A 144,179-nucleotide genomic window follows, 5' to 3' on the forward strand; every position below is an offset into this window, starting at 1 on the left:
GCTATGAACATTTGTCAATTCCTTATGGTGGAATGTTTTTGATCCTCTTGAATAAATACCCAGGAGTAAAATTCTTTCCGTACTAGTAATAGTAAATTGATGTTTCATGTTTCAAGAAACTGACAGTTTTCCTAAGTAGCTTTACCATGTTGGATTTCCGAAGTCCAAGAGCTCTGAGAATTCCAGGTGCTTCATATCCTCTTGGCACTAGGTATTTTATTTATTTTCATCCATTGTAATAGATATGTAGTGCTATCTCATTGTGGTTTTAAAGTACAAGTCCCTGAGGACTAACTAAAATACAAAAGTACTAACTAAATACAAAATAAATACTAACTAAAATACAAAACACTCTAACTACCAACAGACAGGAAAAAAAGAGCTCTTGCTTTTTCTAGACCTGAATCTCCATTTTCCTAATATGTATCAAAGGATGTTCTTCAGTGCCTTTCAATGAATGAAGTATTTAATTTTGATGAACCCCAATCTGTACTTTATAGTCAATACTTTGTTTTTTCTAAGAAATCTTTTCCTAATTTAGTACTACAAAGGTTTTCTTCTGTTTGAGAGATCTGGCATGTTTAGGTTTTTTATGTTTAGGTTTGTGATAGATTTAATATTAATTTTTGTACAGGTTTACTTTTTTTTTTTTACACATAGAGTGTTCTGGCACAGTTTATCAAGAAGACTATCCTCTCCTCATGGAGTTACCTTGTCATACTTGTCAAATTTTTTAAAAATTCTATTTGTGTGCATCTGTTTCTGAATTTTCTGTTTTGCCTCAATTATCTTTAAGTCTTTTTCTCAATATCGCAGTCTCTTGGTATCTGCCAAAATAAATACGATATATTGTGATTAGAACACATGTAGAGTAGAATGTTCGACAATAGTACTAAGGAGGGGAAGCTGGGATAAGCAGAATTACACTTATACAGAGTACTCACATTGTGATGTTAAGATAGGCTATACATTAATTACATTGTAATCTTTAGAGTCACCACTTAGAGACATAACTTTGGGGTTAAAAATAGAACACTAAAACAAAAACTCAAAATTGCCCAGGAAACAGAAAAATGATCTTTAACTTGTTCTAGACCTGACTATCCAATTTCCTACTGTGTAGGAAAGGCTGTTCTACACATACAGATTATTCTCTCACCAAGTATCTACTGAATATCTACTGTATTCTAGACATTGTGATAAGCACAATGGATAAACAAGTGATAAACAGTCATAGGCCTTGCACTCATGCACCTCAAACACGGAAGTTTTATTCGTGGTTTCTGAGTTTTATTCGTCCAGTTCTGAGACCTACAATTAGAAACTGAACAGAGTGCTATCATATGTAATGTAGAACTAAGGCAGTGAGTGTCTACTGGCAATCCCAGGGTTCAGATCACAAACACTGCCAGGTTTCTTCTCCTTCTAGGCCTGTGAGAAAAGGATACTTCCCTGGCTAGTGCCTTGACCAATGAAATGTAGATAGAAATGATGCATCATTTCAGGCAGATTTAAGAACAGGATCACAATCTTTCACATGTTCTTCTCTTACCTCAGTAACAAAAGATCTTAAGTTCAAATTAGCATCCTATACAATGGTGAATTTCAAACAATCCTTGAGTGACTGTTAGGAGCCCCCTTACCAGCTCACTCTGGACATTAAAAAAAAAAAAAAAAAGGAAAAAAAATCCTCGTGAGTTTCACATATATTAGGGTTGTTAAAAAGAACATAGTCCAATGTGATACAGAGGAGTATAGAAAGACTTAAGACCCAGAAGAGAAATAGGACATAGGAGCCACGTGGGGGTGGGTGGGTAGTGTTCCAGAAAAATGAATAGCAAATCCAAAAGCCTTGAAGTAATAAAGATTATTTATTCATATGAGGAATGGGAAGAACACCAGGAGGGTATGACATAGTGAGCGATTCAAGAAGGGCAGGATTAAGGGATGAGGGCGGAGAAGTCTTTAGAGACAGGGTTATTCAAGGTCTTAAGAGGCTGTCTTCTAAATACAGTAGAGGGTACTTGAGGTTTTTACTTAGTGCAGACATGTTTATATTTTAGTTGTATTCCCCCTGGACATTGTGGGGAGAATGGATTTGGATTGCTGGTCAAAGAATCAAAGCAGCAAGACTCACTCAGACATTTTATGTAATCAGCAAGACAGGCCGTGACCTGCAGGAGGTAATCACAGTGGAAATAAATAGGATGGATTTTGGAGTTGGAGTTGGCAAATGTGATAATGGTTACAAGGCAAGGAAGAATAGTGATGAAGAGCAGGGTGTCAATAATGGCTACCAAATGACTGGCTCCTGCAGCAGGAGGGAAAGGTAAGTTGATGAGAAAGATCATGAATCTGGTGAAAGGGCTGGTGGAAAGAGTGAGATCTCTGGAACATGTTAGATTTAGGAGACTTATGGGATACCTAAGAAGACACTGTCACAGAGTATTGGCAATATTAATCTAAATCTAAGCAGGATTATGTGGTATAAACACAAATTTAGAAATTATTGGTATTTTAAGCCAAAAAAAAAGTCCTTAAGAAAAAAAAAGTAACAAAAAGAAAAAAAGAAAAGAATGCTGATGAATACAGTATTCGGAAGTTTTTAGTAGAAAGGGGGCTGACATAAAAAAGATAAGTTAGGTAGGAAAAAAAAACAGGAAAAGGAATATCAAAATTCAAAAGATCAATGTTTAAGATAAAGACATTTCAAGGTCATCTAAGGACTCCAAGTTCTTCATGAAGGGTTATAAATTTCTTACAAAAAAATAGATTTCTGATATTAGCAAGAGTAGTTAGTGTTAACAGTAAAATCCAGACTGGACTGACTCAAAAGATTAAGAATTAAAAAATAAAGATGGCAATATGGATGGCAATATTGACAACTGCATTAGAGAGGCTGAGTTATAAAGCATAGAGCCACAGACCAGTTTATTGAGTGAGAGTTGATATGGCTTCAACAGATGGTTTTTGTTGGGCTTTAACAGGAGGTGCAGGAGCATATTCAAATGCTCATTATAAGTATTCTAAACAAAACCCATTTCTTCCTTCCCCTTTCCAGCCCCAGCTATTTCCCATATAATCACACACCTAATCAAATTGTTTCCATCCCTAAAATGGATCTTGAATCCATTCTGTTATCTCCATTTCTATTGTCTTTGCATTTATGTTTTCAAGTCTTAACAGAACTTTTAACATAGTATCTACCCAGAGTTAGCAAGATGTAAAGTTAAGATTACAGTACTCCAGACTGACCAGTTAGCCCATGACTTCTGACCTTCAACTGCCAAAAGATACAACTATAAAGTTAGAAGGATGAGTCCACACAAGACAATCCTCACTTCAGACATCAACTACCTGTTTGGGAGTTTCCTATGACTTTCCTTGGTTTTATCATTTGTTGGAAAACTCCCAGAATTCACTGAAACCTGTTGTATTCATCATTACATTTATTATAGGAAAAGGAAAACAAGAACCAGCTAAAGGAGAAGAGGCACAGGGCAGTGTCTAGGAGGATTCCAAGCATGGAGTTTAATTGTTCTCAGAATACAACACCTCACGGCATCAATGTGTGGTAATACACATGAAGTATTGCTGACCCAGGAAGCTCACTTCAACTTCAGTGTTAGGAACTTATATTAGGGCTTTGTTACTTAAGTATGATTGTCTAAATGGTTGAACTTAATCTCCAACCCCTAAGACTGGCCTGGGATTCCAGTTCCAGTGTAAGATCTTTGTTCTACAGTCTATCTTACTAGGTGTTCCCTCCAAGGATCACATTTTTTTCATGTTTCCATACTTTTGTATATGCTGGGCTCTCTGCCTGTTCTGCCTTCTTCACTCACAAACTCATACTCCTCGTCTAATACTTATTTATCCTTTAGAAACTCTTCTTGCCTCCTCTGGCAAAGCCTTCCAGATTCCACTAGTTCTAACTTGCTTCTCTACATCTTCACATGTTACTCTGTTCATACTCCTTTCAACATCATTAATTTGTTTCTTACACCAGATCATTAGTACACAACAGTATCTATATGACCAAGTTCTAACAAAAAGTCCTAACATATGACAGATCTTAAGTATATGAATGGGTAACCGATTGACTACTGGTCTAAGTCCAGGCCTTTAAAAATGGCAGTCAAAACTCTTTAAAATTGGCCCCCAAGTTTTACTTTTAGTGTCAACTGCTGCTGTCTTACAAATGTGCCCTGTGATATACCCAAATGCATGTCTACCCAATACACTGCATCGCCGTGATTCTTCAAGTTTATTCCAGTCTCAGTGTGAATACTCTTCTTTAAGCATCCCCATTCCCATTGTATTTTTCTAAATCTTTGTCTTTGGGATACCTGGGTGGTTCAATCAATTAAGTATCTGCCCTCTGCTCAAGTCATGATTCCAGCGTCCTGGGAATCCAGTCCCATATTGGGCTCCTTAGTTGGCAGGGAGCCTGCTTCTACCTCTGCCTGCTGCTCTCCCTGCTTGTGCATGAGTATGTTCTTTCTCTCACAAATAAATATTTAAATAAAATCTTTGTTTTCTAAAGTTCAGTCCAAATATCCCTTTGTTCATGTGTCCTTAGTTCTGCCACTCCTCCATTCTTTACCTCATAAAGCTTGTGTAGATTGATTCCAAAATACAAAGGAATGAAATCGCTAAATACAAAAATCAGGCCATGTTAAATGACTTTGTCATGAAGTAATCTCATGGGCTTTTTACTTGTCCAGAACCTCCTGAAGATATTTCTTAGGTCACAGTTTAGAAAACAGAATAGCTCATCATTTCTTCAGCTCAACATAGGAATGAAATAATAGTCTGAATACAATAGCTCGTCAATAGTTCTCACTTAGTCAAGAGTCATTGGAGAAAAAAATCGGGGCCTGGTTCAGAGTTAGCCCTGATATGGACTACTGGCTCCAAAACTTAATGAGTATTTGACATGTGCAAGTATCACAGGTTCCCAGATTCTCCATCTGGAAGAAAACATCTACCTCATAGGGTCATCGTGTAGATGGAGTCCATGGACTATGTTAAGTACTCAGTGACAGGAAGATAGGGAAACAGAGGATCTATTATACTACAAGGTAAACCAAAAACTTCTTAACTCTAGAACACTATTGTTTACCCCCAAAGTCAACCTCCCGGCCCTTCATGAAAGGAATTAGCATGTATATTCTCCCTTGGCCTGTGATATTTTAACATTTGTTGAAGTCACAAAGCTGCACATCTTTCCTTTTCCGCCAAAATAAGAAATGTTCCTAATGACATGCCTATTGCCCTTGAATTTTAACTTTGTTAACTAGACAAGACAGTGTTTCCATTGTCCACACTGCTTTCCTCCAATAGAAACAAGAGCCAAGGAAAGTTTCTCTCCATAAATACCACAATCATCTCTTTTACTCTTCCCACAACTTAGAAGTCTGCTGGCACTGTCTGCAAGACCAACCACTCTAACCTCACCCATGAAGTAGACAGGTGAAGGATGAGAGGACTTAACGCTTCCAAGGTGGAATGCCCTTGGTCACTCTTCAATTTACTGGTAAACAAAGTAAACAAAGACCCTAAAGGAAAGCAGTGACCACAGCACTCTTACTTGATCAATACCTTACAGTGTCCCTCCATTCTCCTCATTCTGCTTACTTCAGAACATTTTTACATCAACTAGCCACATGCTATTTGAACAGCCACCAGGAGGAGGCAGGGCAAATAGTCCTATTTTACATATAAAGAAAGTGAAGCACAAGGAAGAGGTGGGGCTTATCTGAATATCACAAATGGTTGTTATGAAAGCAACCGCATAGCTGAGGTCCTCCATTAACAGACCCAGATTATTCCTAGAGCTTAAGTTCATAACAGTTTTTTTAAAGATTTTATTTATTTTACTTGACAGAGAGAGATTACAAGTAGGCAGAGAGGCAGGCAGAGAGAGAGAGAGAGAGAGAGATCGGAGGAAGCAGGCTCCCTGCTGAGCAGAGAGCCTGATGCGGGACTCGATCCCAGGACCCTGAGATCATGACCCGAGTGGAAGGCAGAGGCTTTAACCCACTGAGCCACCCAGATGCCCCATAACATTTTTGTATCACCTTTCTTCATCTACCCTATCCTCAGATTGTTCTAAAGATACAGCTGTATGGAGTTTGACATCCAAGCCATTCACATTTGTAAGTCAAGGAATTAAGATTTGAATTTCTTTTTGGCCTATCAGTCAACTTAATCAGGCTCCAACTTGAGTCTGCTCTTCTCAGACATTGGACATTTTTTACACAACCTCTGCTATTGTCAGCAGGGATAGTTTCCTTCCCAGAACTATTCTTGAGCTTCTATTATTCTACTATTTTGATGTTGTATATATTAAAGTAGTAAGTTTTTAAAGAAATAGTAGAAGCTTACAAAGATACTCAGACCCAAATAGTAAATTGATTAATATGTGACCTCTAGAAGTTTCCTTAAGAGTGTACTCATTTTTGGGGCACCTGGGTGGCTCAGTAGGTTAAAGCCTCTGCCTTCCACTCAGGTCATGATCCCAGGGTCCTCGGATTGAGCCCCACATCGGGCTCTCTGCTCAGCAGGGAGCCTGCTTCCTCCTCTCTCTGACTGCCTCTCTGCCAATTTGTAATCTCTGTCTGTCAAATAAATAAATAAAATCTTAAAAAAAAAAAAAGTGTCCTCATTTTTTACTTCACATTATTTTTCTTCATATAGTTTTGAAATTTTGTTGCAGGTGAACAAGGGAAGAACTTTTTATGTACAGCTGAGATGAGGGGAAAGTGGGTAGAACAGCACTCTTAAGCAAGGTTCAATGAAGACAAAAGGTCCCAGGATAATCTTAGCAGATTATGACTTAATTTCTCCGAAGAAATTATAAATGGCCAACATTTGTAATTTGAGAATTACTATGTTAAAAATTTTCACTGATTTTTATCAAAAATATTTCATTTGTTATTTGCATTTCTGATAACAAGGAGATAAAGCCACAATTAGATAGCACCTTATGCCTTCTGCAATAATTATTTTTGAAGGTTTTAGTGAGAATACAGAGAAACTAGAACCCTTGTATACTGTTCAGAAGAATGTAAATGGACATTGTCTCCCACAGTCCCCACAGTCAAAACAGTAATGAAAGGAATCAAAATTGAGCTACTACATAACCCAGAAATCTCATTAATGAGTATAGACCCAGAAGAATTGAAAGCAGAATGTTGAAGAGATAACTGCACCTGTACATTCATTTCATATTATTGACAATAGTCCATACATGGAAACAACTCAAATGGCCATCAACAAGTAGGTAAAGAAAATGTCGTACATACATTCAGTAGACCATATGGTCTTAAAAATAAATTAAAAGTTAAAAAAAAGAGGAAATGCTGCACATGTGATCACATAGATGAACCTGGAGGACATTGTGCTAAATGAAACAAGCCAGTCACAAAGCACAAGCATTATATGATTTATATGACCTATCTAAATTTGTTAAACCCAAATAGAATGGTGTTTCCAAGGCCTAGAGGAAAAAGCTAATGAGTAATCACTGTCCAATAGGTATAAAATTTCAGTTATACATGCTGAATTCTAAAGATCCACTGAACAACAGCATGCCCACAGACAACATCATGTTGTGCACTTAATTAGTTAAGAGGATAGATTTTGCGTTATGTATTCTTATCACAGCAAGAGCAAGGGGAAACAGCCCTCTTAATCTGGTTTCCAAGATGACATTCAAGCTAGGTACTTGGGTCCCATGAGGGACCTTAGCATCTCAAAGTTAAAAGCACTGCACAGACTGGGAGAGGAACACTCTCCCTTCTCATGTACAAGACACAGTGAGGACCCAGGGTAGGCAAAACCACGTTGGAACTCCTAGATTGGGCAGCTTTGGGCCTATCAGTAGAGGTCCCTAGGATCAAGAACATTAATAGTGTTCTGTGAGGACTAGAAAGCACCTCATTAAAGCCCTTTGCATAGCTAGGAAAGTAAGAGAAATGAGCAAGGAAAAGATGAATGCAGAGCTTGAAATGAAAAAGAAGTAAGAGCTTTGTTTCTGAGCATATGTAGTGCCCCTGAGGACTACCAGAAATAATAGTATTTTTAAGAGCTAAGGATCTAATATATAGTGTAGGTAGATGAACCACTAATTTAGGCAAAGGTGATATTTCCTGTCCAAAGATTGGCAGGATGTAGGGGAAAAAAACAGATTTTAATAAAGGATATTAAAGTTAGATTCTTAGCAAGTATATCCTAGGAATATTCATGTATTAGAGAACGCAAGATTAATAAACAGCTTCAGGACTTATCCTGTGTCCTTGAAGTGGCCTGAAATAATTTTGGAAAACAAGTGACTTTTTTTTTCTTTTTTTTAACCAAGGACTTTAAAAATATGGTCTTTCAGTGCTGAACATTGTTAGTGAAGAAAACGTGGTCACTGTGATTAAGGAATTTTAATAGAGCTAGTACTCTTTGTTCCTTGATATTTTTCCAAAAAAAAAAAATCTTGCAGAATAAAGTATTCCCCTTCTCAGCTCCTTCTACTGGTATAAAAAATTTATATAGACTCAACTGTTTTTAAAAGCTAGACTCTTGAGGTACCTGGGTGGTTTAGTCAGTTACACAGCCATCTCTTGATTTAAGGTCAGGTCGTGATCCTAGGGTCCAAGGATCCAGCCCCATGGCAGGTTCTGTGCTCAGTGGAGAGACTGCCTCAGGATTCTCTTCCACTGCCCCTCCCCCTACTTGCAATAGACTAATAGACCAATCTTCAAAATAAATCAATAAATAAAAGCTATACTCTTAATGGGAATACATCTACAATGGGATACCTTTATAAATGATTATTCATACATATCTATACATAAAGAAAACATTCACTATATCAGGTCTATTTGTAATAAGCAGAAAAACAAGGTAATGACACAATTCTGTTCTTAACATTTGGCATAAGGCAGTCATAACGTCTGACACTGGTTAAGCTTTAAATGGAATTATGTTCCCACCCATAAAAAAATTATACAGTTATGTTGAAGTTCTAACCACTGGTACCTTCAAATGTGATCTTATTTGGACATAGGGTCACTGTAGATACAATAAACCATGAGGCTTTCCTGGAGCAGTATGGATCTATGATCTAGTATAACTGGTATCCTTGTAACATGATGGCCATGAGTAAACACACACAGGGCATGTGACAACAAAGGCAAAGATTGGAGTTACACACCTACAAACAAAGGAATGCCAAGGATTACCAACAAACCACCATAAGCCAGGAAGAAAAATCAAGGTTTCAAAGAAACATGGTCCTATAGGGGAGCCTGAGAGGCTCAGTGAGTTAAAGCCTCTGCGTTTGGCTCAGGTCATATCTCAGGGTCCTGGGATCAAGCCCCACATTGGGCTCTCTGCTCAACGAGGAGCCTGCTTCCCCCTCTCTCTCTGCCTGCCTCTCTGCCTACTTGTTATCTCTCTCTCTCTGTCAAAAAATAAATAAAATTATAAAGAGAGAGAGAGAGAGAGAGAGAAAGAAAGAAAGAAAGAAAGAAAGAAAGAAAGAAAGAAAGAAAGAAAGAAAGAAAGAAACATGGTCCTACAGACATCTTAATTCTGGACTTGTGGACTCCACAACTATAGGACAGTAACTTTGTTGTGTTAGGTTGTTGTTTGTGGCACTTAGGTAGGCAATCCTAGGAAGCTAATACAGTTGATAATTGGGCCAGTAGTTATAATCTCTACCATACCATTCTATCCACACTCTTAAAATTCTTGAGAAGCCACCTGAGAAAGTGTTTCCAACTCTTCAATCCCTCCCAGTAAACAGGACATCCATGTCCCTTGTCCTGTAACTTTGAGTACATACAAATGGTTCTTTGCCCCATTGATGGGCTTGGCTATAAACTTGTTCAGACTAAGGGGTGCCTGGGTGACTCTTGAGTGGCTGGCTGACTCTTGGTTTGGGCTCAAGTCATGATCTCAGTGTCATGAGATCAAACCCATGTTAGACTCTGTGCTCAGCAGTGTCTTCTGAGCTGCCTGGGTGGTGAAGTATGTTGAGCATCTGACTTTTAGGTTTTCGCTCAAGTTGTGATCTCATAGTCATGGGATTGAGCCCACTGAAGCATCTGTAATCTACATAGGAAAAAGATCTCAGTCACTGCTCCCAAGATAAAAAAGGTAAGCATCAAGTATCTGAACCTAAATTGTCCCTGTCCTTATCAGTCAATCCAAGAGGGATATAATAGAAAGACATATTAACTTCTAAGTGAGCAATCTTCATTTTGGTCAGCCACTGTGTTTTGGGGGTTGTTACTAGGAATTATTATAAGTAGCCAATTGGGACATTAACATTATCGGTTTTTTATTCCTTGTTTGGGCTTCTACTCCACATTTCTATATGGTTTTCTGAACTCTAGGCCAAAATCTTCAAGAATTCTTGTGTATTATTTCCCCCTAAATCTTCAAAGAAACCCTCGTTTGAATAGCCTTAATGAAGTCTATTAGGGAAATGTACCCTCTACCGAAGAATAAACATACCTGTACTTGAGGACAAATCATTTTAACCACTCAAGGAAAACCTCACCTTCAAATAGAAGAGATACAAGGTATTTATATTTCAACATTTCTTTCTTGAGCATCTCCTAGTGTTCCTCCCTATGACAAGTCAGTAAGCATCACATAGATAGATAGAGGATAGATAGATGGATAGAGGGCAGATAGATGGATATGTGTGTATATATATATTATACACATACACAGATGAACATATACACACACACACTCAGAAAATGGACTTTTATTCCCTCATTTTATCTGTTGTCTTTGCTAGTACACTGTAACACTTCAAGATAATGGAGAAACACAGACAATGGCAGTTAGGAGCAAGAATTATACATCAAGACATTCCTCACATATTAACCCAGAAAGAAAGAGATGGCATGGTATGTTAACTTCTGATAGATAGACCAAGTTCTAAATTGGCCTCTCATATCTGGTACACAGATACACCTGAAGAATACTCTTTTGATAACCTCACTAACAAAGGAAGTCAACTAACATGACTTGGGAAAAAGTGCAAAGTTTGGGAGGGCAGGAAGGAAGGCTCCAGGATGAAGTTCATTCTTAGCAGAAGTCAATCTAGTTCTGGATAAGGCAGATGTGGCCCATATACACTATTATGCCTCCATCAGAAAGGACGAATACCCAACTTTTGTATCAACATGGATGGGACTGGAAGAGATTATGCTGAGTGAAATTAGTCAAGCAGAGAGAGTCAATTATCATATGGTTTCACTTTTTTGTGGAGCATAAGAAATAACACAGAGGACATGGGGAGATGGAGAGGAGAAGGGAGTTTGGGAAATTGGAGGGGGAGACAAACCATGAGAGACTATGGACTCTGAAAAACAATCTGAGGGTTTAGAAGGGGCAGGGGGTGGGAGGTTAAGGTGAGCCTGGTGGTGGTGGCTATTATGGAGGGCACATATTGCATGGAACACTGTGGGTGGTATATAAACAATGAATTCTGGTACACCGAAAAGAAATTTTAAAAATTTAAAAATTTAAAAAAAAAGAAGTCATCAATCTAGTTCAGTTAATCTTCTGTGGGACATTACAACACAAGATCTTCCCAGGAATATTTCAAGTAGGAATCAGCCAGTACTTAAGACCCTTCTTTCCTTCCTCAGGAATGAACTGATAAATAGTTACGTTCCACACCCTAATACCCCCCCCATCCCCCCACCCCCCCCCCCGCAAATAACCATCAACGCAGTTACTCTAACCTGGAGTGGGGAAATGTCAACTAAGTGTCACAGGAGAAGAACATTCCAGAAATGAAACAGAACACAGGACTCCCACAGGTGAGTCTGTACCTGTGCTAGAAGTAAAAGGGGTGGCAGGGTGGAACAGCATTCATCAGAATGGCCAGGAGTAACCAATGAAATAGTCACAGACAGTAAGAAAAGGTGGTGGGTAGAGCTGGGTACTGGGCAGAGCTGACAATGGGCATTCCTCCCTGAGGCTGACTGGAAATGTTCATTCCATTTGCTCAACTTATAGTACATGATTGCCTTCACATATGCAGATGTATTACATCATTTCATCCTCACAAAAAGCTTTATGAGGTAGAAATGAGTAATAGCATTTGTTAGCTAAGGCTGCTACAACTAAGTACCACATACTGGGAGATTTAAAACAAATTTATTCTCACACATCTGGAGGCCATAAATATGAAATCTATGTGTTGGCAGGGCTATGCTCTCTAAAGCCTCTAGGAGAAGATCTTTTCCTGCCTCTCCCAGTTGCTGGTAGCCACAAGTTACATGGCTTGTGGCTGCAACATTCCAACGTCTGCCTCATTCTTCATACCACTGTGTTCTCTTTGTATATCTTTCTTCACAGGCATTTTCTTCTTGTAAGAATACCAGTCATGTTGAATAAGTGCTCCCCATAATGACCTTCTTTTAACTTTATTTCATCTACAAAGATCCAAATTTCCAAACAAGGTCACTTTCATAGGTACCCACAGTTAGACCTTCAACTTAGGGAGTGGACACAATTCAACACCTAACAGTTGCCCCCATTTTATAGGTTAAAAATATGAATTTTACAGTTGTCACGTGAGAGTTTAGACCATCAGCAATTAACAAAACAAGGACTTCAACCAGATCTGACTTCTTATGTTGAACTTTTCCTACCATATGACAAAGCCCTACCTATCCTCTCCAGAGCCACTTACACAGAGTTGTCGCTGCAGCTATAGGAACCCCTTAAGGATTAACTTACAGGAAGTGGATTAAGAGTGCAATACCCAGAAAGGGCTGATGAACAGAACCCAGTGGTCATCTGCTTAGAAATGGCTTTGAAATTTTTTGTCCACATGGCCAGTACATAGATGACTTAAGGTAACTCCTAGAGCCTACACAGTCACAATTCCAGAATGCCCAGGATTCAAAAGTCTTTTCTTTGGATCTTTAAGTGTTTTATGTGAATATAAATATCATGGTTTATTTAGCCTAATTAAGTTTATTTTGTACTTGTTACTTTAAGTGTCCTTTTATAAATGAAGGTCTTTATTCATTTACTTAGAGACATTATAGCCTATATGAGTAAATGGATGGTTAAATTATGAAAGGCACTTATTGGGAATACTAAAGTTAGAGTGTGGATGGGGAATATGGTGGAGTAGAAAGATCCTAAACTCACTTCATCCCACAGATACAATTAGGCAAAACATTACTGTAAATAACCCAGAAAACAACCCTAAGACTGGCAGAATGAACTCCACAAATTAGGATAAAGAGACCACATCTTAGAAGGTAGTAAGGGCAGAGACACAGTGAAGACCTAAATAAACCATGGGCCATCCACAGGAGGGAAGGAGGGGCTGGCTGGTGTGAAGATAGGAGAGAAGAGACCCTCACACTAGGGAGATGGATCCCCTTAACATTTGGCTTTGAAAACTAAAGGGGCTGGATTTCATGAGTTCTTAAGGACCATCAGGATTCAAGCCTAGGACTTAAAAAATCAGCAAGCTCAGTTCTGGGAGAGCCTTGGAAGGTGTTGAGAAGCCAAGTCATCATTCTCTGAAAGAATACAATGAATCTTTGGTGGCGATCCACAACTTAGTAGCAGCAGTTTGGCAAAAAACACCTGGGGCATATAGGAGGAAGATTTATTTACTTCTCTCAGGGTAGCAGAATCCCTGCGGAACTTCTCCAGGAACAAAGAAGCAGGTAGTTGCCATTTCCCTCCCCCACTCCCCAGCATAAACACAGCCACCTGCAGGAGCCAGAGGAGCAGGGAGATTTACTAACCTCCTTACACCAATCCCTGCCCCCCTCCCAGGGCCTTGACAGATTCACCTTTTCCAGTCACGCTTGCCTCAGTCCCTACCTACACTGCAGGTCTCCTCTCCCAGAAAAATTGCACAAAACTTGCCAATACCACATTTCCCAACCCATGCACTTGGCGAGGCCTTGGTCACAGTAGTGACCTCACCAAGGGAAGTCCTGCAAACGCCTTGTTAAAACTGCAAGCCTCTCCCCAGTCAGCCTAGCCCTGGTGGCCCCTCTCATAGGCACAAACTTTGTGGGTACTTCATAGCCATCCTCCTCCAATTTGCTCCTACCCAGAGCCCATTCCAACTGGGGCCACAATCCTGATGGTATGCAAGCAGCCGTGACAGGAAAACACCACTCCCAAGTCATTCCTGGCCTGGGTTGAGGGGAAGATAACTATATACACTAAAACAAGGCTGTAACAGGGGGCTAGAGGCAGAGAAGAGGTCTGACTGCAGGCCCTAACCAACAAAAGCTTCTCAAGGGACAACATAGGGAATGCACCCTACAGTTTGGTACTATTGTACCTCTGGCAAATGTATGGTCTGACTAAGCCCAAGCCCAAAGTGGCTCCAGTGTGTCCTACTAACATGACAGGGACCAAACACTACCCTAAAACAGGCAGAGAGCCACAGCACAGGACTGGACTGAAAGAAACAAGCAGTCAAGACACATCAGGTCACAGGAAGCACAAAGGACACACCAGGTTCTGGGCAACAGGTGACACTGCACTGCAGGACCTCTTCTTCATAAGGTCATTGCTTTCAGGACCAGGAAACAAAGCAGAGTTTCCTAACATCCAGCAACACACAGACACAGAGTTAGACAAAATGAGGAGACAGGAGTATGCCCCCAATCAAACAGGATAATTTTGATAGACCTGAGAGAATATGGGCAAGTGAAAAACATCTCCCTGAAGAGGATTTACAGATGTCAAGCTTAGCATTACTCGTCACTGGGGAAATGGAAATTAAATCGATGATAAGACCTTATATACTGATTAGATTAGCTGATTTAATAAAATCATTTAATATGGTAGTTAATAAAATAACAAATGCCATAGAGGACATGAAAAAAACTGGATTGGTCATTGTAAGGACCTATTTTATATTTTTATATTTTAGCAAGAGGCTTTAATTGAGGTTAAACAAAAACCTATTGTTTAACCCTTAAACTGTCCCTGCTCCCCTTCCCCCAGGGGATTCACTTAAAAACAAGTCCCAGAAACCAGCTCCAGGTAACAAAGCCCAGATACAAGGGTGGGTCAGGCCAGGTGGAGACATCAATCAGTGGGGGGTTGCATACTGTCTCCCTAGCTACCAAGAGGTATGGGCCCTGCCCTTTGGGAGCCTTTTTGGCGCCAATCCCAATCGAGGTGTAATAGGCTGGGTCAAATGTCTACTATGGTAAATTGTAACTCAATTGGTCACCTGGCATCACTGTGGAGTTTCCTGTGTGTGTTACAATCTCATTGGCCACCTGTGTGTGGCCAGGCCAGACCGCATGGCCTTTGCCCTTAAAAGCTAGTCTGTGAAACAGAGAAGGGTCGTCCTCTCTTGCAAGAGGTGCATCCCCGAACGTTTGGTTAGATCCTTGAAGCTTATCGTGAAATAAAGCTTTGCTTGACCTTCGCTTTATATCAGTCTTGCTCCTTTAATCACGGACCCATTATTGGGGCATAACAGTCATGCATGGATTTTAAAAGTATAAAATCACTCCTCTGGAAAACAGTTTGGAAGTTCCTTAAATCTGATGGTATTGTTCTATATAATTTACACATGCGATAAAGTGACAGCCAAGTGTATAGCTATGTTGTAACCACGTCCAGTTCTTGGTTTGATGTCCTGATATTTCATTATAATCTAAGTGAAAACCAGGTAAACTGTACATGGGACCTCTCCATACTAACTTTGTAATTTCCTGTTTATCTATAAATTTCAGAATGCAAAATTTAAGGATTTCACTCTGACTCCTACTGATAGAAAATACCATAAGAATAAGAGGATAATCAAGACAACCTATTAAGAAGTCTTTACCATCAGGCACCTGAGTGGCTCAGGTCATGGTCTCAGGGTCCTGGATCAAGCCCTACATCGGGCTCTCTGCTCAGCAGGGAGCCTGCTTCCCCCTCTCTCTTTGATATCCCTCTCTTGATATCTCTGTCAAGTTTTTAAAATTTTTAAATAAAAATTTTTAAATAAAAATTTTTTAAAAAGATGTCTTTACCATCATCCATGCAGGGAAGCGAGCAACTTGTTATTAGGGTGGTATCAGGAGAAGTGGTGTAAGTGTTTGGATTGACATATTTTTAATATTAAGCTATAGAATGTGATGGTAAATTCAAAGTGGTATATGAGAGAATAAGAGGTATGAAAATCATGCCAAAGGTTTTGTTTGCTTGTTTTTACCTGGACAATAGGATAAATGGAATATCAGAAATTCATGAAGGAAGATAAGTAGGTTACATAGTGGTCATAGCCATGCTGAGGTGTTCAATAGCTGTCCATTTGGTTTGTCTGGTAGAAAGCTTTTTATCCAGCTCTGGAGTTCAGGAGGAAGGTTGGAGCTGGGATATAAGTTATGAAGTCATCAGCTTACAGAGGATACTTGGAGCTTTAAGACCATAGATCACCTATGATACATAGATAGAAAAAATTGAAGACCCTCAGGAATTTAGAGGTTAAGAACATGTGGATTCAACAAAGAAGGCTGAGAAATAGTCAATGAGAAAGGTCGCCTTCAAAGAGAGGGTAGAATACCAGAAACCAACAGAAGAAAATAAAATTTATAGCAGGTGATCAGCAATATGAAATGCTACAAACATTAAAGAGAACTTGGAATTGACCATTTAATTTAAAGAGACACCTCACTGTGAAGAGACTTTCAGTGGAATGACGACCCAATCGACATCAAGAAGATAGGAGGTAAAGTTACTTCTATGAACAACTCTTTTGAGTGTTTGCTATAAAGGGAGCAGAGAAAAAGGGTGGTTACAGGAATAGTGTGTGTAGGTCAAAGGAAAAAGAGTTTGAGGATAGAAAGTACCCTGCTTGTATGCTGGTAGGAATGGCAGGGGATAAGGATGCCAAAGATAATGAATACATAGATGAGTGAAGCCCTCAAGCAGGTAAGAAAGAATGGGATCCATTGCACAAGTTGAAGAGTTGACCTTAGATGTCAATACTGAATGAAAGCAGAGTTAAGTGTACAAATGCATATGTGTTGGTTCATTGTACTTAGGAAGATGTGATGTTGTCTTCTGTCACTTCCATTTTCACAGTGCAATGAGATCATTAGCTAAGAGTGGAGAGAAGGAAGGGGTTTTTCAGGCTGAAAAAGAGGTATGCAATAGTTTGAAGATAGGAGAGGGAATTCACAAAGATAATGAAATGGTATTGTTTGGCATCATTAAAAGCCCATTTGCATATTTAATAAAGGAATTTAATGTGAAACTGTTCTGCATGCTTATAGGTTGTTCCAACTTTCTTCATATGCTTGTGTTTAAGAATGAAATTCGAGGTAAAAAGGGTCTCAGGAATACAGATGCAGAAAAATGAAGGTAACAATGGAGATAGTAATGTTATCTTAACTGGAAAAAGGGAAACAGGTTCCTTTGAAGATTTGAACAGTTAAAAGAAAAAGGTCAACTGTAGAATGCTCTTAGTGAGATATTGGAGTGTTCATCGTAGAGTAAGTTGGAAAAATAGGTGATGGCCAGAGAGGAGGCTCTAAACTGACAGGACAATAAGAGGAGTTGTTAAGGTAGGATGGAAGACAAAAGTAATAGGAGTTCAAAGAACTGAAAGGCCAGGACATTGGGTGGATCATCCTATAGATACTGAAATTTTCAAAAACCCAGGAGATCAGGTGCTAAGTTCATCAAAATATAAGGGAAAATGACAGCCCTAGATTATGACATCAAGGTGGAATTGACAGTATGATGCTTCAAAAGCCCTGAGAAGGGGCAGTGGAGAAATGAACCATCACTGGAAAGCAGTATTAATGAACAAGTAGAATATCCACTCCACATCCAAGACCAGAAAGACATGGGGTAGGATAGAAAATAAAAATGAAGCTTACTTCCTCATATCAGGGAGATGTAACATGGGGGGAGGGCGGTTAGCAGGGTAGGAGAAGAATAAATGAAACAAGATGGGATTGGGAGGGAGACAAACCCTAAGTGACTTTTAATCTCACAAAACAAACTGAGGGTTGCTGGGGGGAGGGGGGTTGGGGGGGTGGGGTTTTGGACTTTGGGGAGGGTATGTGCTATGGTGAGTGCTGTGAAGTGTGTAAACCTGGCGATTCACAGATCTGTACCCCTGGGGATAAAAATACATTATATGTTTATAAAAAATAAAAAATAAAATAAAAATTTAAAAAAAAAAAAGGAAGCTTCTTGAGGACAGTGCAGAAGCGATGATCATACAATGCCTATACCAAAACTCAGTAGCAGAGATTTATTTAACCAGTCAAGAAGGATTCCAAGCAGGATTGTTTAATTGCTATGTTAAGGTATCATATGAACATGTTACAAGTTACAATGTTATACAATTAAAGCACAGAATAGATGGGGAGGGACATAGTATCTGAAAAGGTGTGTTTTGCCTCCCAAATAAGCATATTCACCTGTCATTTCTTGACAAGGACAGTCCAATTTATGCTCACTTGTCCTCAGCCTCACAGCAAGAACAGAGCCTCTTAACTAATCTCATTAGGTATTTGAGCCAAAGCCTCTGATTTGGTCTTCTGTTCAATCAAATCATTTGACTCTAATTGTAGAGTGCTTGGTTTCTGCACATACATAAAAGGGACTTACCATATCTCATTATTTACCACCTTCTTGCACTTTAGATTATTGTTCATATTCCAAGCTGGAAGCAGTAGAAGCTTCAGGGATCATAGTTAATATAAACCACAGGCTGCAATGGTCACATTTTAACACAGTTGATTCACTTAAGACCCTTAAAAATGCTGAGCCACAGAAATAGCTTAATTAGTCTCTCAGCTTTCCTCTAAGGTAGGAGGGATACTATCAAGTATTCCTCAATTAAGAGCTGAAGTTCAGAGAAGTCATGACCCATCTCCCTCCCAACTACCTGGTTGCTTTGAGGCTGCAACTGAAGATTCAGCCAGCTGATCACAACTTAACTCTGCTACAAAGACAGTCTGCAGGAGAACCTCCACCAGCTCTGTTTGCTGTTAACAGGCTCTATGCCATAAGCTGTTGGCCAGTGATGGTTTAATAACGACCCATTCTATCTCATCATGTATCCTTTAAAAAAAAGAAGATTACCAGGCACAAGGGTGGCAAGAGACCTTACAGTAACACAAAGAGGCACGATCCGTATAGGTATTGAGACTTGGATCATGACATCGCAAAAACATCATTAATAACTAACGCTTATTGAAAATACCAGACACTAACGTAAATGCTTTGTTTTGACTCTAATCCCCACAACTATCCTGATATGTAAGGTGGGGATAATAATACCTTTTAGGTAAATGAGACACAAGGATTTACGTAATATTGCCCAAGGTTTTACAGCCAGGTTATTGGCAGAGTCTTGATTTGAGTTTAGTCATTCTGACTCCAGACCCTACAATTTTAGCCAGGACATATGGTAAACATACATAGCAATCTCGCCAACTGTATTTGCCGGGAGAAACCATTTTCATAGCCTCCAGGAGGTGTGAGACCACTTCTCAGAGCAAAGAAACCTTTTGTTTCGGGACAAGATAATACTCTTGGTTCATTTCACCCCTAAGTACTAAATGACCTAGAAGCAGCTGCAACTCAGAATAAGTTTGTGCTCAGCAGAACACTATCATCTAGTACAATGATTCTAAAAATTTAACAGTCACATCATTCAGTTGTCCAGCTTATTAAAAGTGCATTTTCATGAAACCAAGCCTCCAAAGTCTGATTTATCTGGGATTGGGTCCAGTGCTGTTAAAAACCAGCCCCCCCGCCCACACCACAAACTAATGGAATTGGATCCTAGAGCACATCATGTTAAGTGTTACTCTCAGAAGAAGACTGATTTTTTTTTTTAAGATTTTATTTGACAGACAGAGATCACAAGTAGGCAGAGGGACAGGCAGAGAAAGGGGGAAGCAGGCTCCCTGCTGAGCCCAATGTGGGGCTCCATCACAGGACCCTGAGATCATGACCTGAGCTGAAGGCAGCGGCTTAACCCACTGGGCCACCCAGACGTGCCCAGAAAAAGACCGTTTTAATTATGAGGAAGGGAAGGATCACAGGAGACCTTGAAGTTTGGTTCTTGGGTAAAATAATAAGTCAAAACCAAGAATTTTATCTTTTAGAGTCAAAAAACACCCTAAACCATTCCTAGGAAAAAAGCAATAAAATATATTTGAGCATGTACCTGGGAGTTGTAAGAGATGGGTAATAAAACCTCCGACTTCCTGCTTTACTAACTGCATACCTGGGGAAACCAGGCCTTCATTTTCTCTTTCGCAAACCAGAGGTAGAGCTAATACTGGGTACATGCTGCAAGCTACCGTGATTTATATTTATTTCCATCATATTTCAGAAAAGTGAGCAAGTACCTTTTCTTCCTGCCTGGGATGTGTATACAAGGCTGAAGGTGGGGTAGCTATCTTGCCCTGTGAAAGCAGCAGAATGATAGAAGGAAGGTGGGTCTAACATTGCACGGAATGCTGTGCCAGCTGGGAACTGCCCATCGGTGAAGGTTGTACTAAGTATATAAAACTCCAAACTTAAGCCACAGTTGTTCTGGATTCTGATACTCACCACTGAATGCAAGCACCATCTGACATAGTATTATTTGTGATTTTATTCTTTATGCATTAGATTTTTCCAAATTTCTATTACTAATTCATAATACTAGAAGACCTTGTCTATGGGTTCCCAGAAGTAATAATTCTTTCTTCGTAAAGTCCTAAAGAATGGCAATTTTTTGAAGATTAAAGAAAAAGATGCTTTATATGTTTTCTTAGAGCAGACCAGTAGGTCAACTTCATTCCTATACACAATTCTATCAAAGTATTTATGAGCACTTTAGGAAATGTTCATTACCATAAAACAGTATAAGTTCATTAAGATCAAGTCCTGTCAAATAAATGGCTTTTCCTAAAAATGAGGCTTGCAACATTGATGGATTATAGGTAGGTTACAAACATCATCCCTGGATAAGATGGAAAAATATAGGTTGGCAGAAAATATAGCTAGATAGTTTTCTAGTTGAACTGTGCCCAAAGAGGGCCAACTAATGAATAGATATTAAGGAAACCCAACGGCCTCAGTATTTTACCAATATCCTAGGGGGAAAAAATTCTTAAAAGATTTCCTGAACAATTTTGTAAGTAAATTACGAGGAATTTGTTATGTGAAAAAATATATAAATCTAATAATCTCCCAAAGATAGTTTTATGGAGATGAAGAGCTTTGCTTTACAACTGAGAGAATAAAATATCCAAGGAAGTTTTATGAAGCCATGCATGATAGCAGTTGATGCAGAAGAGACAAACTTCAAGTAACTGTTGAAAAGACCAAAATAGTTAACATAAACCCATGCTAATTTAACAAATTTGTAAATTTTCTGATGAAGCTAGATTGTCTTGGTAAATGCCTTTAATAAAAAAGGCATTTGTAAGGAGGTAAGCCAGAGCTGGAGCACTGTGTATGGTTTTATGTACTAGATCTGTGGCTTATAAAGCATCTAAATTCTACATGGAAATTCAAGCCCTGACCAGACTCTCAAATCAGTACCCTCCACTAGGTAGTTTCCTTTTTACTCTCCCTAGATTGGTAATGTAACAACTTAGTGCTGTGGGTTTGACTGCAGAGAAAAGATACCATGTTCCTAACTCCAAAGTTGGACAGTTCATAGAAGATAGCAACAGTAAGGACTAGTTCTAAATAAAGAGATCAGTGTTTCTTCCTGACCCCAAGGGAGCTTCAACTCCCTTGTCATTTGCTTTTGGGTATCAGAAGTTAATGGTGAGACACTGATTAAAGACTAGAGGAAGTGAGGAGCTAAAGCTGGATTATTTCTGCCTCTTCTTCCAAATCAGGCAATGCCTCCAGTAATGCTGCTGCCTGCTCCATGGTTCCAGCTGCCCCTTGAAAGCCGTCCTGTCTGCAGTTCTCGCTTCCATCAAGCAGCCTTCTCCAGGGTTCCAGGCATCACCAGCCTCCTGGTTCTGGGAGCACCATACCTTCCTTCCTGTCTCCTTCCAGCCCAAGATGCCCCTGAGTTCCTATGTGATCCCCTACTTCCTCCTTTAGTTCTTCTGTCAACTATGTGAACAATTCTCTGTATTAAAATGCTTCTATTGAATTACCTAGTGTAGATTATTTTTCTTTAGTAGGACAGTCTCAGTCAGGTCCAATGCAGTCATTTAGTCAGGTGAGTGCCTGAAAAGGAGTAATTTTACGCCCCTTTAAATTTGTAAATCAGAACTGAACGTGCTTGTGTCTCACTTATGGCTGGGGATTTGAGAGCTGCTTTCTCAGAGAGAAACTGTACTGTGGACATGTTCAAGGCAACAGAATTAGCACCATGTTACATCCAGCCAAAGGAAACTCCCTTAGATTTCATGGCTGCCGGTGGTATCAAAGAGATGCAAAGGCTTCCAATAACTACACTGTTACGTCAAGTTTGGTCTTAAACCTTCCACAGTCTGACTTTTGCTCCTCCCTAAAACCAATTTAAAAAAAAAAAAAAAGTTGCTGTGGCCTCTAAGTCTTCAACAGTTTTCATTCTATTTGATGCCTTAGCAAGGTTTGGCTGGATAACTACCCTCTCAATCTTAAACTTCAGGTGGTTTAACCCTTCCTCGCTTGCCCTAAAGGATGAGAAGTGGGATTTCCTTAGAGCAATGGAAGTTGTATATTTTGTTCCAATCCTAATTCAACTGTTATGGTGCTCATCTTTAATTTTATTGACTTCAGTTTTAAATATTTATGGTTGTTGGGGTTCTTGTAAGTTTAAATTTATAGACATCTTAACTACCCTTATAACTGCTTTTTGTCTGCTATGTAGCTACTACATCTTCCTTTTTGTTCAGTATGTATCTGGCATATTATATCCTTTCTGGATGGGGGAGTGATCGGTTTTCACCTAGTCTAATAGCCTCCAGTGATTTTACTCTATTTAAAGTACTTAAGCATTTGGCTTTATTCCAACCATTTTACTTTGTTCACTATTTCGGTGGAGATTTTCCCTTCTTCTTTTCCCCTTCTGTTAAAGTACTTATTTAGCTATATGACCCTAGAGCACTAAGAGCAAAAACAAAAACAGACCAGCATGGAAAGCCCAGAAAAAGGATATATAGAATTAGCTTCCACTAAGGGACCAGTTGTTCCATCCAGTGAGATCCTCACAGGAGGCAGTTATCCCCTGGAACAATTATCTACTGGTTAACTACCTACAGATAGAAGCTCAGCCACAATGCAAGCCCCCTACCATAGGTACTTGATCACTGCCATCTGCACAAATTTGTTCCCGAACTCTAAGCCAGCTCCTTCTCATCTAGAGGATCACAAGTTTCAAACTAGCATCTCCTATCTCTGTAGTCAAGGTATTTTCTTATTACTTGGGCCGTATTCACCTGGTTCTATTGACTTAATTTGATCTGAAAACCCTAACAGGATTTATTAAGAATAGGATGCCCTGTTTAATAAAAATGCATTTCAGATAGTTAAGTATGAGTATATACTATTTAAGATTTGTGACGTACCTACTGAAAAACCAAACTCACTAAGGCGGGGGAGGGGGAACACAAGTAATTATGCGGTTTTGTTTGGTTTCGGTTTTGTTTTTTTAGAAGTCTAAATCAAAGTTTATTACCCTTATGTATTATTACTTAACCACATGAACCCTCTTTTTCTGTTACAATATATTTCACTTTTAACCAGTACTCCCAAGCTTCTTCATTGTCTTTAATATAAGGCTCCCATCCCTAGCATGTTGTATGAAGCCTATCCTGATTTGCCCCCAATTCGTTCCCCAATATCATTTCTCATCCGATCACATCCCCACACTACATGTGGCCTCCAGCATAGTTGTGCTATACCAGTATGTGCTATACCAGTACTGTTCTCATCCTCCTATGCACAACTCTCCCAGCTCGGAGTTGCCTTGGGCTAATTCCTACCTGCCCCAGATTTAGCCTTCCTGCCAATTTCCTTCTTCATCCACAAATCTTCTCAACTCAATTCCACTGAAATTCCTATCACCCAAAAATCTGCTCAGAGTCAGAACATTATGGTCAGATTCTGCAGAGTTTGCACAATATGTTATTCTGGAATTTTTAACCAAAAAAGAGCCATACATTGTGTTTTTGTAAGTCCCATTACTGAAATACAATTTCCTGAGGAAAGCAAGTGTACTTTCCTCTTTAACTCGTAGCCACACTGAATGTTTTTCACTACTGGCCACATGTACAAGATTGTTAACCTTGGACTATCAGGCTTACTGTTTCTTCCTTACCATGGCAGTGCACTTGCAGGATCACATCCCCTCCAGGATTAAGGTCTTAGATGATGGTGACAGTGAAAGGATATGGTGGAATTAAATTCTCATTTCTCTTCCCAGATTGCATTGAAAAAGGATTTCCAGCCTCTTCATCACCAAGTCATTAGGTCACAAGGGCCAGCATGGATAGAATAAAGCCATGGTAGCATAAAGCCCTCCTGAGTAAGGAATAAAGGAAAAGAGTCCAACCATCCTTGAGCCTCCATTCATCTCTTAGCACATATCTAAAGCCTCAAGATGCATGTTTACATTCCAATCCCCCTGGATCTAATTTTAACATCTCTGGGGCTTAGAAGGCAAAAACCTGACCAGAACTTTGCCTGGAGGGGTGTTAACAGTGGTTTTGGGATGCTCGGGGTGCTAGGAAAACTCATTTTCACATGAAGAATGGGACTGGACATCCTACATCATATACTAAAGCCAACTCAAAATGGATTAAAGATTCAGGTATTACGTTTAAGTCTACAAAACCCCTAGAAGAAAACATAAGGGGAAAGCTTCATGATATTGGTCTAGGTAGCATTTGTTTGATAGGACACGAAAAATACTGATAACATAAGAGCAAGAATAAGTGATCACAAAACTAAAAGACTTCTGCACAGCAAAACTATCGATAAAGTAATAGGCAAACTATGAAAGAAATAGTTACAAACCATGTATTTGAAAAAGGGCTAATATCCAAAATATAAGCAACTCCTACAACTCATTAGCAAAACAAACACACAAGTAACTTTATTAAAACATGGACAAAGGACTTGAGTAGAAATTTCTCCAAAGATGCCATACATAGAGCAAATAGGTATTAAAATATTCTCATATTTTAAGAATGTAAGGCAGAGGCTTAACCCACTGAGCCACTCAGGTACCTGGGTGGCTCAGTGGGTTAAGCCTCTGCCTTCAGCTCAGATCATGATCTCAGGGTTCTGGGATCGAGTTCTACATCAGGTTCTCTGCTCAGCAGGAAGCCTGCTTCCCACGCCCCCCCCCCCAACTGCCTGCCTCTCTGCCTACTTGTGATCTGTCAAATAAATAAATAAAATCTTAAAAAATTCTTATCAGGGAAATACAAATCAAAGCCACAATGAGTTTTCACTTCACAGCAGTTAACATGGATATTTTAAAGTACTCTTAATAGGGATGCAAAATGGTACAGCCACCATAAGAAACACTGAGGCAGTTCCTAAAAAAGTTAAAAATGCAATAATCTGTAATGTAACAATCCCACTTTTAGGTATATAGCCAAAAGAATTGATAAAGATCCTGGGGAGATAGTTGCATTCTTATGTTTATTGCAGCATTATTCCTAATAACCAAGATATGGAAACCATTTAAGTATCTATCAACAGATGGATAAAAAAAAAAATGTGGTCTATATGGACAACAGTGTATTATGCAGCCTTAAAAAAAAAATCCTGCTGTGCAAACAGTCATGAGCATGGAGAATACTATGCTAAGTGAAATAAACCAGTCACAGAAATAGAAATACTCCATTATTCCACTTGAGTGGTATACAATAGTCAAACTCACACAACCAAAATAACGTGGTGGTTTCCAGGGGTTGAGGGAAGGGGGAAAGGAGTTGCTGTCAATCAGTATAAAATTGAAGTTATTCAAGATGTACAAATTCTAGTAATCTATTATTGCACAACATTATACCTATACTTAACACTGTATTTTACACTTAAATATGTATAAGTTTCTCATTTTAAGAGTTCTTCCTACAATTAAGCAGTTTTGTAAGTGGCAACACGTGAATTTTTTAAAAAAATCATTTGGAGTAAGTAGTATGGCAAAGGCCAAAGACCTAGGGATTTGGAAGCTCAGACTGCAGAACACAGGACACTTTAAAAAAAAAAAAAATGAGAAAGCTTCCAAAACATCAAGTATATGGAAGATAGCCTGTTGTTGGCACTTATCCTAATGGAAAAAATCATAATAGAGGCATATGTGAATTTAAAAGAAACACTAGCAACCCAGGAATAAAGAAGAATCTCTCAAGTCTATGATTATCTATCAGAAAACCTTGAGCAAGAGAAATGATCAAATTGTTATACTGAGAGTATTCACGAAGATTGGATTCAAAACTCAGGCTGTTCAGGCACAGCACCGCACGGCACCTCCCATTCCCCCCACCCACATTGCTGTGCATAAACAGCACACATGCAACTCAGTAACAGTTCTCTAAGCCTGAAATCATCCAGGAAACACGAAAATCAGTTACCATTTTTATTATCAGCAGAAACAGTCAAGTACCTAGGTTTTACCCTAAAGAAACAGTCTGAAACCATGAGAGACTCTTAATGTAGGAAAAGAAACAGGGTTGCTGGAGGGGAGGGGGATAGGAGGGAGGGTAGCTGGGTAAAGGACACTGGGGACGGTATGTGCTAAGATGAGTGCTGCCCAGTGTGTAGGGCTGATGAATCACACCTGCACCCCGAAACAAATACATTATAGGTTAATTTAAAAAAAATAGTCTCATGTAGGTAAAACTTTTTCATCTAACAAAGGACATGGATGAATATCCATAGATGTTTCCATCATCATGGGTGAGAGTAATCATTAGGAGATACTCTTTAATCCAAGATTAATCAAGTTTAAAATAACTCTAATCCAAACTCTAGCAGGCCTCAAGGAAATCATTTATTCTAAAATGTCTGTTAAAATAAAGGTACATGAATAACAGCTTTGAAAAGAAAAGGTTATGTTACTCTACAGACGTGAAGATCTACTATAAACAGATTAAAACCAGTATCATACTTGTATAAAAACAAATGATCTCATGAGAGAGCTGAGAGACTCATTAACTCAGGGAACTTAGTATGTACTATGAAATAACTCCACAAATCAATGTTGCAAGGATTATTTAGACAGATCTGGAAAAAATGTGTTCATATATTAGAAAAAAATTAAGAAATTCTTACTTAATTATAAAGGGTGGGCCCAAATTGAATGAAGACCTCAACAGGAAAAGTAAACCACAAAGTCAGTAAAAGAAAATATGAAAGCATACCCTAAGATAAAGGCAAAGAAGAATTTCTTAGAGGGGCACTTGGGTGGCTCAGTGGGTTAAAGCCTCTGCTTTCGGCTCAGGTCATGGTCTCAGTGTCCTGGGATCGAGCCCCGCATCGGGCTCTCTGCTCAGCGGGGAGCCTGCTTCCTCCTCTCTCTCTCTCTCTGCCTGCCTGTCTGCCTACTTGTGATCTGTCTGTCAAATAAATAAATAAAATCTTTAAAAAAAAAAAAAAAGAAGAAGAATTTCTTAGAATAAGAGAAATACACCACAAGGATAGATTGAATTTGTACCCAAATTAAGAATTGCTGTAAGGTGAATAGCATAATAAAATTTTTTTTTAAAAAGTTAAAAAGAATTTCTATTGAAGGTCAACATAGAGTTACACAGATGACAAATTTATAAAAACAAAGCTCAAACTTAACAATGGTCTAATATTTTTAAAACTGAAGGAATTCCCATAGATCACTAAGATTAAAAACTCCAATGAGAAAATGGGCAAAAGGTAGAAACAATTTACAGAAAAGGGAACTCAAAAAAACTAACAAGCTTATGAAAGTATGGTCACACCTACTGCTAATTAGAAAAACAAATTAAAATGATGCAGTATAATTTTATGCCTAACAAACTAGGGGGAAATACTAGATAATGCCAGATGTTCCTGGTGCATGTATAGACTGCCCTCCAGATTTTCTGTATCCAATCAGGCAGCACCTAATCAAAAGAAGTAATTATTTACTTTGACCTCGAAATTCTATACCTAAGCATACATCACAGAGGAATTTTCACACAGGCTCAGTAGGGGGCGTGTATAAAGATGTGCTATTTGTGCGAAGATGGAGGTAAAGTTCATCCAGGTACCCCCCCTACTTCCACTCCTGAAAAATGGATGAATATGTGATACACCACAGAGTACCATGAAGTAGTTAGAATAGGCTAGATGTAGCCACTAGCTCCAGAGATGGATAATCAAAAAACAAGGTCAAGAAATACTATAAACACATTTATGTAAGTTTAAAATATATAAAATAAAAATTAGGCCTGGAATTTGCTTCAAAATAATCTGGCTGGTGTGGGGATGAGTAGAGGCTTGGGAGAGTTATAGATAATCTGGCCAGGAGTTTATTACTCAAGCTGGTAATGATTATAGAGTTTATTGTAACTTTCTCTCTTGTACACCTAAAATTTTATGTTATTTTTTGAAATGCTTGCATACAAATCCCCCCCCAAAAGCAAGAAAGAAAACATATGTAAAATGCATCAGAATGGTTACCCAAAGAAGTGAAAGGTAGGAGCAGCAAAGAGATATAAAAAGAAAAACAAGAGGCTTCTCCACTTCCTCATATCATGGAGATCATATAATAGTGTCTTTCTCTGATTGACTTATTTAGCTAAGCATGAGGAAGTGGAGATGCAACATGGAGGGGTTAAGGGGGTAAGAGGAGAATAAATGAAACAAGATGGGGTTGGGAGGGAGACAAACCATAAGTGACTCTTAATCTCACAAAACAAACTGAGGATTGCTGGGGGGAGGGGGATGGGGGGATGGGGTTATGGACATTGGGGAGGGTATGTGCTATGGTGAGTGCTGTGAAGTGTGTCAACCTGGTGATAAATATCCCCTGGGGATAAAAATACATTATATGTTTATAATAAATTTAAAAAAAAAACTTAAAAAAAAAAACAAAACCAAGAGGCTTATGTAGGCCAGTGAAAATGCAGTATAATACTTGTTGACTACTGTATTACCATTTTTCACTTTAGAGAAGTCTCCAGGTCTAGGATATTAAAAGGCAGTTGTTTTATGTTCCCTTAATTGGTAGTCATTGGTTTCATTTGTCAAAGCAAGTGACGATGAAACTTAATTTTCCTCAGCTCAAAAATTAATTCAGTTACCATGATCTTGCCTATAACAACACAATTCCCAAGTACCTCCTTTGGCACATATTTCACTACTGACTTACTATTACTGTTTCATATTTACTTATTTCTAAGTAATTGATTCATTCTTTTTTCCCCATCATGATTTTTAGACCTAAATATTAAATATTTACCCTCTTCCTATGTACCTCATCTTTTGGATGTTTTAAAACCACACATAGCCACCTTGAGCAAAAAAAAAAAAATATTTTAAAGAATGATTCATTACAATGAAATGTTGACTATTTTTATTTCTTCTTTTTCCAGTTTGTCTATTAGTCTCCAGACCATACATGCACTACTCAGAAATAAACTGAACAATATGTATTATTAGGCTCCACTGAATGCAAAACCCACTTGAATATAGTATACCACAAGATTTTGTTTCCCACTATCTACAAGCATAAAAATAGATGCAGTGTGAATACAGCAATTATTTTGGATCCTCAAGCAAAAAGATCAAGTATAAAACATGGGTCTTCAAAGAGAAAAGGTAGAGGAAATGTTGTACATTAAGTGGCTCAAGCTAAGAGCTCTCAAATGTTAGCCAGGTATCAGAATCACCTAGAGAGCACATTCAATTAGATAGTTGGGGCCCCACTTCCAGAATTCCTGCTCAGCCTGCCTGGGTAAGAACCCAAGAAATGCAGTTGTAGCAAGTGTTGGTTCTACCAGGTGTGGGTAATGATGGTGATCCAAGGCTAAGACTCACTTCACCCTGCCCATGTCCAGGGCCCAAACCCTTGATCATTAGACCCTACTGTCTATCCTACTAAGATGAAGTTTTGCTTAAACATTTTTTTTCTACACTACCATATAGGTGTTTGTTTTATAGGTACATGTGCATATAGGAGTAAAGTCTTGAATAGGATTCACTGATATTCCACTTAAATTAGGCATCCAGAAGCTTCACCCTGCCCAAACATGATAGCAAACACTTTTAATTCGCAGTTTCAAGAAATGTTTACTAGGCACTGTTTGTGACCCAGCCCTGTGGGAAGTACGGCCACACCATCTGGAGGAAGCCATCTCCACCTTCCTGGAGCTGCCACTAAACTGCCAAAAATAAAAATTACAACAGGGGCTCCACTAGTCCACAAGGTGTTTTCCTGTGAATTAAAAAAAAAAAAAAAAAAAAAAAAAAAAGGTTTCCATACAGCAAGTGGAGCAGTGGCTGCATTTTAACAATTTCTTCACCTGTACAACCTGTACAAGCAGACAGTCACCACGACACTCTTATTTAAACAAAGCCTTATGCTTACATGTCATCTTATTTATGTCTATTTATTATAAAATTCTCAAGCTTGGTTCTAGGTTTTTAAGTTGTACCGGTATTTCAAGGCTTTACAGGCCTTTATAAGGTTTAGGTGGGGGTGGTAGTATCAGGTACAAAGAATGGATAACGCTACTCCTCTGTCCATGGGATACCCTCATGGTTGTTCCTTCCAAGACTATCGGGGCTCTCCCCACACCCCGCTCTGGCATTCCTCGGTGGGCTCGAACTAACAATACTCTTGCTTTTTGTATTTCCCCCTTCATCACCACTCTTCTCCTCGCTCTTCCCTTAGAGAAAAGATAATGTAACACTAATTACGTATGTTCAAATTAATGCAAGTGGGTAGAAACATACAAATCTACTTACAATCTTTTAAATATAATGTATTGATGCTATTTTCAAGTTGATCTGTTTTCAACTTCCAAAAATTGTATTATGCTGTAGACCTTTCCTGTTTATATTTTTCATTCAACACGAGGTTTTTAAGTTCTAACCAAGCAGTTGGCTGTACATCTTATTCTTTAATTCTAACTAGAGTACACTATTCCGTGGAGTCTATCTACCCTAATTCATCTTTCCATTCCCCAAGTGATGGACACTTAGGTTACCACAAATACCCAATTACCTCCCAGCAATGTTATAATGTAAATCCTGATACTCTCATACTGGGCTATTACTGGATAGAATAATAATTACAAAATGAGAAGTGATAGTAGGAAGTTGGTGGAGAAACAAAGACTCAAAACAACAAGTAATTTTTTGATGTTAGAGAAGTGTTGCTGGAATTGCAAACAAACAAAAGTGACTTAAGAAACTACCAAGAATTGCTTCCACACAGATTCCCTCCTATTACCATCCTGAATGAACCAACCATGGACCAAAAAGAAACTTCACGTATCAGAAAAAATTAGTTTACAAATTAAGAAAAATGGTCATGTTAACCTAGCAAAAGTTTATTTTAGCAGCAATTGTATAAAAGAAAAGTCCTATTCCACTTCTAAAGATACTGCCCACCTATTCCTTTTAGTTTATAATGCTCACCATAGAGAAGTTGGGAATGTTAGAGGAAAAAAATGGCTCTCAGTGTGCCTGGGTGGCTCAGTCAGTTAAGCATCTTCCTTCAGCTTAGGACCTCAAGAGTCCTGAGACTGGGTCCCGCATCAGGCTTCCTGCTAGGCAGGGAGCCTGCTTCTCCCTTTCCCTCCGCCTGCTGCTCGCCCTGCTTGTGCTGTCTTTTTCTGTCAAATAAATAAAATCTTTAAAAAAAAAAATGGTTTTCAATAGCTGAACAAGCAAACCTTCAGTAGTTGGAGTTCTCCACGGTTCTCAGTGACGCCTGTATTTCCGAATAACCTACTGAAAAATGCAACATCACGGCTCCATGCTAAAAACTACTTAGATTCCCTAGAAGGGAGTCAAAATTGTATTTTTTAAAAATTTCCCATATAACCCAAATAGGCAGATAGGATTGAGAAAAATCACTGAGCTGACCACTTCCAAGTTTTAAGTACTCACTCAGACTGTCAATCATGACTTCAACAGCAAATACCAGAAAACATTGCGTCAGGCAGCCATTAATAATAAAGGAATTTATGAACTCACACAGTCAGAAGTCCACAGGCAGATTTCTACAAAGAGGCATCCAGGGGGCAGCCATACATCTCCAAAGCTCTCCCGAACTGCCCTACCCGATGTCTCCCACCATGCACCCAGACACACCCACTAGCTGCTCCTTTATAGCAAGGAAACTTTTCCCAGCAGCCCCCGGTATAGACCCACTCACAGCTAATTGGCCAGAACTGTGTTCCAAGCCCACAATGGCAACTGAATGACCAAGACTAGATGAACCTGATGGTTCTCAAATTTGAAGTGTAGATTAAAATCACCTGTTCAGTTTATTAAACTACAGGTCACCGAGTCCTACCCCCACAATTTCTTATTCAGTACTAATCCTTATTCAGGATAGGACCCAAGTGTTTTCATACTTGGTTCCCAAGTTACGGCGATTTTGATGCACTTCGAGAACCACCTGCCTAGAGCAGGTGTAAGCAGTTTTCTCTAAAACACATGGTTTTGTGAGAGAGGTTGGGGTTTTGTGGTTATTTAAAGATTTCTCAAATTATGCGAGTCCCTTTAATAGGTGGACTCGAATTACCCTTCTCTATGACCGAGACTTAGTGGCTCACTTCTAACAAATAAAATAAAGTGGAAGTGATGATCTATAACTTAATAGTACTACTTAATAGTAAGTCAGAAAATACATTGCTGCTTCCATCTCACTCCAGCCAATAGTCATGAAAGTGAGCCCCATTGCACATGGATCCTCCAGCTCCAAACGTCATCAGAGGACCACAGCCCATGCCATTATCCTGACTACAAATTCATGAGAGATCCTGAGCCAGAATCGCCCCCACCCCCCTATCAGATGTTCCTGAATTGATGACCCACAAAAACTATAAGATTATAAATGTTTATTATAAGCCGCTAAATTTCAAGGGTAGTTTGTTATGCCACAATAGTTAATACAATAAGGAAACAAAACTGGAAAGAAGAAAAAGAAAAACCATCTTGAGCAACCAGAGTGTCCAGTGCCGCTTGCTTCAATGAATGGTTAGTGTAAAAACACACATGCCAAGAAGTTCAGGAAATCCAAAAAAAAATTTAAAGCACAATAGGAACTTAAAGGTCTTTCTTTATCCAAAAAACCTCTACAAACCTCAGCATCAGGAGCTCAGAAATCTTTATTGCAGTGCTGTTTTATTTTATATCTTAGTTGTTATTAATCTCATAATCTCCACTTCCTCACTCTGGTTGGTGCCTCCCCTGCAGTTTCTTAGCCTCTTATTGATACTTAGAGTGTTGTCTGTGGACCAGCATTATCGCATTTACCTGGGAGTTTGTTAGAAAATTTGGGCCCCACCCCAGACCTACTAAATCAGAATTGGCATTGCTGTATATCATGGCCACTAGGCTTAAGCTTCTACCTTTCAATGCAGTGGTTCCCAAATTTTAATGCACCTTGTAATTACCCGACATCTTTTAAAAACTACTAATGACTGGCCCCCATCCTAGACATTCTTTTTTTCCTAAATTTTTCTTTATTTTTTAAATTCCTTTTCAATGTTCCAGAATTCATTGTTTATGCACCACACCCAGTGCTCCATGCAATACATGCCCTCCATAATACCCACCACCAGGGTCACCCAACCTTCCACCTAGCTCCCCTCCAAAACCCTCAGTTAGTTCCTCAGAATCCACAGTCTTTCATGGTTCCTCTCCCCCTCCAATTATCCCCAACTCCCTTCTCCTCTCCATTTCCCCATGACCTCCGTGTTATTCCTTATACTCCACAAATAAGTGAAACCATATGATAATTGACTCTCTCTGCTTGACTTACTTCACTCAGCATAATCTCTTCCAGTCCCGTCCATGTTGATAACAAAAGGAGTATTCATCCTTTCTGATGGAGGCAAATACTCTATAGTATATATGGACCACATCTTCTTTATCCATTCATCTGTTGAAGGACATCTTGGTTCTTTCCACAGTTTGGCGACTGTGGCCATTGCTGCTGTGAATATTAGGGTACAGATGGCCCTTCTTTTCATTACATCTGTATCTTTGGGGTAAAAACCCAGTAGTGCAATTGCAGGGCCATAGGTAAGCTCTATTTTTAATTTCTTAAGGAATCTCCACACTGTTTTCCAGAGCGGCTGCACCAACTTGCATTCCCATCAACAGTGTAAGAGGGTTCCCCTTTCTCCATATCCTCTCCAACACTTGTTGTTTACTGTCTTGTTAATTTTGGCCATTCTAACTGCTCTAAGTTGGTATCTCAATGTGGTTTTGATTTGATACTCCCTGATGGCTAGTGATGATGAATATTTTTTCATGTGTCTGGTAGCCATTTGTATGTCTTCATTGGAGAAGTGTCTGTTCATGCCTTCTGCCCATTTTTTGACATGATTATCTGTTTTTTGCATGTTGAGTTTGAGAAGTTCTTTATAGATCTTGGATATCAGCCCTTTGTCTGCACAGTCATTTGCAAATATCTTCTCCCACCCTAGACATTCTGATTGGATATGTATGAGGCAAGATAGGCCACTGGAAGTTTTAAAAGTTTCCAAGTAATTTTAATGACTAATAAAATTTGGGAGATACTAGTTACAACTATTTTTTCTTGGTATTTTCCTATTAAATTTCCCAAAAGAGAGCATCTGATTAACTTATCTTTTGTGTTGTTTTGCTGATTTTTTTTATATATTAGGTAGTTAATATACAGTGCAATATTGATTACTGAAGTGGAATTCAGTGATTCATTACTTACATACAACACCCAGTGCTCATCACAAGTGCCCTCCTTTATACCCATCATTCATCTAGCCCATTCCCCTTCCCATCTTGCTCCATCAACCCTCAGTTTGTTCTTTATCATAAACAGTCTTTGATGGCTCTCCTTTTTTTCTTTTCATTCTTCCCATATGTTCATCTGTTTTCTTTCTTAAATTCCACATATGAGTGAGATCAGATGGTATTTGTCTTTCTGACTGATTTATTTCACTTAGCTTAATATACTTTAGCTCCATCTATGTCATTGCAAATGGCAAGATTTAATTCATTTTTATGGCTGAGTGATCTTCCATTACATATATATCCCACATCTTCTTTATCCATTCATTGATCGATGGACATTTAGACTCTCTCCATAGTTTAGCTATTGTTGTTAATGCTGCTATGAACACTGGACTGCATGTATCCCTTCATATCTGTATTTTTGTAACTTTTAGGTAAATACCTAGTAATGCAATTGTTGAATCATAGGTAGTTCTATTTTTAACATTTTGGGGAACCACCATACTATTCTCCACAGTGGCTGCCCCAGTTTATATTCCCCCCAATAGTGCAAGAGGGTTTACCTTTCTCTGCATTCTTGCCAACACCTGCTGTTTCTTGTGTTGATTTTAGCCATCTTGACAGGTGAGATGGTATCTCATTGTGGTTTTGATTTGTGTTTCCCTGTTGATGACTGATGTTGAGCATCTTTTCATGTGTCTGTTGGCCATCTGGATGTCTTTAGAAAAATGTCTATTTATGCTTTCTGCCCATTTCTTAACTAGGTTATTTGTTTTTTGGGTGGTGAATTTGATAAGTTCTTTGTAGGTTTTGGATACTAAGCCTTACAAACACTAGTACATACTAATCAGATATTTCATTTGCAGATATCTTCTCCCATTCCATAGGCTGTCTTTTAGTTTTGTTGATTATTTTCTTTGTTCTGCAGAAGCTTTTTGTATTGATGAAGTCCCAGTAACTCATTTTTGCTTTTGTTTCCCTTACCTGTGGTGATGTGTCTAGTAAGAAATTGCTGTGGCCGAGGTCAGAGAGATTTCTGCCTGCATTCTCCTCCAAGATTTTAATGTTTCCCTATTTCACATTAAAGTCTTTCATCCATTTTGAATTTATTTTTGTGCATGGTGTAAGAAAGTGGTCCACTTTCATTCTTCTGCGTGTTGCTGTTCAGTTTTGTTTTATTTTGTTTTTTAAGATTTATTTGACAGAGAGAGCAAGAGAGCATAAGCTGGGGGAGCAGCAGAGGGAGAGGGAGAAGGGGCTCCCTACTGAACAGGAAGCCTGATAAGGGCCCTATCCCAGGACCCTGGGATCATGACCTGAGCTGAAAGAAGATGTTTAACTGACTGTATCACCCAGGTGTCCCAGCTATTCAGTTTTATACAAAGTTATGTGGTGCACCTTTTTTTTTTTTTTTAAGAATTTATGTATTCATTCGAGAGACAGAAATCACAAGTAGGCAGAGAGGCAGGCACAGAGAGGGGGGGAAGCAGGCTCCCCACCAAGCAGAGAGCCTGATGTGGGGCTCAATCCCAGAACCCCAAGATCATGACCTGAGCCGAAGGCAGAGGCCTTAACCCACTGCGTTACCCAGGCGCCCCTATGTGGTGCACCTTTAACGATCCTATAAATTGTCTAATTTTAACCCAACCAGTTGTGGGGCAAAGAGCGTATATTGCAGAATCATATGACCTTAAAATAACCATGGATGCTCAAAAAAGCTGTGGGGAATGCAGTTTCCTTTAGTGCAATGCTTCCTAATCTTGGCCGCACAATAGAATAACCTAAAGAGCTTGAAACTCTCAGTGTCTATCACATAATTAGTTCAGAATCTCTGGGTCAGATCCAGGCAATGATGGTGTTAATCTGTCCAGATGATTGCAATTTGCAGGCAACATTGAAAAACACTTCTACAATAAATAGTGGCAATAACAATGGGCCTGGCTATGTAAACAGTATACCAGAACAAATACAAATCACAATTATGTTGGCTTTACAATCATGACTACTTTATTTATTTATGTCCTCAACCTAAAATCAGTGGGATGAATGCTAGTAGCATCATGTACTATTTTCAGAAAGAAAATCATAAACTATTTGCAGAAAGAAAATAGTTTACAAATCAGATAAACTTGGGGTTTAACCCTCTGGTTCAGTGTGGATTTGGGCAAGGTTTTACTTTAATCAACTTCAGTTTTCTCATTTATAAAATGGAGATAAAACCAAGCCAACTAACTCAAAGCATTTTAAGAATAATAAACATTATAATATACACAAATATCTTAGACATTGTAGGTCATCACCTGTTATTTGCTTCCTCTTCCACATATGAATGGGTATTTTCTTTAGAAAGGTGTATTCTGGGAGTGACTGGATGTAGACTTCATGCTTATCCCATGGGATAGGACAGTATTGTTGTTTTTACAGATGTTTGACAGATGATAAAAATTGAGCTCAAAAATGTTAAATAATGAGTAATAAAACTAAGATAGAAGAAATACTGATTATCTACCCCAAAGCCAAAATTCTTAACAATCCCACTCTACCAGCTCTGTAAAATAGCTGCCTTCTTCCTTATCAACTCTGAAAGAAATACTGGTATGCATACAGGGTGGAAATGACGTATTGAGAAGGGAGAATGTAATGTCTGTAATGATGTGGTGTGGCACCTGTGCTACCAGCATTCTGGTAATTGTCCTTCTCTTTCTCTGCCCTCAGGCCAACTTGTCAACTGCAGAGCTTTCAGTTCTGTCCTAGAAGGGTCACAATGCAATTCTTCAAAGGTTATACTGTCTGTGTACCTCTATGTACTTCTGAAAAATCACCAGAAAGTGCTTATTTTTTTCATACACAATTCTTGCCTACATAAGCATAATGTATCTGTACTTTCATAGACTAAGAAATGTAAGTCATACAAACTTATAAATAACCATATCCAATTAACCTTTTTCTACTCTCCCTGTCTTTCAGTTTGATCCAAGTATCTTTCCTTCATAAGCCAATTACAACTGTCACCTGATTTTTTTAAATGTACTTCTTTTCTTTTCTTATTTATACTCCTGCTATCTTGCTATAGTTAATTCTTTAATCTCCTTTATAAACTCATTAGCCAAAATGCTTTTCAATTTAGCTAAATTTCACTTATACTTCTTTGCATCCTTTCAACAACACCCATCTCTCTATAACCCTTCAGGTTAAGACACATGCAGAAAAGGTATCTATCGAGACTTAGGTACATATTTAAATGTCAGACTTCTAGCAAACCCACATACTAAATTTAAATTTAATTTAAGTTGAAGTTTGTCTTTAACATACTTCACTTACTCTCTTTAGTTTCTAGGACCTCTCACTATTCAAATCTTTTCATATCCTCTTTCCTTATCAAAATGTAACCATCCCATAGTAGAGTCCCTTGGTTTTCTACTAAATAACAATAATCTCCTCTCTTGTCTAATTATCATTTTACTTCTTTCCACTGGATCATTCCCACTGGCATACAAGCATATTCAAATATTTCACATCTTTTAAAAAACATCTTCCTTGAGGGGCACCTAGAAGCACAGTCAGCCAAATATCAGATACTTGGTTTCAGCTCAAGTCATGATCTCAGAGTCATGAGATTGATTGAGCCCTGTGTGGGGCTCCAAGCTCAGCATGGAGTCTGCTTGGGATTCTCCCCCTGTCTCTCTCTCATAAACAAATAAATCCTTTTTAAAAATCTTTCTTAATCCCACTGTTTGAAGAGGTCATCAAAAGGATGTGATGGCTGGATGACCCCTGAGCCCGACCAAAGCAATCAGAGACTCCTTGGTCACTTCCCTCTCCTTGGAATATGCATTTCACTTGCTTTTCCTGCACTGGAGGCTGAGCAAGGACACAGACCTGACAGAATAATGAGCTACTTTGGCCATCTGGGCATATTTTGTGACTGAACCTGTTTAAGGTTTCCACATGAATTTTAAGATTCTGGCAGGTGGATGCACAGGTTTACTTATCTTGAGGCTGTCCAACACAAGTCTTATAAACAAATTCTTTCGCTTATTAAAACCTGCCACCTACTGATCTGGAGTGGTCTGTCTATCCTTACCCTCCATGTAAAAGGGTCAGTTTGCAAACCAACGCCCAAATTACCTTATAGTTACTATCCCATTTTTTGACACCCTTTGCAATAAAATTAGTCTAGAGCTGCCCATAGTCATTCTCTACTTTCTCACTTTCTCACTATCCACTCTCTTTAAAACCATTCCAAACAAACTTTCATCCCCACCACTCCACTGAAACAGCTCTTGTCAAAATTATCACCAACATCACTTTTGCCAAATTCTATGAGAAATTCTCTGTTTTCATCTTCCTCAATCTCTCAGCAGCATTCTGCGGGGCTGTTATTACCTCCTTCCTGAAACTCATTCTTTTCTTGGCTTCTATGACATCAGATTCCATGTTTTATTCCATTTATTTCCCTTAAATAGTCTCTTTCTTGAGTCTTCCTTTTCTGCCTAAAGGCATTATCATGTAGTTATACAACTCAGAATATTATTATCATGACTCTGAATATCATCTCAGTGCTAAGTATTCCCAGATTTACATCTCCAACCCTGACCTTTCCCCAAGTTCAAACCTGCTTATCTACTTGCAAACCTGCAAGCTATTCACTTACTTTGTCCTATATGTTTAATAGACATCTCAAATTTAATGTGTCCAACACAGAAATTTATTCTCAAGCCCAAAACCTGCACATCTGCAAATTTGCCTGCCTCACCTGATAGCACCACCACCCACCCATTGTTATTGATCCTTTGGTTCTTTGGTCCTTTGCTGATTATTTTTTTAATTTAAAATCAATTAATTAATATATATTGTATTATTGGTTTCAGGAGTAGAGTTTAGTGATTCATCAGTTGTATATAACATCCAATGCCCATTACATGACATGCCCTCCTTAATGCCCATCACCCAGTTACTTCATCTCTCCACCCACCTCCCCTCCAGCAACCCTCAGTTTATTCCCTATAGGTAAGAGTCTCTGATGGTTTGCCTCCCTCTCTGTTTTCATCTTATTTTTCCTTCCTTTCCCCCTATGATCCTCTGTTTTGTTTCTTAAATTCCACATATGAGTGAAATCATATGATATTTGTCTTTCTCTGACTTACCTCACTCAGCATAATAACCTCTAGTTCCATCCACATCATTGTAAATAGCAAGATTTCATTCTTTTGGATGGCTGAGTAATATTCCATTGTATATCTATGTCACATCTTTTTCCATTCATCTGTTGATGGAAATCTAGACTCTTTCCATACTTTGGCTATTGTGGACATTACTACTATAAACATAGGGGCGGGTGCCCCTTAAAATCACTATATTTGTAACCTTCGGATAAATACTGAGCAGTGCAATTGCTGGGTCACAAGATAGCTCTATTTTTAACTTTTTTGAGGAGACTCCATACTGTTTTCCAGAATGACTGTTCCAACTTGCATTCTCACCATCAGTGTAAGAGGGTTCCCCTTTCTCTGCATCCTCACCAATAGCTGCTGTTTCTTGAGTTGTTAATTTTAGCCATTCTGACTGGTACGAGGTGGTTTCTTATGGCAGTTTTGATTTGTGTTTCCCTGATGCTGAGTGATGTTGAGCATTTTTTCATGTGTCTGTTGTCCATTTGTATGTCTTCTTTGAGAAATGTTTATTCATGTCTTCTGCCCATTTCTTGACCAGATTATTTGGCTTTGGGGTGTTGAGTTTGATAAGTTCTTTACAGATTTTGGATATTAGCCGTTTATCTGATAAAACACTTGAAAATATTTTCTCCCATTCTGTAGGTTGTTTTTTTAGTATTGTTGACTGTTTCCTTTGTTGTACAAAAGCTTTTTATCTTGATGAGTCCCAACAGTTCATTTTTGTTTTTGTTTCTCTTGCCTTTGAAGACATGTCTAGCAAGAAACTGCTTCAGCCAAGTTTAAAGAAGTTGCTGCCTGTGTTCTCCTCTAGGGTTTTGATGGATTCCTGTCTCACATTCAGGTCTTTCATCCATTTGTGTCCTTTATTTTTAATCCATGATTTCTTTCCTTCATTCCCTTCAGCTCTCTACTCTACCTCCATGTTCCATTCATCAATCCATCAACTGACATTTTGGGTTCTACCTCCAAAACACATTCCAAATCCAGCCACCTCTCACTCTCTCCATTGCTACCACTTCAGTTCAAGTCATTTGTCAGTTTTCTCTAGGTTAAATTGCTAAATTATCTCTCTATGTTTATTCTTCCTTTTCTTTACAATGTATTCTCCATTCAGCAAATATATCCAGGAATATCTCTCCTCTGACTAAAACTTCCAGTGACATTTAACAATGTCCAGAATAATATCTAATTCTTTACTTTGGTCTACATTTCTAATGATCTGGTCCTGTGCTCCTGTGCTCATAAACATATATTCTTTCCTCAAGTAATTAGCCTAAACCAGTGATTCTCAAATTTGAATGATTCTAAGACTGAGACAGGAAATATGCAAGATGAGCCTGGAGCATCTTGTAGCATCAAAAAGTAAGGAAGTGGTAAAACATTCTTATTGATGAAGTATGCTAAAGAGGCACAGGCACTAACTGAAAGAGTCTCTAGTGGCCAAAACCGGTATAACTTCAGCAACAAAATAAAGTTGTTATAAATCAAAGTATAAGATCCATAAATGAAAGGTCAAATAAATTAATAAATGGGGAGATGAGACAAATCTCTCATGAAGAAGAATTCCAAATAAATTATGCAGATATTCCACCCTAAAGAGAACTCTTGAGAAGCCCCTCTTCAGTCCAGATGATTAAGGTCCACATCAATAGTCATAAATCATATTGATAGTGTGTGCTCTTGGTGAAAATGACATTTTCTTTCTGTGGTCTTTCTCTCAAAAACCCATAAGCGTAAGTCTAATCACTAGAAAAACATAATACAAACTCCAGTCAAAAAGTATCCTACAATATGCCCAACCAGTACTTCTCAAAACTGTCAGCAAAAACAAGAAAATCTGAGAAACCATCATATCCAAGAGGAACTTATACCAACTAACTGTAATGTGGCATCTGGATGGGATCCTGGGACAGAAAAAGGACATTAGATGTAAATAAGGAAATCTAAACAAACAATGGGCTTTGGTTAATAGTAATATATCAAAATTGGTTCATTAATTGTAACAAATGTAGCACACTAATGTAACATGTTAATAATAGAGGAAAGAGGTGGGTGGTATATGGGAACTCTCTGTACTATCTGTTCAATTGTAAATTTAAAACTGTTCTAAAAAATAATGTCTGCTTTTTTGAAAGTTTTTAAGAAAAGAAGAAAAGAAAACAAACCTCATGGGGAAGTTATAAACTCTCTGAGTGGATTGCTCCAGGGCTTGAAATCAGAATTTGAGTTAATCTTATTCAAATTCCAGGTGACTTTTCATTTACACCACAAATTTACTAAGACTAGGCACTGCTTTAATGCTCCAGATGTAAATAAAATCTTTTTTAGTTTCTCCTTTTCCCCAAAGGCATAGTAAAGTTGGTATGAGGTTCCCCAGCCTGTGTTTACCTGCAGAAATCCTGCTAATCACTTCTCTTTGACTTTCTCAAACTTAGAGATAGGTTACAATTGTCAATAGATCTTATAAGTTTATACCTTGTTCTACTTTGCATATACACTTAAAAGCTAAAACTAACAATTAAGTGTACATAATAATCAACCAGAAGGCCTGTAAAAATATTGATGACTGACTGCTACATCCAGAATTTTTAATTCCTTAAGTCTTGCATTTCTTCTTCTTTTTTTTTTAATTGAAGAATAGTTGACACACATTACATTAATTTCAGGTATACAACATAATGATTTGATAAGTCTATATGTTATGCTATGCTCACAAGTCTAGCTACAATGCTATTATAATACCTTTGACTATATTCCTTATGCTGTGCTTTTATCCCTGTTTCAGTTATTCATTTCATAACTGAAAGCCTGTATATCCCAGCCTCCTTCACCCATCCCCCCCCCACCTCCTTCCTCTGGCAGCCTTCAGTTTGTTCTCTGTATTTGCAGATGTGTTTCTGCTTTTTGTTTGTTTATTCACTTGTTTTGTTTTGCTAGAGTCCACATTTATTTTCGTACATGTATGGTGCTTGAATGTAATATCTAAATCAACTGCAACCAGCATGAGGTCATGACAGAAGCTGCAAAAAGATGGCATATTAAGATTAAAAGTCACTTATGGTTTGTCTCGGGGGGAGGGGGTTTGGGAGAAGGGGGTGGGATTATGGACATTGGGGAGGGTATGTGCTTTGGTGAGTGCTGTGAAGTGTGTAAACCTGGTGATTCACAGACCTGTACCCCTGGGGATAGAGTATTATGCCTCCATCAGAAAGGATGAATACCCAACTTTTGTAGCAACATGGACGGGACTGGAAGAGATTATGCTGAGTGAAATAAGTCAAGCAGAGAGAGTCAACTATCATATGGTTTCACTTATTTGTGGAGCATAACAAATAGCATGGAGGACATGGGGACTTAGAGTGGAGAAGGGAGTTGGGGGAAATTGGAAGGGGAGGTGAACCATGAGAGACTATGGACTCTGAAAAACAATCTGAGGGTTTTGAAGGGACGGGGGGTGGGAGGTTGGGGTACCAGGTGGTGGGTATTATAGAGGGCACGGATTGCATGGAGCACGGGGTGTGGTGCAAAAATAATGAATACTGTTATGCTGGAAATAAAAATAAATTAAAAAAAAAATTACTAAAGAAAAAAAAAAAAAAAAAAAAAAAAAAAAAAAAAAAAGATGGCATATTAAGGAGGTGGGGAAAACCTGCCTCTTAGTGCATCATTGAGCTAACTAACCCTGAAGGCTGACCTATCTTCAGACATTCCATGTGAGATAATTTCCTTATTGTCTAAGTCAATCTGAGTCTCGGTGCTCAATTTCTCATAGTTAAGATCATCCCGGGACACTCCCTCTCAGATCTCATCCCTTCCATTCTTCTCAGCATTTGTTAGTTCCACCTAGAGAAGCCCTCAGTTTCTTGAACCTACAAAGCTCATTCTATATGAGGATCTGACATTGGCAGTCCCTCTGCCTGGACACTCTGGCCCCAGACCTCCCCATGGCTGGATCTTTCTACTTGAGTCTTAGCTCAAATGTCATTTTTCATAGGTATGTTTCCAGACCACACAGTTGAAGTGGTGTTTTCTAGCCCATATCCAATACTTTTATACCCTATTACCCTATTTTGTTTTTGTCAGAGCATTTATAGCATCTTATTTTTTTTTTTTAAGATTTTATTTACTTATTGGAGAGAGAACAGGAGCTGGAGAGCAGAGGGAGAGGAGATGCAGGCTCCCTGCTGAGTAGGAAGCCCAATGTGGTGCTCAATCCCAGGACACTGGGATCATGACTTGAGCTGAAGGCAGACACTTCATCAACTGAGCCACTCACGTACCCTAAAGCATCCTAAGTTACATATAGCATTTGTACATTTACTCCTGTTTTCATTTTCAGTCTCATCATTTCCTTCTCTTTCTATACTATAAGATCCATGAGATTTGTGACCAGCTCTGTCTTGCTTATTTCCATATTTCCTGTACCTGGAAGAGAGCCTAAGAATGGAATGAATGATTAACAAAGATTTGTTTAATGAACAAATTAATCAAAAATGGCTAACATATGTTCATTTTTTTTTAAATGGACTTTTTCCAAATGAGAGAATTTTAGAAAGATTGTTGATAAAGGATATTTAAAGGTAGATCTTAAAGATTCCCTTCACAAAGAAATCACTCCATGTAGGGAATCAGGTATCGCACCTACACATAGTTCACCCAAATTATCAATAAATGATCAACCACAGTTGTCACCACAACTCCTAGTGTATTAAGGTAATTGCCAACACATCTATACATGAAACTAGAGCAATGTCATCAAAAGGAAGGGTGGCAAATTTCCGAAGTGAAAAATCACCAAAGGCAGAAAAAGATACCCTGTCTCTGGTCCAGGAAGCCCCTGTAATTAGCAAGGTAAAAAATTATTTCTTATGTTTGTGTTTTTCAATAGTGATGTTTGTTAATTACTTGATATCTTTTAAAAATACTAATGCTTGGCTCCCACCCCAGACATTCTGATTGGATCTGTATGAGGCAAGACAGGCCATTGGAGTTTTAAAAGCTTCCAGGTAATTCTAATGCCTAATAAAGTTTAGAAACTACTAGCTTACAACTTTCTTTTCTTGGTATTCTCCAATTAAATTTCAAAAAGGGTGCATGGGTGGCTCAGATGGTTAAGTGTCTGCTTTTGGTTTAGGTCGTGATCTCCAGGTCCGAGGATCAAGCCCTGAAATTGGTCTCCCTCCTCAGTGGGGAGCCTGCTTCTCCCTCTCCCACTGCCTCTCCCCCTGCTCATGCTCTCTTTCTGTATCTCTCTGTCTCAAATGAACAAATAAAAGTTTTAAAAGAGAGCAATTGTTTTGTTTTGTTTTTTAATTTTTTTTTTAAACTTTAGGTAGTTAGCATACAGTGCAATATTTGTTTCTGAAGTGGAATTCAGTGATTCATCACTTACATATAACACCCAGTGCTCCTCATAACAACTGTCTTCCTTAATACCCATACTCATCTGACACATCCCCCACCCACACACTTAACCTGGCCCAGCAACTCAAGGCAGTTTCCTAGGAGAGGGGATCAGCAATATGCTTGAAAGGAACATGGGCCAGGAGTTAAAAAGTGTGTTTCTCACTTGTGTTTCAGAAAGAAGCACCACCAAAGGGTACCCTCAGGAGCATCTAGAGCACAGTGGAGGGATAATTTATTACTCCCTCCAACAACACAAAGCTTTCTGTTCTCTGGATTGATGGCCTACTCTGAACCCACTTACAGAAAGCACTCTCTCTGCCTTCTTCAGAGACATCAGCATACAGGTCAGACAAATTGATTTTCACCATATTCTGTTCTTATCTTACTTTTGCAATTAGAAAAGCCTCTTTACCAAGGCCTGGCTGGCCTGATGGGTAGGCAGAATTGGCTGGGTGGGGTAGGATTTCTAGCTGAGGGCTAGTGCCTTTAACTCCCAAAATATTTCCATTAGACATTTACCATCAAAATAAGCCATAGTATATATTTAAAGGCTGAGAAGCTAGAGAGTTCAAAGGATGGGATTATCAGACATTATTCTCTTCAGAATTAGGAATGGGGTAGATAAGAACTCCGCTCACTATTGCTGTATGTATTACTCATACATGGATTCATAGACAAGAAAACCAATTATAAAAAGTCTGCTAAACGAGTTTTGGTTCGGGGCACCTGGGTGCTCAGTTGATTAAGCTCCAGACTCTTGGTTTGGGTTCAGATCATGCCCATGATCTCAGGGCCGTGAGACTGAGCACCATGTGGGGCTCCATGCTCAGTGTGGGGTCTGCTTGAGATTCTCCTCTCCTCCCCTACCTCTCCTCCTGTACTCATACGCACTCTCTTCTAATACATAAAATCTTTAAACTAGTTTTGATTTATAAATCACTCTTCCCTGAATATACTTTCATTTTTATTTGTTTCTTACTCCTATAAATATACTTACATTACTCTTGTTTAATATTTGATCTGTCCGTTAATTTTGGTCCCCTTGTCTTGTTTTCACTTCTAAATTAAGTACCCTGTTCTTTATTTCCCTGATTACTCAACTTGGACTTAACGAGAGAAAAAAATATTTTCAAATATTAGTCTTATGTAAATTTATAATTAGGACTAACAGATTCTGCCTTCACTATTTTATTATAGTTGTTTCCACCTATGCCTCAAACCTTATGATATGCACCATAGGGAAAAATAAAAATAAAAACAGTTTCTGCCCATTATAGAAGTTGCAACATGATTAAAAAAAAAAAGTGGTCTATGAGGTAGAAAATGGTAAATCTACCCCAGAAATTTCACAAAGATTTGGTAGGACAACACAGCTGTAATACAGCATTGGAAATAGAAACCAGATTCAAGAAACACATATGATCAATATAAATATGTAGTAAATTTCATTGTCAAGGAAGTATATATTTACAAGAAAATATGCAAATTGAGGAGAAAAAGGAAGTTTCAGTGTTTGATTTTAGAAACAATAGGACTGGAGGAAAGATAATTCTATAATTCTATAATTATAATTCTATAATTAAAAATAATTCTATAATTATACAACAGACTACAAATCAGATTGAGAAAATATGTGAATAAACTTTAATTCAGGCTATAAACTTTATAAGCACAAGTTGTACATGTGATATAGGAAATCAATAATCAAGACACCTTTCTTGGCCAAATCCTACCTGAGAAATTCTGGACTTTGCTTCCAAAATGTGTTTCTCTCTGAAAGTTAGAAAGTAACCTATAAAACTGCTTCTCTAAAAGGGAATGAAGGCTTGGTTAAATAGAAATGTCAAATCCTGGAGCGAAGGTAGCCAGATTCCAAGACATTCAAAAGAAAAGTAAAATTAATTCTCTACCCTCACCTCCATAAAATAAAGTGACTCAGAAAATTGGAAGATTTTTAAAATAAGTTTTATTATTTAGCATCAAATCCTGACTTAAAGAATAATAAATGCATTCAAATAAGTGTTATATGAGATTTTTTTTCAAAACAAGAATGGGAGAGAGAAGACTAAGTGAGGAGGGACTAGTGTGGATGCCCTGAAGGTTCTCTGGTGAGTCCAGAATCTTTAAAAATGTAGAAAAGTTGGAAATAAGGTGCATCATCAGGTATGACTACAAAAGAGGTCTTAGAATTGTTTTAAAAATGGTAGTAAGCTGTGAAAAACCTGTAGTAAGCCTAGGCTTGAAGAAAAACTGGGACAAAGCGAAGAAGAAAAATAAACATACAAAGGATAGAAAAAAGCTGCGTAATGAAATGTCTTCAATATTAAAGGGAAGAAATAAACAACAGCTGTAACTCACAGGCTTAGAACAAGAATGGAAAGAACAGTGAATAGGTTGGGCTTCGGTGAAATCAGTTTCTCCTCCCTTCTATATACCCTTTAATTCCTAGAGTTTCCATTTCCTTCCTGGGCAAATGGAACTTTTTACTGCCAAAAGAATCTCTTTAGATCTGTACAAGAATGAGCTACGTACTTGGTTCACCTCCTTCTTCCCAAGACCCCCATTTTCTAAGTAGATCCTTTCACCATTTTAGCTTCTATAGCTCTATTCAGCCTTCTTAGAGTCCTCTTACTCTAAAATGTTTAGGTGAGCAAAGACAAATACTAATTAAAAATAACTTGATTCTCCCTATTGAAAATAGGGGGAAGATATTTTCCACTCCTCCTTTTGCCTTGAGCATTTACCTTAAAAACCCTGGAATTTTAAGTACTCTCTCTACTCTTTGAAATGTATCTAAATCCTTTTGAAGCCCACATGGACCTTTTGTCAACTGGTCTTTTGCCTATTTTATGACCGAGAATGGCTTTCTCAAGGACCTGGGAACTATCTGTTTGAGATGCCAACATCAAAGAAGACAACACCCCCATCTCTCACTTTCAAGTGAAGGGTAGGAGACAAATTTCAGGGGGAAATTTACTTGATTTTGCAAAATTACCTCCTGTTATAAAGAGATAAGAAGTTTATATTTCCTCTGGATAAAACAACTTAGCAACACAGATGGTCACCCCAACTACCAGGTAAATTTAGGATGAATTATGTCTAACAAAATGGAGTTATCAAATCCTCTTATTTAAGAATCAGTTATTTTTCTTGAAAACATATATGTAATGTGTTGTATCTGCAGGAGTCTCCTTGTCCCTTTCCCCCTGCCCCTCCCCCCACTTGTGCACTCTCTCTCAAGTAAATAATAAATAAAATCTTACCAAAAGAGAAAAGAAAAGAAAATTCCTATACAAACATACATTGTGGCAGAATGCAAAAGACATCCTAAAAACATTATGCCTACGGGGAGAGAGGTGAAATCATAATACAGTTCATTTGAGAGTGTTACTTTATTGAATATCAGCAGCTGACATCTTCAATGTTATATTTATTACTGTTGAACTAAAGATTTTTAAACTACCTTCTTTTCCCCTTTGATTCTAAGTACAGTTCAGAATTGACCTTAAGTTGAGTTTCTGTCCTGAAAACAAGACTGTGATCTATATAATAATGCTGAAATGACATCTGGAAGTTTTCCCAAATGAAAAAAAAAATAGCTTTTCAGATAGTTCTATCTGTATATATGAATACTAAATATTTGCAGTGTATATAATGGAAGGGTCATTGTATTCTACTGAAATTACCATCTTCTATAATAAAACATTTCATGACAGATCACTGAAACCATGGAAACAATTTGGCAGTATATTCTCTCCCACCAGCTGCTATATATTGATAGTGATTGGACTTTGACAGAGATTTGCTGGTAGAAGCCATGTGTTTCCCCATGGGGTAAGAAGTGTAATATTGGAGACTGGCTAGGCATCACTCTTATACGTGGACAACAGCAAAACAAAGAGGTCCATGTGGCGATGGATATACAGGAAATCTTGGTGAGAGTTTTATAGAGGACTAAGTTCCCTGTGACCAGTAACAAGTATGTTTTAGGAGTACAAAGTTAAACAAAATTTTTAGAGATGTCATTGTAATACTAAGATGAAGAATGAAGAATATGGATGACACATAGTTCATTTCATAAGCCAACATTAATTGTGAGTGATTGATTGGAGCACTGTGCTGAGAAAGACTCTAAGATTGTATCATGAGCTCAGAAGCAGGGAGAAGAAACCCATGAGTCACATATTTACTATTTGTCACAAAAAGTCTCCTTTTGCACTTTGTGTTTTGGTTAGACCTACTGACAAAATATTCGCTGACCTGGTCTAGAAGAGAGAGCTAGGACATGACTGCAACCAGTTAGATGACAAATCCTGACACAGGCTGTAGCATGAGGGATGACTGGCAAGTTTCTGACCACAAGAATCCAACTCACTCAAAGCCATAATTTATGGAGACTGGGAAGGAGACATCTATTCAACAACTCCCCCAAATTTCAGAGCTGAAGGGCTTGTCTCAGGGAAGAAACACATAGGAATCAACTAACTTCCAAGAAAGCAGAGTACTTAGTAGGGGCCATGCTAGCCAGTGATCACTTGGGGCATTTCTGAAGCCTCTCCTTGCTGGTTGGTTTTTAATTTTTCCTTCAGTCCCAACCCCTTTTATTTATGGAATTCTAGCTCTAGAAGGTATCTTGGAACTTATGGAATACAAATCCCTAATTTTCCAGAAAAAGAAGTAAGGTGCAACCAAGAAAGGTAAGTTATTTAAGGTTACATAGCTGCTAAGTGGCAAAGCCAGGTCTAAAAACCCTAGGACCAGAAGATGTCGGTGCTCTTTTCATTTCATTATTCTGGGAAACTGACCCCTCCTCCTTCACTCACTCAAACTGGAGTTCCTTTTGAAACCCTCACTTCATGAAGGACCCCACCAGGGTCCTGTATTTAGACTTGGAGGTAAGTCTTAAGTGGATAGATTTGAGAATAAGGACCTATGTGGCTCGGTCCCATGGGCTTCTTCTATGATTCTTATAAGAATTAGGTACCAATAATGCCCATAATACTCTTTGTAGATACCCACAGTCCCATCAGAAGGTTGGATTGGACTTCCATTCTGGGAAAAGACTCCATCCCACACATCCAATGTAGGGCCAAACTCGTAAACAGTAAGTTGCCCCCACTTCTCAAAGGACCTCTCCATTCCTTGACACTTAGTTCACCAGATCCTCAACTGTAGTCCCTCATGGATCCTCATATCCTATTCCTGACTGGTCTTAAATACAAAGAATAGTAGAATCCTTATTATTTGTTTCTGTTTCTAATTTCTTCTTCACTCTTAATGAAGCTGACTAAATTAAACACTTATGACAATGTGCTTGAATTTTTAAAGTCAAGACCTATAAAATGAAGTTTAAAAGCCTACATTGGAAACCTGAAATAGCTTTACTTCTTCCCCAAGACTGAACAGAAAGCTTTTGGATAGAGTTTATACTCTTCTTGGGTCTATATTAGCTGCTTAGGAAGCTGAGGACTCTTGGGGCTCTGTGATTTCATGCCCATTTTCAAATATTAGGATGAGAGAACAACTTCTGATCAGGCCATTCTTCTCTTTGGTCATGTTCTGGGATCAGTCCCAAAGAGGCCATTTCATAAATCTTTTTTTTTTCCATATCATAGATCTTCTGATGTTTTACATTTATAAAATATCTATTCTCCTCCAAGTTTATCTACAACAAAATGCCATGGACCTTTTAGCATATTGCCATTGATAAAACAATCCAGAGCACAAGCATGAGAAGTTTGGCTAGTATTTCATTATTACTCCTCAGTTTATGTTGACAACTAAGACACCATGTGATTTCAGTGCATACACAGACACCAATAACCACATAAATAATATAAGCGGAACTCTTATATTAAGAACTCTTAACTGGGAACTCTCTTGGAAGATCTTTTTAAGATCTCATGACACATCATTTCATTCAACAAAATTTTCTCTACCTCTGTTAAGACTTCCTCAGGGTGAGTGAGGTTCTCTCAGAGTCCTAACAGAGCCCAAGTCAACAGCAGGATAGATTCTAACATAATATAAATCAAGACCCCGAAGGCTCTCTACCAGGTTTCAGCATGACTGTGTCAAAACATCTTCTCTTCTTAAGTTCAGTCATGCAAGGGAGCATTAGGGAGAAGCAGCTGTAGGGACAACAGTAAAGAATTACAACCCAACAGCTCTTCCAGAGATGCTAATACTCAGGGGGATGATATCATCTCTCAAGGCTGCTTTGAAATAAAGAGGCCAGGAGATATCCCAGAGATGAGGACAAAATAAAAGTCTTGCTTTTGCCCAAACAGTCCATTAGCAAGAGCCCAGAATCCTATTTATTATTCCAAAATTAAGGATTATACTGAGAGAAATAAGTGGACATATTTTTGTGTGGGTATTTGGTTAAGAGAGCTCCAAGACCATCTTCCATATGCCAGCATAGTCCAAAGAAGGAGAAAATAAAGACTACCTAAAGTGAGTAAAATGAGAAAGCATCAACACCACAGAAATAACATCAAGGGTGTTAATGATATGAGCTATTGACAAGCTGACAATTTGAAGTTCCAATAGTAAAAGGAAGAGCAAAAGGAGATGGAAAGCCCTGCCTCCTCACATGGAAATCAAGCAGGCAAGAAATTGTTCAAAAGAAAAAAGCATTATCAAGAATGAGTTCAAACAATGAGTTTTTCAATGAGGCCAGCAAAGCCACAGACACAAAGACATACTGAAGGGATACTATGAGCATCTTGCAAGACTCACAAGAAAATGAAGTAGACTCATACAAGCCTGGCCTGGCTTAACCCATGCTCCTCATCAGCTTTCTGTGTGAGAAGGTTATGATGGTAACAGTTAAACTCATCTTTGTATATCATATCCAAAGTAATTTATATTAGTTGGTATATTTAACTGTTTTAATCTATTAGTCACACATCTTCCCAAAGAGGTATGATTGTTAATGTGGCTAATGGGCTAATGGAGACCCATAGCTGCGATCTCAGTAGTTCACACTAGTACAGTTATAGTCATCACATGGAACCAGAATGCCTATCATTCTGAAAGAACTTTGCCTCTGGCAGGCCTGATTGGTGAAGTCTCAGATTACTGTCAACTTTATTTCAATCCTTTCCTCCCTCTGATATAGAAGTCAGCAAACTATAGTGGCATATGGGTTAAATCCAACCAGCTCACTTAGTTTTATAAATAAAGTATAAGAACACAGCCACATCCATTTGTCTACATATTGTTTGTGCCTGTTCTCTCATTATAATGGCAAAGTTGAGTGGTTACAACTCTCAGTACACCTTCTCCATGACTTGAATCCATTCTTTTCCTTGTCTTCTCTTCTTCTCTTTTTAGTGCTATTATCCAGCCATTCTTAACTCCAGAACATGTCTGGATCCCCATCTACTCAGTCCACAACCCAACAATCATTAGTGGCTATTCTAGTTTTGCTTTGAAGTGTGGAGAATTTGAATTACAGTTGTTTTCATCTCACTGGATTTATTAAATTAAATACATTGCATTGGGTAATAAGTTTAAAAATACAGAGAAAACTCTTTAAAAAAAGAGTTAACCCCCCCTTCCCTTAATTCTACCTCTTGAAATAATCAGAGTTAATATTTTAGTCCTTCCACATTTTTCTCTAGGGGTGGCTTTTAAAAAAATGTATTATCACAGTAAGGTTGGGAGGACAAAATACTTAATATTTAATATGCCTAGCACATTCATTTCACTCAAGAAACATTTTTGAATACGTTTATGTTTCAAGCACTGTGTTAAGTGCTGAAAAATCAAGTTAAAATTCTCTAGGGCAAATACATGAATATCAAATAATATCAGTCGTTCCTTTTTATGGAGTTGTTAAAAAGCCCCACCATGGTTAATAAAGTGATGACAATTTGATTGCACATATAAGCTAGCCAAGCCAAGGATAGAAGACATTAGACACAAGGAGGACTAATAAATAGTTGGAGGCAACCCATTATCCACATTTAGAAGGAAAACTAATTCAAAATTCAGAGTATAAAATTAATGAATTAGTAGTCACCTTCTTACCCTCTGCAATAGTCATTAGTGATATTTAGCAATGGGTCTTGTTCTCTTCCTTCCAGTAGCTCAGTAGGATAATACTCTTCTACATCCTTGAAGTTACATAGCACTGAGGCACTTTCATTGGGAGCAAAACGTTGGAAAGAGAAAAATTCAGTTAGCAGACCTATCCTGGAATCAAGGCACAAAGCAAGCAGGGTCTTAGTTAACATGGAAAAAGGGGTGCTATAGTTGAGCATGTGGCTACTAGAAATTTTGAAATGACAGAATTCAGTACTGATAGGATGAGACATTGAGAGCACATGTTCAGTTTCTGACCTGTGTAACTGGGTGGCAGTGGATGTTGCTATTCACTGAGAGGAAATATCCGTGAATAGTTGGGCAGAAGAAAGATCCTGGTGAGTTTAATTTGAGACAAAATATGTTTAAAGAGCCACAGAAAGATGTACAGGTGTTGGATCTGGAATGGTGGAAAGACATCTACTATATCTACTACAGTGAAAATACAGATTTGGAGTTCTTAGAGAACAAGTAATAATTAAAGTTTTAGGCTTTTCTTAGTTCTTCCAACTAGACTCTAGAACAGCACTGTCCAATATAAATTTCTACAATGATAAAAATGTTCTCTACCCGCCCAGTCAAATACAGCAGCCATCAGACATATGTGGCTATTGAGCACTTGAAATGTGGCTGGTGCAACTGAGGAACAGAATTTTTAATTTTGTTGGTTTTGATATATTTAAATTTGAATGGCCACAGGTATCTGTGTCCTCTTTGGACAACATAGCTATCAAATAGGAAGAGCAATGAGGCAAGATTAGAGTTTCAAGAACATGTTTCTCAAGAAACATTAAAAAGTATACTCCATGGCAGTATACATATATACATTCTACACATGTCTATGTGTCAAAATGGTATAGTTTTAACTTTTGCTTCCAGCCAAGATATAGTAACAGAAAGCACATTTATCTTTCCAAATGAAGCAACTAAAATAGGGAAAATAAATAAAACAATATTTTTCAAAACTTTAGACATCAGGCAGTGAAAGGACAATAATCCCTGAGAAATGAAACAGGTAAGATAAGTTCTATGATTGCCCCAACTTACTGCTTGAAGTCTCCAGGTTGTGATACAAAATGAGGGAACATAAGTAGATCCTGGCTGACTTTCTTAGTTAATGAGACAGAATTGGAAGGCTGGGAAGCCAAGACACTTAAAATTCACAAAGCAGAACACCAGAGATGACAGAGCTGTTTAGAGAAACAGAAACAGAGTCAGAGATAGCTAGTAAGCGTGTTTGGAGGTCTGCCGTGTCCCCCTTGAGTTTTAGCAATCAGCACATGCAGTGAAGAAACCACCTGAGGCCAGTATAAAACACCCAAGAGGTTCAGAGCCAGAAATAGTACCTGTTCCCATTAGCCAGAATAGGAAACCTCATGAGAACCAGAGTACCAGATAAAGTCCTTGGCAAAGTTTGGCCTCAGTAATTGGAGAAAAAAATTAGCCCTAGACCAATACTTCCTAATCATGGGCAATATTGCCTATAAGAGATATTTGGCAATGTTTGGAGACATTTTTGGTCATCAGACTGGAGAGATGCCGCTGGTATATAGAGACCAATGATATAGCTACACATACTACAATACACAGAACAGACCTCCAAGTCAAAGAATACAGAAATTTTAAAAATAGAATAAATGAAACAAGATGGGATTGGGAGGGAGACAAACCATAAGTGACTTTTAATCTCACAAAACAAACTGAGGGTTGCTGGGGGGAGGGGGTTTGGGAGAAGGGGGTGGGATTATGGACATTGGGGAGGGTATGTGCTTTGGTGAGTGCTGTGAAGTGTGTAAACCTGGTGATTCACAGACCTGTACCCCTGGGGATAGAGTATTATGCCTCCATCAGAAAGGATGAATACCCAACTTTTGTAGCAACATGGACGGGACTGGAAGAGATTATGCTGAGTGAAATAAGTCAAGCAGAGAGAGTCAATTACCATATGGTTTCACTTATTTGTGGAGCATAACAAATAGCATGGAGGACATGGGGACTTAGAGTGGAGAAGGGAGTTGGGGGAAATTGGAAGGGGAGGTGAACCATGAGAGACTATGGACTCTGAAAAACAATCTGAGGGTTTTGAAGGGACGGGGGGTGGGAGGTTGGGGTACCAGGTGGTGGGTATTATAGAGGGCACGGATTGCATGGAGCACGGGGTGTGGTGCAAAAATAATGAATACTGTTATGCTGGAAATAAAAAAAAAAAAATAGCTAGTGACACAACTGAAAATTCACAATGTCTGATATCCAGTCAAAGGTTATCAATCATGTAAACAGGAAAATAGAATCCATAACATAAACAGCAACAACAAAAACAACAATAGAAAATCAACTGAAACCAATGGAGAAATGACATAGGTAATGAGTTAGTAGCTAAAGATACTGAAAGTTATTTTAATTGCATTTCATATGTTCAAGAAGCTAGAAGAATGACTGAATGTGGTAAGTGAAGACATGGAAGATGTAAAAGTGACCCAAATAGAATTTCTAGAAATAAAAAGTATAATCTCCAAGATGAAAAATACACTGCATGGGATTAACAGCAGATGAGCTATTGCAAAAGAAAATATTAGTGAACTTGAAGATATAGCAATAGAGTATCCAAAATGAAATACAGAAAGAAAACAAACAAACAAACAAAATTAACAGAGCAGGGGGAGGAGTTAAGATGGCAGAGGTGTGGAGGGACCCTAAGTGTATCTTGTCTCTTGAATACAACTAGATAGTTATCAAATCATACTGAACACCTAAGAAATCAGAGATCTGAGAAAACAAATGCTGCATGTCTACAAGTAGAAAACTGATCACCATTTGGAAGGTAGGAAATGCAGAGACTTGAATCTGGTGTGATACAGCTGAGGATATGGCAGAGGGGAGGATGTCTGCCTAAGGAGGCTACTGCAAAGTATTATTAACATAGGAGTGCAGAATGAGTACTTTCAGACATCTACTACAGTGATGCATGTCCCAGGCTTAAAGGTGTACAGGTAATAAAGCAGGGCAGAAAACCAGGAGTGACAGTGTGAGCTCAGGATCCCTGGAATCACAAGAAGAATGGGGAGACAAGAGTGATCGATTGCTTTTCTGTGTGGACTCACTGAAACTAGGGGGGAGAGGAGTAGAATTTTCAGCTCCAGGGCCAGAAAGCAGAGCACAGCCATATCCATCTTGCCTATGGGTGCTGAAAGCCTTCAGGGAGTAAAACAACTCCACAGTGGAATCCAGAGCTGCTTACACTGAGCCCTTACTCTGTGCATGGGAGGCATATTTGCTCTAGGGCAAGTCCACCTGAGAAAGAGTGCAACAGGACCCTCCCCCAGGAAGACCAACATGAACAACTTACTCTCACAAGGTTTACTGATCATAGAGGGCTGCAAAGCTTTAGCTCTTGGGGAAAATAATATCTAGCATTCTTTGTAGATTTTATTCATTGATCTATTAGTATTCCTTTTTCAGTTATTTTCTCATTTCTCAATTCTTTTTTATTCCTTTTTAATTTTAATTTTTATGTTATATTTTTATTTTTTGTTTCCTTTTGTTGTATTTTATTTTATTTATATCTATATTATGTACCTATACATACATATAAATATATAAATACACATATACATATGTATGTTTCTCTTACTTTCTTATTTTGGGATCCAGTCTCCATTAACAAGCAAACCAAAACATGCCCAATACCTAGTTTGTTTTGTTTTAGTTTTGGTTTTTGATTTTCCTTTTTTGTGTGTGTGGTTATTGCTGTTGTTGTTGTTGTAGTTGTTGTCATTGTTTTCTCTTTCTTTCTTCTTTTCTTATCTGGACAAGATGATGAGATGGAGAAATTCACCCCAAAAGACAGAACAGGAAGTAGAACCCACTGCCAGAGATTTAATCAATATGGATATAAGTAAGATGTCTGAACTAGAATTTAAAACAATGATTATAAAGATACTAGCTGGCTTGAAAAAGGCATAGAAGACACTAGAGAATCCCTTATTGTAGAGATAAAAGAACTAAATACTAGTCAGACTAAAATTAAAAATGGTATTACTGAGATGCAGTCCCAATTGGAGGCTTTAAAAATGAGGATAAATGAGGGAGAAGAGAAAGTCAGTGATATAGAAGATAAAATGATAGAAGATAAGGAAGCTGAAAAGATTCAGCAAAGGCAGTCCCAAGAGGGATGTATATAGCAATACAGACCTTCCTCAAGAAACAAGAAAAGTCTCAAATTCACAACCTAAACTTACATCTAAAGGAGCTGGAAAAAAAGAACAGTTTTATTCACTGTTCTAGTACAAAAAGAGAAATAATAAAGATTAGAGCAGAAATCAATGATGGGAGGGGGGGAAGTAAACCAGATCAATGTAACTAGAAGCTGGTTCTGTGAAAGAATTAATAAGATTAATAAATACCTAGCCAGACCTATCAAAAAGAAGAGAGAAAGACCTGAATAAAGAGATTTATGAATGAAAGAGGAAAGTCACAGCCAAACCAAAGAAATACAAACAATTACAAAAAAGAAAGAAAGAAAGAAAGAAAGAAAGAAAAGAAAAGAAAAATCATATGCCAACAAATTAGACAATCTGGAAGAAATGGATTAATTCCTAGAAACACATAAACTACCAAAACTGAAACAGGAAGAAATAGAAAACCTGAACAGACCCATAACCAGCAAAGAAATTGAATAAGTAATCAAAAGTCTCCCAACAAAGAAGAGTCCAGGGCCAGATGGCTTCCCAGGGGAATTCTACCAAACATTTAAAGAAGAATAATACCTATTCTTCTGAAACTGTTCCAAAAAATAGAAATGTAGGGAAAAATTCCAAACTCATTCTATGAGGCCAGCATTACCCTCATCCAAAAAACCAAAGACCCCACTAAAAAGGAGAATTACAGACCAATATCCCTGATGAACATGGGTGCAAAAATTCTCACCAAAATACTAGCCAATAAGATCCAACAGTACATTAGAAGGATTATTTACCACAACCAAGTGGGATTTATTACTGAGCTACAAGGGTGGTTCAACACACACAAATCAATGGATGTGATACACCACATTAATAAAAGAAATGTGAAGAAACATATGATCCTCTCAATAGATGCAGAAAAATTGTTTGACAAAATATAGCAACCTTTCTTGATAAAAACCCTCTGCCATATAGGGATAGAGGAAACATACCTCAATATCATAAAAGTCATAAAAAAAAGACCCACAGCAAATATCATTCTCAATGGGAAAAAACTGAGAGCTTTCCCCCTAAGTTCAGAAACATAACAGAGACATCCACTCTCACCACTGTTGTTCAACACAGCATGTAAGTCCTAGCCTTAGCAATCGAACAAAAACTGGCAAGGAAGACCTATGAATATGAACTTATTTGGAAATAAAGTCAGATATATTCATGTATGATGAAGTCATACACTGTTGGGATGGGCCCTAATCCAATTTGACTGTTGTCCTTATAAAAAGATAGAACAGAAAAACAGACAGAGACCCACAGGAAGAATGCCATGTGATGACAAAGGCAGAGATTGGAGTGATACATCTATAAGCCAAGAAACTCCAAGCATTGCTGATAACACCAGAAACTAAGAGAAAGTCAGAGGACAGACTTTCCCCTAGATTCTTCAGAGAGGGCATAGACCTACTAACACCTTGATTTTGCAATTCTGACTTCCAAAACTGTGAGAGAATACGCTTCTGGTGGTTTAAGCCACCTGGTTTATACTAATTGTTCATGGCAGCTCTAGGAAACTTATATACTATCTATGCAGAACCTATACAGAATCAGCTAAAATTCAGTCCAATTCTCTTCCCCTACCTTGAAGGCATAAAAATGTTGAAATTGAAAAGTGCAGAATTTTTCCCATGTGCTTTGAGTCTCACCCCTACCTTCTCTCACTTGATGTCTGATAAATGAATTAATGCAGTGAGACTGTCTTCATGTACTAGATGACATATAATCTCTCACCTGTCACCTGCACAATGAGCTCAAAACCCACAAAGCTAGATGACTAAGGTATTGGATCAAAATGACAAATAGCTAAAATTTCTAGGAAGACTTTACTTCTTCTAGGCTCCTGAAAACATTACTCTCAAGCACAAGAGAAGGACTTGGCTGATGAAATTCCTAGGAGAAGTGTCAGTTGCTCAAGGAAAATGGAATTGTTTGTCAGGCAGGACGGCTGTAACCAGATGCAGTATTTAGAGGATCAAGGAAGGAGAGTGGACCCAACTGGCCTCTGGCTGCTTCCCGAATACAAAGTAATTCACAGGAAGCTGTGCAGAGTATTTTATAGCACAAAGACCCTTTAATTTTGATTGGGAATTCAGTCAGACTCTGAGCAGTGTGGTGACAAAGACTTGGAGAACAGAGCACAAGCAGGAGCAAAGAGAGAAAGGTGGAGGGAGGGAGTTGAAGGAGGAAGGCCTATGCATCCCTGACAGCAATTTGGTTGCCTTAATTAGCTGCTCTTGCTCATGGATCTTTCATTCCACACACAGATGCTCAGTGAGGCACCACATCTCTCAGTTCTTCCCTATGCATGTTGTATGTGTGAGTGGTGTGTGTGTGTGTGTGTGTGTGTGTGTGTGTGTGTGTGTAGTAAGTGGTGTGGGGTGTGTGTGTGGTGGTGGTTTGGTATATATGAGTGTGGGTGTCATTGTGTGTGATGTATGCATATGGGGGAAGGTATGTTGGGTGTATGGTGTGGTGGGGTCTGTGAGGCAGGGGGAAGGGGAGATGTGACTGACTGAATGCCTGGCTCCAGATTTCACTAGGCTCAGGTGCACCAAAAAAAGCCTGGGTATGTTGCTGCAGCATAAGCAGTGACTTGGAGTTGATCCACAGTTTAGACTATTTTTAGCAATGACACGCCATGACTTTGCACTCTTCCCTAATATAATTGATGGCAACAGGATCCCACTGGGAACAACAACTACAGCTAAGGACTCTTTGCTTTTCCATCTAAAAGTTCTTTTAAATGAATCATGAAACATTTCCAGACTTCTAAGACATTTCAAACATAAATATTTTCCAAAATTTGAGGGACAAATAAAAAAGTGATTCAATATAACAACACTAACTCTGTATGGAGATTTTTATTTTTAAGATTTTATTTATTTATTTGAGAGAGAGAGAGTGAAAGATAGCATGAGAGGGGAGAAGGTCAGAGGGAGAAGCAGACTTCCCATGGAGCTGGGAGCCCAATGCATGACTCGATCCCAGGACTGCGGGATCATGACTGAGCCAAAGGCAGTCACTTAACCAACTGAGCCACCTAGGCACCCCTGTATGGAAACTTTTAACCAGTCCCTCCAGTCACTTTAAAATCTGTAAAATAAGTAGGCAAATCCTAATCTAGTGCAAAATCACGATTAGTGTTTGCCAGAGTCAATAAAGAAACAAAAATATTGCCATAATTAGTATTAATTTATTAGCCTCTACACCCATTGCAAATCTACTGGACCAGGAGCTATTAAATAAAATAAATTAAATAATATTGGTGTCCTTATATAAAGGGGTGCTATATCACAAATATTGCTAAAATTCATATCGCGATTACTAAGAGATAACAGTTGCCCTAGCAACTTTGGCTTTTTCCTGTTCAGAAATGTAAAATAAAGATTACATATAAATTTAAGAATTCCTAGAATAACAAATCTGATGAAAAAGCAAGTTGGCACTTCAATTCCACGAACAATTAGGAAATGCCTATGAGAATTATAGATTAATCATGAAAACTGAAAGAGACCTAGAGCTCAAAACTTTCATTTTATTTTTTTAAAGATTTATATTTATTTGAGAGAAAGAGAGTCTTAAGCAGACTCCATGCTGAGCACAGAGCCTGACATGGGGCTTAATCTCAAGACCCTGAGATCACAGCCTGTTCTGAAACCAAGATTCACACAGTTAACCAACCCCACCACCAAGACACCCCAAAACTTTCACTTTAAAATCAGGGAAACAACTGCCTGAAAGACAAAATGATTTGCCCAAAACCCAAGATCACATCCTATGTAAGTAGCTTCTCTTGAGTTAATCCAAATCAAACTTCTGTTCAATGCTCTTTATGACCCCTGTACCATTTGGTACTCCTTATGCCTGACCCTAAAGACTTGGCAGGCTTTAGAAAATGCTTTGCCAGTAGAAATTGATGGTGACCATTTCCCATTCCTAATAGTCCTCCATGCTGGAACCATCCTACTCAAGGATAAACTGATGAAATGGCCTTCTCTGAAAGCCCCAACAACAACAACAAAAAAAAGAAAAGTGACTCTGGGTGAAGAAAACATAAATATATAAATGAGAACTAAGGGGGAAACTAATTTAATTTTTATTTTAATCAAATATTGATCTAGGCACTATGAATACTGAGTTGAATAGACCACTGTACCTGTTTTTAAAGATCTTAATTAAGTGATAGTTAAATGTAGTAGAGCTATACCAAGGATAGGTAATAAGCTCTAATCTGAGAAGCTTTTCTTATACTTAGCATAGAAGCTTATCTTCAAAAAAGAGGTAGGTGTAATCAAAGGACATAATCAACAGAGTGAAAAACAACCTACAGAATGGGAGAAAATATTTGCAATTATATAACTGAGAAAAGATTAATATTCACAACATATAAAGAACTCCTTCAGGGGCACCTGGGTTAAACATTTGACTCTTGATGTTAGCTTAGGTCATGATCTCCCAACCATGAAATCAGCCCTGCGTCAGGCTCTGCTGTCAGTGGGGAGTCTGCTTGAGATTCTCTCTCCCCATCTCTTTCTGCCTCTCCCCTCTGCTCTCTCTCTCTCTAATAAATAAACAAATCTTAAAAAAAAGAGAGAGAGAGAACTGCAATTCAGCAACAACAAATAAACCTATTAAAAATGGGTAAAGGACTTGAATAGACATTTTTCCAAAGATGGTTTACAAATGGCCAACAAGCATATGAAAAGATGCTCAACATCACTAATCATTAGAGCCATATAAATCAAAACCACAATCATATGTCAACTCACACCCATTTGGATGGCTACTATCAAAAAATACTAATAAATACTGGTGAGGATTTGGAACCCTTATGCACTGTTGATGGGAATATAAAACAATGCAACCACTGTAGAAAGCAGTGTGGAGTTTCCCCAAAAAATTAAAAGTAGAGTTACCACATGCTACAGCAATCCCACTTCTGGGTACTTACCCAGAGTTGAAAGAAGGATCTAAAAAAAAATATCTGCACACCCATATTCATAGTCTCTTTATTCACAAAAACCAAGAGATGGAAGAAACCCAAGGGTACATTGACAAATAAGCCAATAAACAAAATGTTGCATTACATGTACAGTGGACTATTATTCAGCCTTAAAAAGGAAGTAAATCTTATCACCTGCTATAACATGGCTGAACACAGAGGATAAATATGAAACGAAGTCAGTCAGTCACAAAAAGACAAATATTGTATGATTCCACTTATATGTGGTATCTAAGGTAGTCATATTCATACAGACAGAATGTCAGGGGCTGGGGAGAGGGAAAAGTTGGGAGTTTTTTAATGGGCATAGTTTTCATTTTGTGAGATGAAAACATTCTGGAGATCTGTTGCACAGCAATATGAATATATGTATCACCATTGATCTGTACACTTAAAAATGGTTGAGATGGTAAATTTTATATATTTTTATCATTATTCTTTTAGAAACAGGTATATGTAAATCTCTCAGAAGTAACAATCTCTCCATATTTTTTCACATTTTATCACAAAACAAAGTTGATGCATAAATTGAGAGCCTCAAAAAGGAAGTTGCTAATCTGACTTCTATTGCTGGGACATGAGCATTGGGAAAGGACCTAGTTCTTGATGAGGTTGGAAAAGCCTTCTCTGTTATGCCCGAGTTTTCACATCTGAGAGACCACCAAGAAGCCAAACACCGATGCAATCACATGAGGGTTTATTTGACAAGCTTAAGCTTAGGCCCAAGTATACCCAACACAGCAGAGTAGGGACTTGGACCCCAAGCCAGATTATAGTCAGAGTTTTTAAAGGCAGAGTAGGGGTGGACTCAGCGGTGGGTGAGGACAAAGGAGGTTATGGATGATGTAAGTCTCTAAGGAATTTTGGAAGCGAGGTCTCCAGGACCTTGAGGGGCTAGCTGTTGTCTGAGGAAAATGTTATTCATTACCAATAATAAAAATCTTCTTGTGAGACCCTTTAGATGTGTATCAGTGGGTCATATACTTGGGAATGATTCTCAACACTATCTTGGAGGTTTAGAGATAAAGTTTCCTAAAGGAATTATTAAAGTAGACTTAGAGGATTCTGGTGTGACTTGCCGGGGTAGGGGGTCGGTCAGGCTAGGGTTGTCCTTAGCAAAATCTCAAGGTGAGGGCAGTTAAGTCCAGCCAGTCTGTCTGTTTCAAGGGCTTGTCAATAGGTGAGGAATTTTAATGATTTTCTTCTCCCTCTGTTTCCCACATCAGCTAAACTTGAGGTGGGATGGCCTTAATTTTCTCAGCCTCCATATTTCCCCATGAACAATTTTGACCCTTAAATCTTTAAGGTTGTTGAAGGTGGAAGGTCTCATCTTCTGTAACTTCTTCCTGCTGAGTAGGGGCGTAGAGTTGTCCCTACCTATAGGTCAACATTGATCATTTAAGGAATGTGTAGGGGAGTTACGAAAGATGGAGGCAGCTGAATTCAGGGGTTAAAATCAATCATTAAAGGAGAGAGAGACTGTTTAAAGTGCTAACCTGAGTAGGTCAGAACCCAAGAAATATTTTGTGATAATCTGAAACATCAAGATGGCTGCACTTATGTCAGGGCTAGACTCAGGGTGGGTACAGTCTTGTTTTTCTTGGCCTCCACATTTCCCCTTCTCAGAGGAAACTAAGGAAGGACCCAATCATGGGTCCAAGCTGCTCAGTAACAAAGTCCAGTGGTTGGTATTGCTGTCTGAGTACCATGAGTTGAACTTTACTGACTCTGTCTAATGCAGAGCCAAAAGGTAAAGAGGAGAAGGGGGATAATGAGGGTTACTTTCTATTCCCCACACTGGTATAAGAAGAGGGCACAGTATAAGTAACATTAGTGGGGTACATGAGAACAGCGCAGTCTTAGCTTTAGGGAGTTGTCCTTGTCGGGCTGACTTTTCCATTCTGGAACAAAGTCCTTGAGAATAGCATGCAGGTCGGCTGGCTGGACGTAGGTGTAGTGAACCCAGGGAGTAATCCCGTCGACCTTGAGAGCAGTGGGAGTGATCAGGATCATGATGTAGGGTCCCTTCCAGTGAGGCTCCAAGTTTTCCACTTGGCGGCAGCGCATCCAAACCAAGTCCCTGGGTTGGTAAGGATGTGGTTCCAGCTCAGTCTCCATCTCAGTGTGGGCAGTTAGGATCCCTGTGTGGGCTAGACAGACTGTAATACCTGCAGTGACTGGAGTACAAACTGATCAGTTATTTCTGTTATAGCAACCTCTTGTAATCAAGGGCGGGGGGGGGGGTGTCTCCCAAACATTATTTCAAATGGGGTCACCTTATTTAAGTACGGTGTACATTATGCCCTGAGGAGGGCAAAGGGAAGGAAATCTACCCACCCACTGCCAGTCTCCAGAATTAACTTTGTCAAGGTCTCTTCAAGAGTCCTATTCATTCTTTCTATTTGCCCCAAGCTCTGGGGCCAGTAGGCACAATGTAGTTTTCAATTAGTGCCTATGGCTTTGGCCAATACTTGTGAGACTGAACTCACAAACGCAGGGCCATTGTCTGACCCGATCGCAAGAGGTGACCCAAACCTCTAGTAGCTTTTTGGTTACCATTCCTGCCATCTCATGTTCGGCAGAAAAAGCCTTTACCCAGCCTGAAAAGGCATCTACAAAAACTAATATATACTTGTGCCCATATTTTCCTGGTTTCATCTCTGTAAAATCTATTTCCCAATAAATTCCTAGTTCCTTACCTCTTTCTCTTTTCCCTCTTTCCATTCTAGTTCCTCCTGCACTTACCGCCTGACATTGAGTACATCTATCAACCATATCTTGAGCCATATGCCCTAATTTACAAACCTGGAACTGCTTGACCATAAACTCTTTAAGCTTGCATGTCCCCAAATGAGTGCCCTGATGTATATGGCTTTCTAATTTTCTTACCAGTCTTTGAGGAAGAATTAATTTTCCTGTTCTAGTCTTAGCCCAATCCCCTTCATAGTCTAATTTAGTCCATTTCTGTAAATATATCTGCATCTTTGACCAGAAGGCTGTGGCAGCAATTATACAGAGGCAAGGGGGAACCCAGCTGCTACTAGATCTAGTTTTTTGCTAAGATAGGCTATTGGCCTTTGCCAAGGCCCCAGAGTCTGAGTCAAAACTCCTTTAGCCACCCCTGTCTTTTCATCCACATACAAGTGGAAGGGCTTGGTAACATCTGGGATGGCCAATGCTGGGGCACTCAGTAAGGCTGTTTGTCTAGGGATGACTGACTGGCAAAGGCAAGATCATGTTGTAAAGGCAAGATTGAGTTATTGTGTAACTTCTGTGAAGTTTACCTTAAGCTGTTTAGCTGTTTAGCTTAGGTAAACAAGCATTTAAAAACAATCAAATTTAGAATTTAACATCCATAAAGGTGTGTTATTAAAACATAATTTTCCTCTCTAAAATAACCCTCATTTCCAAAGATAGCCAAATCAGGACTAATTCACTTGAAAAACAAGTCCAGTTTTAACAAACTTGGCCTAATTATTTACATAAGCTCAGCAAGAACAGTGAGTGTGATCATATTGATCTTTTAGAATCTACTTTGCTGGTGATAAAGTTCTAGAACCAAGGTGAGGTTTGGTGGGCTGAGGTCAGGAGCTGATGACAAGAAAGAATTCTTGAGACATCTTTGGTGCAAAATGGTGGTATATTAAAGCACAGGGACAGGACCCGTGGGCAGGAAGAGCTGCCTTGGGTTGTGAGGGATGGCAGATTATGTACCCTGCCATTGGGGAAAGGTGAGGGGAAGGAAGGTTTCAATGGAGTTTTCATATGCTAAAGAGGGCCTACAAAGTACCAGGACACCGGAGGCCTTGCCCTTGCCCCTTGATCAATGTCATCTTTAGGCCAGCCATTAACATTAAGATAGTTGGGAGACTTTTTGGTGGGATGTCATAATCCTGCTATCAATCGTCTTTGTTAGTGAGATTTAGGACATTTGTAAGCCCAGGGAGACTCCTGTCTTGCAGGATTGTGATCCCTGCAAGTTAACTATTTGCTTATTGTTCATGGCAGTCAGGGCTGCCTGAGGAATGCTACACGTAGGATTGACGGGGAGTGGACGGGGAGGCCATGCAAGGTGCCAGCTTTTGCTTTGTCTTCAGCCAGCCTTGTGCTCCCTCATCACTGGAACTTCTTATAAGGAATCTCTAGGCTGAACTTTTTAGTAGTCTCTCCAGGCCAGAAGCCAAGCCACGTACTTGCCATCATACATGCCTGCAATACCTGCCGGTTCCTGAGGTTCTCAAAGTATCATGAGGATCTGCACCTACCAGGGAGTGACATTCTTTATTCACCTGGTGAGGCTGCTGGGAACTCTGTAAGCAAGGTATCAGGTCAACAGTTCCAAGAGGCTTTATGGCTCCAGGTTTCATAAAGTCAACCTTTGTTCCTTAAACTGTCTGGTCATATCTGAGTCTTTTCAAATATGACATTCCAGTCAAAGCCTTGGTAAAATAACCAATTTCCAATGGTGTCCTAAGAGAACAGATTCTTATTGAACTTATGCAAATGCCTGATTGCCATGGAAGAAAGAATATTTATTGAGGCCTTTTGGTTTCAGAGGGTTCAGATAGAGAGGAGTTGATTGCCTTGATTCGTATACAAATGAACACCTTTACATGTCTATAAGTTACAGGTAACTTAGGAAAAAGTTTCCCTAGTCTAGAGGAGCAAACATTACAGAACCAGTAATGTTTAAAACATTAAGAGACACAACATTACAACTTTTCAGTTCATCTAGTCCCATGTTACTAATTCTGGTTCAGTCTGAATGTAGTAGCCCTTACTTCCGTAAATTTTTACCCAGTTCAGTTCCCAGGATTTTAACATATCAAAGACCTGTATTTGTCCTGAAAGTCTCCCATATGAATTTCCTTTAAGATGGAATTTATCTTAAAAGAGAATTAAAACAATTACAAATGACAAAAACTCAGAATGTATATGGTAAAGAGCTGATGAGATGAGAATTTACAATTTAACTGGCAAGAAAATCAGGTTACTTCTGTGACACGTAACATTTCCATAATCACAATATCAAATGATGATCTATCAACATGTTAAAACTTTAGGAAATGCATAGAATCTTTAGAATAGTAAAACACATGCCTAAATATAATTAGGGATGTTAAACACCTGATAAAACAAAACATAGGAACTGAATTTTCTGGGCAGGCAAGGAGAAAACAATTTACACTTTTTAACAGATCAATTAACTAAGAAAACTTTGCCCTTTTAAACAGAGAGAAAACCAGCTTTTCTATACCAGTGTCTTTTCCTTTTTTATTTCTAAGTGTGCAGTCTTAAGATATGAGTTTCTGGGTTTCCCTCACATCATGAATGACGTTGCAAACAAAGGGAGGGGGATCTTTCAGATGCTGCCCTGCTTGCGTCCTTCACGGGAACTTAGAAGCATCTTAGCTAAGGTTTGTCAGTATAAACCCTGGACCAGGCTACTCCGTGGAGTAGATGACCATTATGCCATATGATGCCCCGTGAGACTCAGGGTGCAGCCCACTCAGACTCCATAGCTGAAGCAGTGGAGCCATACAGACACATTCACACAGTCAGGGACTCTTCAGATTCAAACAGGTTGGACACCCTCCCTTTTGGGTATCCCTTGTAAATGGGAGGCGATCAGTCTCCCCTCCTCCATTCTTTAGGAATGGATTTGGCTCTGACAGTGGCCTTGGGGCTGTTTTTCTCTCTTTTTACATATCTCCTACTTTTTACATACAGAGTTGCTTTTCTCATTTCCATCAGTCTTAATTACACTTAACAGAATTTTATACTATTAGAAATACCTTGGGGCGCCTGGGTGGCTCAGTGGATTAGAGCCTCTGTCTTCAGCTCAGGTCATGATCCCAGGGTCCTGGGATCGAGCCCCGCATCGGGCTCTTTGCTCAGAGGGGAGCCTGCTTCCTCCTCTCTCTCTCTGCCTGCCTCTCCGCCTACTTGTGATTTCTGTCTGTCAAATAAATAAATAAAATCTTTAAAAAAAAAAAAAAAAGAAAGAAATACCTTAACCTCTACTGAAGATTAAATATAAACCAATTGTGAGCTGTTACAACAGAATTCTTTAGATGGCAAATTTATGAATCAGTTAAGCACAAAAACATGGGTTTTTTTGTTGTTTATTTTTTTATTTTTTATTTTTTAAAAGATTTTATTTGTTTATTTGACAGACAGAGATCACAAGCAGACAGAGAGGCAGGCAGAGAGAGAGAGAGGGAAGCAGGCTCCCTGCTGAGCAGAGAGCTCGATGCGGGACTCAATCCCAGGACCCTGAGATCATGACCTGAGCTGAAGGCAGCGGCTTAACCCACTGAGCCACCCAGGTGCCCAAGCACAAAAACATGTTTACCAACAGATTTAAATATTCTTATTTTCTTTGCTGTAATTAGTCAAAAGCACAAACCTATGGTCAATACTCAATGCTTTAGCACTTTATCCTATCTAGAAAAGGCCTAGATGTCCAACAAATTTAATTTGTTATTCAAGCAAAACTTTAAACTTTCAGGTTACCAAAGATTTTGAAAGCTACTTTAATAATCACCCATTAAGACTTTGAGACAGCCAATTAACCATCAGTTTAGTCATCTCTTTGTTAATAGATTTCAACAGATTTTAACACAGATTTTAACAAATAACATGAGCTTATTTGACCTTCAGTAAACTTTGAAGTTTCACATTTACTGTTGATAACTTAAAAGACATGTATATCTTAATTAAACCAACAAACTTAACTTTGTTCAAATACTGATTTACATTCCACCTGGGCCCACTCCACTTTGAATGTTTACCTGAGACACGGATGGGAGGATCTGGAGGGGGGGGGGTGTTAGGTCCAGGGGGTGCTCTTCTTGCTTCTAGACAGTGAAGAGAGAAGGAGCCATGGTGCATGATCTAGAGGCTAGTCATGCAGGCTTCACACATGTTGGTGCAGAAGCATGAGAAGGGGGAGACAGAAGGAACAGTGCTGCCAGGAGGCAGAGAAAGGATTCCCGGTTTTGGGGCTTATCAGCCCCAACAGAGGAACAGACATCATGTTTTCCCACCAGCGAGGGCAGAGGGGTTAGGCAGTCTCCATCGGGCCAGAGAGGGCAAGGAACATCCCTGAAACAAAGTTATTTCAGCAGCTGCTTGGGAATATTCCTTAAAGTCTTAGACCAACTCCAGTTGGCTCCAGTTATAGCCATTAACACACGAAATGAGTGAGGGAGAAGCCCCACATCTATTAGGAGGAACAGAGAGATGAAAGTCAGAATCTCCTTACTCTCTGCTTGCCTCATTTCTTCAAACACAATAAACACAACAGACAACAGAAAGACAAGACAAAGAAAACGGCAGACCCAGCAGCCTACCTGGGGCCATCCAACATTAAAGGATGGCCATTCAGACATGCAGAAAGTCCAAAACTTTCCCTTTCTTACGTCTGTGCTCAGGTTATGAGCTCTTTCCCCAGCGTCCAAGAAGTGGTCAATCATCAGAGACAGAAGAGTTGTCTGCGTCAGTCCCATCACGTCCTCAGTCCACAACAAGACAAATACACTTACGACAATTAAGAACAACACACTCACAAACACAGTAGATCAGGCGCAGCCGCGAAGACAAAACTGGAAGGAAGCTAAGGGAGAATCCGGCCCTACCGGCAGCCGGCTCTCTTCACAGATGAGGACCTTGTCCTCTGGGCCCGACCGTACCAGCAGCCAAGGCTCCAGATATGGGCCAACTGCAACAGCAACCGAGCCTCCAGATGAGAACCTTGTCCTCCAGGCCCGGCTACAACAGCAGCCGAGCCTCCAGACAGGGGCAGAGGAATGTCTCCCAAGACCCCCCGGTTGATGGCCCACCATGCATCGCTTAAGCCAATGTCGATTCCAGATACAGGCCCAACCGCACCAGCAGCTGAGCCTCCATATCAGAATTCCTACAGTTAAAAAAAAAATTCAGAGTGGAGCTCCCAAAGTATGACAATGAGTGCACTCACCAGCCGGGGCAAGACCCTCCGGGTTGGGGTCCTGGGAGTCTCCCAGATCTCGGTGGGACCTCCGCCCAAGTTTTCACATCCAAGAGACAACCAAGGAGCCAAGCACCGATGCAATCACACGAGGGTTTATTTGACAAGCTTAAGCTTAGGCCCAAGTATACCCAACACAGCAGAGTAGGGACTTGGACCCCAAGCCAGATTATAGTCAGAGTTTTTAAAGGCAGAGTAGGGGTGGACTCAGCAGTGGGTGAGAACAAAGAGGGTAATGGATGATATAAGTCTCTAAGGAATTTTGGAAGCAAGGTCTCCAACACCTTGAGGGGCTAGTTGTTGTCTGAGGAAAGGGTTATTCATTACCAATAATAAAAATCTTCTTGTGAGACCCTTTAGATGTGTATCAGTGGGCCATATACTTGGGAATGATTCTCCACACTATCTTAGAGGTTTAGAGATAAAGGAATTGTTGAAGCAGACTTACCGGATTCTGGTTGGACCTGTCAGGGTAGGGGGTCGGTCAGGCTAGGATTGTCCTTAGCAAAACCTCAAGGTGAGGGCAGTTAAGTCCCCAGGGGAGAGCCACTCTGTCTGTTTCAAGGGCTTGTCAATAGGTGAGGAATTTTAATGATTTTCTTCTCCCTCTGTTTCCCACATCAGCTAAACTTGAGGTGGGATGGCCTTAATTTTCTCAGCCTCCACATTCTCGTGGGTGTGCCAGAAAAGGCAATGAGTGCCTTATATGAGGGAAAAAGAATACTACTAGTGAACAGAGGTCAATCAGATCAGCAGAAGCCAGGCCAGCAGAGAGGTGCATATTGTGCCAGCAATAGCAAATTAGCAGTACGCTCAAAAGGCAAATGTTTCCTCATCAATGTCCATAGACCAAAAGGAACATTGGATAATTGCTACCATAAGACTGAGGGATCCTGTAATTTGTCTATTAGAAGAGACATCATTTTTTCTGATTTCCTTTGCTTTTATAAAACTTTCTTCTGAAGCACTATGGCTTACAAGTGATTGAGTAAATGTCAGTTCTGGGCAATAGCAAATGAAAGAGAAGAACATCGTATCGAATCCGAGTCCAGTTGTCCCTCCCCCTGGCCAAGTAATACAAATAAGTGACTCAAACTCTCCGAGACTCAGAATACACATCAGAAAAATGGGAAGAGTAAAAACAATTCAAAAAGCTGCCATAAAGGTGAAAAGAAAAAAATACCAATAAAACTCCTAACACAGTAGCTGCACAATTTGGAAAATGATGCTCTGGATAAGTTAGGCCTAGAAACGTTAAGTAGCCCTATGCCACATGATCCCATCCAGTATCACCTTTCCAGTATATGTATGAAGTCACGTCTGTATAGTTCAGCACCATCCTAATCTCTTCCATCCACCTTATAGAAACTCTCTGCCCTTCCCCCATTCAGTCAATGACCGATGCTCCTAAAAATAAGAGAAAGAAGGAGAAAGGCAGTGAGAAGGGCACAACCACCAGACCAGCACTGTCACATCCATATTTTCATAGAGAACATTTACATGACAGGCAGCTTAAGTTTTATTATGTCCCTGCTCAAAAACCTTTCATGGTTTCTGATATCCATGCTCAAGTGTTTAGGGGAAACAGTAAATAGATTGATAAACAAATAAAAGAATAAATGTGTTTATATATGTAATTATATAAGCCAGTTGCTGGTTATAAAACTTTCAATTTTTCTCTATGGTTGAAAAACTTTATAGTAAAATGTTGAAGGAAATAATTATCCATGGTTTTCTAACATAGCAGTTTAAAGACAGAAGATACCCAATACATGTTTGTTGTATAAAACCACAGGTGGATGATAAATACTTTGACAAATGACAATTTCTAGTGATGGAAATAGCACAAGTCTCAACGGAATTTTTAAAAAATACAAGTCCTGAGAAAAATGGTCTTTTCCTCAGACACAATGGATGTATAATACAAGACCGGAGGAAAATAACCTCTAATTCTTTCTCCAAATTTTGTCAGTATTCATTATGAATGAATTTGCCTTTTACATGTCCTCTGGAAAACCATTTTCTAAACATACGAGAGTTCAGAAGGATGTTATTATAGAGCTAGTATTTGTTTATGTGAAATATAATCTCACATGCACCCACTTAGCAGTAGTCGACTAACCAGGATACAAGGATGAACTCGGTATAAATTCTAGTCTCAGCTCTGCTACCAGCTTCTATAAGGTATTCATCAAGTTCCTCATCACAACTTACTTTGGGTCTCACAAACACTGAACAGGAGTTGTGCCAAATATATGAGACAGTGATAGAGCTAAAGTCAACAGCCCTACCTCACAGACATTGCCTCTGAGGTTTCTTGCTTAATATGGCCCCTGAGCCCCCTGTAAGGTATTACCCATATGTTCACCCAATAAGACACAAATGTGTGGATGATCATCATAACTCTCAACATTGTACAGCAGGTGAGAGTCCAGAAAGTATTTTTCATGTACCTTCTCTTTAAGCAACATAACATTGCTCTTAAGTAATGTTGTCTCCCTTTTACAGGTGAATAAAAGTGAGGGTCAACAAGATAAAATTTCTTCAAAGGTCAGTACAGAAGTCAAGGACCAAGCCCAGGTTTTCTGGTTCTGAATCTTGCTCTGATTTCATTGCATTGTCATCCATCCCACTCCTTAAGCCACTGGGCCCTCCCCTAGATGTGGTTCTCATTTAAAACTGAAATGACTTCCCAGGTTACAAACGTAGGGACTCATGATCTCCGTACCCTGTTCCTGGCTGCCATTTTTACCTCATTGCAAATGAAGCCACTAAATCAAGAAATTTTTCTTTCCTTTGCTGAGGATGTCCTATCATTTGTCTTCCCCACATATCTAACTCAGCACAGGAAGAGTTTTTTAAGAGCCAGTTTTAATGTAAACAGGTGTGATTGCGTTCTAAGACCTCCTTTTTGTTTAAAAAAAAAAAAATGCATGTAGGTATCTCCACCATTCAAAAAGGCATTTGGCAGCAGCTAAGATAGATCTTGAACACACATCCTCATAAAATATATCAAAGGAGAGAACTTTCCAACATCCCCTCTACCTGAGTGCAAAGTGATGCCCACAAACTTCAAATAAATAAAAACATAACACTTCTGAAGATATAAATAATACATTAAGTAGGAAAGATGTACCATATGCATTGCCAAATAGACTGAAATGAAAGGGAAGGAAATCAGGAGAGTGGAAGTCATAAGGAAGTATGTACCTAGTGTTGTGCATGTTTTATCTCATTTAATCCTCGTAATTACCTAACCAGATAGTTGTTATTATTCCAATTTAAATTGAGGTACAAGGTCCTCAGAGTAGATGCCCAGGGACAACCATTAAATGAGTTGGGATTTGGGACGCCTGGGTGGCTCAGTTGGTTAAGCAGCTGCCTTCGGCTCAGGTCATGATCCCAGCATCCTGGGATCAAGTCCCACATTGGGCTCCTTGCTCAACAGGGAGCCTGCTTCTCCCTCTGCCTCTGCCTGCCATTCTGTCTGCCTGTGCTCGCTCTCTCCCTCTCTCCCTCTGATAAATAAATAAAATCTTTAAATAAATAAATAAATAAATAAATGAGTTGGGATTTGAACCCAGATCATTTTAACACTGAGGACTAGGAGAGGAAGAAAGAGTTGTCAGATGTCAGACCCCTTCTTTTGGAAAAGGTTCAAACCAGTGGTAGCTCTGAAGTCCACACTAGTTTCTTTAACAGTTCTTTTCCTAGTTTCTTTAAAGTATGTAGGTATATATGTATGTATGTATGTATGTATGTATGTATGTATTTAAGAGAGATCAGGCATGCCTGAATAGAGCAAAGGGCAGAGGGCAAGGAAAAGGAAATCTCAAGCAGACTCTGCACTGAGCATGGAGCCTGATGTGGGGCTTGATCCCAGGACCTGAGATCATGACTTGAGCTGAAACCAAGAGTCTGATGCTTAACCAACAAGCCTCCCAGCACCACCAACCCCCCAGCTTCTGAAATGCCATCATGCTCACTAACAATGTGGTACAGTATCTCCATAGCTGAGGTCACATGAATTCACTCTAGCATTAGTAAAAGAACTCAGTGGTATATCTTCAGTGTTGTATGCCAGCCACATGCCTTGTTTCCTGGCAAGGAATAGGTCATCTTAGCTGCCTCTCTCAGAGTGTGTCAAGAAGAAACCAAGAAGCCATTTCAGTCAGACTCCGAAGACTGTTCTACAGCCAGAATCACAATGTTCACTTTACCTAGGAGTGGAAATCCGAGGAAAACTGATTTGTGGTACCAAAATTCATACTTGTCAGTTTTGCTCCAGTGAGAGAGAAGTTGGGCAAGCTGCCAGAATTTCCAAACTCTGGGTCATCCCAGAGACTTATAATGAGCTGGGGCTGGACAAAATGTTATTGGTCTCTATCCAGAATTTCTCACCTGGAGGACACCAAGCATTCTTTGCATCCATTTATACTTTAAGTTTCTTGGTAGATTTCTTTTGAAATCTTCTGCTGGAAAGGAAAATTTGTTTAAAGCAATTTATTTATTCTAAATCTTTCACCTTAACCATGGACACTGGTACTTCCACACAGGAAGGGGTTTGCTTGAGGTCACTCTAGGGGTCAGGATGGTCAGGGTTACACTGCTCTAACAAGAGCTCCCGAAATACCAGTAGCTTAGCTCTGCAAAGGTGTACTTCCTTCTCACACTACACATGTGTTTTTCTGACACATCTCTTCATAATCCCTCAGATACTCAGACTGACAGAGGCTCCATCTTAGTACATGCTTACACAATTACGAGAAAAGGGAAGATGGCATCAGGAACTAGCATGTTGAAACATCTACATGTAAGTGATGTACATCTTTTCCACTCACATTTCATTGCCCAAGGAAGTCACAGCCATTGCCTGATTTTAAAAGTCTACAGAAGTACTATCCTGGTCCCCAGCCAAAAGGAAGAGAACAGCAATGTTTATGAACAGCTCTAAGGACAACCAGTGTCATGTAGTTTGCTCCATACTAAACCAAATCTAGAAGACAATTTATGAGCTTTTCTTCTTCCCTATTCTTCAAGGCCTAGATCAAGCTCTACCCCTTATACAAAGCTATCCCTGACTATGCTGACCCACTTTGCTCTCTCCTTTTGCTCTGCTATTCTGATTCTTTAAAGCTGTAAGTATATTGGTAACCATCCTCCCCTGAAACCCAACACATTCCCTCCTTTAAGACTAGGGACTATTTATGGGATAAACGTATCTGTGCACTAAACACACACATACACACTTACACACAATTTTTAAGAAAACTCCCCATTGATGCTGGATCCTACAGTCTCCAAAAATGGTGCTAGAAAGAGAAAGGTCCTTCTCTCTGGACTCAGTAGAATACAAGACAGGGAGAATTTTAAGTTAAGAAGACATAGTCCCAAGCTTAAGAGACAATACAAACTGAGCAATGAAATACATTTTGACTCTATGAAGCGATATTTGGTAGACTGGATATTTAGTGTGTTTTGCTTTGTTTTGTTCTATAATCAGCATTCATTCCCATTCCATTCCTATGCTCTCCCCTGTATCGTGGGGGCTGGCATCTAGAACTACCATGTACAGATTCTCCTGCCTGCAGAGGGATGGATATGATTTACATTCTGCCTGGGAGATGCTTTCACATGAGATTTGAAAGGAGTAATGAGAAAGTAGCCATTTTCTTCTTCCTCCAGCTCCAAACTCATGGGCTTTGCACAAATAAGTTTTTCAACAGCCTCTACTTTCCCCTACCATTCACTCAACACAGAATATGAAGAAGCTGTGAAATCAGCAGCAGTCTCCTGCAGCTTTCTGCCTCACAGGTGACAGCACTCTGACTCTGGACCACAGGAGTATGGTAAGATTGAAAACTGATAGCTGATCCCATGAATTTCTCTCCTCCGGGCTTCCTAGTGATTTATAAACACCTGAATACCTGCATAAAATTATATAAATTTGTGTTTTCCTGGCTGAACTCCAAATGAAACAAAAATTTATCTTTTTTATCATTTACTTCTGATTATAAAGTAACACATGAATTGTAAGAAATAAATTTAAAGCAGCAATAATCCACCATTCATATAATACCCCATACATGTATTGAAATATTTTTTCCTATTCTCTTTCTTATACAACACTGTTTTGGTCCTAATTCCTCAAGATTTCAATATACATATGATTCCAGCATCCTAACCTTTCAATTCCTAGAACTCCTCTCCACAAATGATCTTTGTCCTCCACTTTGTCTCAGCCACTCACTCCCTTGGCCATGCTCATAATGACCTTGTTTTTACCAATAATTACAACCCCTCTATTAACTAAAATTCATGCATCTTACTCCCTGACCACTATTTACCTCTCTGGCTCACACTCTCTGGTGCCCAGACTTCCTCATTACCAAGACACCTGATAAGATCCCTCAATTCACTGGTCCTGCCAACGTATTCTCCCTCATCCACTGATATCTCCTCTTCCTTCCTTACCCAGCATATTCTGTAATAAATAACTATAATCAATTCATTCCCTTGTATGCCCTCATCTCCCTTGCGCCTTCTTCATCACATCAGCTGTGCCAAAATCACAACACTCATTAAATACAGCTTGCTATGTATACTATGCCTGCCCCCTGTGCAGCTGAATATGACTGAAGGACAACATACAATCTTTAACTGGTCTCACTTCAAATGCTTAAGTATGAACCTCAAATAGGTTCTTAAGGTTGTCCAACAATCATACTTTATTTTCTTAGTCACTCTTTCATAAACCTAGATGATTATCTCATATCTCTTCCTCTCCTCTTTTTTTTTTTAAGATTTTATTCATTTATTCGACACAGAAAGAGAGATCACAAGCAGGCAGAAAGGCAGGCGGAGTGGGGGGAAGCAGGCTCCCTGCTGAGCAGAGAGCCCGATGTGGGGCTCGATCCCAGGACCCTGGGACTATGACCCAAGCCAAAGGCAGAGGCTTAACCCACTGAGCCACCCAGGCGCCCCTCTCTTCCTCTCTTCTCAGCCTCTAAACCCTATACATATACCCCAATCACCATTCACAACCAATGACTTTGATGCCTATGTGAGGATTAAGAAAATCTTCAGTATTTTATCTACCCATCTACAATATCTGTACTCATACATAGTGTATTTATGGCATAGTGCCTTCCTGAAAGTTCCAAAATTCAACTATTTATTATCCTATCTTAAAAGCCTATGTTCCCACATATCCACGAGATGCTATCCCTCAAGCCCAGTCATGGACATCATTCTAGCAATTCTCACCACTCTTTCTTACATTGATTTTCCCACTTCAGTAGATCTTTCCTATCAGAAATGTGTTTCATTTCTCCCATCTTTAAAAATCAAACCATCTTTTTTTTTAATTTTTTATTTTTTCAGCATAACAGTATTCATTCTTTTTGCACCACACCCAGTCTCCATGCAATCCGTGCCCTCTCCAATACCCACCACCTGGATCCTCCAACCTCCCACCCCCTGCCACTTCAAAACCCTCAGATTGTTTTTCAGAGTCCATAGTCTCTCATGATTCACCTCCCCTTCCAATTTCCTCAACTCCCTTCTCCTCTCCAACTCCCTTGTCCTCCATGCTATTTGTTATGCTCCACAAATAAGTGAAACCATATGATAATTGACTCTCTCTGCTTGACTTATTTCACTCAGCATAATCTCTTCCAGTCCCATCCATGTTGCTACAAAAGTTGGGTATTCGTCCTTTCTGATGGAGGCATTATACTCCATAGTGTATATGGACCACATCTTCCTTATCCATTCATCCGTTGAAGGGCATCTTGGTTCTTTCCACAGTTTGGCAACAGTGGCCATTGTTGCTATAAACATTGGGGTACAGATGGCCCTTCTTTTCACTACATCTGTATCTTTGGGGTAAAAACCCAGTAGTGCAATTGCAGGGTCATAGGGAAGCTCTATTTTTAATTTCTTGAGGAATCTCCACACTGTTCTCCAAAGAGGCTGCACCAACTTGCATTCCCACCAACAGTGGAAGAGGGTTCCCCTTTCTCCACATCCTCTCCAACACATGTTGTTTCCTGTCTTGCTAATTTTGGCCATTATACGTGGTATAAGGTGGTATCTCAATGTGGTTTTAATTTGAACCTCCCTGATGGCTAGTGATGATGGACATTTTTTCATGTGTCTGATAGCCATTTGTATGTCTTCATTGGAGAAGTGTCTGTTCATATCTTCTGCCCATTTTTTGATATGATTGCCTGTTTTGTGTGTGTTGAGTTTCAGGAGTTCTTTATAGATCCTGGATATCAACCTTGAAAATAGAGAAAGGGAAATTAGAGAATCGATTCCATTTACTATAGCACCAAGAACCATAAGATACCTGGGAATAAACCTAACTGAAGAGGTAAAGGATCTGTACTTGAGGAACTACAGAACACTCATGAAAGAAATTGAAGAAGACACAAAAAGAGGGAAGACCATTCCATGCTCTTGGATCAGAAGAATAAACGTTGTTAAAATGTCTATACTGCCTAGAGCAATCTATACTTTTAATGCCATTCCGATCAAAATTCCACCAGTATTTTTCAAAGAGCTGGAGCAAATAATCCAAAAATTTGTATGGAATCAGAAGAGACCCTGAATCACTAAGGAAATGTTGAAAAGCAAAAATAAAACTGGGGGCATCACGTTACCTGATTTCAAGCTTTACTACGAAGCTGTGATCACCAAGACAGCATGGTACTGGCATACAAACAGACACATAGACCAGTGGAACAGAGTGGAGAGCCCAGATATGGACCCTCAACTCTATGGTCAATTAATCTTCAACAAAACAGAAAAAAAATGTACAGTGGAAAAAAGACAGTCTCTTCAATAAATTTTGCTGAGAAAACTGGACAGCTATATGCAGAAGAATGAAACTCAACCATTCTCTTACACCGTACACAAAGATAAACTCAAAATGGATAAAAGATCTCAACGTGAGACAGGAATCCATCAGAATCCTAGAGGAGAACATAGGCAGTAACCTCTTCGATATCAGCCACAGCAACTTCTTTCAAGATATGTCTCCAAAGGCAAAGGAAACAAAAGTGAAGATGAACTTTTGGGACTTCATCAAGATCAAAAGCTTCTGCACAGCAAAGGAAATAGTCAACAAAACAAAGAGGCAACCCACGGAATGGGAGAAGATATTTGCAAATGACAGTACAAACCATCTTTTAAACCCATTTTCCCTGGCATCTTATATTCAATTGTCTTCCCTCCTTTGTAGTAAAACTTCCCAAAAGAGTTGTCTATGTTTGCTTTCACAAATTCCTCTTCCTATTTTCAGTTAAACACACTCAAATAAGATGCTTTCTTGTGTAACCCCAATAAAACTTGTCTGGTCAAGTTTACAAATTACCTCTGTGATCCTCATTCTAACCTCAGTTTTCATAACTTTTACACTTCCTAAACACTGTACTTTCCTAGACTTCTTTCTGCCTCACAGATCCCTCTTCAGTTTCCTTGTAGTTTCCTCCTCTCATCTCAGTCCTTCTGGGACACTTTTGCAGTGACCCAGAACTCTTCTTCAGCTCTATGGCCTTTGGAGATATTATACCATCTGTCTTCTAACTTCTCTCAACTTAACAAGCCTAGATATCTCTTCAGAATACCAGACTCACACACCTAAATGCCCACTTGGTGTCTACTTGACAACTTAAACTCAAAAAGCTCAAAATTCAATTCCCATTGTGTCAGAAACATACTTCACTGGTAGTCTTCACCATCTCAGACAATGACAGCACTATTCTCACTGCTCAGGCCAAAAATGTTGGCATTCTACTTGATTTCTTTCTTTCTTTCATACCCACATCCAAAACTTTCTTCAACAGTTGTCAACACCCTCAAAATATGTCCAGAATTCATCTACTTCTTATTAACTCCACTGTTACCTCCTAGTCCAAGTCACCATCATCTTTTACCTGGGTTGCTATGAAACCTTCTAATTGATTTCCCTACTTCCATCCTTGGCCCTCTAAAATCTACTCTTAAAGCAACAAAAAAAGTGATCCTTTTTCAACCTAAGTCAGATAATCTCACTCCTCTGTTCAAAACTCTCCAACAGTTTCCATCCCACTCAGAATAAACCCAAAGTTTTATAAAAACACGTTTTTCAGCCTCCTTATTCATCTCTGATCTCATATCCTACTGCTTACCTCTTCATTCACTCTGTTCTAGCAAGTCTGGTCCCTTACCCTTACCTCATAATACTTATTATCTTCTAACTTATTATGTACTTCATTTATTGTTTACATTTATTATTTATTACCTTAATTATTATACTATACATGCATAATAAGACCAGGAATGTTTTTTGCACTGATAAATCTCAACTGCTAAAATACTGTCTGGCACATAGTAGGTGCTTAATAAATATTGTTGAACAACTCCATCTACCTTTCAACATGTGTGCTTTTTTGAGAGCCAGGGAATGTCTCAAAGCATGAGCAGAGAACAAAGATCCAATGTCATGTCCTAGTATCATTTGTCTCCCTTTTCAGGACACCCTCTTCTCTACGTTTCAAAAGAAGGATGTTGCAGACAATACTGGTGCCCCTCCTATTTTCCCTTCATACTCACCATTCAGTACACACTTACAGTTTCCTACTGCAAGCACCTCCAACTCTCTAACTGAAGACTTTCCCTGACCACAGAGATGCACTCTGCCACACACAGCAGGGGAGAAGGGCCAAGGAATCCCTGAAGGAACTTAGACCAATATCTCATGATGGTTGATAGATAAATGAACCAATTTCTTCTTTCCTCAGGTAGGGTAGCTCAGAGGTATGTTCTACACTGCCTTTCCAGTTGCCCACAGTGGTGACCTATATATCAATGGACCCTATATTAGCTTCCTTCCCCTTCCTGTGTCATTCCCCATTCCCCTACTTATACCCCTGGGATCACTTCCTGAAGAAACAACTTCCATTCAAAACCTCATCACAGAGTATGCTTTTCTAACCCAAGCCAAAAACAAGGCATTTGGATCAATGATTGTCAAAACAGCATGTTACACAATCCCTTGTTTCTCCAGAGATTCTCACTTTTATCAAGTGATAGAGAACAAAGAGTAGAAATTCAAAAGCATCTAAAAAGTCATCCATTGCAGTTTTATTTTTATGCTTCATGTATGTTGTGGTTCCTCACAAGATTTCTAAAAAATAAAATATAATACAGCTTTCCCTGAAAAGTGTAAAACATTTGAAAACACAAAACTAAATGATCTCTATTGATCTTAAGGCCCCTCTTAGTTCTAATATTTTGTGCTTCTATCAAGACTTTTGTGAGTGTTCGCACCCGTAGAAGATTTCCATACTCATTTTTTGCTATGAGGTCATTACAACCTTTTCATGGAGATACCAGAAATTGTTAAATTTGGAAGGTTTTCCAGAAAATTAGAAATTTATCCATCTGGGCTCATGGTAGTACCTCATACCCGGCTGGGTATCACTGCTTGGAGATAATCCCCTTTCTCCTGGGAAGTGGGGTGTTGCTCACACCCACAAGACCTGTTTCTCTCCTATCACTCTTGTCTGAACATCACAAGCAATGATAACCTGACTGAAGTATAAATGACTTGAGGGGAAATTCTGCTCTCTGGGTTTTTTTTTCCCAGTTAGAATCAGGCCAATTATTTGACATTTTTCTTGGAAGCTGAGTCACTGGTGACTTTCCACTGGGGGCCTGGCATTTCCAACAGGCGCCTATTGTGCAAGTGAGGGTTTTTTGTTTATCATAAATTAGATCATGTTTAACTTGGCTGCAGGGAATGCCAATATGGACAAAAATATGTTAATAATTGCACTCCCCACTCCCCAACACTCACAGCCTTGCTGCTATTTGCTTGAATCCCCCAGTACTAATCTAATTAAGCCCTTTATCCCTGATTATATCAGTCATTATAAGAATCCCAAGACTCCAAGATCACCACTCATTGTTACATTTTAATCCTCAAAAGGCTCTTCTATCTACCACCTACCTCTTCCCCCTTACCATCCTTCCCCAACTCCTGAAACCAATCTGCTGTTCTCTCTGGAATTCAGTCGGTCATCCTATTTTCTACCTCTTTCTCTATCTCTCTGAGAGTTCCCTTTAATATCTTGTTACTAAAACCCACTTCCCATGAGGTTACTATTCCCTGAATCTCCTACAATGGAGCTTGTTTTTTCCTCTACACCCATCAAACCACTGGACTTGGTGGCACAGTATATATCATCCTGGGTCTTCATTACCATTTTAATTCTCCCTCCCCTTTCCCTAAAAACCTCCAGCTCTGAATGTCAAGTTATCAGAATATATCTTCTCCTACCCCTCATTGTTACTTTCATCTAGCAACCCCCAGACTAACCTCACCTCAGTCCTCACTAATTTTAGTCCTTGCTTCACTATCACCTAATATAGTCCTGTTTTAATTTTTGAGAATTTCAATACAAATATAAATGATCCTGCTAATGCCCTGGCCTCTATGTTCCTCAACCTCCTCTTTTCTATCATCTTAACCTCTATCCTACCTCAACTACTGAATCCCATGGTCATAAGTCAGAACTTATCATTTCTATATACTGAAATACGCCAACTATCATGTCAATCCTTCTGACAGCATCATCCCTCCATACTCTGCCTTCCCACCTGCTAAGATGGACTAAAATATTCCCATCAAAATCCTTCTCTCCAATTTCACACTAAATTCCACCCCTTTCACCTATTCAAGGACATATCCAGAAAATTTCCCCTCATCAGTTTTTTCCTCTCTACTGAATCTTTCCAAATAGAACACAAACATACCATTATTTTTCCCATCTTAAAAAAAAAAAAAAAAAAAAAAGACTTCCATATTGACTTACTCTCCCCATAAGTTATTGCCGAACTTCTTTATGTCCTTTGTAACAAACCTCCTCACAAAGGTATTCTATAATTTGGGTCTCTAATTCCTCTCATTCCACTCTCTTTTAGATTCACTTCAATCAGTTCTTCTTTGTCTATATTACTCCACCAGAGCTGTTCTTGAATGAGTCACCAAAACCTCCATGTTGCTAAATCTAATGGTCAATTCTTAGGCTTCATCTTACTTGACTTGTCAACATTTGATACAATCCATAACTCTTCCTTGGTACTTTCTTCACATGATTTCCAAGTTATCATAATGTCTTGATTTTCCTTCAATCTAACTGCTCCCTCCTTCTCAATCTCCTTTCCTTGCTACTTCTTTTTCTCCTGATTTTTAATATTGAAGGACCTCAGATACATGGTTTCCAAGTGTTTTCTCCCATTCCATAGGTTGCTTTTTTTTTTTTTAACTCTATGGATTTTTTCTTTTGCTATGCAGAAGCATTTTAGTCTGACAAAGTCCCACTTGTTTATTTTTACTTTTGTTGCTTGTGCTTTTGATGTCATATCCATGAAATCATTGCCAAAACCAATGTTATCAAACTTAACCCTTATATTTTTCTAAGAGGTTCACAGTTTCATGTCTCACATTTAACTCTGAGTTCATTTCTGTGCATGGTATAAGCTAAGGATCTAGTTTCATTCTTTTGCATGTGAATAGCTAGTTTACCCAACACTATTTGTTGAAGAGACTATTCATTCCCCATTGTGTATTCTTGGTACTCTTGCCAAATGTCAGTTGACAGTATATGCATGAATTTATTTCTGAGCTTTCTGTTCTATTTCAGTTGTCTCTATGTCTATCTTTATGCCAATACCATACTGTTTTGATTACTGTAGCTTTGCTAACTTCCAAGCATATAAAGAACTCAACTGAATAGCAAAACAATGACAAAAACCTAATAATCTGATTTTTTAATTTTTTAAATTTTTTTATAAACATATAATGTATTTTTATCCCCAGGGGTACAGGTCTGTGAATCACCAGGTTTACACACTTCACAGCACTCCCTCTCCAATGTCCCCTATAGCACATACTCTCCCCAATGTCCATAACCCCACCTCCCTTCTCCCAACCCCCCTCCCCCCAGCAACCCTCAGTTTGTTTTGTGAGATTAAGAGTCACTTTTGGGTTGTCTCCCTCCCAATCCCATCTTGTTTCATTTATTCTTCTCCTACCCCCTTAACCCCACATGTTGCGTTTTTAAATGGGTTACATATTTCCAAATAAGACAAATATAAATGGCCAAAAGATATGAAAAAAATGTTCATATCACTAATCATCAGGGAAATGCAAGTCTAAACCACAAAGAGATATCATTCTACACATAATAGGATAGATATTATTAAAAAACAAAAACAAAATAAAAAACAGAAGACAAGTGTGGGTAAGGATTGGGGAAATTGGAAGTCTTATACATTGCTGGTGGGGATGTAAAATGGAAAACACGTTTTCCCTATGGAAAACAGTATGGAAAGCACTCCCAAAATTAAAAACAGAACTACCACATGATCCAGTAATTTTACTTCTAGATATTTCTCTGGAAGAACTTAAATCATGATCTGAAAGAGATATTAACACTGTCATGTTTTTTGCAGCACTATTCATAATAGTCAAAATGTGGAAACAACTTAAATGTTCATCAATGGATGAATGGATCAAGAAAATGTGGTGTGTATATATACAATAGAATGCTATTAAACTTTTGAAAAGAAGGAAATCCTGCAACATGCAACAGCATGGGTAAACCTGTGAGACATTATGCTAAGTGAAATAAGCCAGCCACAGCAGGACAAATACTGTATGATTCCGATTATGTGAAGTATCTTAAATGGTCAAACTTATAGAAGCAGAGAGCAAAAGGGTGGTTGCTGAGGGGGTCAGAGAGAAGAGGGGAAAATTGGGAGTTCCTAATCAATGGGTTTAGAGCTTTAATAATGCAAGATGAGCAAGTTCTAGAAATCTCACATATAACATTGTACCTGTAGTTAAAATTTTATTGTATACTTTAAAAATCTGCTAAGAGAATAAATCTTACATTGTGTTCTTACTACAATATAGTAAAAATAAAATGTCCTTAAAGTATATATTGGGCTAACTCTTTGGTTGAAGTCTCTACTCCATCTTTACTCGCTCCTTTGGTAATCATCAAAGTTATATGTTTTTTAAATACTATCTTTATACTAATGACATTCAAAAAGATATCTGTAATCCAAATCTTTTTCCTGAACTCTAGACTTCAACTGCTTATTTAACATTTCAATTAATATGTCTTCCGCACTTTTCTATGGCTGTAGAGCAAATTACCAAGAACAGTCCCTTAAAACCACCGTCATTTATTATCTTACAGTTTCTCTATGTCAGAAGTCTGAGTGTACTGGATTGGTTCTCTGCTTGGGATCTGACAAGGCCAAAATGAGTGTTGGCTAGAATGAGGTCTCATCTGGCAGCTCTGGGAAAAATTGGCTTCCATCTCTTAAGTTGTTGACAGAATTCAGTTCCTTGCAGCTATAGGATAGATTTCCCTGTTGCCTTGTTGACTATTAGCTAGGGACTGTTCTCAGCTTCTAGAGGGCATCCACATTCCTCATTACATGGCTCCCTCCATCTTCAAGCCAGCACCAGTGAGTAGAAATCTTCTCATGCAAGACTATGGACTCTGAAAAACAATCTGAGGGTTTTGAAGGGGCGGGGGATGGGAGGTTGGGGGAACCAGGTGGTGGGTATTAGAGAGGGCACGGATTGCATGGAGCACTGGGTGTGGTGCAAAAACAATGAATACTGTTACGCTGAAAAGAAATTTTTAAAAAATCAACAACAACAACAACAAAAAAGAAATCTTTTCATGCTTAAATATGACTCTCGCTTCTGCTATCTTATTCTGCCTCTAGCCAGAGAAAAACTTTATGATTTGAAACAGCTTATGTGGTAATCTCCCTATCTTAAGGTTAAATGCAACCTTGATCACATTTCCAAAATCCCCTTGTTATGTAACATAACATATTCATAGGCAAGATATTATATCATATTCAGAGTGCCAGGAGTTAGGATGGGAAATCTGGGGGAGGGGGACATTTTTAGAATTATGTCCACTGTAATAGCTAATAGACATCTCAAACTCAGCTTGTCCAAAACTGAGCTCCTGCTATTTGACCACTAAAACCTGTTTCATCCTCAACTTTTCCCATTTCAGTTGTCCAGGTTAAATACCATGAAGTTGTTTTGGCTCTTCACTTTCTTTCACATGCCTTCTAATCTATCAGCAAGTCCTAGTGACTATACCTTTAAAATACCCCCAAAATATGACCACTTTTCACCCCTTCCACTGCTAATGCCCTTCAAACCTTTATAAAATCTTTCCTGGAATATTCGATAAAACCTCACTAGAATCCCCACATCTGCCCCACCTATGTACAACACAGCAGCTGGAAGGAAAAATTTGAAACCTAAATCAAATCATTTTAGTTAGATTGAAAGTCAAAATACTTATAATTTTTCCAAGGCTCTCCATGACCTATACCTTTTCCATTTACCTCTTTGATTACCCCTTATTCTCCTTCTCACTGATTCTGTTTTAGCTATTCTGTTTTCACTCTACTTCAAACATACCAGGCATGCTCCACCACCAAGGTCTTCGCATTGGCTATTCCCCTCACTTAATGTTTTTTTTTCATATATACAAATAGCTAACTCAATAACCTCAAGTCTTTTCTAAAGTATCACTGTCTCCATGAAATCTACTCTGACCATCATATTTAAAACTGCAAACTGCACCTAAATTTTCACTCCCCCTTTCTATATTCTGGTGTCTGTCTGTTCAATAAATACTTATACATTCTAATATGTTATATGATTTCATTCCTACTATGATATTTTTTATTGACTGCCTCCCCACCTCCTATCCCCTCTCAACTGAACTTAAAATGTTAATTTTAACTTAACTTAAAACTTAATTTAAAATGTTAATTTTAAGAAGTATGAGATCTTTGATAGTTTTATTCACTGATGTATCCCAAACACCTAGATAAACAATACCTGGTCAATTAATAATAATTAATAACAACTAATAATTAATAATGAATGAGTAAATGTATTAACTATATATGAGATCGAGAGATTTATTCATTCCTGGGGTGAGGGGTGGGTAAGGTGAGGCAAGATTGGAAATTGTGGCCCATAAAGAGAGCTTTGAAATTATATCACATGACTATTCTTTAGGTCTCACTCATGCTTCAAACTGAACAAAATTAATAATAAAAATAATGATAACTCTTATCAGGCTTTCTTCTAATAATCATCTCACTGTTGAACCATTCTAATGTGCCAAAGGATCCAAAAGTCTCACATTCAATACTATACTCTTTGTTCTTTCCATGTCAATTCTCTGAATAATAAGAGCAAAGCTATGTTAAATTTAATAAAGTCCCAGATATAGAAGCAGAACATTAATTGCATAGTCCAAACTCTTCTCCTGCTACCTGAATATCTTCTGAGATACGTACATGCTCCAAACTTAGAATGTCCCTATCTTGGGTGTTCATGGTCAACCCTTCTTTGTCCACTTTCTTCAAATCCTAGGCACTAAAGATACTTTTATTCTGTTACCTTCAGTCTGTATTACTAACAAAAAATATCTAACATTTACTGAATCTTTACAAGCTGTCACATATTTTGCTAAGTACTCTATGTCATAAAAACACTAAGGTAGATATTACTATTATTATCTTCTTTTACAGATGAAGAACCTCAAGCATGCAAGTTTAAAAAATTGTCTGAAGTCCCATAGCAAGTGTTGTTTAGCCAAGATTCAAATCCAAGCAACCTTATTTTATCCTCACAGTCCACTTATTAACTTGATCCTGTCATTTCTCCCAAAGTAGATTGTCTCCTCATGTTCCCATAAAGGTACATGGTGACTATCACCTTGCTTAAGGCCAGGTGGCAACTTTGCATAAAAATTGACATTTCATACCACGCTGAAATTGGGCTGTTCTAGACATTGATACGAGTTCCATGAGCTAGGAGACTTGGTATTATTATTCCTATTTCACAAATGAGAAAGGCTCAGAGAAATCACATGACTTGACCAATATCCTAACAAGTTTATTTGTTGGAAAACCAAGGACTAACCAAGGGCTCCTAACTAAAGCTAAATGTCTTTATAATCCCACCTTTCTACAAACTGGACATATTTTTCACTGGAACTATTCAAGGTAAGTTGCTTTATTTGAAAATAGAAACTTATTCAGTCTCTGGACTCTGATACAGTTCTTTGTCATCTATAGTTATTTTCAAATAACTAGATGACTCAGTTCTAGTTAGCTGAGACTCTGCTTAGGAAGGAAAAAAACAGGATGGTCTCCTAATTCAAGTTAAGAGAATAAGGAAGGAAGGAGAGCTTGAGAGTCCTTATAGCACCTTCAGAAAGCAAGTCTCCCTAGTTTCCTCTCTCAGCACAAAGATAATATTGGCTGTGGTTTCCCAACCAGCCTTCCCCTCATCCTACAAAATCAGCCATTTTGTTAATTTTACTGTTTTATTTCACAAACACTTGCAATATGCCAGGCACCATTCTAACTGATATATAATTACCTTAAGAAATCACCAAATTGTTCAAGCATCATTTCAAACATCCCATCCTCCTCAAAAAATCTGCAAAGCTTCCACTTGCCTTTCAAATTAGAAACTCCTTATCAAAGGTCTCAAACACAACAATGCAAAAGAAACTTTTCACCAAGTATGACATTCAACGTAAGTAAAAGTTTCAACATCTCCACCAGTTTTTCATACTAGCTTTTCCTCTCTGCTCTAAGTACCTCTAGAAGAGGTATTCTTCTGTACCAGGTTACCTCCTCTAATCTCAGTGCTTTCATATACCTAGCATTTCCTCAAACCCTTTGGAGTCAGTAAATTTCAAAGATCCTTCTGATAAGAGCATCTTAACACAGGTGAGAAATTGGAGCTCTTCGAAGTTATCTAGGCCAATTTTCTTGAAGGTAAGGAATTGGACCTAGGAAATTAAAAAACTTTTCCACTAATTAATGGCAGAATTAGTTTTGGACATGATGTTTAATCCTGGGCCTTTTAGCAAAGAAAAAATGAGCACATTCTGATAAACAAATAAGAGATCTAAGCAGAGCTATATCTACACAGCATAATCTTTAATTTGGTCAAAATGGATTTATTGTCAAGTAAAATCATTTTTTCTTTAAGACAATTTGTATTTTTCATTTTCTTTTTAAGAACTTCTATACTATACTGTTTAATAGTATTGATTTATGCTCTGTATTTCATATTGATCCAAAAGGACACTGCCAAGGTCTGCTTTAATCTATAATTAAAGAAGAAAGTCTCCAAAACCATCCCCTGAGAACTTAATTCCCAGCACCATACACACTTCTCTTTCACAATTGAATACTTTGCAACAGTTTAAGGATGTATTTTACCCTTTTCACTATTTTTGCTAAAAGAGAAAAATTATGTTTAAAATAAAATTCTAGTCATTTGACATAACATTTCCTATTTATATGCCCTCAGGTTTTGCTTAAGAATGCTACCCATTGACAGGGAAAAAGCAAATTCATTGTAAATCTCTTTTCTTATTCTCTCTTCTATTAGGTAAGTGCTTCCTGGATTTTTTTTTTTTATCATAGCCCATTTAAATGCAGCATTCATGTCCCTTCCTGAAACAAAGAGCTGCAGTCATTATAAGAAAAGATTGATCAGAAGCATACAATCTGACACTCAAGGAAATTCTGTAAAGGGAGCAACACCTCCCAAATCCCTGATCTATGAGCCCACTTTTGGATACACAAGATCCAACCCCCCATGAAACTCTAATGACTACTAACCCCTGCCCAAACAAATTAATGCTGCTTCTCTTTGCTCTCTTTGAATGTCCCCCTTCTCAAATCCTCTTCCTCCTTACATTCTCTCTCACATTTTCTCTGTACCTCCTCCTTGCCTCTTGGTCACTTTCTCCCTTCCCTGAAATTCTCATCACTTCCTTAGTGTTGGAACCGAACTTAAGTTCTATCTGACCTTTAAATACCTTCTATTACATTACCGCCAAGTAAGTATCTGATGGTTAGCATTCCCTTCCCTTTTTCAAGCCAACCCAAGTCTTCCTCCATCTTTCACCTAGAGGCCAGAGTTTTCAGCCTTCTGGGTCCACAATTAACAAGGGTAAATCTTTCTTTATATTACCACTAGACAACAGTCCCCTTTTCAGTGATAAGCCCCATTTATGTTTTTGAATCACATCTTTATGGGAGATAAAGATCCACTCCTCTAACACAATAGTAAATATTACAATGCAAGAGATTTGTCACAAGTCAAAAGAAGAAAGCGAGATGGGCCAAAGGCAGAGAGAGAACTTGAAGAAGGTCTTTGCAAGAAACACCCAATCTCATTATCACAGCAGGAGGCCAGAGGAAAATTAGGAGGTTTTTTTTATTCATCCTATTCCTAAAGTTATTCTTTAGAATCAGACAGAAATGGAGGCAGCAGAGAGATGAAAAGAATGCCCAGGTCATATATAGCAGGTGGAAGCATGTGGTAAAAGCAGAGAGAATGAGATGAACTGTGTTCAAATCCCTCCAACCTTTATTGGCCCCATGGCATTGGCCAGGTTTACTTTTCTTGTCTGCAAAATGTGTTTAAAAAAAAAAAAAAAAGAGTTGTAAGGGTAAAACAAGGATGCCTGAGAAGCACAGAGGAGGTACCTGAGGAATGTGATTCCCCTTCTCAGATTTAAGGTGATGCTTCTTCCTCAAGACCTCAGTGAAGTGCAACTATCTGTTTTAGCATATACTGTATTGGAAGTAGTTTTAACATAGCTAAAACAGAAGATATCAAAACAAATCAGAGCAAAACAACATGTGTGACATAGCATACAGATTTCTTCACTTTTCTAAATAAAATATTTAGAAATTAATAAAGTTAAATTTTTTTTAAAGATTTTATTTATTTATTTGACAGAGAGAGATCACAAGTAGGCAGAGAGAGAGAGAGGAGGAAGCAGGCTCCCTGCTGAGCAGAGAGCCCGATGCGGGACTCGATCCCAGGACCCTGAGATCATGACCTGAGCTGAAGACAGTGGCTTAACCCACTGAGCCACCCAGGCACCCAATAAAGTTAAATTTTAAAAATCATTTTGAATCTTGATTTTGGGTCAAAGATTTTATTTCATTTTCATCAGTTTCCAGCATTTTAGGCTGCAGGCTTGTCCTTGTTTCTTTACAAGCTCAAATTTAATGCTTCCAACATTACCAAATGAAAAATATATTCACTTGCTCTTTGGGTACTACCTCTCAACTACAAACTTAGTAAAAACAATAGCTAACTGCATTAAATGCCCATTATACCAGTTTACTGTGCAGCTTATTTATTTTACATGTTAGCTCATACAATCTTCATAGCCACTCTGTAAGTTAGATGTCATTATTGTCCCCATTTTATAAATAAAGAAACTGCTGTCCAAGGCATTAAGTAGTCCAAGACAACACAGCAAGGTAAAGATAACACCAGAACATGAAGCCAGTTCAAAGGCTCATGTTTTTTTAAACAAAATGTTCTACTGTCTCTATGTTCCTCTTCATTCAGTCAACAAAACTTTACTGAATGCCTCCTACATGCCAACCACTGCTTTAAACAAATTAAAGGATATAAATATAAATCAGTCTTGGATCTTCCCCTTAAAAGAACTGAAAATTTAGCAGGAAAAATATAACAATAACAGTGATGACAATTATAGAAAACATTTAAATAGCACTTATTGTGTTCCAGACAATATCCTAAGAAGTTTAAATACAATAGGCTATACTTATGTAATTCTCCCAGAAAGCCTGTGAGATATATAACAGTTTTAAAAATAACTAGGCTGATTGAGGGTTGCTGGGGGGAGGGGGGTTGGGGGGGTGGAGTTATGGACATTGGGGAGGGTATGTGCTATGATGAGTGCTGTGAAGTGGCGATTCACAGACCTATACCCCGGGGATAAAAATATATTATATGTTTATAAAAAATAAAAGTGAAGAAATTAAAAAAATAAATAAATAAGTAGGGTGAGGCACAGAAAAACGGAGTAACTTTTAGAAGTTCCCACAGTAGCAAGTAACACATTAGGACTTGAACATAGGTAGTGTTCTGTCAACTCCATTGACTATGAGCTAAGTGTACATTACAATGATCCAAAGAAAATATGATGTGTGTTTAAAGAGGCAATAGTAAAATTTTGCTGCAATTAAATAAAGGAAGAGACTACTTCTAGCTGGGTAATGTAAAAATTCTTATGGTGGGATGACCCTTGATCTGGACATTAAAGGATGACTTAGGAACTCCTGTAGGCCCGAAAGAGCATTCTATACAGTGACAAGAGCAATAGCACATAAGAGGAAAATCACAAAATGTGGATAGGGAATGTAAAAGATCCATTTGGCTGGAGTATCACACTGCATCCTGCGCAGTGGGAAATAGAGAAAAAGAGAATAAGGTTATAGGTCTCTCATTTTTTTGCATTCTGAAAAAAATTAGAAAATGACTCATCGCTCAGTTGAAGAAGAATTGATTTTCCTGTCCTAATCTCTCTAAGGAAGGCAGGGAACATTCATTTCCAGCTCTTTGTGTCTTTATTTCTTTATCAGGAACTTTATCAGGAAATTAACAGGAACTTAATAAATGACCAAATAACATACAGTTTAGGAACACAGACTTGGGAGCCAAATAGATTGGATTCAAATTTGGTCTCCACCACTAACTAGCTATGTGACATTGTCACAAGTCTCACCTTCTCCCTGCTTTCATAATTCTATAAAACGGGTATGACGAAGTTTTGTTTTCAGGATTCAAGGGGATGATATGTATTAGAGCACAAAGTTCCTTGTTTGGCACATAGCATTCATTAAACATCAGATACCATTATTATTGGGTATATTGCTATTAATTTTTCCTTCTTCTGATGGCTTCTCTCACTCAAACACCTAAGGTCTATCTGTATATATCTAGATGATATTCAAAATATTTTGCAACCAGTATGGCTTAGCACTAGCTAGTCAGAATAGACACTGGTCATAATAATATATATGTACATTGGCTAAATATCAGCCTCGGCAACATGGAAATTTCTGAAAATGACCATAGATCTTAAAACAGACCATTTTCACAGCAAATTAAATTGGAAATTTAGATTAATGGCAAATAAAATGAAGTGTTAGCTTACTGAACAAATGAAAACTATATGGTTACAGTGAGAGTCTGTGAGAACTAACATGGTTATTTTAAAAACTCATCTATCAGGGTCCTTCAAGTGAATAATATATACATAGATACCAAATAAAGCAATATTCATAACTTACTTAGTTTTTTTTTTAAAAGATTTTATTTATTTATTTTACAGAGACAGAGAGCATAAGTAGGCAGAGAGGCAGGCAGAGAGAGAGGAGGATGCGGGACTTGATCCCAGGACCCTGAGATCATGACCTGAGCCGAAGGCAGTGGTTTAACCCACTGAGCCACCCAGGCGCCCCATAACTTACTTAGTTTTAAAGAAATATCTGAAAAGGTTCCATAGCAAAGACTATTTAAAACAACAAAAAATATACCACAGGTCTAGGCAGGATAAGGAGAGGTATATTTTTGTGGACTAAAAACTATATTATAGCAAGATATCTTAAAAATAAGTAAATAAATAAGCACTTCTCTTCAGAAAAAATTAACAATGACATTCTACAGAGAACTTCCCTATTTAGCGTTGTTATAAGAGATCTAGAAAGGCAATTCACAATAGTACAGCCAAATTTTCAAAAGGTATTATTTCTTCCAGGTAGTGAAATGCCAAGCCAATAGGAATAAATCATGTAAGTGAAATGAAAATTGTCAAGTGAAATGTAATGCGGATCAGGATTAAAGACATTTGTTTAAAGAAAATGAATTCATGTATACCTATAAGATGTTGAAATTCAAGTTGTGGTTAGATAGGAAAGAAATCCAAGAATAATTACAGACTAAAAATATTACTAAAACAGCAGCTCATTATACTTGTCATGGCAAAGAGACCAAGAAAATACTTGAAAATATTGGGGAAAATCTTGAAAACAATAGATAAAATATTGTACTACCCTTATATAAAAATCTACCCTCTGAATGAAAAATACTGTGTGCCAATAGGGAAAGGACAGTATCTTCAATAAATGGTTTTGGGGAAACTGCATGTCCACACGCCAAAAAAAAAAGTAAAGAAATTGGACCCTTAAATCACACCATATATAAAAATTGACTCAAAAATGGATTAAAGTCTTAAATGTAAATCTTAACAACATAAAACTCCTGAAAGAAAATATAGGGGGAAAGTTCTTTGACATTGACCTTAACATTGATGTTTTGGACATGACAGCAAACACACATGAAACAAAATAAGACATAAACAAATACAATTATATCAACAAAAATTTTCTGTATAACAAAAGGAGCAATTAACAAAATGAAAAGGCAACCAACAGAATGGGAGAAATTATTTGAATACCACATATATGATAAGGGGTTAATAATTAAAATATATAAGAAACTCATTGAATTCAATGGCAATAAATAAGTAACCCAGGGGCGCCTGGGTGGCTCAGTGGGTTAAGCCGCTGCCTTCGGCTCAGGTCATGATCTCAGGGTCCTGGGATCGAGTCCCACATCGGGCTCTCTGCTCGGCAGGGAGCCTGCTTCCCTCTCTCTCTCTCTCTCTGCCTGCCTCTCCATCTACTTGTGATTTCTCTCTGTCAAATAAATAAATAAAATCTTTAAAAAAAAAAATAAGTAACCCAATTAAAAAATGGACAAAGGACTTGAACAGACATTTTTCCAAAGACATATAAATAGTCATCAAGTTATATGAAAAGCTGCTCAACATCACTAATTATTAGGGAAATGTACATAAAACCACAAAGATATTTTACTTCATTCTGGTTAAAATGGGTATCATCAAAAAGTCAGAAGATAACTAGAATGTTAAGCAAATGAATCTTTGTACACTGTTGGTGAGAATGTAAATTTGTATAGCAACTGTTGTAAACATTTTGTATATTCCTTTAAAAATTAAAAAAATAACTACTATGTGATCCAGCAATCCCACATGTGAGTATATATCCAAAATAAATAAAATCACTATTTCAAAGATATATCTGCACTATCATGGTCTGTGCAACATTATTCACAGTAGGCAAGATATGGAAACAAAATCTAAATATCTGGTGAAAAGGTTAAAAAATGTGGGGGAGTGTCTGCGTGTGTGTATATGTATATACAAACACATAAGAAAATATTATTCACTCTTAAAAACAAAAATAAATCCTTATCTCAATGATGCAGGAATACTTCAATATTTCCAAATCAATCAACATGATATACCTCATCAACAGAATTAATGATAAAAATTATATGATCATGTCAATAGATGCAGGAAAGTATTAGACGAAATTCAACATCCAACATAAAACTCTCAACAGAGTGGATTTAGAGAGAATACACCAAAACATAATAAAGGTCTTATATGAAAAACCCACACCAAACATCATACTCACTAAGGAAAAACTGAGAGCTTTCCCCCTAAGGTCAGAAACAAGACAAGAAAGTCCACTTTCATGATTTTTATTCAATATAGTACTGGAAGTCCTAGCAACAACAATCAGAAAACAAAAAGAAATAAAAGACATCCAAATTGGAAAAGAAGAAGTAAAACTGTCACTATTTTCAGAAGACATAATATTATATATAGAAAACCCTAAAAACTGCAAAAAAAAAAAAGCTACCAGAAATAATAATTGAACTCAGTAAAGTCACAGAATACAAAATCAATGTACAGAAATCCATTGCATTTGCTAATATATGCTAATGATGCTATGCTAATGATGAAGCAGCAGAAAGAGAAATTAAGAAAACAATTCTGTTTATAATTGCATCAAAAACAATAAAATACCTAGTAATAAACTTAACCAAAGAGGTGAAAGACTTGTACTCTGAAAACTATAAAACTTTGATGGAAGAAATTGAAGAAGACACAAAGAAATGGGAAGAGACGCCATGCTAAGGAATTGGAAGAACAAATATTGCTAAAATGCCATACTACCCAAAACAATCTATAGGTTTAATGTAATCCTATCAAAATACCAACAGCATTTTTCACAGAACTAGAAAAAACAATCCTAAAATTTGTATGGAACCACGAAAGACTCTGAATAACCAAAACAATCTTGAAAAAGAAAAACAAAGCAGGAGGTATCACAATTCCACACTTCAAGTTATACTACAAAGCTGTAATAATTAAAACAGCATGGCACTGGCATGAAAATAGACACATAGGTCAGTGTAACAGAATGGAAAACCTGGAAATAAACCCACAATTATATGGCCAAGTAATCTTTGACAAAGGAAGAAAGAAGATGCAATGGGGAAAAGTCTCTTTGACAAATGGTATGAAAAAACTGGATAACTACATGCAAAAGAATGAAACCAGACCAATTTCTTTTATTTTTTTTTAAAGATTTTATTTATTTATTTGACACACAGACACCACAAGTAAGCAGAGAAGCAGGCAGAGAGAGAGGAAGAAGCAGGCTCCCCACTGAGCAGAGAGGCGGATGTAGGACTCGATCCCAGGACCCTGGGATCATGACCCAGGCCAAAGGTAGCACAGGCCCTAAGCCACTGAGCCACCCAGATGCCCCTGGACCAATTTCTTACACCATTCTTACACAACCATGAATTCAAAATGGATTCAAGACCCGAATATGAAACCTAAAACTATAAAACTCATGGATGAGAGCATAGGTAGTAATATCTCTGACACTAGCCATAGAAATGTTTTTCTAGATATGTGCCCAGAGGCAAGGAAAATAAAAACAAAAATAAACTGTTGGGTCTACATAAAAATAAAATGCTTCTGCATAGCAAAGGAAACAATCAACAAAACTAAAAAGCAACCTATCAAATGAGAGAAGACATTTGTAAATACATATACAATAAAGGATTAGTAACCAAAATATATAAGGAACTGATACAATTCACATGAAAAAAAATCCAATTAAAAATGGACAGAAGATATGAGCAGATGTTTCTCCAAAGAAAACATACATATGGCCAAAAGACACATAAAAAAGATGCTTAATACCACTCATCATCAGGGAAATGCAAATCAAAACTACAATGAGATTTGATCTCACATCTGTCAGAATGGCTAAAATCAAAAACACAAGAAATAATAAGTTCGTGAAGATTTAGAAAAAGTGGAACACTCTTGCGCTGTTGGTGGGAATGCAAAGTGATGTAGCCACGGTGGAAAAGAGTACAGAGGTTCTTCAAAAAGTTAAAAATTGAATTACCCTAAGATCCAGTAATTGCATTACTGGGTATCCCAAAAATACAAAAATACTAATTTAAAAAGATTAGTGCACCCCTAGTTTATAGCAGCATTATTTACAATAGCCAAATTATGTAAGAAGCCAAGTGTCCTTGATAGATGAATGGACAGTGAATTAGTGTGTGTGTGCATATATATATATGTATATATATATATATGAATATTATTTAGTGATAAAAAAGAATGAAGTCTTCCTATTTCCAGCAGCATGAATGGAGCTAGAGTATAATGCTAAGTAAAATAAGTTAGCCAGAGAAAGACAAATACCATATGATTTCATTCATATGTAGAATTAAGGAACAAAACAAATAAGCAAAGGAAAAAAAAAAAAAAACAAAGACAAACCAAGAAGCAGACTCAGTAGGATTTATCACATTAATTTTCAAATATTGAATCACCCTTGCAACCCAGGAATAAATCTCACTTCATTGGGATGAATAATTTTTTAATGTATTGTTGGATTTGGTTTGCTAAAACTTTGTTGAGGATTTTTGGTCCATGTTCACCGGTAATTAGCCTACAGTTCTCTTTTTTCATAGTGTCTTCATCTGGTTTGGGAATGAGGGTATGCTGGTCTCATGGAATGAATTTGGAAGCTTCCCTTCCTCTTCTATATTTTGGAATAGTTTGAGAAGAATAGGTATTAACTCTTCTTTAAATGTTTGGTAGACTTTACTGTGAAGCCATCTGGTCCTGGGCTTTTGTTTGTCGGGAGTCTTTTTTTTTTTTTTTTTTTTAATTAACTTATAATGTATTATTTGCTTCAGGGATACAGGTCTGTGAATCATCAGTCTTACATAATGTTGGGAGTCTTTGGATTACTAATTGAATTTCATTGTTACTAATCTGTTCAAATTTTCTATTTTTTCCTGATTTAGTTTTGGGAAGTTATGTTTCTATGAATTTATCCATTTATTCTAGATTTCCCAATTGTTGGCATGTAATTTTTCTTTCTTTTTTCAAATTTTTTAAGAGTTTATTTATTTATCTGACAGACAGAGATCACAATTAGGCAGATGGGCAGGCATAACAGCCAATCACAGAGGTATTCACATGAACAGGAGGTATCTGGGGCTCGTAGGCAGTTAAGAGAAACTGAGGATGTGACAATGTACATGCTCTTTGAAGATAGATATTATGCTCTCTGTTCTATGATTGCCAGACAGAATTATGGGCTTCATACATCAGGATTCTGTAGTCTGATTCACAGACACAAATATTATGCAAGTAGAAGACTGTTCTGAGATCTTGGCCTTTCCAACCACATTCATCTACAGAAGGCAGGCATGTATAACTTGGAAATAGGTTTACAAGAAAACCTGATTCTTAGAAAAAAAAAATAAATGTCACTTACTGATTGAGGAAAGACAAAAGGAACAATAAAAATGCGAATTCCTCTCTGAAGAAAACCTGTTAATTCTTTGACTAATGTTCCCGAAGGAGAACTAACTTTCTGAAATGTCATTAAGAATCCCAGGATTTATCCAATTCATTATACTGGGTTGTGGGAAGAAATTCACTCTTCTCTCCCTTATTCTCCCAACCCCATTCCTAGTTCCAATGTCATAAGCCATGCATAGTACTTTCCTGTAAGTTTTCCTGACAGTCATTTATAGCACTGGAGGACACATCCACTTTGTCCTGCACCTACCATACTTTAATGACTTTGTTTAAACTCTTTCTTTCATTTAGAAAACCCTCCACTCTACCTCCTCAACTAGGAGAACTCCTATTTATTAACAAGGCTGAAATCAAATATTATCTCCTCTCTATATCTTTATCTTTTCATCCTCATAGACAGAATTAATTAATCCTTCCTTTCACCTCCAACAGTCCTTTATGTTTCACTATTATTATATATGTTTCACATATCTCACTGAATTTTAGTTTATTGTTCTAATTGGTTAATATATATAAAGTTCTTAAAATGGTGCTGGGCATGTGGTATCCATTGTATAAGGATTAACTACCATAATAGTTACCATTGTTAATGTTATCATTACTCTTTTTGTATATGTCTCCTCTAGCACTTGACTTTTCTCAACGGCAAGAACAATGCCTCTTTTATTTTCATTTCCCCAGTGCCTGGCATAGTATGTAGCACACAGTAGGAACTCAACACATTTTCATTGAATTAAGTTCCTTCAGGACAGTGGGGACTGCCATGTCTAAAACCGGAGCATGATGCTGACTTTGAACTTTCCAAGTCTATTAATCTTAAACTAAATCTTTGGCTGCTCTGTCCCTCAAATGCTGTAGTGAGTTAGGTGCTGTAACCATTGCTAGTGAAAACATCCAAAATAAATGTGGTACACCCAATCTACAACATACAAGGAAAGCATGCCAAACAGTCTCTCAGAATTCATATCCAATGACAAAAGAAAGTATTCATTTTCTATTGGTTCATTGCTAGAATGTTGGAACAATCTTTACCACTGAATTGCAATAAAGTTTGGTGACTTTATTTCCAGCAAGTAAATAGTTCTATATTCATGGTCACTTCATTCTTTCCCCAAAATCAATTGTGCTTGAGGCAGGGTAGGGGAAATGAATCACATGTACCAAACTAATATCCACAATCACTTTTTTTTAATTTGGGAAGAATTAAATCCCTCTTCCCAATACCCATCATGTTTATGACCTAAGATGTCAATATATCATGTTCTTTCAGCTGAGTCAATTTTCTGCTGAAATGAATGTATTACTTTTCTTTCTCAATTCAATTCTGTGGAGCTAGTCTTGATAAGTTATTCTGGAAGAAAAAAATGTTTTAGACATTTCTCATCTAGACATCCAAATCATAGTTAGATGCATTATAAACAAGAACCAGCTTCCCAACCAAAAAAATATAGTCTTACACCTACACAAGCAGCAAAGACTGCATATCTTGACATTTGTGAATGAAGTTACACACATTCATGGACACACACACACACACGCACACACACACACATCTGAATTACGCCTTGAGTGTGTGTGTCATGTGGGGAGGGGAGCTATGGAGTGGCACAAGTCAGCGAAATCAAGTCATCTTTACCTGCATTACCCTCAGAAACACACTTTACCACCCTGCTAGGATTCCTATTGCCTACTCAGGGAGCACGTATAGAGCCTGGCATCTCTTTGTTCCAGCATACACATTTCCCAGCAAGCCACCTATTCACATGGTGAATACTAGGAAAGCCTGACATGAGAGAAGAGGAGTCTGGATCTTTTCAGTCCTAGATCTTCTTCCAGTCCTAGTCCTGGAATTCTAATTCAGTAGTCATATTGTTCCCAGTGAGAACTTCCTTGACCAATGGCCCTTATAGGATTTCATCTCTCTAGAAAAGGAAGTCACTCAGGAAACTTATGTGATCATTTCAACCTATACCAGACTCTCATATTGCCCAAGAGATTAATGAAATCTGCAAAGAACTATCCCTAACACTTAGACATCAAAAATTATAAAGGAACAAAAAACTAAAGCTGTCTCTGAAGATATGTTTAATTGTTTCTAGCATTTCTCTGGAGCAGATAGGTTTTACCACATTTCTTGGTTTCCTTTTTCATGGTACAATATCACCTTGTCCATTCAAATTAAACTGAAGCTATATAGATAATAGAGAGAGAGAGAGAGAGAGATGATACAGATATAAATATAGATATTTACAGATAGTATTGGGGCTGAAGCCCTTATATTTCATTTGAGGCTATGAATATGGGGTGAAATCCTAAAATTGATGTAAATTTTTATGTGACTGTAGTCAAGGGCAGATTAACAAAAACAAATAGACTATGAGAGATGAGGCATAAGCATAATAGCCTGGTAGGGAACCATGTGGGGAGGTGAACATTCACCTTACTTCTGCAAAGATTCTGACAGCATTCTAGTGCCCTTATCACTAGTATTTTGGAGGAATAAGTAGACAACACCCTTGGAATTGACAATGGTATTTACACAGTGAGCATTTGCAACGCACAGTGGCAAGGCTTCCACAAGCTGCTTTGCATATGTGGTCAATAGGAGGCACTGGAGTAAATACTAGTTGTCAAAACAATTCAATTCACCATCACATCAAAAATAAAATAAAATACTCAGGTATAACCTAACAAAGGAAGCAAAAGACTTAAACACAGAACCCTATAAAACATTGCTGAAAAAAATTAAAGAAGACAAAAATAAACAGACATCCTAAATTAATGGATTGGATGACATAATATTGTTATGATGTCCATACCACCAAAAGCAATCTATGGATTCAGTGCAATCCCTGTCAAAATCCCAAAGGTACTTTTTTGCCAAAATAAAAAAATTAAATTAATATGGAATTTCAAGGGACTCAAAATAGCCAAAAGAGTTTTGAAAAAGGACAGAATCATAGGCTTACATTTCCTGATTTCAAAATATATTTCAAAGGCACGGTAATCAAAACAATATGATAGTGTCAAAAAGACTAACAAGCTGATGGAATAGAATAGAGAGCCCCAAAAAACACCCTTGAATACATGGTCAAAGGATATGTGATGAGGATTACAAGACCACTGAATAGGGAAAGGACAGTCTTTCACCAAATGATGTTGGGAAAATTAGATATCCACATATAAAAAAAATGAAATTGGAAGGATACTTTCTACCAATACTAAGGATAATTCAAATGATTTAAAGACATAAAAGGCAAGACCTAAAACTGTAAAGTCTCTAGAAGAAAACATAGAAAAACATTTCATGACAATGAACTAGGCAACACTTTCTTGTATTGCACCAGAAGCATGGGTAACAAAAGCGAAAATAGATAAATTTAACTATGTCAAACTTTAAAACTGTGTGCACCAAAGGATGTGATCAATAGAGTGAAAAGGAAACCTAGGAAGTGAGAGAAAATATTTATAAATCATATTGTCTGATAAAGGACTAATATTTAGAATATATAAAGAACACTTAAAACTCAACAACAAAAAGTCAAATAATCAAAATGGGCAAAGGACTTAGATAATTCTTCAAAAGTAGTATACAAAGAGTCAACAAGAATATAAAAAGATGTTCAACATCACAAATCATTAGAGAAATGCAAACTAAAACCCAAATGAGATACACCTCACAACTGTCAAGTCAAGATGGCCATCATTAAAAGAAAGACAGAAAGAGAAAGAGGCAAGGGGAGGAGAAGGAAAGGAAAACAAAAGGAAAGAAGAGGAGAGGAGAGAAGTGGAAGGGAGGGGAGGGGAGGGAATATGGGAAGAGAAGAGAAGAGAAGAGGAGAGGAGAGGAGAGGGGAGGAGGGAAGGGAAGGGAAGGGAAGTCCTAGTGAGGATGTGGAGAATTTGGAATGCCTGTGACTATACTTAACATTACTGAAATTTATACTTAATGGTTATAATGTTAAATTTTATGTTATGTGGTTTGTACCACAACAAAATGGAAAAACTAAAAAAAAAAAAATACTGGTAGTCACTGTGTTTGATGAACTAGTTTTTATGTGCATAAGGGATACGCCTCAGGGATTCATAAATATATCTGGGGAAATACTTTATGGGCTAAGTTAATGTCAGGAAAGGTTTCAAAGTCATTTTGATTTAGGGATGAATATAAATATGTTTTTATTGATTATAAATTATTGTAATGATAAATTATACATAATATAATATATATTATGCATATATAACATAAATATACAGTTGAGCCCATTTTGTCATCACATGATAAGATTAGAAGACATTCATGTTACACATAAATTTTGGCATTCCACAGCAGCTTTTACTCATAATGATGACAGAAGACATCCTTTTCCACAAAGTGCAGATATTTTAAAAGATTTGGCCAGCTCTTAACTTCACAAATGTGTCCCCAGATATTTATATTACCTTGGGCATTAGAGTCCTATATCACATGATGTCATTATTTGATAAATTGTCATAACTTCTCAACACTAAAGAAACAACTCATGATTTCAGAATAGACACTTAAACTATTCCTGGTTGTAATTAATAATGTGATGGACTCAAAGAGGAGATAATAATTCATGCACTAGTCTTGAAGTAGTGTCTTGGGGATTCTTTGGCACTAAAAGCAGATCTATCCTATCTCAATCCATCACATCTCAGGGATAATATGTCATGGGATTGTTAGCAAGACCTAAATAATTCAAAAAGACAAGTCTCTTGGGATATAATGGAAGAATTAATTGAACTTTATTTTAAAGCAAGTCATAAAATCTGCTTTTGAATCTGCCAAGGTGGATGACAAATCCATTTAAAATTTAGCAATCCACTCTGTAGCTTTTATAGCTAAAAGGTTGATATAAGTCCCACTGCCATCCCCCCCCAAAAATATATATATCTTATTTACTGTTGGGATGAAAGATGTTTTAGAATGAAAGAATTAGAATCAGGGAGACAGGAGAGGTTCCTTATTTGATCACATGGAATAATAAAGCTGAACTAAATCCACTGGCCAGAGGTCGATTCAGGGAGTTCATATCAGCAGCACATTTAAAAAAGAAAAATAATGTTCTAAGTTTCCATTTACCTGGTTTTTCCACTCTAGTGTATTTCTTTGGTTTGGCCCTTCTGATTTCATCTACCTCTCAGGGTCTAAAATATACTCCAATATTTTTTCTTCTGAGTTTTTATTTAAATTCCAGTTAGTTAACATACAGTGTAATACTAGTTTCAGGTGTACAATTTAGTGATGCAACACTTACATACAACATCTGGTTCTCATCACAAATGTGGTCCTTAATCCCCATCACCTATTTAATCCACCCACCCACTGACCTTCCCCTCTGATTACCATCAGTTTGTTCTCTATAGTTAAGAGTCTATTTCTTGGGCCATCTTGGTCTCTCAGTCAGTTAAGCGGCCAACTCTTGGTTTCAGCTCAGGTGGTGATTTCAGAGTTGTGAGATTAATCTTCATGTTAGGCTCTGAGTTTAGCCCAGAGTCTGCTCAGGTTTCTCTCTCCCTCTTCCCTGCTCTCATCCTCTCTCTCTGCCTCAAATAAATACATAAATCTTTTTTTAAGGAGTCTGTTTCTTGGTTTTCCCCTCTTTTTCCCTTAATGCTTATTTGTTTTCAGATAAACTCCACTTTTCACTGTGAACTGCCTTGTTTACTGAAGCTCTGAGAAATGATCTTATTATATAAGAATTGATGATCCTTCTATGAAAAATACTGAGCTATCCATGTTCAAAATATATGTTCCTAGGATACCAGTAGGTACAGTAGTGGTTCTAATATTGGGCAAAAGTAGTTGGAAATAAAGTTAAAAGGAGGAATGAGGCAGAAAAGAAAGAAAAGATGAGGAGTTTTATTTAGTCATGCTGGGAGTTATTGTTGAAGACAGATATCTACTAGTAATTCAAAACATATAAATAAAGGTTGAGAAAGAGGTTGAAGCCAAAGTCTTGATTTGGAAGTCCTCAGTGTAAGGGCTCATTAAGTCCTTTGAATGGTTAAGATTTTCCTTTCCAAAGTCGAGGAAAAAAATAATAGAATCAAAGGGCATTGATTATGCCTTGGGAAATGCAGAACTCAAGGTGAAGAAAGGGGATAAGATGGTGTCATTGAAACTGATGAAGAAGACAGTGTTTCTCCATGACTGGAGAAAGTTCTTCATTCACTTGCCCGGTTTTTAAGGGCCAAGGAATCATCATATATTGGCACCACTCCTGAGGAATACCCATGGGTGGAGTCCCAGGATAATCATGGTCATAAATTAAGAAAATCTGAGAAAAAAAAGTCTTTATCCAAGACAAGAACCAAACTGGATCAAAGAAAACAAAAACCCAAAACAAACAAACAAAAAAGAGAAAAGTTTGGGGAAAGGGAACACATCTCAGTCTGAGCCAAGTCACAAGGAAAGCTTGAATGAGAAGTAAAGAGGTCCCTTAGAAGTAAACAAGAAATGATGGACAGATTGGAGTTATATTTTACTGGAAACAAACACCATTTGGAGGGCTTCAGTGATGCTCTACACTTCAGGACTACAAGCCCTTTGTGTGAACAGAATTCTGAGGGCTTCACAGTACACCATAAACAATAGTTAAGAACACTTAACTATAGCATCATATAGACTTCAATTCAAGCCCTAGATCTGTCACTTACACCTTCGTGGCTTTGGAATAATAACATTTTCCCTCTGAGACTCAGTTTTCTGATCTATAAGATGAGGATGATATGTATATGTCATAGGATTACATACAATAGGAATTTAATAAGATAGTGTATGGGAATCACTTAGCACAGATTCTAGCAAATTAGTAAATGTTCAGTCTAGCTATAAAACAGCCTTGATAATTACGTTTCTCCATGCTGAGGACAAAATTCTCTTAAATCAGTTTGGGAAAAGTCATTGGAAATAAAGCTCGGTGATGTGCTGAGCCATAGCTTTCATTTCCCCATACTTATGAAGTAGGACACATATCTTCTGAATCCTCAGCTGGGGAAGACAACCTCTTTCGCCATGACCTACCTATCCTCTGTTCTGGCAGGCCTGCCCTTTATAACAGAAAACATAATGATAAATAGAGCAAGAAAGAAGTTTATAAATTTTCACAATGATGTCATTACTACTTTCCAGGAATCTTGGGACGCAGTATAAAAATCTAACCTGTCATGGATAATCATGAATTCCCAGAAATTAAAAAAAAAAAAAAGTACCTCTGGGGCCCTGTATGTTTATTTGAACATCATTTGCTTATATGCCAACTTTTCAAAAAGATGTGAGGAAAAATAACTAATCCCATTCTACAGACAGTGAAACTGATGCTTCATGAAATTATATTATCTTCCCAAAGACACACAGGGTAGTGGGTATTTGTAATGTTCTCTAGAGAGCCAGCACATTTTAAACACCTTGCTGTGTTTAGAAAATCTTCTAAGACAGAACTCATATCAAGATAAAACTAAGAAAATCACTATCCCAAACTCCTTAGAAGGTAATACATAGACATGTGCTCTGGACCTCATATGAGACTAAAATTCAGAAATGAGAAACTTAATAAGAAATGTTTAATATGGAAGAAACCAATATTTTATTTCTGTAAGTGACTGAAAAGGTGTCCAGATTTAGGGTTGGGAACAATTGCAAGGCCAAGTTATTAGGGCATAACTGTCATTGGAGCTAAGGAAAGTGCCACGGTGCCACTGAGGTGTGGTTATGTACGTGGTTCCTGAGAATTTAGCTTCAGTCCTGATTCTCCAGTCAGGCCAATGATTCTATGAGCTTCCTCATAACCTTTTAACACATTTTTCATTTTTTTTAAATTTAAGAATAGTTGATAGACAATGTTAAATTAGTTTCAGGTGTACAAAATAGTGATTCAACAACTCTATACATCATACCATGCCCACTACAATGTAGCTACTATTTGTTACCATGCAACACTATTATCATATCATTGACTATATTCCCTCTGAACATTTTATTCCCATGATTTACTCATTCCATAACTAGAGGCCTGGATCTCCCACTTCCCTTCACCCATTTTCCCCATTCCCCTCTTTTTTTCCCCTCTGGCAACCAACAGTTTGTTCTCTGTATTTATAGGTCTGATTCCGTTATTGTTTGTTTGTTCTTTGATTTTGTCTTATAGATTCTACATGTAAGTGAAATCATATAGTATTTGTCTTTCTCTGTCTGACTTATCACACCTTGACAACACACTCTTTTTCTGCTTCATCAGCCATAGCCAGCTTCAGGTGCATGCTTCTAAAAACCTTGATTGAGTCCATACTTGGACATATAAAAGTTATGCTATTTTTAACATGGGATTTGTGTTGGGTGAATTTCAACGTCTGATTTTTCTTCTAAAAGAGTTTATCTATACATAATCTCAGTGATAACTCTCAGTTCACCAGAATATACTATTCCCCTACAATTCCAAATAAAATAATAATTTATTGTAATTCACTCTGGTTTTGTAAAGGCTATCCTGGGTTGTGAATGAATTGTGCCAAAGTAACCAGCCAGTTTGGCCCAAAAAATCAGTCAACTCACCAAGAAAAAAAAATTAGTCAAAATAGACCCATTTGATCCACAGTGTACGACCAATATATTCTCCTGATTAATTGAATTTTATTTCAACCAACTAAGTCACTAAGAAACAACATAGCCCTTTTTTAAAGATTTATTTATTTATTTGAGAGAGGAAAAGAAAGATAGAGAGCCTAAGTTGGGGGGGGGGCGGTTGCTGAGAGAAAGGCAGAGGAAGAAGCAGACTTCTTTTTTTTAATTTTTTATTTTTTATAAACATATATTTTTATCCCCAGGGGTACAGGTCTGTGAATCACCAGGTTTACACACTTCACAGCACTCACCAAAGCACATACCCTCCCCAATGTCCATAATCCCACCCCCTTCTCCCAACCCCCCTCCCCCCAGCAACCCTCAGTTTGTTTTGTGAGATTAAGAGTCACTTATGGTTTGTCCCCCTCCCAATTCCATCTTGTTTCATTGATTCTTCTTCAACCCACTTAAGCCCCCATGTTGCATCACCACTTCCTCATGTCAGGGAGATCATATGATAGTTGTCTTTCTCCACTTGATTTATTTCGCTAAGCATGATACGCTCTAGTTCCATCCATGTTGTCGCAAATGGCAAGATTTCATTTCTTTTGATGGCTGCATAATATTCCATTGTGTATATATACCACATCTTCTTGATCCATTCATCTGTTGATGGAAATCTAGGTTCTTTCCATAGTTTGGCTATTGTGGACATTGCTGCTATAAACATTCGGGTGCACGTGCCCCTTTGGATCACTACGTTTGTATCTTTAGGGTAAATACCCAGAAGTGCAATTGCTGGGTCATAGGGCAGTTCTATTTTCAACATTTTGAGGAACCTCCATGTTGTTTTCCAGAGTGGCTGCACCAGCTTGCATTCCCACCAACAGTGTAGGAGGGTTCCCCTTTCTCCACATCCTGACTTGTTGATTTTAGCCATTCTGACTGGTGTGAGGTGATATCTCATTGTGGTTTTGATTTGTATTTCCCTCATGCTGAGTGATATGGAGCACTTTTTCATGTGTCTATTGGCCATGTGGATGTCTTCTTTGCAGAAATGTCTGTTCATGTCCTCTGCCCATTTCTTGATTGGATTATTTGTTCTTTGCTACGTTCTTTATAGATTTTGGACACTAGTCCTTTATCTGATATGTCATATGCAAATATCTTCTCCCATTCTGTCAGTTGTCTTTTGATTTTGTTAACTGTTTCCTTTGCTGTGCAAAAGCTTTTGATCTTGATGAAATCCCAATAGTTCATTTTTGCCCTTGCTTCCCTTGCCTTTGGCGATGTTCCTAGGAAGATGTTGCTGCGGCTGAGGTCGAAGAGGTTGCTGCCTATGTTCTCCTCAAGGATTTTGATGGATTCCTTTCGCACATTGAGGTCCTTCATCCATTTTGAGTCTATTTTTGTGTGTGGTGTAAGGAAATGGTCCAATTTCATTTTTCTGCATGTGGCTGTCCAATTTTCCCAGCACCACTTATTGAAGAGCCTGCCTTTTTTCCATTGGACATTTTTTCCTGCTTTGTCGAAGATTAGTTGACTGTAGAGTTGAGGGTCTATTTCTGGGCTCTCTATTCTGTTCCATTGATCTATGTGTCTGTTTTTGTGCCAGTACCATGCTGTCTTGATGATGACAGCTTTGTAATAGAGCTTGAAGTCCGGAATTGTGATGCCACCAACTTTTGCTTTCTTTTTCAATATCCCTTTGGCTATTCGAGGTCTTTTCTGGTTCCATATAAATTTTAGACTTATTTGTTCCATTTCTTTGAAAAAGATGGATGGTACTTTGATAGGAATTGCATTAAATGTGTAGATTGCTTTAGGTAGCATAGACATTTTCACAATATTTATTCTTCCAATCCAGGAGCATGGAACATTTTTCCATTTCTTTGTGTCTTCCTCAATTTCTTTCATGAGTACTTTATAGTTTTCTGAGTATAGATTCTGTGCCTCTTTGGTTAGGTTTATTCCTAGGTATCTTATGGTTTTGGGTGCAATTGTAAATGGGATTGACTCCTTAATTTCTCTTTCTTCTGTCTTGTTGTTGGTGTAGAGAAATGCAACTGATTTCTGTGCATTGATTTTATATCCTGACACTTTACTGAATTCCTGTACAAGTTTTAGCAGTTTTGGAGTGGAGTCTTCTGGGTTTTCCACATATAGTATCATATCATCTGCGAAGAGTGATAATTTGACTTCTTCTTTGCCGATTTGGATGCCTTTAATTTCCTTTTGTTGTCTGATTGCTGAGGCTAGGGAAGAAGCAGACTTCTCACTGAGTAGGGAGTCAATGCTGTGCTCGATATCAGGATCCCAGCATCATGACCCTAGCTGAAGGCAGACACTTAACTGACTGAACCACCCAGGGGCCCTGAAACAAATGTTAAAATGTATAGAGTTATAAAGAATTACCTTGTCCCTAAGAAAGGGAAATTGAACAAATACTTTCCTGGTGGATCTTCAGCTTAAATATATAACATCTTAATAATACATTTGAAAACACTGAGAAATTTCATTCTAGGCACTCTACTCCTATCTGCCCAGAAATTTTCTCTAAAGGAAAAAAAAACAAAAACAAGAACAGAAAAAAGACAATACTATCTGATAGTTTTTAAAGACCATTTAGAAATTTTGTGACATTATACCATCATTATGGCAAGGAAGACCAGGACACTTTGTCTGGATGCCCCAACCCTAGATCTTTCTGCCACCATAGTTGATCTATTCCCTCAGGTTAGCATTATCTAGGTGTCATCGTCCAATATTTCTTCGGCCTTAAATGGCTATATTTGTTTTGCCTCCAGGTCAGGGCCTCCAGACTTACAACACCCAACTTGTCCTGGACCCCACACCAAACCCATTCTCTGCACACACCAAGACCACTCTCAGAATCACCTTTTCTTACTATAATGGGTTGAAGACTTCCCAGAAAACCTCAGTGTCTTTCAAACATTTTTAAAATTTTTCTTTAAATATCATCTAAAATTCAAAACAGATCAAATACCACCATGGAACAAAGTACTGTTTAGTCTTCAAATTACACATTGTTTCCACTTATATACATATGCACCCATTGAGCATCTTTAAGCAACCAAAGAAGAGTGCTGTACTGGTCCGAGCTAGGCTCAGTACTCCTCTAATTGGATGGTAACTTAGGGAAAGCCTCTTTACTTCTCTGGATTCTGTTTACTCAGTTGTAAAATAATGATGTTAAACTAAGTTCTGAAATTTTTGTTTCTATACTACCTTATTTATTACAAAACTATGCATTTTTTATATTTACCTCTATCTCAATCTAAGATAAATGGTGATATTCATTTCATAAAAAGTATAGGTATCGATCTGCAGATTCACAGATAAGCAGTTCAAGGTCATCTTGATGTCTACGGGTTCATCCCATAATCCTATAGCATGAACTGAAGTTCACCATTTCTGGATTCCAGAGCAGAATCAAAAATCCCAGACTTCCTGATCTTTGGCAAGGTCTTGGTCATAAACAGGCATAATTAGATTTCTGCCCTGGGTTTTCCAGAGGTGCAACAGACTATATCACAATTATTCCAAGTAAAACTTCAGAGTCTTTACCACTAACTTCTCTGTGAATAAATCTGGGCTTATAGACAGCATAGAAAATAATAACATTCACTCCTCACATTGATCCAGCTGGTGGAGCAGGAGGAATCAATATGCATTACTGCAATGATTTGCTGGATTTTCCATCCAAAGAAATCAACTTCTATTAAGACTGAGGAACCACATATCTACCACTCTTCAAAAGAAATTTGAGGACTGGGGAAAATATTTAAGCCCCAAACAAAGTCAATGTTAGGGAAATTATATAGGAAAAAAAGTCTTAAAATTAGGGCTACCAAGTTACTTGAAAGTTTTAAGTGCCTATTCTTTCTGCCATGGCAGACTCCCTACATGGAAGTGGTAATCTCGAGATAGAACAGCATCACAGCATAGTATCAGCTCTCACATAGGAGAACTCATTCTCCTACACTGCCACTAGGTGAGAATATAAAATAAGCATTACTCTTATTTCCACCGTTACTTCCAGAAATTTCCTCTTCTATCTTTAAGCAGAAGCCCCTCAGGTCATCCATTTCCCCTCCTCATAAACACTGCTGTTCTAGCTATCCACCACTCTTCCGATTCCAACCTCATGTTTACTGAGAATTTTGACATCTGATTAGTTTTCCTCTCTACTCAGCATTACCTGCAACTCTGGTAGATCCCAACATGGGTATGGACAACCTACGTAGACTATGGTCACACAGTTCCTTGACTTCTTTAGTACCAGTGACCTTGCCTCACTTCCACAACAGAACCCAAAACCGTGGCCAACTAGACCTTCCTGGTTTGCATGTAGAATTGTTCTACCTCTGAAGTCAGATTCTATTATTACATTTTTGAACCAAAACCTGTACTCCACTACACATCTCTTTGCCACCGTATTTCCCATCACACCTATTTTTCAACTTTACCATTACTTCTAGTACCCTCTTATTTTTCCCAAAAAAGTTATCAACCATAGATTCATAGCCAGTCTTACTTACCCTGGATCCCCATAAGCATGGTCATTTCTGAGAATCACACAGTTAGCATGGTTATAGATTTGACTTGCTGCCTTCCCACACCCTGGATCAATCTGATCAACTGCTTTTGTTCTTGGAGCTTGACTCTGAAAGACAAAATTGAGAACTTAGCTTTTAACTGTAACTACCAAATGTATTATTAAGTAAACCAAGGAATTTTGAGATGCACTGGGTCTTAGCAATAATATAATTCAAGTCCTCTTCAAATTACATGAGGCAAAATAACGTGCAAAGTTCACAAATCTCATTAAGCAATGAGGTTGGAATCAGATCCCAGGGGTCCTGGCCTCCTGACTCCAAGCTTAGTGTTCTTTCCTTTATGCCATATCACCTCCAGTTACTCACTAGCCAGTTACTCACTGACAGTTGTCCAACATAAAGGATGTTTTATTCCCTGAGATGGGGAATTTCATACCATATAAGCATCCCTTGAGACATCAGAATACATTCTCTGTGTTTTGTTTAAATCAGTTCTCCTTTGTCCTACTGGGGAAATAAACCTTAAATACCAACAATACTGTGATTATAAATAACCTAATAATAATTAATGGACTTACAAATGAGCACTGAATCCAAAAACTAATTCCCTATGTCAAGAGTTCTCGATCCTGATGGGCACCAGTATCACCAGAGGAGATTTTTCACAAGCAGAGATTTAGGATACTTCTACTCTCAGAGATCCACTACAAACAATCGGATACATTGTAGTGTAAATCCTCATCTTAAAAATATTCTCTATCAGTACAATATTTCTGTTACTTATATTTTATTTTATATGTGTGTGAAGTTATTATTTGGAATTATTTTAAATATGAGACAAAAATATAGATATTAAAACACCTCCTCCAGATCTAGTAGTGAGACCAAGTTACCTGAATATTTGAAAAATTTTCCAAGCAATTCTGAGGTTAAGAATCTAGGTTAAGAAAATTTATCTTATGTATCTCCAGTCCTAAAGTATCAGGTCAGGGGGATCTTTCAGGATCCCACTTCTTTTTTTTTTTTTTTAAGATTTTATTTATTTGACAGAGAGAGAAAGATCACAAGTCATAAAGGTAAAATTCCAGCAAAAATGCAATAGAAAAGAAAACCATAGAAGGATGTTATATGAGGCCACAAATGTTATATTTAACGACATCACATAAGAAGCAGAGAACCAGGCAGAGAGAGGGGAAAGCAGGATTTCTGCCAAGAACCCTGAGATCATGACCTAAGCCAGAGGCAGAGGCTTAACCCATTGAGCCACCCAGGTGCCCCCAGGATCCCACTTCTTAAAAACAATACAGTCCAGAAACTTAATGGCAGTTGCTGCTCCTGAGCTAAAGATTCCCAGATTGAGCATATATAGAAATCAGCCCAAGTCCAAAGCTCACATCTGCTATTATTCAGGTGTATAATTCAGCCATATGAAAGCTTCTTATGTGATGTCGTTAAATATAACATTTGTGGCCTCATATAACATCCTTCTATGGTTTTCTTTTCTATTGCATTTTTGCTGGAATTTTACCTTTATGACTTTTGGGTATGTCAAAACCAGTCTGGGATATAATTTCCTCATCTGTAAAAATGAAAACCTTGAATTACTCTAACTCTCAGTGAAGATCAGGAATGATCAATATTCACTCCCTAACTGCTCTTTCCTCAGATGCCTCTAAGGACACTATCCTGGCTGATATTTTGGCAGTACAGATTAGTTAAAACCATATATTACATAGGTAAGAACAAAGGGAAATTCAGGTTGTTGTTGTTGTTGTTGTTGCTATTATTAAGCACTTACAATAGGCTAAACGTTGTGCTAAATATTTTTGTGTGTATGCTAAGTATTTAAAAATATTATGCCACATTTAATTCTTTTGAGTCCCTACAGAGGCAGACTATCAATGAACACATTTCCAGATGAGGAATTAGATTTAAAGAACTTAAATAATTTTTCCAAAAGGGCACAGTAAATAAGAGAACCAAGATTCAAACCACATCTATCTAACACCAGAGGCGTCTTTTTAATTTTATTCCTCTACATGCTTAGGAACTAAGATAAGTAGATATTCTTCTGAGCACTGCCTCATGCTCATATTATTGGGAATTCAAATAACTGGGTTTTGAATTAATAAATTATGACTCTATTTTGTTTTTACAGAAACTTAACCCTTTCAACCTTACAGGGACTATTATTTTCCATTACAGAAATGCGCACACACACACACACACACACACATACATAAAATAGCCAGTTGATACAATTACTCTATGTTTCTAGATCTACTCCAACTCCTTTATTACACATAGATAGTGAAATTGAGTCTCGGAGTCTTGCCTAACTTTACCAATCTAGTTAGAGGCTGAGCTGGGAGACCTCTCCATTATTCATGCAGCCTCCTATAGATAGGTATTACCAATATCCTTATAGACACAAATGATTTCTTAATACTACTTTCAATTTTTTAGAGACACTAGTACAATCCCATTTTAGGATTTCTCCGCAATAAAGCTATTTTTATGAAGCAGAGAATAATTCAGAATGATACCACTTTGTCTTTCTAAGTCACACACAACCTTAACCTTAAGAACACATGAAATTCTGAAGATGAATATTCTTTTCAGGTTTCTTCCCTCATGCCAGTTACTCTACAAGTAAGAAAAGTTTGGTGATGTATTTGTATGTGTTTTGTTCCTTTTGAAGTAATTTAACCAGATCAATCCCTATGCAGCTCTTGGTTCCTTTACATGAAAATCTCCTGTTTTTTGTTATCCCCTCTTCCTGACATAGGAATATTACTTTTATCATAAGTTTTGTACCCAAATGATAGGATCATATCATAGAGGTCCTGCACCCAAATGATAGCTTAAAGAGATGCTCAAGGCACAGAGCTAATCCTCTTCTTGGCTAAGTTTGGAAATGTCCTATGCATAGTTCCTCATTCAAGAGAGATTTCTATACTTCATTCACTGAGCACACCCTCATGGGTCCCTCCTGGATGCCTTGTAGAAAATAAGGTGTTGGGAGCAGAGAGTTGAACAAAGCAGGAGTTATCTCATCGAAGAACTCATAGTCTACCAAGGAAACAGATGTACACAGACAATGCAATGCAATTTGATAAGTGCTGTGATAGAGACAAATTCAGGGTGTGTGGGAACCCACACAGGGGCATGTAACTATGCTTGAAAAGCAGACAAGCTTCCAGTGGATCTGAAACATGGGATGGATCCTGAGGGATAAGTAAGTATTCTCTTAAGGAAAAAATAAATGATGAATAAGGAAATTCCAGACTGGAAATTCCAGAGGGAACAGCATGTACAAAGACCTGAAGTAGAAGAGAATGTGAAATATTTAGGAAACTGAAATCAGTAAAACACAGAGATGAAAGGTGGGTAGTATCTTTATCATGAAGGGCCTTTCAGAGTACAGATGTTTTTTTACCTCTTTGGTTTGGCTTATTCTTAGGTATCTTATGAGTTTTGGTGCAATTACACATGGGATTGATTCCTTGATTTCTCTTTCTGTAGCTTTATTACTCGTGTGTAGAAATGCAATAGATTTTTGTACATCGATTTTACTTCCTGTGACTCTGCTAAATTCCTGTATCAGTTCTGGCAATTTTTTGGTGGAGTCTTTAGGGTTTTCTACATAGAGTATCACATCATCTGCAAATAGTGAAAGTTTGACTTCTTCCTTGATGATTTGAATGCCTTTTATTTCTTTTTGTTGTCCTATAGTTGAGGCTACAATGTCCAGTATTATGTTAAAAAACAATGGTGAGAGTAAACATCCCTGTCTTGTTCCTGACCATACAGAAAAGCTCTCATCCTATCACTGAGGATGTTATTAGCTGTGGGTTTTTGTATATGGCCTTTATGATATTGAGGTATGTTTCCTCTATTCCTACTTTGTTGAAGGTTTTTATCAGGAATGGATGTTGTACTTTGTCAAATGCTTTTTCTGTATCTATTGAGTGGATAATATGGTTGCTATCCTTTCTTTTATTAATATGGTGCAGCACACTGATTGCTTTGCAAATACTGAACGATGCTTGCAACCCAGGAATAAATCCAGTTGATCGTGTAGAATAATCTTTTAATGTACTGTTGGATACAATTTGTTAGTTATCTTGTTGAGAATTTTTGCATCCATGTTCATCAGGGATATTGACCTGCAATTCTCCTTTTTAGTGGAGTCTTTGTCTGGCTTTGGAATCAAGGTAATGCTGGCCTCATAGAATGAATTTGGAAGTTTTCCTTCTATTTCTAGCTTCTGGAACAGTTCGAGAAGAGTAGGTAATAAGTCTTCTTTAAATATTTGGTAGAAATCCCCTGGGAAGTCATCTGGGCCTGGACTCTTGTTTGTTGGGAGATTTTTGATTACTTATTCAATTTCTTTGCTAGTTATGGGTCTGTTCAAGTTTTGTATTTCTTCCTGTTTCAGTTTTGGTAGATTATATGTTTCTAGGAATTAAATCATTTCTTCCAGATTGCCTAATTTGTTGGCATATGATTTTTCATAATATTCTTTTGTAATTGTATTTCTGTGGTGCTGGTTGTTAACTCTTCTCTTTCATTCATAATTTTATTTATTTGATCCCTTACTCTTTTTTAAGTATGGATAAAGATTTAATAGTTTTATTAATTCTTTCAAAGAATGAGCTTCTAGGTTCATTAATCTGTTCTAATGGTTTTTGTTTGTTTCTATACCATTTATTCCTGCCCTAATCTTTATTATTTCCCTTCTTCTGCTGACTTTAGGCTTTATTTGATGTTCCTTTTCTAGCTCCTTTGGGTGTTAAGTCTAGGTTGTGTATTTAAGACTTATCTTGCTTCTTAAGGGGTTGGTCTGTATTGCTGTATACTTTCCTCACATGACCACTTTTGCTGCATGACATAACATGCTGTCATGTTTTCATTTTCATTTTCATTTGTTTCCACATTTTTTTATTTCTTTAATTTCCTGGTTAACCCTTTCATTCTTTAGTAGGATGTTCTTTAACCTCCACATATTTGTGGTCTTTCCAAAATTTTTTGTGATTAACTTCAAGTTTCATAGCACTGTGGTCGGAAAATATGCATGGTATAATCTCAGTCTTTTTGTACTTTTTGAGTCCTGATTTGTGACCGTGTATTTGATCTATTCTGGAGAATGATCCATATGCACTCAAAAAGAATGTATATTCTGCTGCTTTAGGATGAAATGTTCTGAATGTATCTCTTAGGTCCATTTGGTCCAGTGTATCATTCAAAACCATTGTTTCCTTTCTGATTTTCTGCTTAGATGATCTGTCCATTGCTGTAAGTGGTGTGTTAAAATCTCCTACTATTCTTGTATTACTATCTATTAGATCCTTTATGTTTGTTATTAACTGATTTATATATTCAGGTGTTCCCAAGCTGGAAGAATGATATTTATAATAGTTAGATCTTCTTGTTGGATAGACCCCTTTATTACTTATGGTGCCCTTCCTCATCTCTTGTTATGATCTTTGGTTTAAAATCTAGTTTGTTTGATTATAAGTATGGCTATTCCAACTTTCTTTTGATGTCCATTAGCATGATAAATGGTTCTTTATTCCCCCACTTCCAACCTACAGATGTCTCCAGTTCTAAAATGAGTCTTCTGTATGTAGCATATATATGAGTCTTCGTTTTTTATCCATTCTGATACCCTATGTTTTTTGATAGAAGCATTTAATCCATTTACATTCAGAGTGATTATTGATAGATATGAATTTAGTACCATTGTATTAGCTGTAAAATTGTTTCTGAAGATTTTCTCTGTTCCATTCTAGTCTTTGTTGCTTTTGTTCTTTCTTTACCACTCAAAGGGTCCACTTTACTATTACTTGCAGGGCTGGTTTAGTGGTCATGAACTCCTTTAGTTTTGGTTTGTCTTGGAAAGTCCTTATCTCTCCTTCTATTCTGAATGACAGCCTTGCTGGATTAAGTATTCTTGGCTGCATATTTCTCCCATTCAACATGTTGAACATATTATGCCACTCTCTTCTGGGGTGCCAAGTTTTTGTGAAGAGATCTGCTGTTAATTTTGTCTTCCTTTGTAGGTTAAGGACTTCTTTTCCCCTGCAGCTTTCAGGAGTCTTTCCTTATCTCTATATTTTGCACAGTTTACTATAATATGTCTTGGTGTTGACCTACTTTTATTAATTTTGATGGGAGTTCTCTATGCCTCCTAAATTGGGATATTTGTTTCTTTCCCCATATTAGGGAAGTTTTCAGGTATAATTTGCTGAAATAAACCTTGGTCCCTTTTTCCATCTCTTTTTCTACTGGGACTTCTATGATACAAATGTCATTGTGCTTAACAGAGTCACTGAGTTCCCTGAGTCTGCATTCCTGATCCAATATTTTTCTTTCTCTCTTCTTTTCAGCGTTATTATTTTCCACAATTTTATCTTCTATATCATTTATTCATTCCTCTGCCTCTTTCATCCTTGTGTTCATTATTTCCAGTCAGTTCTGCATCAGATTTATAGCTTTTTTTTTTTTTGCCTGACTAGTTTTTAGGTCTTTTACCTCTGTAGTAAGGGTCTTCTTGGTATCTTCAATGCTTTTTTCAAGTCCAGCTGGTATCCTTAAGATTGTTGTTTTAAATTCTAGCTCAGGTATATTACTTATATCTGTTTTTATTTTATCCCTGGGCATGACCTCTTTTTGTTCTTTCTTTTAGGGTAAATCTCCCATCTTGGCATTCTGTCTAGGTCTCTGTCTTCTGTGTTTTAGGAAAGTGTATTACATTTTCTCTTCCTGAGAGTAATGTTATATTAAGAAGAGGTCATATACTGTCCAGGGCATGATGTTTCAGGAAGTGTTTCTGGTGAACTCTGTGTGCACTCCACTGTTATGTTTTGGCTGCTCTTTCCCTCGGTCAGTCCTATCCAGTTTCTCTTTGCCTGCAGAGGGGAATGTTTGGACCTTGTGCAGTGTGTAGTGAATTTAGCGAGGTATGTTTTGGTCTGTTCAATAAAAAAGTCTAGATCCTGTTTCCCCTAGAGCTGAATCCTTGTAGCACTGTATGGCCAGTAGACTTGGTGCATACAGGGATCTTCTGGGGGAGGGACTCACTCCTGCCACTGCTGCTGCTTTGACTTTCAGGCACAGTTGCTTAGTTAAAAAAAAAAAAAAAAAAAAAAAAAAAAAACCCTGCATAGCACAGGAGGTGGGGCTTTGTATAAGCAACTCAAGCCTCCATTGTGGATACTGTGCTCTCACTGAAGTCTGTCCATGTCTACAAGCAGGGAGGAAAATGGCATTGCTCACTTTCTGGAAGTTTGCACCACTGATCAGGGAGCCCTCACAGATGAGCAAACTATCTCCCCTCCTGTGTCCCAGGCATCCCTCAGATCTCATCCCTCAGATCTCTCTGTGTCTAAGCTGTCTGCCACCCTGCAGTGAAGCACTCTTGTGTTTTACTCAGGCACACCAGCTGGGTTTCAAAACTCTAAATTTTAGGGATCTTGTGTAGCATGGACACATGCTGATATTCTGAAGGGAAAGTCTCATCACACTGGCTGGTACCAGTTTGTCCCAGAAAGGCAGTCTCATAAACATGCAGGGCCTTGGAGTGTATAGTAAAATGCAGCAAAAAGCAGATGTCCAGGTTAGCTGCCCTCAGCAGATGCCTCTGCTTCAATGTTAATTAATGCGGCAGCTCAGTGGTGTCCACTGGCTTTTTTGTCCCCTGAAGGCAGTGCTACCTCTTCCAAATGCACTCAAAGAAGGGGAACTGTCTCTCCCAGTGTGACCCAGGAGATCCTCAGACCACACCGTCTGCTCCCAGGTCTCTGCCCTCCTTCTCTATAGGAGCACCACTATACCTGTAAAGCTTCACCCAAGCACTGGCATGAGCTTCTAAAACTTCAGCCTTTGAGCTCTACTGTTTATAAAGTTTGTGATAATCAGCCTCTCTTGTTTTCCTTGTCAATGGTTTTGTGGAAGTGTTTTTCTTGTGCAATGCCCTTCACACTGAGTGTGCTTGCATTCTCTCTCTCTCCCCCCCCCACCCCGATCAGGGCTCCCTCCCCTCCATAGCACCAGTGATTCTTTTCTCCCCCAAATAACATCTCAGCATGCCCTTCCTTCCACAGTCTGGCCTCTTTATTCCCTCTAGTTATGTAGTTTTTTCTCTCAGTCTTCAGATTGATTTCCTGGGTGTTCAGAATGATTTAATGTTATCTAACTATGTTCAAGGGACTAAGCAAGCCCTACTACTCTGCCATTTTAACTCCTCCCCCAAACCCATATCCCTTCACAGTCACTTCTAAAGCCCCTTCCCCATCCCTAGGCAACCACTAATCTACTTTCTTTCTCTACAGATTTGCCTATTTTTGCTATTTCATATAAACAGAATCATAAAGTATGTGGTCCCCTGTTCACTTAACATTACTTTCCATGTACAACTATGTTGTAGCATGCATAAGTATTTAATTTATTTTTACCTACCAAATAATATTTCATTATGTGTATAGACTACATTTATTTATCCATTCATCATTGGTAGACATTTGGGTTGTTTCTACTTTGGGGCTATTATGTAAGGTAACTTTATGAACATTTATATGGAACTTTTTATGTAGACACAGTTTTTCATTTCTCTTGAGTATATGCCTCATATAAGAAATTGCTGGATCATGTGGTAACTTTATGTTTAGGCTTTTGAAGAACTGACAAGCTGCTTTCCAAAGTGAATGCTCCATCTTAAAATTCTACCAGCAGCATATGAGGAGGCTTTTGATTTCTCAAAACCTCACTAACACTTGTTATAATCTGTTTTTTTTTTATTCTAACCCTCCTAGTAGGTATGAAACAATATCTCCTTGTGGTTTTAAATTGCACTTCACTGATGGTAATAATGCTGACCATCTATCTTTTCATGTGCTTAGTGGCCATTTGTACATCCTCCTCAATTTCATATGCCAAAGCCCCAACTCATGGTAAATAGACTATATTAAAGTGTACCCATACCCTTCATGGAAGATAATATATATGTAACTTTAGATTCCTGTGTTGCATTGCTATTGACTAGCTGACAAGATGTTATATTTTGCAAACATTTAATTAAATATATATTGATTTAAATTTTGTGATTTTATTTTCTATTTTGAAATCAATGGAACATCTTTTCAGCTATCCAACATTGCTGGGTCACATCTATGGTTCTTAATGGTCATTTTTATTCAGTAGTAAAACAGGCTATTAGCATTCTGCATAAGATAATTAGGAACAAAAAGCATACTGCCTGAAGGGATTCTGAGAGCATAGAGGAAGAATAAGAGCAGAACTACTGCTTTAACTTTACACTTTCTGGTTGTTTTCAGTCTAAGGAAGAAAGATTGAAAATTAATAACATAACTCACTATATATCTATTTCAATTTGTTGAATATCTGTACATGTAACTTCTACATTTTCATTTCATAATACTAATTTTCCAAAAATTATTTCATTGTTTTCCTAATATCCCTATTTAAAAATTCCCTTCCAAGTGGCACCTGGATGACTCAGTCAATTAAGCCTCTGACTCTTGGTTTCAGATCAGGTCATGATCTCAGGATTGTGAGATTGAGCCTCACATCAGTCTGTGCTCAGCACAGTCTGTTGGAGACTCTCTCCCTCCCCACTACTTCTCTCTCTCTCTCTCTCTCTCTCTCTCTCAAATAAATAGTCTTTTTAAAAATTCCCTTCTAAAACACTAGAGTTTACTCAGTGCCTCTGCACTGTGCTACACATCAGATAGTCATCATCTCATTTAAAATCAGACATGCCTGTACTTGATAGGTAGCAATTCTAACGGACAATAAGTATATTTTTTAGAGTTAATACAGGCAAATAAATAATCAAACCAAAAAAGTCAAATCAAATAATCAAATCAAATAAATAAAAAATTACTTCAGAAATTTGATTCATCCAGACCCATTTGTTTCAGAGCCTAACACATTTCCTCATGATACTTAGGTAGGTAGGTGGAAAGGTAATAGACAGACAGACAGATAGATAGATGATAGATTAGATAGATAGATAGGAGATAGATAAAGATTTGGGAGCATGTGTTATATGTCTGAAGGATCAGGAAAGCCCTCTTCCCATTATGAAGGTCCCTAAGCCACCTGTATATACTGCTCTCCTCAGCCTAAGTGAGCTATTGAGTACCAGGAAGATTGACCAAGGATCTCATTTATTAATGAAAGGCAAAAGCAATCTGAGTCAAAGGTGTTCATGGTTTAATCAATCATAAGTATTTAGTGAATCCATGGGTATCTTAAAAAGACTCAAATGAACTGAGATTCAGGGACCAAGCTGGTAATATAGGAGGCTTCTGAAATTTCTTCCTCCTATGAACACAATGAATGTATAGCTACACATGAAATAATTCCTTCTGAGAGAAATCCAGAAACTGAGTGAATCCTACACATCAGTGGACTGATAAAACACCCGCATCGATATGGGTAGGAAAGGCAAAGTCATTCTCCTCATAAACCTCACCCCAGAACACTGCCATATAGTCAGGAGGGAATGCCCAGCTCCCAGTTTCTCCCTGAGGAACAAAGGATTTGGACCATAAAACTAGTTCCCTATAAGTCACCCACCCAAGCAATCAGTCCCTCAATTCACCTAATTCTGAAAGCCCAAGGGGCTTGCCTTCATGAGCCCCACAGGTCTACAGCAATTGAATCACGTCTTTATAGGTGCACAAGCATTCATCTTGCCTATCACCTCAGGTCTCAGCAAGAAGAAACGGGGAAAAAAAAAATCTCCCAGTCTTTCCCTAGAAGGAGTTTGACTGCATGGTTTACAAGCTCCTGCGTACTTTACAAGATGATGTCTGAGGCTCCATCTCTAATTAGCATACATCTACGTGCTGACTGTGATCCTCCCCAAGGCCTGGAGAGGCTAGTAACTACCTCCCCTGCTTTCTTTCTCCAACTCACTCCAACAATAAAATCAAACCACCAGCATCTTCTTGGAAGGAGCTTGTCTACACATCTAGGATTCCACCCTCTACAACTGCCATTCAAGGAACAGGCAGGTCCACTAAATCATGTAACTCTGATCTCCAGTGGGGCTTGCATTCATGAGTCTTGCAAGACTATAGCAACAAGAGAAGTGGCACAGGAGCACTCTCCACAGCTATACATACAAGTTTAGTGCAGAGGAAGCATCTCCCAAGTTCTTCCTGGAACTGAATACTTTCCCAGGTGTTGCTTGAGAGTCCAGCTCCTACTCAGCCCACATTTAGATGCTGACTACAGTCCTCCTGACTTTGGGACGCTAATGGTCTTGCCACACTCTCAGCTACTGGGAACCATTAAAAACAAAGACAGTCACTTTTGACAACAAGGAACTTGGGCCAGGCTGATGGACAAAATTCATCTCCTAAATGAAACAGCCTAACAAGACTGGAAAAGTTAGCTGTTTTAGCTAATGTGCAGAAACCAACACAGAGAGTCAAGGAAACATTGATGAACTCTACCTGGTTCACTGGAGGCTCCGTGAACTCCAGGAAAGTAGAGACTCCAGAAAAGAACTAAAAGTACCGTTGGAACTCACAAAGACTAAGTTGAGGAATTTCTATTTCAAGACAAAAAATATTCCTCTGACAATAACATCCCATTGCTGAGCTCTTCTGTCTACTATTTTTTTTATTTTATTATGTTATTTTAGTCACCATACAGTAAGTAACATCACTTGTTTTTGATGTAGTGTTCCATGATTCATTATTTGCATATAACACCCACTGCTCATTGCAATACATGCCTTCTTTAATGCCCATCACCAGGATAACCCATCCCTCACCTCCCCTCTGAAACCCTCAGTTTGTTTCCCAGAGTCCATAGTCTCTCATGGTTCATCTCCGCCTCTGATTTCCCCCCTTCAGTTTTCCCTTCCTTCTCCTAATGTCCTCCGTGCTGTTCTTTATGTTCCACATATGAGTGAAACCATCCCAAAGATACTGATGTAGTGAAAAGAAGGGCTACATGCACCCCAATGTTCATAGCAGCAATATCCACAATAGGCAAACCGTGGAAGGAACCAAGATGCCCTTCAACAGACAAATGGATAAAGATGTGGCTCCTGTATTTAATGGAATATCATTCAGCTATCAGAAAGGATGCATACCCACCATTTGCACTGACATGGATGGAACTGGAGGGGATTATGCTGAGCAAAGTAAGTCAAGCAGAGAAAGACAATTCTATGATCTAAACTAGGTTTTGTTTTTAATTTTTAAAAAGTAACACAAATACATAGGGAAACAGTGAAACATTCCAATGTATACAGTAAAAATCTCCTTCCTAATCCAAATCTTCCCAATTCCATTCCCTGAAGAACCACTGTTAGCAGTTTCTCGTGTACCCATTTAAGAAATCTATTTACATGCATCATACACAGTGCTCTTTATATCTGCTTTTTAACAACAGAGATATTTCTATGTTAGCATAAATGTATTTACATAGTTCTACTTAATACTGATATAATATTCTATAGTATAAATCAACCATAATTTACTTAACTATGCTCCAGTTAATAGATGTATTTTGGTATTGTTATTAGAAGCAAAGCTATAGAAACATCTTTGTATGTAATGTCTTTGACCAATTACCTCAGGATAAATTTCTCATTGTCAAACTACCAGGTCAAAAGATGTGTGTGCATTTTAGTTTTGTTAGGAAGCATCCAAATGCTCTCTGAAATAGTTCCATCCATTTTTCTCTCATCCACAGTGGTGCATAAACAATGAAATATTTGAGATTGATAGTTTCTTAATTCTATTTTTTTAAAGATTTTATTTATTTATTTATTTGACAGAGAGAAACACAGCAAGAGAGGGAATACAAGCAGGGGGAGTGGGAGAGGAAGAAGCAGACTTCCCGCCGAGCAGGAAGCCTGATACGGGGCTTGATCCCAGGACGCTAGGATCACGACCTGAGCCAAAGGCAGAGGCTTAACCCACTGAGCCACCCAGATGCTCCTCGTTTCTTCATTCTTAAATACTGGATATTACCAAATGTGACATAGGTATCTCCTTGTTTTGATTTGCATGTTTTCATAAGTAATGCTGAATATTTTTTATATTTGTATAATCCATTCATATTTCTTCCTCTATAAACTGTCTATTCTTATTTTTTGCCCATATTTTCACTGAATTATTAGTTTTTTCCATTATTGTATCTCAAGTGCTGCTTTGGTTTGAAGTAACTACTAGAAAAAATAATATCTCTTCTTCCTCAAGAAATATAGGAATCATTTGAGAGGTTAAGCTTTTCCCCATGAATTTATAAAGCCTAGATTTTTTAAGTCATACATTCTGTTTTTACCACTGCCAGAAAGATCCTAATATAGAACAGAATATTTAAAAACTTCTAGCCCTTGCCACTTAATACTGAAGTAGACGCTCTTAATTTTTTATTAATTTTATTTTAAATCTTCAATACCTTTTTATCTTAACTATTTTCTATTATTTTGGCAAGAAGAATCTCTTCCTTTTCTGAGTCTTCTGTAATTAATCTCCCTTTTTATCCGATTATTCAGTCAAATTTTTAACCACCAAGGATTTTTTTTTTAAGCTTTTATTTACTTATTTGACAGAGGGAAACACAGTCTGAGAGGGAACATAAGCAGAGAAGTGGGAGAGGGAGAAACGGGCTTCCTGCTGAGCAGGGAGCCCGAAGCAAGCTCAGTTCCAGGAACCTGGGATGGAGCTCAATGCAGAGCTTGGTCCCAGAACCTTGGGTCATGACCTAAGCCGTAGGTAGATTCTTAACAACTGAGTCACACAGGCGCCCCTGACCATCAAGATTTCTTGGCTTAAGGTGAATACTCCATAAATACTTGGGTGTTGTTCAATCTATGAGTGGATAATGCAAGTCGTCCTTCAGAATGCATTTTTGTTGATATGTCTGCTACTCAGCATAAGACCTTACAAGGAAAATGAGAGATAGCTTCCCCATTTCCCAAGAAAATCATGAATCCATCCCTATTTTATCCTCATTGTATATTATATAGATGCTTCTGGTAGCATCCATGACATTTTGTTGCCATTTGTTTATGTGATATTGACATATCCCTCTATCCTACTAGACTGGAAGTCCCATAAAAACCAAGCTGTGTCTAATTCATATCTATACCTACTGCCCAAGCACAGACCTTAGCACATGGTAAAGCCTCAGTAAATACACTGAACAAACAAAGAAATGAAGTTGTATTAGCTAGTCACTTACTACAAGTTAACATAAGATCTGAGGCAACCCTTTTCCACTCACACTTCAGTTCAGGAGCATTTCCCTCAGATCACTTCCCTCAAAAGCAGAAAGATAATCAGATCCTTCTGAAGATGATCAGGGAAAGCTTTTGGAGCCTAATCAACCATTGTCAGAACTCCTTCAGTGGTGGCTATAAATGAAATTACAGAAAATCTTGACTTGCTATATTTTATAAAGTAATTTAAAATATTTAATAAGGTACTGAACTCTCCTTAAAGGGAAACTGCTCTTTCCCTGATTAGATGATGTATTGTTTTTCTTTAGCCCAAACGAAGTAACTGATTATATGAAAAATAAATACATAACTGAAAGTGAAAGCTGTTAGTAACTCAGGTCCCTCAGAAGCCAGGCTGCCTTGAGCACATCTGTGCTGGGGTTTCTATCTTCATTTATTCTGAGATGGTGATATTTTTGCTTTCTTTTTTTTTTTTTTTTTTTTTTTAATATTTAATTTATTTTTTATTTTATTTTTTTTTAATTTCCAGCATAACAGTATTCATTATTTTTTCACCACACCCCGTGCTCCATGCAATCCGTGCCCTCTATAATACCCACCACCTGGTACCCCAACCTCCCACCCCCCGTCCCTTCAAAACCCTCAGATTGTTTTTCAGAGTCCATAGTCTCTCATGGTTCACCTCCCCTTCCAATTTCCCCCAACTCCCTTCTCCACTCTAAGTCCCCATGTCCTCCATGCTATTTGTTATGCTCCACAAATAAGTGAAACCATATGATAGTTGACTCTCTCTGCTTGACTTATTTCACTCAGCATAATCTCTTCCAGTCCCGTCCATGTTGCTACAAAAGTTGGGTATTCATCCTTTCTGATGGAGGCATAATACTCTATCCCCAGGGGTACAGGTCTGTGAATCACCAGGTTTACACACTTCATAGCACTCACCAAAGCACATACCCTCCCCAATGTCCATAATCCCACCCCCTTCTCCCAAACCCCCTCCCCCCAGCAACCCTCAGTTTGTTTTGTGAGATTAAAAGTCACTTATGGTTTGTCTCCCTCCCAATCCTATCTTGTTTCCTTTATTCTTCTCCTACCCACTTAAGCCCCCATGTTGCATCACCACTTCCTCATATCAAGGAGATCATATGATAGTTGTCTTTCTCTGCTTGACTTATTTCGCTAAGCATGATACGCTCTAGTTCCATCCATGTTGTCGCAAATGGCAAGATTTCATTTCTTTTGATGGCTGCATAGTATTCCATTGTGTATATATACCACATCTTCTTGATCCATTCATCTGTTGATGGACATCTAGGTTCTTTCCATAGTTTGGCTATTGTGGACATTGCTGCTATAAACATTCGGGTGCACGTGCCCCTTTGGATCACTACGTTTGTATCCTTAGGGTAAATACCCAATAGTGCAATTGCTGGGTCATAGGGCAGTTCTATTTTCAACATTTTGAGGAACCTCCATGCTGTTTTCCAGAGTGGCTGCACCAGCTTGCATTCCCACCAACAGTGTAGGAGGGTTCCCCTTTCTCCGCATCCTCGCCAGCATCTGTCATTTCCTGACTTGTTGATTTTAGCCATTCTGACTGGTGTGAGGTGATATCTCATTGTGGTTTTGATTTGTATTTCCCTGATGCCGAGTGATATGGAGCACTTTTTCATGTGTCTGTTGGCCATCTGGATGTCTTCTTTGCAGAAATGTCTGTTCATGTCCTCTGCCCATTTCTTGATTGGATTATTTGTTCTTTGGGTGTTGAGTTTGCTAAGTTCTTTATAGATTCTGGACACTAGTCCTTTATCTGATATGTCATTTGCAAATATCTTCTCCCATTCTGTCAGTTGTCTTTTGATTTTGTTAACCGTTTCCTTTGCTGTGCAAAAGCTTTTGATCTTGATGAAATCCCAATAGTTCATTTTTGCCCTTGCTTCCCTTGCCTTTTGCGTTGTTCCTAGGAAGATGTTGCTGCGGTTGAGGTCGAAGAGGTTGCTGCCTGTGTTCTCCTCAAGGATTTTGATGGATTCCTTTCGCACATTGAGGTCCTTCATCCATTTTGAGTCTATTTTTGTGTGTGGTGTAAGGAAATGGTCCAATTTCATTTTTCTGCATGTGGCTGTCCAGTTTTCCCAGCACCATTTATTGAAGAGGCTGTCTTTTTGCCATTGGACATTCTTTCCTGCTTTGTCGAAGATTAGTTGACCATAGAGTTGAGGGTCTATTTCTGGGCTCTCTATTCTGTTCCATTGATCTATGTGTCTGTTTTTGTGCCAGTACCATGCTGTCTTGATGACGACAGCTTTGTAATAGAGCTTGAAGTCCGGAATTGTGATGCCACCAACGTTGGCTTTCTTTTTCAATATCCCTTTGGCTATTCGAGGTCTTTTCTGGTTCCATATAAATTTCAGCATTATTTGTTCCATTTCTTTGAAAAAGATGGATGGTACTTTGATAGGAATTGCATTAAATGTGTAGATTGCTTTAGGTAGCATAGACATTTTCACAATATTTATTCTTCCAATCCAGGAGCATGGAACATTTTTCCATTTCTTTGTGTCTTCCTCAATTTCTTTCATGAGTACTTTATAGTTTTCTGAGTATAGATTCTGTGTCTCTTTGGTTAGGTTTATTCCTAGGTATCTTATGGTTTTGGGTGCAATTGTAAATGGGATTGACTCCTTAATTTCTCTTTCTTCTGTCTTGCTGTTGGTGTAGAGAAATGCAACTGATTTCTGTGCATTGATTTTATATCCTGACACTTTACTGAATTCCTGTATAAGTTCTAGCAGTTTTGGAGTGGAGTCTTTTGGGTTTTCCACATATAGTATCATATCATCTGCGAAGAGTGATAATTTGACTTCTTCTTTGCCGATTTGGATGCCTTTAATTTCCTTTTGTTGTCTGATTGCTGAGGCTAGGACCTCTAGTACTATGTTGAATAGCAGTGGTGATAATGGACATCCCTGCCGTGTTCCTGACCTTAGCGGAAAAGCTTTCAGTTTTTCTCCATTGAGAATGATATTTGCGGTGGGTTTTTCATAGATGGCTTTGATGATATTGAGGTATGTGCCCTCTATCCCTACACTTTGAAGAGTTTTGATCAGGAAGGGATGCTGTACTTTGTCAAATGCTTTTTCAGCATCTATTGAGAGTATCATATGGTTCTTGTTCTTTCTTTTATTGATGTGTTGTATCACATTGACTGATTTGCGGATGTTGAACCAACCTTGCAGCCCTGGAATAAATCCCACTTGGTCGTGGTGAATAATCTTTTTAATGTACTGTTGAATCCTATTGGCTAGTATTTTGTTGAGTATTTTCGCATCTGTGTTCATCAAGGATATCGGTCTATAGCTCTCTTTTTTGGTGGGATCCTTGTCTGGTTTTGGGATCAAGGTGATGCTGGCCTCATAAAATGAGTTTGGAAGTTTTCCTTCCATTTCTATTTTTTGGAACAGTTTCAGGAGAATAGGAATTAGTTCTTCTTTAAATGTTTGGTAGAATTCCCCCGGGAAGCCGTCTGGCCCTGGGCTTTTGTTTGTTTGGAGATTTTTAATGACTGTTTCAATCTCCTTACTGGTTATGGGTCTGTTCAGGCTTTCTATTTCTTCCTGGTTCAGTTGTGGTAGTTTATATGTTTCTAGGAATGCATCCATTTCTTCCAGATTGTCAAATTTATTGGCGTAGAGTTGCTCATAGTATGTTCTTATAATAGTTTGTATTTCTTTGGTGTTAGTTGTGATCTCTCCTCTTTCATTCATGATTTTATTTATTTGGGTCCTTTCTCTTTTCTTTTTGATAAGTTGGGCCAGGGGTTTATCAATTTTATTAATTCTTTCAAAGAACCAGCTCCTAGTTTCGTTGATTTGTTCTATTGTTTTTTTGGTTTCTATTTCATTGATTTCTGCTCTGATCTTTATGATTTCTCTTCTCCTGCTGGGCTTAGGGTTTCTTTCTTGTTCTTTCTCCAGCTCCTTTAGGTGCAGGGTTAGGTTGTGTACCTGAGACCTTTCTTGTTTCTTGAGAAAGGCTTGTACCGCTATATATTTTCCTCTCAGGAATGCCTTTGTTGTGTCCCACAGATTTTGAACCGTTGTATTTTCATTATCATTTGTTTCCATGATTTTTTTCAATTCTTCTTTAATTTCCCGGTTGACCCATTCATTCTTTAGAAGGATGCTGTTTAGTCTCCATGTATTTGGGTTCTTTCCAAACTTCCTTTTGTGGTTGAGTTCTAGCTTTAGAGCATTGTGGTCTGAAAATATGCAGGGAATGATCCCAATCTTTTGATACCGGTTGAGTCCTGATTTAGGACCGAGGATGTGATCTATTCTGGAGAATGTTCCATGTGCACTAGAGAAGAATGTGTATTCTGTTGCTTTGGGATGAAATATTCTGAATATATCTGTGATGTCCATCTGGTCCAGTGTGTCGTTTAAGGCCTTTATTTCCTTGCTGATCTTTTGCTTGGATGATCTGTCCATTTCAGTGAGGGGAGTGTTAAAGTCCCCTACTATTATTGTATTATTGTTGATGTGTTTCTTTGATTTTGTTATTAATTGGTTTATATAGTTGGCTGCTCCCACGTTGGGGGCATAGATATTTAAAATTGTTAAATCTTCTTGTTGGACAGACCCTTTGAGTATGATATAGTGTCCATCCTCATCTCTTATTATAGTCTTTGGCTTAAAATCTAATTGATCTGATATAAGGATTGCCACTCCTGCTTTCTTCTGATGTCCATTAGCATGGTAAATTCTTTTCCACCCCCTCACTTTAAATCTGGAGGTGTCTTCGGGCTTAAAATGAGTTTCTTGGAGGCAACATATAGATGGGTTTTGTTTTTTTATCCATTCTGATACCCTGTGTCTTTTGACAGGGGCATTTAGCCCATTAACATTCAGGGTAACTATTGAGAGATATGAATTTAGTGCCATTGTATTGCCTGTAAGTTGACTGTTACTGTATATGGTCTCTGTTCCTTTCTGATCTACCACTTGTAGGCTCTCTCTTTGCTTAGAGGACCCCTTTCAATATTTCCTGTAGAGCTGGTTTGGTATTTGCAAATTCTTTCAGTTTTTGTTTGTCCTGGAAGCTTTTAATCTCTCCTTCTATTTTCAATGATAGCCTAGCTGGATATAGTATTCTTGGCTGCATGTTTTTCTCGTTTAGTGCTCTGAAAATATCATGCCAGCTCTTTCTGGCCTGCCAGGTCTCTGTGGATAAGTCAGCTGCCAATCTAATATTTTTACCATTGTATGTTACAGACTTCTTTTCCCGGGCTGCTCTCAGGATTTTCTCTTTGTCACTGAGACTTGTAAATTTTACTATTAGGTGACGGGGTGTGGGCCTATTCCTATTGATTTTGAGGGGCGTTCTCTGAACCTCCTGAATTTTGATGCTCGTTCCCTTTGCCATATTGGGGAAATTCTCCCCAATAATTCTCTCCTGTATACCTTCTGCTCCCCTCTCTCTTTCTTCTTCTTCTGGAATCCCAATTATTCTAATGTTGTTTCGTCTTATGGTGTCACTTATCTCTCGAATTCTCCCCTCGTGGTCCAGTAGCTGTTTGTCCCTCTTTTGCTCAGCTTCTTTATTCTCTGTCATTTGGTCTTCTATATCACTAATTCTTTCTTCTGCCTCATTTATCCTAGCAGTGAGAGCCTCCATTTTTGATTGCACTTCATTAATAGCTTTTTTTATTTCAACTTGGTTAGATTTTAGTTCTTTTATTTCTCCAGAAAGGGCTTTTATATCTCTCGAGAGGGTTTCTCTAATATCTTCCATGCCTTTTTCGAGCCCGGCTAGAACCTTGAGAATTGTCATTCTGAACTCTAGATCTGACATATTACCAATGTCTGTATTGATTAGGTCCCTAGCCTTCGGTACTGCCTCTTGTTCTTTTTTTTGTGTTGAATTTTTCCGTCTTGTCATTTTGTCCAGATAAGAGTATATGAAGGGGCAAGTTAAATACTAAAAGGGTGGCAACAACCCCAGGAAAAAATGCTTTAACCAAATTAGAAGAGATCCAAAATCGTGAGGGGGGAGAAAGGGGATAAAAAGAGGTTCAAAAAGGAAGAAAGAAAAAAAAAAAAAAGAAAAAGAAAAAAGAAAAGAAAAGAATTTAAAAAAAAAGGAAAACACCTAAGAAAAATGTAAAAAAGAAAAAATATATATATTAGATAAACTAGTAAAAAATCGTTAAAAAAGAAAAAGGTAACAGTTAAAAAAAAAAAAAATTTTACCCGAAGGCGAGAAAAAAAAAAAAAATGAAAAAGAAAAAAATTAAATTAACTGCAAGACTAAAAAAAAATCACAGGGAAAAAGCCATGAGTTCCGTGCTTGGCTTTCTCCTCCTCCGAATTCTGCTGCTCTCCTTGGTATTGAAACCGCACTCCTTGGTAGGTGAACTTGGTCTCGGCTGGATTTCTTGTTGATCTTCTGGGGGAGGGGCCTGTTGTAGTGATTCTCAAGTGTCTTTGCCCCAGGCGGAATTACACCGCCCTTACCCGGGGCCGGGGTGAGTAATCCGCTCGGGTTTGCTTTCAGGAGCTTTTGTTCCCTGAGCGCTTTCCATAGAGTTCCGGAGGACGGGAATACAAATGGCGGCCTCCTGGTCTCCGGCCCGGAGGAGCCGAGAGCCCAGGGCCGCACTCCTCAGTGCGCCCTCAGAGAACAGCGCCCAGTTACTCCCGTCTGCCTGACCTCCGGCCGCGCTCCGAGCTCACCGAGCCTGCGACCGGTTCAAGGTAACACCGAGCTGTGAGCTTACTGTCGGCTCTGTCTCTGTAGCCGGCTTTCCCGTTCCAATACCCGCAAGCTCTGCGACACTCAGACACCCCTGCTCCTTTTGTGACCCTGCGGGACCTGAGGCCACGCTGAACCCGCGTGGGCTTCGCCCCGGTTTAGCCTCTGGAGCGATGTCCCTCAGCGGAACAGACTTTTAAAAGTCCTGATTTTGTGCGCCGTTGCTCCGCCGCTTGCCGGGAGCCGGCCCCTCCCCCCGGGGTCTATCTTCCCGTCGCTTTGGATTCACTTCTCCGCCGGTCCTACCTTTCAGAAAGTGGTTGTTTTTCTGTTTCCAGAATTGCTGTTCTTCTTCTCTTCGATCTGCCGATGGATTTTCAGGTGTTTGCAATCTTTAGATAAGCTATCTAGCTGATCTCCGGCTAGCTGAAGCAGTCTCAGCCTGCTACTTCTCCGCCATCTTGACTCCTCCGTCATATTTTTGCTTTCTTAGTACAAGGCAGTCTATAGCCTGAAAGGCATCAGTATGCAGCCCAGCTTTGGGAAAGAAGCTGCCCAGGGATGGAGGAGCAGCCTTCATTCCCAGCTTGAATTGTTTCTTAATGAAATTCTACTTTGCCAAAAGAAGTTTCTGCTGAATTCTAAACTAAAGCTCATCACAACACACTGATTAGACTGACAACTTGTCTTGAAATCCTGGAAGAAATATAATTGAGTAGAAGCTAAGAGACTTGAGGGCAACCAGCCCATACTTGACCATATATCAAAAAGAAGAGTAGCCTGGAGTCACAAAGACTGGAGAGGAACATCTCAATTCTAAGGGATCTGGACCAGGTGAGGAAACTGAAGCCCAGAGAGGTGTCAGCTTTTCATGGTAGAAGTAGGAATGAGAGTTAAGGAAATGGATATGGTGAGTACTGATTCCTCTTTTCAAGAGTTTGGTGTTGAAAAGAAAGAACAATAGGAATGCCTTAAATTCTCCTGATGTGACATGGCATAAAAGTCTCACCAGTGGAGAAGCTGTGAAGAATTGGGGATTTTTTTTTAATTTTTTATTTATTTATTTGACAGAGAGAGATCACAAGTAGGCAGAGAGGCAGGCAGAGAGAGAGAGAGATGGAAGCAGGCTCCCTGCTGAGCAGAGAGCCCGATGCGGGACTCGATCCCAGGACCCTGAGATCATGACCTGAGCCGAAGGCAGCGGCTTAACCCACTGAGCCACACAGGCGCCCCATGAATTGGGGATTATTTTAAGAGTCACAGCTCATGACACTGACAGAAAAATGCTGATGATATAATGAATTGCAGAACAAGTGTTTTTGAATAGCCAGAAAGATACCACTTGGGTTGCACACTCTGTAAATATACAGATTCATTCAGCCTCTGTCCTTTGGGACCTAGGATAATTAGCTCCTATAAAATTTGGAGGAAACAGAATAGAGGAGACCCAAAGATGTTTACACCTTAATGGCCCAAAGCTACAAATACATTATTTTATATGGCAAAGGAACTTTGAAGATGTGCTTATATTAAGAACCTGAGGATAGGGAGAGTACTCTGGATTATCCTGGTGTTGTTGGGAAAAGTCATTGAGGAGATGTGACCCTCGGTTGACCAGGACCCTGGCAATTGGAGGCTTCTCACCTCCTCTTCTTCTTTTTTTTTTTTTAATTTATTTTTGAATTTATTTTCAGCATAACAGTATTCATTGATTTTGCACCACACCCAGTGCTTCATGCAATCTGTGCCCTCTCTAATACCCACCACCTTGTTCCCCCAACCTCCCACCACCCCCCACCCTTTCAAACCCCTCAGATTGTTTGTCAGAGTCCATAGTCTCTCATGGTTCACCTCCCCTTCTAATTTCCCTCAACTCCCTTCTCCTCTCTATCTCCCCTTGTCCTCCATGCTATTTGTTATGCTCCACAAATAAGTCACCTCCTCTTCTTTCCTTGAAATATACATTCTGCTTGCCTTCCCACTCTTAGAAGCTGCCTCAAAAATGTAGCCTTGAGAGGATGATGTGGTGTTAAGACATCTGGATGATAGGTGACTGAGCCCAGTTAATCTATATAAGCTGTTAAGATATGACCAACAGATGCAAAGACCTATTCACCTTGCATCTGCCCCAAACGAGCCTCATTAAGTTTTTTGCTTATTAAAACTGCCACCTACCCATATAGAATGGCCTTTTTCATGAGTCTCTTATGTCTTTAGAATATAAAATTTTGTGGGTGAGATTGAATCACCAAGTGGAATCAATTGATTCCATGCAATGAGAAGGAGAAACCCATTGCATTCATTTATCTGTTTATTTATCCAGTAACTAAATATGAAGCACCTATCATGTGCAAAGGTTTGAGAAACTAACAGGCGTGAGACATAGTTGGGGAAGAATTTATGTATGTTTATATTTTCTGATTTTCCTTCCCCATTTCTACCTTTTTAAGCTCTAGAAATAGTTCAAATTTATTTACAATGTTTATTCTTTCAATCCATGAGCATGAAATGTTTTTCCATCTTTTTGTGTCTTCTTCAATTTCTTTCATGAGTGTTCTGTAGTTCCTTTAGTATAGATCCTTTACCTCTTTGGTTGAGTTTATTCCAATGTATCTTATGGTTTTTGGTACTCTTGTAAATGGAATCAGTTCTCTAATTGCCTTTTCTACAGTTTCATTTTTAGTGTATAAGAAAGCAACTGATTTCTGTACATAGATCTTGTATCCTGCCATATTACTGAATTGCTGTATGAGTTCTAGTAATTTAGGGCTGGAGTCTTTTGGGTTTTCTACATAAACTATCATGTCATCTGCGAAGAGAGAGACTTTAACTTCTTCTTTGCCAATCTGAATACCTTTGTTGTTGTTGCTGTTGTTGTCTGATTGCTATTGCTAGAACTTCTAGTACTATGTTGAACAGGGGTGAGAGTGGGCATCCTTGTCATGTTCCTGGTCTTAGTGAGAAGGCTCTCAGCTTTTCCCCTTTGAGAATAATATTCACTGTGGGTTTTTCATAGATGGATTTTGTGAAATTGAAGAATATTCCCTCTATCCCTATATTTTGAAGAGTTTTAATCAGGAAAGGATGCTGTCTTTGTCAAATGCTTTTTCTATATCAATTGAGAGGACCATCTTGCTCTTCCATTATTGATTTGCTCTATCACATTGATTGATTTGTGAATGTTGAACCACCTTGTTCATGGTGAATAATATTTTTAAAGTACTGTTGGATCGCATTAACTCGGATCTTGTTGAGAATCTTGGCATCCTATTCATCAGGGATATTGGTCTGAAATTCTCCTGTTGGGTAGGGTCTTTGCCTGGTTTGGGGATCAAGGTAATGCTGGCTTCATAAAAGAAATCTGAAAGTTTTCCTTCTGTTTCTATTTTTTGAAACAGCTTCAGGAGAATAGGTATTATTTCTTCTTGGAATGTTTGGTAGAATTCCCCAGGGAATCTGTCAGGTCCTGGACTCTTGTTTTTTGGGAGGTTTTTGATCAATGCTTCAATCTTGTTGCTAGATATTGGTCTACTCAGGTTGTCAATTTCTTCCTGTTTCAGTCTTGGAAGTTTAACTAAGGACTTTTTGAAATAATTTTATGTTCTTTTCTTCTTTAAATATAAGGAAATGAACTTCTGATTGGCATAAGGAAAGATATGACAACTTAAAAATTATTTTATGAGAATCTATGAAAAGACTTATTTAAAGATGATTTAGGTCCTGTCTTTCCTTGAAGGGATGTAAAGCAAAGGACTAATATGTCCTTTCTGTACTTTAAAGCCTATTTGTGTCCACTTTGTAATCTGCTTTTATGACTGCAATCCAATTTTGTCTCTCTAGTTTAGGTTGTATTTAATAGTATTTTGGCTTTAAGTCAGGCAGGATAGAAGAAGCTTGCTGTGGAATGAGTTAACTTGACCAAATGCAGACCTATACTACTTAAGGGTTAAAAGAAAGGGATGTCTCATTTTGATGTTTACTATGTTAGGGGTGCGCGCACACACACACACACAGAATAAATTCTAACTCACCAGTTGAGTACTTGAGACATGTAAATAACCATAATGAAATCTCCTAGGCTTACAGAATAAGGAGAACTACCCCTCTCCCATGTATTAGCAGAAGTAGCAGATGGCAGCTTTTTTGTCTAATAATCACCAGATGGCATATAGCTATGCCCTGTGGTGTAGGAAGGAGGAAACTGGGTTGATCATGTATTTTCCTTTTTTTTTTTTTTTTTTTTGATCATGTATTTTCTACACTTAAGCTCTTCTTACTTGATTGAAATTTGTCTGTGCTATTGGTCATATGTCTATGTTAAAGGAACTTAAAGAATGTGACCAGAATTTTATTGTGGCTGTACAAAGAATTGATTTTAATTTCATACAGTTTTAGCATATTTTACCAGCTAGTAACTTTCTAATCTAAGCATACTCATAAATTACTCTTCACTTGTATTCTGAGCCATGGTATCTTTTAGCTCCATGCTCTGATCCATTCTAAAACCTCTTTTATCCAGCATCTTTGAAGAATAATAAAATGTCTAGAAAACTGATGTTTAATTCTCTGAGAAGCAGATTTTTTATTGTAAAATTTTAAAACAAACTTTTCATATATATTTGATTTTGAATAGTATTCCAAATATAATTTAACATTTCTGTTAGAGACATCACTTACAGTACAGTTGATGTTGTGGAAACAAATGGGACTAAAGGCAGAATGTATCTTTTCCCTAGAGATAATTCTAGAACAAAAGTTCACTGCAATTTTAAAGAGAAGCTGTAAGTAACTATTCTTTTAATTACCAGATTATAATGACTCACTGGGAATGAATCACCTAGTATTATCACCAAAACCAAATTGTAACAACATTAATCTGACAATGTTTCAGTGGATTCAAAAATCATTAGAATCTTGAATCATTATTAGATATTAAAATGTATCTTTTCTTGACTGTATTTGGTTGATAGGTTGTTTTCTTAGAGTAAATATGTAATACTTTTCATGTATAAATATAATATATGATATATGAGAGGCTGCTTTGTCACTAGCAATACTTTCTAAGCTGCTTCTATGTGAAAGCTGGCCATTTATTTTGTCATTCTATTTCATGCTTAGTACTTCTGTCTCACAGTCTGGCCACAGCCTTTCTCTTCAAAATGAAATCATTTGTCTTATAGGTATATCATTATGATTCTTACTGGTTCATATATTTTAATGCATATAAATGTCACACAGTTTACATAGGCAACATGCCATTTAAGAAATAATGTAAACTTCAATAAATGCTGTTGGGAAAACTGGATATTCACATACAAAAAAACGAAGTTGAACATTAGCTTATACTGTATTTAGAAATGAACTCAAAATGGGTCAAAGACCTAAACACAAGAAGCCAAACTATAAAATTCTGAGAAGAAATCATAAAGGAAAACCTTCATGACATTGGATTTAGAAATGATTTCTTGGATATGACACTAAAAGCACAGCAAATAGAACTTAGGACTTCTGGGGAAGATGGAAGAGTAGGAGAACCCTAGGCTCACCTCATCCCACATATACAACTAGATAACATTCACATCAGCATGAATACCCATGAAATGACCTTAAAAAATTGGAGAATAAATTCCATAACTATATGTAAAGAAGAGGTCACATCAAAAAGTTTGGAAGGGTGGGATATAGTTTGAAACTAAATGGATTTAGAGGACTTTCCTCAAGAAGGAGTGATGTGGTGGGAACAGAAAACTGGAACAGAAACAGACCCCACACCAGGGCCCACAAGGGGAAGATGGATCTCCATTAAGATTTGCTGTGATAACCAGAGGGGCCAAATTTTGTGAGCCCTTACAACTAGCAGGACTTAATACCTGGAACTTTTTAAAAAAGTCAGCAGACCTAGCTCTGAGAGAGGTGGTGGAGGAGAGAAAATTGATTCCCTGTCCTTAAAAGACAACACAATAAATGGCTCATAGAGATAGAGCATAGAAGCAACACTTTGAATGGTATCTGGGCTGTACTGGAGGGAAAGTTATTTCTTTTGGGGGGGGAGTTATTTCTAATCTCAGAACTGTCCCAAAGGGACAAAAGTTGCTAAGGAACTACCCCAGGAACAAAGAAACCAGCAGGTGCCATCTCCCTCCTCCTCTACGCAGTGTAAATACATAATCACCAGCAAGACTTGCTACCTAAGTTTCTAAAACTGTTGCTCGACTCCCCTACACATTGTGCTTCTACTAATCCACCCCTCCCCACAACCCACCTCAGTCCCAGAGCTGCATGGCCAGTCCTTCAGAAGATAAGGGCATTCAAAACATACTGACAGCACCATTCTACTATGCGAACACCCTGCTTCCAAGGATCTATCTCTCCAGATAGGCCACCTCAGTCCTGGAGCTGCAGAGCCTCCACCCACAGAGGAGGGGTATAAAGCAGGCTAATACCATCACCCTGCTGCCCTGCCCACACCTGCTTTGCTTCTGTGGATCCACCCTCTCTGATATACTCTTGGCAGCCCCTACAGTAGTCAGCACTGCTCCAAAATGACTTCTGTCTCCAGATAGGAAAGATAACCACACACACCACTCAGTCACAGGACTTAGTGAGCTGGAGACAGACAACTGGTCTGACTGCAGGCACCACCCACTAATGAAAACTTCTCAGAGCATGACATAGGGAATGTACCTGGCAGTGTGTTGCTATTCCATCTCTAGCAAATGCCTAATCTGACTCAACTTAAGCCCAAGGCATCCCTAGCCTGGCCCACTAACACCACAGGAACCAAATATTGCCTACAGCAGGAAAAGGAGCCATTGTAAATGACTGCACAGAAGGAAAAAGCAGCAAACACAATAGCAGGGCACATGCATCACACATAGAAGACACCCCTAAAATACCACGGTCTGGTGAATATAAGACACTGCATGACAGGGTGCTACAAAACCTCTTCTTCAAAAGGCTGTTACTTTATGTAGGAGTCATATCTGTCCTTCCTAACACAGAGAAACTGACAGAAAAAAAAAAAGAGGAGATGGGAAAATTTAATGCAACATAATAAATTTATTTATTCAAAAACACACAGCTAACACCACTCAATGGGGAAAAACTGAGAGCTTTCCCTCTAAGGTCATGAATAAGACAAGGATGTCCACTCTCACTACTAGTATTTAACCTACACACTGGAAGTCTTACAGCAATCAGACAAGAAAAAGGAATATAAGGCATTGATTGGTTAAGAAGAAGTAAAACTTTCACTACTCAGAAATGACATGATACTTGGGGAGCAATCTACAGATTTAATGCAATCCTGATCCAAATAACAATAGCATTTCTCACAGAACTATAACAAATAATCCTAAAATTCATATGGATCCACAGAAGATCCTCAAGCCAAAACAATTTCAAAAAAGAAAAATAAAGCTGGCAGTATCACAATTCTGGATTTCAAGTTATACTACAAAGCTATAGTAATCAAAACAGTATGCTATAAGCACAAAAATAGACACATAGATCAATAGAACAGGATAGAAAGTCCAGAAACAAACTCACAATTACATGGACAATATTTGACAAAGGAGGCAAGAATATGCAAAGGGAAGAAGACAGTCTCTTCAACAAATGTTGTTGGGTTTCACTTAAGAATGACCCTGACAGTGAGAGGCAAGATGGCGGAGGAGTAGCAGACTGAAATGACATCAGATCCTAGGAGTTCAGCTTGCTAGGTATCAAATCATTCTGGACACCTATGAACTCAATAAGAGGTGGAAGAGAAGAAGAGCAGCAATTCTAGGAACAGAAAATCAACCACTTTCTGAAAGATAAGACATGCAGAGAAGTGAATCTGAAGCAATTGGAAGATAGACCGTGGGGGGAGGGGCCGGCATCTGGCAAATGGCGGAGCAGCAGAGCACAAAAATCAGAATTTTTAGAAGTTTGCTCCACTAAGGGACATCGCACCAGAGGCTAAGCAGGGGGTGGATCCCTCACGGAGACCCACGGGGTCACAGAAATATTGGGGGTGTCTGAGTGTGGCAAGTTCCCAGGTATTAAAGCAGAGAAACCGACTACAGGGACAGAGCCAAAGAGTGAGTTTTCAGATCAGGGTTATCTTAAACCATGATCCAAGTCACTGTCAAGCCACTGCTCTTTGAGCAGAGACCCCACAAGTGGCAGTTCTGGGGAGACTCACCTTCCTCCTCTGGGAGGAGCAGGGTGGCAGGAATTTTCTGGGTTTGGAGACTCCAAACGGGGCTGTGCACCAGAGATAGAAATGCTCGGTCACAGGCCAGGTGAGCTCAGAGTGCAGCCAGAGACCAGGGAGAGAGGAGTTATTAACTGCTTATCTATGAGGGTGCACTGAGGAGTGAGGCCCTGAGCTCTCAGCTTCTCCCGGTCAGAGACTGGGAGGTCACCATTTCATTCCTGTCTTTCAAAGTGGTACAGAAAGCATTTAGGGAACTAAAGCTCTGAGAGCGAACCTGAACCTGAGCAGATTCCTTAGCCAGGATACTGGCAAGGAAGGGGAAATTCTGCCTTGGGCAAAGACATGTAAGAATCACTGCAACACACCCTCCCACAGAAGATCAGTAAGAATATCCAGCCAAGACCAAGCTCACCGATCAGGAGAACTCCAGAGCTAGGGGAAAGTAATGCACAGAATTCACGGCTCTTTCCCCATGATCCGTTAGTCTTGCAAAGTTAAATTTTTTATTTTCTTTTTATTCTTATTCTATTTTTCTTAACTTTTCCATTTTCCTCTTTCAACGTTTTTAAACTAGTTTATATCAAGAATACCATTCTAAAAAACAAAACAAAAATAAACAAACAAACCTTACTGAACCTTCATTGTTATAATCATATTTTATCCCTTCATTGTATTTGACCTTATTTTTCGTATACTTATAGTTTTTTTTTTTTACTAAAAGATTTTGGAATACAATTTCTTCTAATGTATCAAAATATACCCACAAAGCACGAGACTTTGTTCTAGACTCCAGCCTGAGAACATTCCCATCTCTTTTTATTTTTCTTTTTCCAACCAACTTATTTTATCAATACCTTTTTTAGAATTTTTTAAATTTTCATCTTTACAATCATATTCCATCCCTTCATTGTGTTTACACTTATTTTTTCCTTTCTTTAAAATTTTGGAACGTAGTTTCTTCTAAGAGACCAAAATACACCCAAAATCAAATGGATGGCCCTGTTCTATTCAGCAGTATAATATACTTATATATAACTATATATAGATAAATGGATATATTTATATACCTATATGTAGCTATATAAACATATAGATATATATATTTTTGTATATTTTATTTTTTCATTTTTATTTCTTTTTTCCACTTTCTTCTCCCCCCAGTTTTGGATCTCTTCTGATTTGGTTAGTGTACATTATTCTGGGGTCTTTGCCACCCTTTTAGTATTTTATTTTCTCCTTCATATATTCTTAATCTGGACAAAATGACAAGGCCAAAAAAACTCATGACGTACAAAAGAACAAGAGGCTATACTGATAGCTAGGTACCTAATCAATATGGACATTGGTAATATGTCAGAACTAGAGTTAAGAATGACAATTCCCAAGGTGTTAGCCAGGCTTGAAAAGGCATGGAAGATATTAGAGAATCTATTTCTGGAGAAATAAAATCCCTTTCTGGAGAAATAAAAGAACCAAAATTTAACCAAATTGAAATAAAAAAAGATATTAATGAGATGCAATAAAAAATGAAGCCTCTTACTGCTGGGATAAGTGAGGCAGATTATGGACATTGGGGAGGGTATGTGCTTTGGTGAGTGCTGTGAAGTGTGTAAACCTGGTGATTCACAGACCTGTACCCCTGGGGATAGAGTATTATGCCTCCATCAGAAAGGATGAATACCCAACTTTTGTAGCAACATGGACGGGACTGGAAGAGATTATGCTGAGTGAAATAAGTCAAGCAGAGAGAGTCAATTATCATATGGTTTCACTTATTTGTGGAGCATAACAAATAGCATGGAGGACATGGGGACTTAGAGTGGAGAAGGGAGTTGGGGGAAATTGGAAGGGGAGGTGAACCATGAGAGACTATGGACTCTGAAAAACAATCTGAGGGTTTTGAAGGGAAGGGGGGTGGGAGGTTGGGGTACCAGGTGGTGGGTATTATAGAGGGCACGGATTGCATGGAGCACGGGGTGTGGTGCAAAAATAATGAATACTGTTATGCTGGAAATAAAAAAAAAAAAAAAGAAAAGAGAATTAGTGATATAGAAGACCAAATAACAGAGAATAAAGAAGCTGAGCAAAAGAGAAACAAACAAATACTGGACCACAAGGGGAGAATTCAAGAGATAAGTGGTACCATAAGACAAAACAATATTAAAATAATTGGGATCTTAGAAGAAGAAGAGAGAGAGGAGGGGAAGAAGGTATATTGGAACGAATTATAGTAGATGATTTCCCTAATTTGAAAAAGGGAACAAGCATCAAAATCCAGTAA

The sequence above is a fragment of the Mustela erminea genome, chromosome 5, assembly GCF_009829155.1.
Source record: "Mustela erminea isolate mMusErm1 chromosome 5, mMusErm1.Pri, whole genome shotgun sequence".
NCBI lineage: Eukaryota > Metazoa > Chordata > Mammalia > Carnivora > Mustelidae > Mustela > Mustela erminea.